The 144179-nt window shown below is 41.4% G+C and overlaps 1 protein-coding gene across 4 annotated transcripts; it reads left to right on the plus strand.

Moving 5' to 3' along the window:
- The first annotated feature begins 7349 nt into the window (after positions 1-7349).
- TBL1XR1 (TBL1X/Y related 1) lies at positions 7350-112379 on the plus strand. 4 transcript variants are annotated; one of them, XM_064720831.1, is made up of 17 exons: positions 7545-7684; positions 54279-54343; positions 78432-78499; positions 94633-94735; positions 96918-97063; positions 98530-98749; positions 100680-100812; positions 101824-101965; positions 102235-102298; positions 102400-102497; positions 104224-104284; positions 105454-105575; positions 106053-106127; positions 108494-108621; positions 108802-108967; positions 109856-109957; positions 111691-111844. In XM_064720831.1, exons 4-17 carry the CDS (start codon positions 94678-94680, stop codon positions 111715-111717), a joined length of 1542 nt encoding a protein of 513 aa, XP_064576901.1. In that variant the 5' UTR covers positions 7545-7684; positions 54279-54343; positions 78432-78499; positions 94633-94677; the 3' UTR covers positions 111718-111844. The 4 variants fall into 4 exon arrangements, with proteins under 4 accessions (XP_064576903.1, XP_064576901.1, XP_064576905.1 ...); XM_064720832.1 differs by lacking the exon at positions 7545-7684 and adding an exon at positions 8701-8719; XM_064720833.1 differs by lacking the exon at positions 78432-78499 and having other exon boundaries at positions 7350-7684; positions 111691-112379.
- The last annotated feature ends 31800 nt before the right edge of the window (positions 112380-144179 follow it).

Genomic DNA, 144179 nt, shown 5'->3' on the forward strand with positions numbered 1-144179 from the left:
TGTGTTTGCTTGTATCCCTTGAAAATTTCTATTTCCAACAATCCTACTGTTATCTCACTTTTGCTATTTTAAGTTCCATGGCACAAAAAGGCTGACTCACAGAAAGCCATGTTTTAGGAAATATTGGCTCAGCTGAGGAAATAATTCTCAGCTCATTCTCCCACTGTGAGATTTGGGTTTGGGTTTTTTTGTTGGTTTTGTTTTGTTTTTTGGTTGGTTTTGTTTGTTTGGTTGGTTTTTTTTGTTGTTGGGTGTTTATTTTTGGAGTTTTTTGGGGGAGTTTTTTGTCTTTTTTTGGTTTGTGTGTTTGTTTTTCTTTTTTTTTTTAACGTGTTTGAGTTTTGGTCTCACGGTATGGCACACATCAACCACTATGAAATATTGACAGCTATTCCTAAATGCACTGCTCTACCCAGTCTGATCTTTCTTTTTGCTCATACCCTGAAGTGTTTTATGTACCTGCTAGGAACGTTACACAGGATGCCTGCACAGCTCATAAAATTTGGTCTCTATTGGAAATGTTTTGTGGGAATGTGCTGCTTAATCTACTGCAGCCACTCACAGTTACTGTCATAGGGAGGGGGTGAAGATTACAGCTGGCTTGGGGAAGTTTGATACCTTATCAGAAGTCCTCAAGAATAAAACTGAAAAAAGTGGATGTTCAATAAAATGTAGATAATTGACTGAAGAAAGGGGAAATACGGCAAGCCCGGTGAAGTCATCCTTTTGGCTGGGCTTATGCTGCTGTCAGTTCCCTCTGAGTACCTGCAGTCACCCTCTGCTAGGGGATTGAGTGGAATAAATCCTGGGTGTGCTTTAATTAAGTGTTAAGCACGTCAGTGATGTGCAGTGAAAGACAAGGCTGGAGATCCAGGATGGAATCCTTGCCCAGCGGGGTGGGGAAACAAAAACAACCCAACAACTACAAAACCTCTATTGACTTCAAGGGCTTTAATCACTGGAGCAAGTTGTCTAATAACGTACTGCAGGGTGTGCTTTGGCACTGCCACCTTCATCATTCATTTTATGCTTAATATGCTAGAAAACAATGTTTAGCATCTGGTATAAGTGGATATAGCATATCTGTCTACAAGAAAGCAGCTGATGCAAATAATTTAAGAAATAAAACCAGTTCAAGTGTACCTATTGATATTTTTTCTACACATTTTTGATACTATCATTAGCAATATCTAATTAGAAAGTGGTTTTCAACAACTGCTGTCCTCAAGGCATAATGTATAGCCCTCATATAAATAATATTATCATCTTAAAAATACTTCATAAACACTAATTTACCCTCCCAATTTCTTGTGAGATAGATAATTATGTGTTAACAATAATATAATCACCATTAGTATCCATGTTAGTCTTCTCTTTTTATAGATAGAAGCTCATGCCCTGATAATAAACACCTTGCTGAGAAGCCTTTCAGGACTCTGATTAGGGGGAGAATCAGTCCTGGCTCTGTCCTCCCCTCACAGGAAAACCAGAACAATGTTGGTATAATGAAAGAAAAGCAGAGTTTAAGTATGGGCAAGAAAGAGAAATTTCCTTCAGGTTGGCTGGATTCTTGGACTCACAGGAAATATTAAAACAGTATGTGACAGAGATCAAGGTAAATAACAAGTATTATACCTTTTGTACTTGTGCCTTTATTTACTCTGCAGTAATTACACCAAGTAATGTAGATTACATTATGATTCACTATGACGCTTACAAGACTGAATTTTTTGCAACCACATCCTGAGCCTGTGAGATAATCTGTTTGATCTCCTACGAGGACCAGATATGTCTTGCTTGAAACTTCAGAGGTATGCCAGTGCAGCTGGGACACACCCTTTTTCGTAACTGTGGTAAAATAAAACAAGTTTGGATTTGCTCAGCCACTGTAGGACGTAACATCTGAGTTACAGGCCTGCTGTGAAGTGAGTTTTACCATAACCTCAGAGTTAACAGGGGCCTCTTCAGTGTTTCTGTCTGAGAAGTAAAATTTTCTTTCCATGCTAAAAAATGTGCGTATTTACATACGCAAAAAACCCCAAGCCCCAAACCAAAAAAAAAAAATCCGACACAAAAATAAATCCCAATCCTTAGCAAATTATTAAAGCCAAAACACAAATTTGTTGCCTGCCTGTAAGAACCCCAGTTCACACTGAAGCTACAGTGCAGCACCTGCAATAACTAAACCCTCTGAGGTCAGTGTGTGTCACTTCCCAGAGTGAGGTCTGTATCAGCACCTTTCCGCACTGTTCACTCATTTTTCTCCTCTTCATGTGTGAAACCTCCACCACTCCTCCTGGGGCTGGATTGTGGATAGTGAGGGATGACATTCAGCTTTTATTTTGTCCTCTCTCTTGTGCCAGGAACCACAGTAGGAGCTCAGGTGGGCAGGGACATTCTCTGCCCCAGACAACAGCCCCTCCATGGGCAGGAAGGCCCTGGGACTGCAGCAACAAACCCACTGGTTTCCTCTCCAAAAATAAAAAGGGACCATGTGGTCCAGTAGAAACCAAGGTGCAGGAATCTGGTGCAGGGTGCTTGAAGGAGCTGAGGCAGTGGGCATCTCTTATTTTCCTTTAAAAATCCGTTCCTCTGGCACTGATCTGGAAGCTCTCCTTGGTGTGACAAGTTCACGCACACACTTGTGTTTCTCTTACAGCCTTCAGGGAATGATGGGCCTCTGGGAGGGAGGTCGGCAGCAATAAAACAGTGAGGCCAGGCTGTTTGGTAGGCATCCCCACCCTGCAGCAGTCCTGACCTTTTTTGGGGGTCCTGTGGTAGATTTTGAAAACCGCAAGGTGAAATGGCTGCTGTGCAGAGGGGCTGGGGCCAGCAGAAGCTCTGAGCACCAGGGAGGTGCTGAGCAGTTCTCATGCCTGAACACTGAGTGAGAGCTGAACATGCTCTGAGCAGCATAACTTGCATCCTGAAACCTCTGAAAGAACCACTTCATGGCTTTGGATCACACAGTTCATGAGCTGGCTGTGAATGAGGGACTGTTCACCTGGTCATGCTGCTCCTCTGCTCCTGCTGTTTATTCTGGGAAGCAGAAGCCTCCCAAATCGATCTGGTAAGTGTATCAATGAGATGATTGTTTTTGGATTGACTCCTCCCTGGCTCATGGAGATCTACAGGGTTATCCGTGTGGGTATGCCTTAAAGCAACTGAAGAATCTAGTGGTAGTGCTATGTTGATCACCAGTGTTGGACATTTTTTACCATATATGATTAATAAATGATGAATTACCAATAAATTTATGCTAAGGTGAGGCAGAAGATGCTGCCTTCTCAGAAAGAAGCTCTTTTCCAGCATGTCCTCTCCTGCAAAGCCTCAAAAGGAATATAACCACTGCCTTCAAACCAGTGAACCTCCATCTCCTTTGTCAGTATGCACAATACAAATAATTTAGAGGTGGTTTTATTTTTTTTTTCTTAATGTTGATATCTCCCTCAAATTAAGGGGAAAAACAGGTCTCAGGAGTATGAAGGCCTCTAGGCCGGACTGTTCAGTGCTTCTGATCCAGAGGAAGTCTTGGTGGAATTGCTGGGGTGTGGGTGTACCTGCTCATTAGGATTAAAGTGCCCTTGTGGTTCACATTAATCCACTTTGGGATGCAAAGAGACAAAAGCATCTTTGTGGGGGATCCCTCCATGTGGGGAGCCTGGTCCCTCCACTGCCCTGCCAGGCCCGGAGCTCCCCCGTGGGAGCCTGACGGTTCTTCTGTTTAAATCAACAGGGTTTAAGTCCCGCTGGTTTAAATATCAGGTTTAACTGGGGCTTGCCTGCATATCAAAGGCACTATGGTAATTTTACGATGGAAAGCGCGGGGGGGAAAGTGTTTGCCTGGTGCTGTCCAGGCTCCTCCCTGCCCTCCGTGCTGAGTCACTGCCCTCCCTCACCCAGCAACGCCTGCACCCTCCTGGTGCTGTTTGTGCACGATGGGGTCACACACACCCGGCCTGGGGAGCCCCTGCATCAACAAGAGCTAAAAATGAACAAAGAGCCTTCCTGCTTCGCTGATATTTATTTACGTGCTGCCCTGCATGGTGAGCTCCACTCTGGCACCTGGGTTGTGTGTGGACTGGGCTTGAACTTTTCTGGAGCCAGCCATCTGCTTCCTGCTGATGTGCTGGTGCCTCGCTGCGCCTTCAGTCTCGCTCCAATCTGCACAAGATTTATGGATAGATATTATATAGATTTAACACAATAGCATGGGTTTTATTATTTGCTGGAAAATGTTAATAAACCCCAAGTATTACAGATGCATTTTAATCCCTGAAGTGATTTTTGAGTAGAATGCATGAATTATTAATTGTTGTTATTGTTATTATTGCAGTGCATACCTACCTCACAGGGCATTGTGAGGATTAATTAATTCTTGTAAAGATGTAAAAGGCCGTATAGGTGTCAAGGGTTATGACTAAAGTGCTTTGAAAATGGAAACCACTCTGCAAGTGCCAAGTATTATTATTTATGGAGTCCAGGCAGTGTGCTTGGTGCTGTGCAAACACTGGGCCAGTTATTGCAAATATTTGCTTATATGTGCTTGGTAGGCCGAGCACTCCCTGTTACAAGTCATTTCAACTATTTTAAGGATGTGTCCTAAAAATATGGCCGTGAGAAGACTTTCCAGTCATTGGGATTATGGAGCCACTGGCCATGAGCAGCTGTCACTGAAGAACTTCAGAAGCATGCTTTTATTCAAACACAGAGATGAACCAAGACCTCAGTTCTGCTGTAGTTATACATCTGAAAGTTAGGGTTTTGTCCAACCTTTCTTGCTACTTTGGGAAGGGAAGTGTAACAAGAGCTATTGTTTAGAAGTGGCTCTCCCAGAAGGCAAAGTCAACTCCCTGAGCTCAGCTCACTCATCGAACAATCTGCTGTAAACCACAACCTGCTCAACTGCCCCGTGTTACCCAACATCCGTTCTTGGAATCCTCTGAAAGCGAGAACCTCCTTCCCATGCACTCTGGAAATGTCCCCTGTAGCTCTGAATCCAGCTGCACATTTGGGCCAGAGAGCTGCAAAGGCTAAAGCCCATCACGGAGGGTGAGAGGCCTTTGTGCAGTCCTGCGGGGTGTTCGCCTTCGGGAAAAAAGGGAAACCAGAACAAAACAGATGGGGACGACTATTAAAGCACAAATCCACCAGAATTCACTTTGCAGATCCTGGAGAGCAGAGCTTCTCAGGAAATCGCCCAGTTGAGCACGTCATTGTGTTAAAAAAGAGAGCCTGGCACCCCAGAGCTGCGACTGAACATTTGGAGAACACCAGAGCACGGAAACCTTCAGCCAGATGACTCCAGCTCAGCGCGCTGTCGCTGCTCGGCACATGGATGGGAAGACAGTGTTTGTAGTTCCTGAGAGCCAAACAACGCACACTTCAGGGACTCTCCCTACCCCGTTTCTCACACAAGCTTTCTGAACGTCACACCTCTCATTCCCATTTCATGAACTTCTCACACGTCCTTCTTGAGGCCCCTGCTGTCCCTCAGTCCCCCAAAAGAGTTCCCTTTTCCTCTTCCTTAGGCTATATTCCCATTCCTCTTCCTCCACACACTGTTAGTGTTTATCTTCTTCCACCTGGGAAATAAATCAGAGTATCAAGAGGCCAAACTCCATTAGAAGCATGGACAGATCTAAGATTATAATGCGTGAATGTGTTAATGAGTGCCTTGCCACTTTTTCTTCCCCTCTTATATTTCTTGACTTTCAGCAAATTTTGGAGCTGGACTGGATATAGTGTTCAAAATTATTGCCTCTTTACATACCCAAAGCAGACAGCCTACACAGCATTAGTGAGAAAAGAAAGTTGTCCATTTGGGCCACCAAAATCATTACACAAATAAATGCTGGACACCAAGTGATTTACAATTACAAATACGCTTCCTGGCTTTCCTAGAGAGATTTAGGTTTCCTTACATAACTTTGGCCTGTATTTAAATATTCTTCTTCATAAAGGAAGGAAAAATGCATGGCTTTGACCCTGAAGAAAATGTGTATTATGAGAGGATCCTACACCCAGAGATCTACCCAAGGCTTTGTGGAGCTGATGAACCCCATCTGCTTGTGTGATGATGCTTAAGTAGGCAAAATCTGCCTATGGTATATCCCAGGTGTTAGACTGAAGGTAAAATCTAGAAATTCTGCCTTAAGACTAGCATAGCTCTCTGACAATACTCTATCCACAAAAAAAGAAAAAAAAAAAAAGGAAAAAAAGGCATTATATTCATGATCCTCTCTTTACCCACTGCCAGCTGCAGTGAAATTGAGGTGAAATCGACATCTGAAATTGAGTGTGGTGATGTGGATGCCCTGTTTGAGCAGCACCAAAGCTGGGCTGGGGTGTGTGGAGAGCCTTGGAATGAGCTGGGATAACCTCGGATGTTGCCATCGCATCCGTGCAGGGTTTGTGGTCATTGGGACTCTGCACGGGTGCCAATGTCCGGACATGAGAGTGCTGGACCATCGCCCAAGAGTGTGAAATGCTCTTGCAAAACCGTTTTAAGATGGAAAGGCTGCCTGGTGACGAATGTGGTTTTGATTAACAAAGCTCGCTTTCAAAAACAAACAATGCGGCCCTATAGATGACAAACAGCATTTCAATTGTAAAAATGAGCAGTGCCCAGGTATGACATTGCATTAGCGCTGTGGAGGATTATTTTCGTTAAAGGAAACGAGAGGGCAGAGGCGGCAGCGGGGTGCCCACACGGGGCTGGATCCCGGTGCCAGGTGCCATCGCCAACCGCGACGGGCTGCGAGGAGAGAGGCAAAACCACCATGTTACATCCTGCATTTACATAAGCTCTGTTGGCAGCGCAGTTTAATGTCTTTCCTAGAAAAGCTCCGCGGCCTGGGGCCTGTCGTGCCCGGGCGGCCTCCCCTTCGCTTCCCTCCCTTCGCCCGCGGCCGCCTCCCCTCCCCTCCCGCACTGCCGGGCGCGGCGGGGAAGGCGTCAGGGAGCGGGTCCCCCTCCCGACCCCCGCGCTGGGCTTGTGTGGCCGGGCCGGGCCGCTCCTCCTCGCCTGGCCTCGCCTCCCGGCTCCGCTGCTTCCCTTCCTCCTTCCTTCCCTCCCTTCCTTCCCTTCCCTCCGCCGGCGCCCATTTCGGCGCGGCCGGGCACCCGGAGTGTCTGCGGGCCGCCGGCTGCTCCGCGCCGCTTGGCTCCTTCCCCCAGTAACAGCTCCCACATTCCGCCCCGATCCCTCCTCAATCTCAATCACACACACACATATTACTTTTTTTTTTTCCCCCCTCCTTCCTCGGGACTTAATCTCCAGTCCCCCCCCCCCCCGCCCTCCCCACCCTCCCCTCCCCCGGCCCCTGGCTCGGATATAATTGAATATCACAGCGCTACGCGCTGGGTATTTTTTTTCCTTCCTCCTCCTGTGTGTGTGTGGTGGTTTTGTTGGTTTTTTTTTTCCTGGTGTTTTTTTTTTCTCCTCCTCCTCTCGGTGTGGACACCTTAAAAATACATATATATATATATATATATGTGTGTATATACATATATATATAATCGATAACTATACGCGTGTACACACACACACACAGACACACAGGCAGGGATGTGCGCGTATATACACGCGGCGGTATAAAACACACGGGAGGAGGAGAGACAATCCAGGGTGAATTCCTCGTGCCTCCATTCCCGGGGAAAGGGGGGAGCAGCCGCTCGCAAGGTAAGAACCGGGGGGCTCCGAGCCCCGGGGGCGGGCAGGGGCCGGGGATGGGGGTGGGGGGCGGCCGCCCTGTTTGTGTCGGTGCGGACGGGAGGGGGATGGGACCACAACGCCTCTGTGACCCCCCGTTTTTATTAATATGTGTGCATATATATATATATATATATACAGACACACACACACATATATATACACACACATATTTATCCCTTCCCCTCCCCCACCCCGCGCCGCTGGCTTCCCCTCCCCCACCCGCCTTCATATTTTTTAAAATTAAAAAAAAAATAAAAAAAGAAAAGGTTTAATGGAGCGGGGGGATGGGGGGGACACCGGCCTCGGCAGCGAATGGCACACTGGAGCCATGGCGAGAGGCCTATTTTTAGCCCGATTTGTGTGGAAGAGCGGCTTCCCCTCCCCCCCTTCCCGCATATTTACTTGGGGGGGGAGGGGAAGGGGGGGCAGGGCCGGGTCGGGGTGGGGGAGGGGAGGCCGTTCCCCTCCCCCACTGGCGGAGCCCTCCCCCATCCCGGCTCCCGTTCCTGGGGAGGGGATGCACCCCCGCCCCGGGCCGTTCCCCATGTGCCCCCCAGTGCCAAGTTATTGATCAGTTCGGCGGCGAAGTTCGGGTGGAACATGCAGTGCCCCGCGGTGCCAGCGAGCGGGCCCGGTTCGGGGCATTAAATAACCTTATATATCCCCATTTCCCAGCGTCTCTCCTTCCCAGGGCTTATCCCTGTCCGAAACCCTGGTGTAAATTGTGTGTTGCATCAATTAGAGGGGCTCGCGCGGTTGATGCAGTGTGGACTGTTTTCTTGCTGGAGGATTTAAGTCCTGAAATATGTGGCTTGTTATTGTTGTACCCTCGAAAGGGTTAAAATTTATCGTGTTGTTCCAGGTGAATTTAATCTTTCATCACCGAATTTCCTTTTAAGGCAGCTTGACAGAATAAAAGTCTCTCCCTCGCTTGTCTTTATCCCCAGAACAGCAAAACTTTGTCTGTGCTTTATGGCAGGGGCTGGTTGCTGCAGATGACACGTGAGTCTGGAGGAAAGTTTGGTTTGTAGGTCGCTGTGTAGGAAAGTGAAGTTTGCTGGTGAAGTTTTTACTACTCTCCAGTGTGCTCGACTTCCTCGTTTTCCTGTCTGTGTAAATCAAATTCCTAACTGATTTATGGGGGAGGGGATCACAAAACATATTCCTTCCTTATTGTTAAGGCATGGGAGGCATGATCAGGAGAAACAGGTCTTTGTTGCATAAAAAAAAAAGAGTTTTGCGGGCTTGTCTGACTCGCTTTGCTGTCCTTCCGTGCTAAAATAAATGTCTGAGCACGTTGTGTGCTTTAAAAAGGTTCTTTGCTGTTGATGGTCTCTGCCCTTTGGGTGTTGTGAGTTGTGCTCCTTGAGCAGCAAGGGCGCCATGTGCAAAGTTGGTGTTTGGGGTTTGGTTGTACCTGGGTTTTGGGGCAGTTTGGTGCCCTTTTCTTGCTCTGAGTAACCCAAAGGCTTGTCCACGTGAGGCTCACGTTGGGTTTGGGGCCTTCCTTTGGACATGTGTGTTAGTGGGCTTTTTGGAATATATTCCAAATGAGGACTGGACTGCAAGCTCCTGTGTGTGTCCTTAAATTTAAGTGAGTGGGTATGTGTTTATGGATGAGCTGTGAAGGGGTTTTTGCCCTTATTCATTGAAAAAAAGGGGCTGCTAATGGTGCGTAGGGCACAGGTGGTGCCCTGTAATTGATCGAAACAAACTTTCTGTAGTTTTCTCTCGTGGTTTTTTTCCCTTTGTTTTTGTTTAAGTTCTAATGGAATGGCAACATTTGTATTATTTACCTAAGGTCACCTAAGCCGGTACACTGTCGCTATCTTAAGTTTTCTTGGAGGAAGTTGGATTTTTCTCCATGAGAACCGTGTTTTCTGGTACTCTGTCTTGGGAGCGTGGTGGCCTGCCTCCCAAACTGTTATTGGGAACACCTGGAGAACACTTAGCACTCATTCCTTCAGGAAAGGAGAAGGAAATGTAATTTAAATCTATGAAAGGAGTTGGGGTTTGGCTTTTGTGCTTTATAATTTATTTTTAAGACTTTTCAAGTGTGTATAGTTTTTGTTTGTTTGAACGTGCACAGCCATAACGCGTGTTTGTAGCATAAAGAATACAATAATTACAGAAGATTCTGTTGCTTAAGCTTTTTCCCCCCCCCTTCAAACAGGTAGTTAAAATTTTTTTTTCTTGTGAGTTTCTTTTTTAATATGAATACTTCTTTCAGTTTTACTCTATATATGGTAATTATTGATGTTTGTGTAATGCTTTGAAGTTGCAAGGCAGGGTATAAGCACTAAGTACCCAACAGCAATACTTCATAGTTATTTTCCCATCATGAAAGAGTTTGATGCTAAAAAGTGCTACAGCCCTAAGCATAAAAGAGGCTCTGGATGGATTAGGGGAAATGGCCAAAATTGCTGATAATGTTGTTTTCAGATAATAGTTTTAAGTTAGGAAGAACAGATCTGAATAATGTAAAGCAAACTGAGTTATTTTACCTAACTTCATTTTGGTCAGGAATTCAATAGAACGTGGACTTCACATTTGAGTCAGAACGTGTTTGCTGTTAAAAGTTCTGTAGTGGCAGTAAAGACCCACATCCTACAAGGATGTAATCGTGCACAAGTCAGGAAGTCCTGTAAAACACACAGCTCTGTGAACATCACTGGGCTCGTTCAGCTGAATGAGCTCTGCAGCTGTCTGTGAAGTTGCTCCCAGAAGTTGGGTGTGTTTTGTATTAGTGGTGGGCAGTAGGATGTGAATCTTTCATTACCCCGGTGCTGTTTTGGTACAACAGCACTGTACAGTGTCTAGGGAAGGCTGAGGTAGTGGTGGGTGTGACACCTTTTCATCACTGATTCCTCTGCTCGTTGGGAGTCCCAAGTGACAGTCACCCCTGCAGTTTTTGCTTGCTTTGCCTGTCTCTTCTGCCCCCCTGGTCCCTCAGCTGCTGAGGATTGTGGTGCCTGTGTGAATTCTGACACCTTGCTGGCGAGGACACTGCTGGCAGGTGGAGCAGAGACACACACAAGTCTCCTGCCAGCCTTCCCCTGCCCAGCTGGGATAAGGTGGAGGTGGTAGAATGGTCTGGTCTGTGCTTTGGAGAGGAGAGCAAGGACAGGGTGTGCTGCAGGTCGGTGTTGTGTCAATACTGCAATATTGTGATTGTGAGATGTATCGTACCCAAGTGTGACTCACTGATAATCTAACTCACGTTGTTCATTTGGAGTGGTGTGATACTGGTCTGTGCTGACCATCCTCACTGGGTGTGTGTTTGCACATGCCTGCACCCCGAGTTCAGGGTGTAATAATGGCTGTATTTAGTGCCCTAAACATCAGCTCATGCAAGTAGCTGCAGGTTGGGAGAGAAGTGAAAGTGTGTGTGTGTGCACACTCTGTAATTATGCATGTTTGGCTCCTGCAAAAAGTAACTGCTCTGAGAATATACTCATTGCATGCTCATTTTTAAATACAAATTTAAGTGTTTGTGTTAGGTGAAGGAGTGTCAGGAGCTTCCCATTAGGATCTATGATTGACAGCTCATTTCTGGTTTTGAGTTGCATTGCTGCATTAATGTAGTAGCTTCAAATTAACAGGTGATGAAGAAACCATTTCTGTGTTTCTGCTGTTGATTTAGCTACCTGTCCCAAATCTGCCCAGTTTTTTAAGTGCTGAAGTATGAAGTTAGATGGTCTTAATTTCTGTAAAGTCACTTAAATGACAAGTGACTTTACTAGAAAAAGGTTCAAGTGATCCTGACCAGAGTAGATGGAGATGGCTTTATTCATTTTATAATTGGTTTCTTCTGAGATAAAGTGTGACAATGAAATGAGGAATAAGGAATATCTTTTGATATGAAATTGTAGGGGACTATATTGGCTTTCCTTTAATTTTGCAAAATTGAATTAGCTAACTGGAGGTAAGAAGCAGTGAAATGAGGCAGCATAGCTGTCACTCTGGGAGAGTTGATAGCTTGAGTGAAAAGGTTTGGAAGTCTGGTCTGGAAATTGCCAATTTTTATGAAAACTGGAGAACTTAGGGTTCCGCCTTGTGGTGTCTAGTCCAAGATGAGAAGGCCCTTTCCTTCCCACTTGTAATGAAAACAAGGCTGAGCTTGTTTATACAAAATGCCCTAGAGTCTAGGTGGCCTTGTTTGAGCTCAGGTTAAATGTGTCTCTGGTTCGGAAGGATCTGCAGAACTCAGCTTACACTCTGAAACCTTTGTCTTTAGTACCTTACCATTACATTTCTGTGACATCCTTTAGACTTTTTATATTGATAAGAAGCCTTAAAAATAATTCTGCCTTGATAAGAAATAAGTGGTCATTCCAGGCTGGAGGTTGTGTAATGGTAAGGGAGAATGCACGCACTGGTTGGGTGTGTAGGATTTTGCTGTCTTGGCTAGCCAAGGAGTGAAATTGCTGGGGTTGCAGCTCACACCTGCTCGCTTGCTTCTTGCATGGGCTGATTACTGGGAAGACTTTTGAGTGCATTTCCTTACCTGTAGAAATAGTAATCAGAAAGTCTGGTGAATTGGTGTAGCTTTCTGAAGAACTTACTGAAAAAAGCTCCAAAGTGACGAGGGAGAGCGTTGTGGAATTGTCTTGGCCAATATATATGCAGTGTCTTTTAAAAGTCTCAATTTAATTTGGATATAAGTGTGTGTGACCAAACTCAGTGCTAAGTGAGGATAGTGAGGTCCTTTGAAATATGTTAGCTGGAATGCCAGAAGCAACATCCCTAGGTATGCTATTGGCCTAACACACCATTTTTTGAGGATGAGTAATGCAGGCAGATTGGGTGTCAGCCTGGCTCTGTGGTTCAGTGCCTGCCCATGGCCCTTCCTGGTGCCCTCTGTATCCTGCTTGCCTCCAGGAGCTGGAGTTGTGGTGCCAATGGGGATCTGGTGCCTGAATTTGTGCTGTAGTTGTGCTTGGTGCAAGCTTGACTCCTTTTAAGAAGAGTATAAGCTGGCATCTGCATCTCCAAAGTAAGATATTAATAGTCTTATTTTCAAAGATGCTGAGTCCCCGCAGTTGCATGTGAAGTTGGCAGTCTCTGTGTGTGCTTAGCATTTCTAAAAATCAACTCTTGTGTGTGGTTTGCAGGCTCTTGCAAACTCCCGTGAGGGTGTAGTTTCTGTTCCTGGGAGCAGTATTAGTAAAAGGCTATGTTGTGTGCTCTGACTTGTGTTTATTGTTGTAATTCTGAAGTCTCCATGTTGCAGAGGAGCAATCTTGCTTACTAGTAATGTCTAGCAGTAAAAAATCAGAATCATCCAGAGAAAACAGTTGTGTGGGATTTTTTGTTTTATGATCTGAGGCTCTGTTCAATCTCTGCTCAGTGTCAGTGTGTTACAGACCCTCTCCACACCCGTGTGCCATATGCAGACACACGGGGTGTAATTTCCTATCGCTGGAGGTGCGTGGCTGGAAGTTTGAGCTGGTGGGGTGTGAGTAGCAGACCTTCCCTTCCCCTTCAGTGGGGCAATAGTTTTGCCCAGTGGGGCAATAGTTTTAGTTTTTGGCAGGGCAGGCGAGCAGCTGGCCCTTCAGTAATGCTGGTGCTCCTTTTAACCCGTTGTGGGTTTGGGGAATGATTCAGTCGCTTCTCTGGCTGCACACAGAGCTCCCTCTCGCCCCACTGACGTCAGGCTGATGGCAGATTTTTATGAATTGGGACCGTGAAAGTGGAAACTTTGCTCTGTGCACAGCTACGTGCCTGTTGGTGGCAACCAGAGAGCTGCAGAAAAGATCTCTGTGCTGCCTATTCCTGGAGCAATTTTTCCAAGGTTATGAGTTAAGGGTCAAATATTTACTCTTTGTGAAAATACAGTGCTAAATACCATGTCTGGTGCCAAAACCACAGAAACTGTCAAGGGCTAGAGTCCTAAATAGAACCCATCCTCAAAGTTACATCCATTTGACATTAACAATGTTAAAAGTTCAGGCTCTTCACATGGGTGACCTATTGCCAGCAAACTGAGTGGGGAATTATGGATGGCGAGCACATGTGAGGCAGATTTGAGTCCCCTGATGGTTCCCTAAAAGTACCAGGCAGAGAGGAGACAGTTTGATTTCCTGGAATAAGTTGCCCAAGCTGTCCAAGGAGTGGAATAACAAGTTTCATAGCTCTTTAGTGGTTTTTGGACAGACTGATTCATGCTCGAGTGTCAGCATGACTCCTGAAAATACTATTTTGCTTTGTAAAAATAGTATTAAAAAGATGTCGTTATTTTTCATTTATTATTGATATTGGTCTAACTTACAGTCCTCTTGGACAAATGAGCATTTTTGCCATTAATTTCAGCAGTTGGGAGAGGAGCTTACCTTAAAATACCAATTGATCTTAAGAGAGATGAGTGAGTCTGGCCCTCCCCCCCTGCTTCCTGGTCTCTCTAGCTCACAGTAAGCATGAGAACTTTTCCTCTTTTAGGTTATGTCTAAATTTGTGGGGAAAAAATAGTTTTGATATTGCATAGACCTATGGGGGAAATAACAGGAGATCTGGGTCAAAAAAGTAGGACGTGCAAGATTTAGAAGCTGTTGAAGTGTATTTATTTGTCCTATATTAGGTTAAAGGAAGTATTGGTGCTCTCAGTTTGGCAACGTGTCCTTCAGTGCTGTAAAGGGAAGACAACTGCTAAACAATGAATCACCACTAATTTTTGTATGGATGTTCACATTCTTCTCTAGTGCAGAAATTTCTGATTGTGTATCAACACAAGCACACTTTCCTAAATGCAGACTCTTGGAGATAAATTTTAATTGGGAAGTGCTTTGTAAAAATACGGATTTTTTGCTATGATGATGTTTGTGATTCTGTAATGTATCAGATTTTATACTTTTTAATGTACTGACAAAGCAAAGTTAGCACAAATGTGGATGGGGGAAAATGAGGGACGGTGTGGTCAAACCATCTATTAATGCTGACATCGAATAAATTGTGCTAGGAACATATCTTGTGTAGCAATGGACTAGCTGTTTCCCATTGCTCGTGCAACAAATCTGGGGTTTATAGAACTGGGGTCTGTACTTGCTGAACAATAGGAATGTTTTCTTGATGCTGACATGGTACCTGGTTTTCTACTTTATTTTGAAGGCACAACTAAATTTCACAATCTGGTATATTGTTTAGACTGTAAGTATCTACCATTGTGGGCATGAAAAAAGTCAGCAATATGAAACTTCAATATATTGAGTTGTGACAAAACTTGCACACAAATACAATGAAACAACCTACTAAGCAGTTTTGATGAGCTTGATCTGATAGCAGGAACGGATGTCTAAATGTAGCTGATTAATAGAAACCAACTTATTTTTCTTTTTTTTTTTTTTAACATCTTTTTGCCCTTATAGTAAATATTTGTCACAGTTGTTTGAGTTGTAAGAAAAATGCTTTGTATTTCTGTGAATGTCTTCCAGGGCAGATTGTGAATGGCCTTTGATTACATTAGAAATATCAATGTTATTTTGCTGTTGGCAAAATCCATGTTAGTTGGTTCTTCTGCTGTCTATGTGTGCAAGGTTGTTTTTTACTTATCCTAGTTCATCAAAGCCTTTTGTAAGATTCTTTTTTACAGTACATATAATACACATTAAATACATTAGCAATTAAGTTTTAAGAGTCTCTTCTATTAAAATAAAACAAAAAGCCCTCTTTACCACTGGGTCATCCCATTGAGGTGCCTGGGCACAATACAGCCCTCCTAGGTGTATTATTTTCTTTTGTCTTAAAAAATGAGCCCTCTCTTTGTATGGTTCTGTGGGCTGGTTGTGAAGGCACCAAATTCAATTTTCCCATCAGTGTGCCTGGAACACAGCTGAGGTCCCATGTTAGAGAGAGACTCACTGCTTGCATGTGCTGGGCACTTCTGGAGATCCTGTGCGTATCAGGAGAAATGGTGGGAAGAGTTTCTAGAAAAATTACATGAAAGATAAAGGGATGGAAACTTCCAGAGGTAGCCAGGGAAAACACTGTGGATGTGTTTTGACTCACTCTTTGACGCTAGGGGTGACTTCACACGCGAGGCTCGGGGGGTATGTGAAATGCAGTGTCAGACTCGGGCTAGGAGAACGTCCCTTACGTAGGCTGAGGTCTGGCTGTGGTGCCAGCAGCAAGGCTTGTGTGTGTTGGACACTGCTGCAGAGCTCCAGAAAGCTCCATTGATGGTGTTAGAATATGTGAAATTTCATTCTGTGCTTAATGTGCCTCCCACTTACCCAGCTGTGGCCCGGGCCTGCAACCCTGTAACTACGTGCTTGTGGAACAGAGTTTTGTCAAGGTGAAATGAAAGAAATGCTCAGGTTTTAAAAACACATTCAGAGATCAGGTTAGTCAGATTTCATTTGTGTTAATGTTCCTGTAAATGGTGAAAGTTTGGAGCTGCAATGTATTTCCGTGTGCCTGTTGCTGCCTAGTTGTATTTGTTAATCTGATGCTGCTGGGCCTACTGCTGTTCTGTGTAATTAAAATAACCCCCCGAGCCTCCCCCTGTGTGATAAAAAGACAAGTGGTGCAAGATTGTGCTGCTTTTTTCTTTCTGGATTAACCCTTTCCAAGTGTCAGGGTGGCTCTGCCTTCTCCTCTTGGCCCTGCTCCTTGTCCGTGCTCTAGCAGGAAAGTAGCAGCTGAGCTGGCAGTTTGCACCATTTTATTCTTACCCCTTCCTAAGGCTTTATTTGATTTTTCTAATCATTCCCCACCTGGTGTTTTGTTTTTTTAATTGTTTTTTCCTGGGCTTTCTCTGTCCTTTTTGTTATTTTGGACTTTTTATTTTGCGTTCTCCCCATCTGTTCTCTCGTCAGTCCTTTAAATCAAATTAGTGCCTTCTTGTTTCTGTTCTCTGGGTCTTCTCTGCTTTCTTCCTCTTTCTCAAAATGTTAAATTTATATGCAGGACTCCGTCCTAGGTAGCCCTCTTGAACTGGAGGGGTTGAATGGGTTTGGATGATGTAGCCTGAGTCAGTGGTGGAGCAAAACCTGCTGGGGAAGTTTCATTTTCTGTGTGTGCCCCTGGCAGCGAGCAGGAGGTGAGTGGGGGCCTGCCTGCGGGCACATGGGTGCTTGGGATGGGCACACAGGGCAGGAAATGCAGAGGACAAATTTTGGCAGTGCTCCTCTATGATAAAAATAATCTTGGCTCTAGGCATATAGCATTGATCCAACTCTTGATGAAGTCAGAGGGAGGCTTTGGAGGGAGTTGGTGTGAGCATTTAGTACAGACACGAAAAGCTGAGGAGGTTGGAGTGAAAACCTCGGCGCAAGGTGCGGTTGGCTTTGTGCTCTTCAAAATAAGGGGTTTTATGCAAGAACTTTTTATTGACATTGTGACTTAAAATTAGTGAAAACAAAGTCAGTCATGGTGAAATCAGTGGCAGCCTTATCTTATTGTTTTTATTGTGGGTAGTGTTGACAAGTCACATGCCCCATTGTTCTGGGTGAACAAACAGGGCTTTGAGGCTGCGGGCTGCGACGTGCGCACAGGCGCCTTTGTCCTGTGTGGCACTGCGACTTCGGAGCTTTGTCTCTAAAGGGTTCACATCCAGAAGCTGCATGATAAAACACTCTCTTGCTTGATGTCCAAACACCATTTCTGTTTCATGTCTTGTTGTCCAGAACATAAGAAAATAAACACAGGTGACTTAATGGATCATAAACTCTCTCCTACCTCATTTCCCAGCAAAACCTATGGATAGCAGGCTGGTGTTCTGTCTCCAGAGTGGATGTGCTTGGACTGAGAGAATGGAGAATGTGCTTTTGAGAGAGTCAGTAAAAGACATTTACTTGAAAGTTTTCCAGGTGTAAGTCCTTTACCATAGGGCTGGTGACACTGGAGACAATAATAGTTAACCTCATCTGTACTAAAGTCACAGTTTTGTGGATCACCTCTAAATTACTCATGCTGTTTATAAATCCCTGTAATCAGGATATGTGTAGTGTAACTAAGATGGATGCAGTAGAGGCTGGCTGCAGGAGCAGACTTGGCACGTGTAGGCTGTGGATGCAGTCATCCACCCGTATCTGGGGGAGAATTCCATTGAAATTGCTGTGAGTTTTGCTTAAGGAAGAGCAGAAAGATTAGTCTTCCCTGCCTACAGTGATTTTTATTATGTTCTTGTTTTTAGTACATCTTAACAATGGCTGTGTAGCTCATTGTCTGGTCCAGTATTTTTGATTTGTAGAATAAATGTGGTTGTGGTTTGGGGTTTTTTTTTGTTTGGTTTGTTTTGTTTTTTAAATCAGCATATAGTCTTGCTTTTTCCTCTTTGGAAGCTGGTGCTCACAGTGTGTTTTATACCTCTACAGGACTGTTCAGCAAAATGATCTTGAATTGTCAGAGCTCCACACTAGGTATTACCAAGTTGCTTTCATTTGTAATGTCATGGAAGGTGGTAGAAACTTTCAAGCTGGTAGAGATTCTCGTAGCAATCTTGACTGTGTGTCGACAGTGTCAGCTGTGTGTCCATCTGCTCTCTGGTATTAGAAAACTTCCCCAGTTTGGGTGGTTTGCAGGCAGTCTGTAAAATACTGCTTTCAGTTCAATGCAGGATGAATGGCAAACTTTTGGCATCCTGATGTGGGTGTAATACAGCAATGGAATATATTCTGTGCGTTACTGCTCAAGGTTTTCAGACTTTTTTTTTCTTGAGCGTGACTGTAGTTTGTTTGCACAGTCCCTTCGTAGGAACTGCCTGATAGAAAGAATTATGGAATTGCTTTCTGGGTATGAATTCTCTCCATATATTTCCACAGGCCTGTCTAGCTCTGTGGTGGATCCCCAGAGACCTCCACTCCCCACACCCACGATTTTGCCTTTCTGAGTTGACCTAATATACTAGCATATGACAAATAACTGTGTTTACTTTATTTTTTGTTTACATCACTGAAGATTTTCTGTCCACATAATGATTAGGACAGAAAGCTGGTGTCAGGATTATCTGTTATTTCTGCCACTGTGTGACCTTCGCAAATGGATTAACAAATTTACCCATGCACCAGTGATTTAATACTTAACAGGAGCTTTTTCAGACCAGTTCAGTGCCCCGAGATCTTCTGATGAAAGGCTGTGTAGGTAGCAGTGTAAAGTGGCTTTTGTTTAATTTTTCAGTCTCTGCTTACTTGGAGTTTTCAGTTTAAGCAAGTACTCCATTTTAATTTATAGGTTTTGTCTGTGTCTTTTAGTTTTCTGTGGGACAGAACGTGGTCCTTCACATTGGAAATATTTTCTACTAGTGCCAGGACATGTTGAAATCAGGCTACTTGGTTCATAAATTTAGGCATGTTTCTGTCCTTAGTAATGTGGAAATGCAACCTCATATGAAGTTTTAAGATGCCTGCACTTTTTCTGGACCCTGGCAGAGTTTTGGCAGTGAGGAAAGGCAGAACTTTCTTGGTGGAGCCACTTGAGGAATGGGTTTTGGAGAACAGCTACACAAGCAACCACTTATCCCAGCACTGGGGGTGGGAACGGAGGTGATGGGAGCCTTGAGCTGACCCTGTTCTTGATGGAGCAGAGGCACAAAAGAGTTTCTGTCCTCTAATGTGGTATATATCATCTGCCATGCTGAGACAGATTTATGTCCTAAAAACATCATCTCTGGAAGGATGTGTTAAACCCAACAGCTGTTTTGGTGGGGAGAGGGGATTAAAGTCCAGGTAGTTTTGTACACCAGTTTACAGCCTGGCTCCACAAACACTGGCATTGCTACTGTGGAGGCTGTGGCTGAGCCATTGGAGTGAACATGGTTGGTTTAGGTAAGGGTGGGCCATGAGCCCCTTATCTCAGCTGTGCTATCAGGCAGAGCCTCCTCAGAGTGCAGGGGGCCAGCTGATAGCTCAGCCAGCCTGTACATACAGGCTGTACTGACTGCTTGGGCTCACCCATACATAAAATACACATAAATCTTTGCCATGTGCATCTAATTTCATTTAGGTGCGTCTTCCTTTATAGCTTCCTAAATGATTCTTGTTTATAAGTTTAACTATAAACTAATTTACAAGCTTTTATGAAAATCTATTTTTTATGCCCTTTACTGGGAGCCAGTGGTTTTCCTGGTCTGAGGACATTGGTTTCTGGTCAGTGTTTTACTTGTGGGTATAGGTGTCTCCTAAAGCACATCTTGGTCCTGGCTGTCACAGCTGTGCTTGTGACACTGATGAACAGACATTCACTGTTAAATTATTTTTTTTCATGTGTTGTTTGGACATTTTTCATCTGCTGAAAAAATGAAATTTTAGGGAGTGATGTAATTCTGGGGAGTCTCTTCACTTTAGGAGTAGTACCTAAAGTTGTAGACATCTGGGTTTTGCTATTATAAACTGTACTTCTGTATGGTTACTTTTCACCATGCTCTACCTTGTGAAATTTCTCTGGTTAATTTGCAAAGAAAGTCCTGCTAGCAGTTAAATAAATACCTTGAACTTTGCAAAGATGTATTTACACACACTGGCAGCATGGGTTGAAGTTAAAAGTGGGAATTTACAGTACGCTCACATTATTTTTGGAATGACTCCAAGAAGAAAGTGTCTCATTCCTGTTTAGAGTAATATATATCTATATATCAGCTGATATAGCTGTTGGTGTAGTCAAGCCCTAATTGTTTAAAAAAATATTACTTAAGTGTGATTCTTTGGTATATTTAGAAGAGCTGAGTGAAGCCCTTTCTTGGTTGAACCATTTTCTTGTGATCTCAGGCAGTTTGCGTGTTCTTCCTAAGAAATATATTATCGCTCCATTGAAGTCAATTCAGGTTCTTTGGAAGTAATCCAACCTTCAGGAAAGAAAAATATTAGTGTGCATGTTGAGGGAAAGGGTTTCCCTTTATTTCGGAATTTGCTTGTCATGTGTAGCAAATAAGCCATTTTCAGACACATTAAGGCTCTGTGAAACTAATTTTCAGCGCTGACAGTTTTCTAGTCCTGGGTTAAGCAGAAAGATTTAAATTTAATGTTTCCAATTTTTTGTTTTGTTTTAAATAGGAAGGGATATGTATATTTGCTCAGTTGTAATTTGAGTGCCCTGAGTGTTTCAGGATAACAGAAAAATGAACCATTTGAAATGCTGAGGATGACAGGGGTTTTTTTGCCAGTCGTTTGTTTCAGTGTCTGAAATGTGTTGTTGCCAGTTTCAATGTTGGACTTTATGGAAGTAGCCTGTGCTTGGAAACCTTAAATACTTGCAATGTGTTGTTTATTTGGTTTATGAAGTTCTGTGCCATCAGAAGGCTGGTTTTTGTTTTAGCAATGGGTTTTGGCAGAGCACATTCTAGCATATGCAGTCAGTCATAAACAAACTAGAGACCACTAACGCTTTCATCCTGTGGCTGTATCAAAGCATGTAAGGTTGAATTAAAACTGTCTGTCTGGCTGTGCTTCTTGGACCTGTGCTGCACTGAGACTTTCAGGATGCTCAGGATGAAATTCTTTGGGATGCTCACGATAAAACTCTGTGCCTTCTGCCATTAAAGCAGTGACTCTCTTTTGGTTTTTGTGACTTTAATCTTTTAATCAAGGAGGGGTTTTCAGGTTTCCAGGCATGGTTGGTTTGTGGCTGAGGACCAGCGCTGCACACGCAGAGCTGAGTTGGGCGCCGGCTCTCCATGCAGAGCGTGTGGAGCTCCAGCAGTTTGTGCAGGATTTGATGCGCTTCCCGGGGGAGGGCAGGGATTTGGCAGGAGCCTGCCCTTCGGTAGCTGTGTGCTCTCGGAGGTTACGCAAGCTGGGTCATTGAACCGGATTGTGGAGCCTGCAGAGGGCTGCACCAGGGCGGAGGTGAGCTGCAGTGGAGAGCAGCCCCAGGATCGAGGGCTCTCCGCCCAAGGCTGTCACCCAAGGGCAGGACACAGCGAGGACACTCGGGATGGCCTCTGGACAACGTGGACAGGGGAAGAGCTTGGAGCCCTCTCCTCAACACAGGGGTTGAGCAGGCTGTGCTGGAGCACAGCCCTTCTCCAGGAAATTGCCATCCTCCCTGGGACCTGCCCTTCGTTCTCTCCTCAGGTTCAGCCTCCAAACCCATGGCATTCTTCCTACGCCTGTTCAAAGCTTCTTCAGTGTTGCTTCTGAACCAAATGCTGTCTTTGCCTCCTTGTCATTGCAATCATAGAGCTGCATTTTAGAAGTTATTACATTTTTTTAATATTTGCACATATTTCAGTCTATTTTCCTAAATATTTTATTTAGGCTTTTAACACCTCAATGACTCTAAGCCTCAGCTGGTTTTGTTTGGAGCTGTTTCTTCCTCAGGCAGAAATCAGACTTAAAATGTTTTTTCTAAAGTTTGTGAAGAAAAAGCTCTCTGGTAGCATTTCTGAGTTGTTGAGATTAGCTCTGAATTTCCAGATAATGTAATTTTCTTTTTTAAAAGAGGTCCCCTCCCCCCTCCCCGGCAAGCCCTAAAGTATTCTTTGTGTGAATGTACTATATGATCTCTAATTATATGATCACATACCATTCCACAAATAGTGCAATACAATAGCATAGAATTATTTCTAGGATCTGGTAGAGGTCTATTCACTAGACTACCTTAAACCCTGAGCTTGCAAGTTGTTTTGTGTAAATTGACTCCTTCGCCTCCCAGAAGCCCTGTTTACTGTAGCTCTGCCTTAAGCCCAGGTTCAAAGCTTGTTATGGAATCAGGGTTTGGGATGTCAGCCTTGAAAGTTGCCATTTAACTGCTCTCACAGCACATGCATATTAAGTAGGATAGCAGAATAACAGTGAAATTGCTCACCTAGGTCTGCAGATGAATTACCATAATTAACTGCTTCTTCCCATGAATTGCACCTAACGAAGGCTGTGCTGTTGGCTGAAAATAAATTGCATAATGCATTGCTGTTGACTAAATTATTTACATACCTCTGAGAGGAGATGGTATAAAAAGGCTGCAGAACAAGTGCCTGACCATTATGAAAAAGAAATTGGGGGAGGGAATCACAGCTAGAATGTGGTGTAGCCTGCCTTCTCCTGGGTCACCCAGGCGCTCTGTGTCCTGTTTGCAACACACTGTGTGCCTCCATGGTTACATATTTATCACATTGCATTGCATAATGTATGTGTGCAGAAAGCAGAGTTAGATCTGTGCACACAGCCTTGGGCCTGCTCTTAAAAAGAGTGTGGCTGTGTAGTTATAAATTGCTAAAAATGACTTCTTTTTTTCTTCCCCCTGTGTAACTGGTCCCAAAATATCTGAATTCAAAAGCAGAATGTGGCTTAAAAAAATCAATTATAAACCAAACTGGACAATTTTTTAAATGCTTGCTGTTCTGTGTTTACTTGTGAAGTGTCCTTTGTGTGCCTGTTGTGAGGTGGTTGAGGACTGAGCTATATCCATTATGTGTTTTTCCTAACTTCTTATTTAGCCAAGAACTGTTTTAAAAGAGCTGTATTTGGATTTGCCATCCTTTTGTTGTCTTGTGGAATGCTGTGCATCTCTATTTATTACAACTTACTAAAAAAGATGGCTCGATGGCATAGAAACTGCTTACAGTAATTTACCAGAGGAGTCAGGCAATAAATATGTGTGAGCTGCTCCATGCACACACAGTGGTAACACCAAAACAACTGCAGCAACTGAACATGGGCTCCATCAGAGGTGGTTCTGTGTTAGAATTTTCCAAAATAAGGCTTGTGTTTTGCATAGGCAAAAACCAATCTGGAATTGTAGATCTTGATTCCTAATTTTCTGGGGGTTTGCTTTGGGACTTTGTTTTGGGCCTAATCTTGACAAAATCCTTGACAAAACTTGGAAGTCCTTATTTTTTTTCCCCTGTGCATGGGATTGTCCATCCCTCTGCCTCCATCGCAGAGGTGGTGGCTCAGGATGGACAAAGGAAGCTGCGAGTGGGGTCAGGGCCCTCACAGAAACTCAGTTGTTTATGTGATCACTTCTGGTTATGGTCCCAGTGGAAATGTGGCTGCAGTGGGGAAAAGCTTTGTAAAAACAAGTCCGCCGAGGAAATTGGATCGCAAATAATTTTTTATAAGTAGGCCAAAACATTGCGTGATAAGGTTTGTATTGAGTAGGCTCCCTTTTCTTGCCAAATTAGCTGGAATAGGTCAGCTTTTGTGATAATAGCAATGAGAAAAACTAGTCAGTTGTTTTTTGTTGGCTTTTTTTTTTTTACCTATTAAAAATTTTTCTTGAAAAGCTTTATTTCCTGTTTGAGAACATGTGCTTGAAGTTTGGCAAAGATATGATCTTTGTGTCAGCAGGGGATATTTTTGGCTTGGTTTTGTTTTGGATTTGTTTTGTTGGTTTGGGGTTTTTTTATTGTTGGTAGGGCTATTGTGTAAAACATAAATCTGACATAGGCAGCCTTAGTTTTTGCATTTCTAATAGACTGTTCAGGCTGGTGAACCACTTACTGTGGAGAGGGTGTGTTGCAGTATTAAATAGCGATAAATGACAAAAAGCCATTAATTGGTATGCAGGCAAAAGTGTAAAAATAGCAGAACAGGCTTGGAAATAAAATACATCAATGCTACCTAATATTTGTGGCATACCTAACAAATTATGACAAAATGTTTTTAACAAACACTTTTTTCCAAAATTTCAGAATGCTTTCAAACACTGTACGCTGCACTGTACGCTTCCTAGTGATGAGTGATTACACTGCTGCAAATACATCCTGTCCAAAAAAATGCCACAGAGGAAAACTTGTTTTGTGTGTGTAGATTTTGACCTTTTTTTTAATATTGTTTCCTATTTATATTTTTAGAGAATGATCCAAATTTAATTTATGGGAAAAAAAAAAGGGAGATTTCCATAGGAGATTTCCATTTCTCAAAGGTTTTGAGATTTGCAGTGAACAGAAAGGGAGTCTGCTCATGGTTATTACAGTCCTTCAGACAAACAGTGAATCTTGAAATCATTGCTGAAGGATGGAGCCTTTTCTGCTGTTCTTCTCTTGCTGTTACTGAACTTCTGAGCTGTTGTTTAGGAGAGAGGGATGATAGAAAAGACAGCAAAGACCTTGGGAACACCCTGCCAGAATTTGAAATCTGAACTGGGGTGTTGTAAAGGCATATTTCCCTTTAGAGCACTGGAAGAGGAGACCAGGGCCATAAAAATGCAGAGGAAGGGGAGAAGTAGCATTAATTCTGTTTCTTGCTCTTCCCTTTGGAGCACAGATTCCATGAATGCCTGAGTTCAGTGCCCTGCTTTAATGTGGTGGGAATTTCACCAGCTTCCTTGTTCTGTCTGTTAACAATCAACTGATTGAGGGTCACGAGTGCTTTACAGGACACGGCCACCTGACGTGGGACAGGGACCCATCAGTGCTCTGGGGTTTACGTGTGCCTTATTGTGTGCAGGTACAACTTCAGTGAAAATATTGTACAGTAGGGAAGGGATAGAGAGAGAGGAAACTCTGCATGGAATTACCGATTTTAAATTATGTGGGCGGAGAAATGGTAATTTCAGAATGTGGCATAACTGTCTCCAAATTTGTTTGGTTTCTTACTGGGTTGGATGAAGATTTTTGTGTGTTATAGAAAAAATTTAAGCGAAGTGTCACAAAGGGAATAAATGAACAAATTTTATGCAAAGCCTTGGGGCAGTGAGAACCTGCTGTGAAGCATGAATATAGGGGGCAAGATTTTACATTCAGTGTATAATTATAGGTATGGAATAATTGTAAATTTTCAGGTGAGAAAAATACTGTGCTTTGCATCAGGCTTTCCAAGTCCCAGTTGAGCAAGGATGGTATTTGTCTTGGCTAACATCTGTTCCTTTCTGGAATAAGTGGCTTTAAAGGAAGGCATGAAACTTTAATATGATTTCTGGTTAGCTCAATCTATCTCATTCTCCATATTTTCAAAACATACTTTATTTTATTAGATTCAAGAATACAGGTTACCTACACAAGCTGTTGGCTCCTTACATAAATAATCATATGATAAATGCAATTAGATTGAAGTCCAGCAATATTGAAATCATTTCCATAGGAAGCTGGCTGCCTGCCCAGACATCTGACGTCATTTAGGAACCACGCTCTTGGTCTTGGACAAATGTCTTTGGCACAGCCCTGTGAAAGTCACTGTGGCTGGGATCTGGGTGGAAATAAGCTCTGAAAGGCTGAGTGTTTATGCCTGATGCCTTCCCAGGCATCTCCCTCCCCTCAGACACCTTCCTGCACTCCTCTGAGGAGCCCTGCTCTCCGCAGGCACAGGGAGGAGAATGCCAATCCTTAACCATTAAGAATTCTTTCATGTATAGGAACAAGTTTCCACTCAGCCTTCCAAGCTCTTGTTATGTGCTGGAATAATGTGGGAGAAGGACTTGGTTGTGGCCAACGTAATTCTTGGTAAACAGAGACGAGGAATGATGTCTCATTAAAAAATGTAGTGTGGCAATAGGAAAGTCATGTTTATTACCAGTTCTAGAGTTGTATAAATAGAGATGTGAGACATCTGCTGAGCATTGCTGTAGTAGAAACACTGAAATCACGTTTTTTCAAGTTAATAAATCTCAGAGCTAAGAAGAAGAGTAGTGGAGTGAGGGCTTGGAGCAAGGCAAATGAAATGAGCAGGGGCAGTGGAATGATGGGAGACTTTTTTGAATGTATTTTCCCAAGGAGGCAGTTGTATACCAATGTTCAGTGTTTTAGGATTTGTATCTCCTTGTGCTTGTTGAAAAGCAGGACAGACTAGGCACAGCTAGGAAAAGCCTTGCATCAGGCCATTAATTACACTTGTATTTAGGTGGTGAGTGTGTATTGGGCTGGTGGAAGGGAGAGCTGCATCTGCAGAGCAAGTGTCATCCCAGCAGTGGGGAGCTCCCTCCATTGATGGGACAATTTTAGGGGGATTCTTAAATTTTAGAAGGTTTTTGTCTCCTTCTCACCTGCAGGATTTGGCCTTGAAAGATCACTAATGCTTATGATAAAGTGGGACTTGAGGTTTTCTTGGTGGCTTTCTTTTGTTTGATGGGTTATTTCTTTATTTAAAAATGTGTCTCAATAAAATTCTAAAAAAATGAAAAAAAACCCCAACCCTCTTTCTGTGCACTGTAGTTCTAAGCTGCTAAGGAGCAGAATCATAGTTTAGATTTAAATCCAAAAGTAAATGAGTAGTTTATTTCCTGTTGAACATGAGCAAACAAAAGCCCAGTATATATTGAAGAATGTTTTGAATCTATTTCCACGGGACATATAGACAAGAATCTCTCATAATTGGTCACCTGTGGCCTAAACAAGACAATTGTGTCTGCTGTGTGACAATTGTGTGTTCTTGCAGGATCACTGGTTTTACCTGTTAGAGCAAGAATAAAATAGAAGGTGCAAGTGCCACAAAGTGTAGTTCCGCAAATATATGCCAGTATTTCTCTTTATTACAACAAAGTAAAGGAGAATAAAATAAGGAGAGTTTCTCCTTAAAATAAGGAGAAACTCAGAAATTGCATCAGGTATATTTCTGGCTAGTTTAACAGAATTCTTATGTTTCATTTTGTTGTTTGGTTTTGGGTTTTTTAATACTCTAAGGTAGACTGCTGGATGTTTTTTGCTGTATTTATGTACTGAAATTTGCGAGTTATTCAGTTGGCCACCACCTATCTCATGAATATGTATTCAGGGTTTTTTTTGTTTAACAAAAAACCCTGTAAAATAATGCTGTGCTGTTTTCCACTCAAACCCCTCCGTATTGCCTGAGTGAAATTGGTTTTGATGGTAGCAATGTTACCTGTCCCCTCTCTCCAGTGTTGGCTTTTTCTCAATAAAACCCCATTCTTCATCCAATTCCAGTGTAGCAACCAGTTCCCCAAACCCATTCAACTTTATCAAAGTCTGATGCCAAACCAGATTCTTTGTGGTGCAGAGCATCCACCAACTTCTACATTCTGACCCTAGTGTTAGTATGATGATTTTCTCTAAGGTTATTAGAAATTTTATAACAAAAATCAACTGTGAACAGCTCAGGAGGAGCAGGGCAAGATTTTTTTTTTTTTAAAGCCTGAATTATTCTAGCTTGAACTTATTATTTTTTTAATACATTTGTAAAAGATATGTTTTGAGGTGGAACAATTGTAAGATTCTGGATATTGTCCAAACACACCTGAAAACTTGGTGACTCTCTGACTGCAGGCTGGATATCTGCTCTCTCTGAAATGTTCTGTGGACATTTGTGTGTGTAAATGAAATGGTTGCATTCTGTTTAATTTGAATGGTGGAAATTACTGTAGTAATTCCAGTATTATTTAGTGAACCAGTATGATTGCTGGAATGGGGAGGCATGGGAAGATTGAGGGACTTCATTATTTATGGGGCAATTTTTATTTTGTTGTTCATTATATTGGCTTGAAATTAATTCACTGTGAGGTTCCTGTAAAATTGCTTTTTGTGAAATAGTATTTATTCTACCTTTTAATAAAACATCCTGACTTCTATGAAAGGCACGAAAATAATTGAAATAAATTATATGCAAATAATTATTTAAATAGTGCGGAAATATAATGTGTGGTGCAATTAAAATTCCTGGACTCCCATCAGTCTTCCTAAGTGAAGTCCTCATAATGGTGTTTTTCAGAGGCAGTTTTTCCACATGAAATTCAGCAGCAGCGTGGGTCAACCAGAGCAACCCTCTGTGTTAGAAACATGGCCGGGATTATCTTTCTAGGGATGCTACGGTGAGGATTTTAGGAACACCTAGACAGAGCTGTTCTCACTGCTGCCTGGATTTAAGGCCTCAGAGGGTTTAAATCTCTAACCCTGCTGGGGTCAGAAGAGCAAGCTCTTACTGGGATTTTGATGCACACAGGAGTAAGGAAAGCTCCTTAGGGTCCTGTTTGTAGGGAAGAAATTAAGCTTTAGCCAGATCTGTGCCTTTGTTGGGTGTCTCCTGGTGTAGTTTCCTCACATTGCTGTTTTCTGAAGCTCAAAATAATGCCTTGTTCTCAAGCGATATTAATCATCTTGCATGCATTGAAGTGTGGATCTGACTGTGACTCAGAACAATTTAAAATCAGGCTTCATGTCTTATGAAAATAAATGGCTCCCAGAGGAGAAAGGACTTCTGTTTTCATTTACTGCCCGTGATGGTGAGCTGTGGCTCCGTTTGAGACGTCCCATCTTGCGCTGACTTCCTCTGTGTCCCTGTTCATGCTGACTATGCCACTGGCTTTGATCCCAGCCTTTACTGGGAGAAAATCTTGTCATGGCTTGGGTGGCTTGTGGACAGATCTGATAAGAGAGAATTTCTGTGTTTCCTCAGCAGGTCAGGCAGGCATTGACAGAAATACATGGAGTGTGTTTTAAGCATGGGGAGGGAAATGCTGAAAGGAAAACAGCTCATGGGAAGAACTGAATTTGCTTTGGGAACAGCCCTGGAGCGAGGAGCTACTGAAATAAGGGGTGTGAAGATTGATCATTTGGGGGTTGTTGCCGGAGGGTACGTGAAACATTTTGCTATCATTAAAATAACTTAAATATGTGTGTTTTCTAACTGGTACCTTATCTTTACACCACAATTGAAGGAAGTTACTTTTTGTCCTTTTGGATTGCATTGGGTGTGTCTCTTTCAGGGGTTTTTAGCCAGTTTCAGAGGTTTTTTTTTTTTTACTTGGAATGAATGGTCAAGGTTGGTTACTTAAGTAACAGGTTTCAAAGTGGGAAGGGAAAGTGAAATTTTCAGCGCTGTGTTCGCTCACAGTGAACTCAGCTGAGCAGAACATTTAATGGTTTCATTGAAAACTGTTGAGAGCTACGGGAATTCTTGCCTAAATTAATTCACTGCATTAATTTCTAGAAGACACTGTGTAGTGTGGGTATACAAGCTACACTGTAGTTCCACCTTTGGGCACAGACTAGTGGATTTTTTTTAAAGCATGATCTTCCCCATCAGAGGCAGCATGTATGATTGGTTGCCCATTTGTCAGAATTTTAGATAATCTAAGACAGAGTTGCATTTGTAGGCAAGTCTATTTTTGGAGTGTGTTCTGGGAACACTAAGTTGGGGTGGCAATTTTTATTTATGTTTTTTGGATGCTTTCTCATTGTCCTCATCCTTGTCGAGCTGGACAAAACAGTTACATTTTAAGGCAAAAAATGTAATCTAGTTTGGGAGCTAATGCATTGCATTATTCAACAGCAGCCTCCACCCAGTTAAATGGAGTATTGACAGTTGCAGTACCACGCTTCAGTGTATTGAAGATTAAAATATGTGTGTGTATTTGTGGGAGAGCATTTCTGGTGCTTTTTATTTGATACATGTAGTCATCATAGCCCATTTGTCATTTATCTGTCTAGTTTCAGACACGTCACACCTGTGATCCTTCAGAGAAACTGTGGTCAGTTATACTTTACTGCAAAGGCAAGAGATTTTTGGTAGTCCTCCCTTAAAAAGTGGGAAACATGCATAGACATTGGTGCAGGTTTGGTGCCTGCAGTGTAATTTTGTGTTATCCTATATAGCTGCCATGGAAGTTTGGCTTCCTGTTCATTAGATTATTTCTTTATTTTATTATTTCACTTATGAAACTTGCTTTTTTATAATACTAGTGAAAGCAAAAATCTCAGGAGGCTGTGCTGAATGGCTGCAGTTATTTGAGAAAAATTCAGAATGAAATTTCTTTTCTCAGCAAGCAAGAACACAAGAATTAGTACTGATTAGGACCTCCTATGTCATCATCTTGTTAATTATAATTTTTAGTTATGGCTTAAGGGGAGGGGATGTGTTAGTTTACCCAATGAATTAAGGAAAGAGTAGCAAGTGGAGAGACTCTGAATCTTTGAGCTGTTCAGTCTAGCAAAGTCATATGTTTGTCTGGAGGGAACTGAATTAGTTCTCCTTGCTTGTGACATCTGTGATATCTTGTGCAGCAAAGTGTGGTTGGACTTGGGGCAGGTGTTGGATTTGTGGTTGGATGTGTTCTTGGTCTGTGATGACTTTCTGTTGCATTTCATTGAGCTGTGTGTTCCTGGAAATGATAAGCTCTGTGTGGCAGTGGGAGATTTGGGTATTTTTTCATTGTCTTGAGCAACATCTGTACTTAACCGTACAGTTTCAGAGGGCAGGTATCTGAGGTCTCTACATGACAGTTCATGCTTCCAGCAGCAATTGCTTTGTAGGTGGCCAAATGGAAAATGAGAATCCTATTTGCATTCTCTGTCTTGTTTTCAGTCTGATGGGGAGATGGAGATACTTTGGTTACCTAAAGGACACAAAAACCCAAGCGAGCCTGGCCTTAGGCCAGAGCTCCATCTCTGTGCTAATGGGTGAGTGTGCTTTTTGTAACTGTGCTTATTACCAGGAAATCAGCAAGGGCACAACTGATACCCTGCCTTTGGAGGAGCAGCAGTGTTTGATCAAACCGGGTGTGTGCCACATCACAGCTGCTCCTTTAGGGCTTTTTTGTGCAAATCCAATCTGGCAACATAATTTTGTACCAGCTCATCCTTTTGCCTTGCATGGTGGTTTGATGTGGTGTTTCATGTTCAGCCCTTGACCTGGTTTAGCCAAAGTCCTTGGTGTGTTTGCAGAGAGAATGGGTAAAGGTTCACATCTGTAACAGAAACCTGAAACCTTGCAATAGAAGCAACAGTATTTGCTATTGTAAGAATTTCAAATTATTGCAGTGCAGAGTGTGAGGGGAAGTGGTCTCTGGTAGACAGTACTGGAATAAATGTATTTCTCCAGTATCCTTCTCTAGCTGTTCAGCCTTCAGACACTAAAGGAAAAAGCATGTTGAAGTTAACCTGGCAGTTCCACTGTAGTGGACCAATCTGCTGCTGTGGATTTGATGTGTTGTTCACAAGTGTGCTGGGAGAGGTATTTTACAGTAAAAACTGGTGTATTTTACAGTCACAGCCATGTACAGTAGGTACATTTCCTTTGTGTTCTAGGCCTGCTGGTCATCCATGGTTCCAAGCTCCTGTGGATTTATCTGCTCCCCTCTAGAACCACAGCAGCTGAAACAACTTCCATGAAACTTGAGGATAAGTACGAGGGAGTTTGCTTAGTAAAGAAACAAACTCCATGATGATTTCTGGATGTGAACTTCTAACATAGGAGTGTGCAGTTAAGGTAATTTTAAGGAAATGGAAGTTATTCTGTGTGAGTGGCAGACTCTCACATCTCCATATAATTTCTTCATTGGTTCCCCTGTTGGCAGTTCACAATCTGTCCTTCAGGCTTGCACTTAATGGGCGAGTGTTTGCTGCATTTTCTGCTCCTAACTACCACAGGTGCTTATTTGCTCCTCTCTGGCCTGTGGCACTTACAGGTATGCCTCTGGAGTGAGGAAATGAGGAGTCATTAAACTAGAGGAAACTCAAAAATAGCTTGCTTCAGGCAGCTTATTGCAAGGTTGTTTAGTGTTATTTTTTTTTCTAAATAGCAGAACTAAGCCACAACAGTACAGATGTTTTATGTGCCTTTTCCTCACTGCTGTGACTTGTTTCTTTTTTGTTAATTCTTTTTTTTTTCCCCACCTCATGTCATATTATAAAATTTTTGGGCTGTTACCTTACCATGACTACAGCCTTAGTGGAGATGAAAATAGTAACCTGAGCAATCCCATATGCCAGGGATGGCAGCGACGCTTCCGCTGGAGCGATGGATGAAGCTCTCCCTCTTGGTTTAGCTGTGGGATAGCCAGGTGATACATTGACCTCTCCTCCATGTTCTGGCACTAAATCCAAGCTGGGCTTGCTCCCATGGGCTGGGGTGTTCAGTTGGTCTCTGCAGGATGTGATGGGAGCAGTGGTTATCCCATGGCAGCTGCAAGGGCTGGGAAGCAAAGTGTGGCCAGGTGAGGAGCAGGCAGAGCCAGCACCCTGTGCTTGGTGAGCAGCTCTTGGCAGCACATTCCCACCTGGTGCTGGGACCCTGGAGGTGAGGAGCAATCAGTTCTAAGGGGGACCCCCACTGCTTGGGGCTGCCAGGGAGAAGGTGTCACCCCTCAGGATAAAAATCAGGCATTTGGGGTGGCAGGAATTGAGAACAAAGGAGGTGGCAGCAATGGCTGGAAAGTGTCAAGGCAGTAGACAGAGGTGGCAGAGGGTGAGTAGCTGGCAGAGGAGAAGCTTGTTTCAAAGTGACTGGGACCATTTGGTTTATGTTAACACATTCTACTTCACAGTTTGGGAGGAGTGCAAATAAACTAGGTCAGCTCATGCAAGCCTTGTTAAGAGAAACATGAAAAAATGGCTAAGTGTAGTGAGAGAAACTATGGGAAACGTCAAAGATAAAATTGTTTGAATGATTTTATAATTTTTAAAATGATTATTTTTATTGGATGTGCAGTGTTAACTTAGTGAGGCAGCATGGATTTTATTTTCCCTGCTGCTGTAGTTAATGATTATCTTGCTTCTTTTGGAGACTGAAAAATAACAGTGGTCTAGTGTGGCTGGGACTCTGGAAATATCTGTGACTCAGTAGGCAGCAGTTCTGTAAACAGATGCGAGACATCTCAGAAAAGGATATAAAATTATTAAACCATAAAGCAGTGAAACCATAGAACCTTTCAGTGTGTTTACCAAAGTTCTTACAGATTCATGCTCAAAGGAAATAAAACCACTGGTAGAGAATCTCATTAATTTATGTCTCAGTCAGCTTCAAATCTGTACCAAAAATGCATTTCCTGACTTAAAAATATGAATTTATTAGGACACTACTGCTGTGCTGTGAGTATCATGTGGAAGTTGCTCATCTAGTAAATTAATGGAGGCATGTGCATTGAACCTCCTTACACAGCCATTCCCTTTTGCTACCAAAGCAGGAACTGATGACTTTTTCCTGCTGTTGCAGAATAAGGAATTGGACCAGAGGCAGATTAGGTTCTAACAGCAGTTGTGTTAGAGCTGCTGCCAGAGTGCACAGGAGCCAGGTCTGCAGCTTCCCTGCAGGTTTCTGGTTCGTCACAGCCACCTCGTCATCCCCAGTGAAGTTCAGCCCTGGAGAGAAAATCCAATCCATTTTTCACGGCGGCGAGGCGCGGGGATGGAATAACGCAGCGGTGGGGGAGGATTTGCCAGTGCTCAGTGTCCCTCGCTGTGTCCCCTCCTGCTGCCATCATCTGGGTCACACAGAGCACCTCTCTTTCCCTGGCAGCAGAAATTAGTAGTGCTGACACCTTTCTTTGTGCACTGGACTCAGCATCTAATGTTCTTGAGGCAGAACAATTCCAGAAGCCTGTCCTGCTGATGAGACAAAAAAACCCAAAGTGATTTCTTATCTAGAAACTTAGCGAGGTGTCTGCTTTTGCTTACAAGTTGGGTCGTCCCCACAGTCAGAACTGGCAGTGCAGGAGTTTCATTAGGCAGTCGAGTAGTCTCCAGTTTGAGTGGCAGGAACCCATTAACAGCTGAGGGAGGGATGGGAGAGATTTGTAAATTGGGGAGCACTGTGGTGAAGGTAATTAGGGAGTGATTGCTGTTGCTCTAATGCGAAGACTAAAAGCATCAAATGAAACTAAAAAGTGATATCCAAAATAAACACAGGTGGGTTTTTTTTCCTAGAATATTCCTGCAAGCTTTTTTGCCTGAGGGCATGGTAATGCCAAAAGTTGATGTGAATTCAGAAAGCCATTATATATTCATGGAAGAAAAATTGACCCGGAGCTATTGAACACTCAGTTTTTGAGCTGACATGGAAAGGGAGACTTTTGAAAAGGGATTGAAAGGAGACTTGTGAATTTAGGAACAGCTTTCATAATGAGCACTGTGTGAGAAAGCATGCTGATGCTCATCAGAAAATGCATCAAGTGCATCATTAGCCATTTGGAGGGAGCTGGAGTTGCTCTCTGGTACCAAATCAGTGATAAGCAAAGTGCAAAGGCCCTTCTTGGCTAATAAAAGAGGAGCCTGGTAAGTGTGTTCTGTTTGAGGCATTAGAAGGTGAAGCTGGTGCAGGACTACAAAGAGGCATGGCAAGACAAAAGCCAGTCACCTTTTCAGAAGGATTTTAAGTGGTTCTGAGTGGGGTGAGTCTGCCTTTATCAGGGGCAGCAGAAGCTCAAGTGTGAGATAACAAAAAACTTAGTTGGGTGGATGGATGGATGGATGGATGGAATAGGCCATGTTTTACTGATGCCAAGCAAAAAGAATTGCTGAGCTTAGATATCACCTAGTTAAATCCATGTAAAGACAGAGGCATGTACACCAGTAAAAAATGTGAGTTTTTAATTAGTGGCATTGTGCATCTTGTGTATGTACTTGAGCATTTTGAAGACGTAGAGTCAGATTCTCTAAGGCTTTGGAAACACTTTCAAAATAAGAATACCTTGGTTTATATTGCCATTTGCTGAAAGTATAAGGAGCCTTGGAATGTACACTGAGGCTTCAAGAAGTAAAACACTCTTGCTTTTCTTTGTGGTTATTTAAAGAGTAAATGCTCTGATTGTGCAGACTTAGTTAAGAGGATTCTTTGAAGAGCAGTGGAAATGAAATGGTGGTGTATGTCAGCCTTTCAGCAAATATGCCAGCTATATGCTTTAATTAATCTTTTTTTTCCTCCAAAGTGATCATTACATGAGATTGTGGTTACTATAATGCAAAGACTAAAAGCATCACCTGAAAATACAGGGTGATGTCCAAAATAAACACAACTATTTTCTCCATAGAATATTTCTGGAATCAGCCAAGTATTGCTCAGATACGTGTCATAAAGTCTTTTTTTATTGACCTTGGTTTGTGAATGTTTATGATATTTTTCTCATATTTTTGTGTTAGAAGATTGAATTTCATTGTAGGAAGAAGTTCTGTATTAAGCAGATACTTAGCTAAAGGGAAGAATTTTGCAAGTATTTCAAAATTCTAGGAGCACTGTAAGCATCACCCTGCCAAATTAAATTTTAACCTCAGGATGTGGTTTAAACCTTAATTTTTAAGAGAATTCCTTTTAACAACTCTCATTTTTATCTAGGTTTGATTAGAAGCCTTGTGCTTACACAATTAGAATATGTCACCATACAATTAAAATACGTCCCATGTGTGGTGAATGTTACATATTTGAATACTGGCAAGGTGGGATGGGATGAAGGTAGGGCTGCTGTTCAAGCTTGGGAAGACAGTAATTTTAAAGTTTGTTGCCTCTTTTTTCTCCCCTTAGATGTTCACATTTAAATTTCCAGCTTTCTGTGCAGCTGCTGTTCTTTTTCCTGGCAGAAGATAATTGGGGGTAGCATTGGTTACAGTGTGGGTGCACGTCTTTAGCTCCCCTGGTGTTTAGGGGAAATGAAGCTGGGCTCTTTATGTCCCCACCATGCTTTGCTTTTCATTTTTCAAAAATGTGCTTCTATATAAAATATTTAAGAGTGTTTGTGCCTATATACATATATATATATAAAATACAGTGTTTATATGAACATGCTTCTTGGATAAGGCTGCCTTGGTTTAGGTTAGAAATAGCAATTATGTGCTAACAAATTGCCTATTACATATGCCCAGTATACAATTTTTCCAGTAAATTTGTAACAGTTTGCTCAGTTCCAAGCCTGTGTGAGTGTGTGTTGCCTCTCCAACCTGTTCTGGTTTTTGCATGTGGAAATAAATTAATTTGGTTTTGCATGTTAAGTGCTGTATTAATGCAAACTCAAATAGTCACATATATTTATGGGACTTTGCAATTGCTTGACTTTTAAGATGCTCGATAACGAATTGGAATTAAATACAAACTCAAGGAGCTCCTTTGGCAAATAAGCATAGATGCTCATTGCTCTCATCGTGTGGCAGTTTTTCGTGCACACAGTATTTATTTTAGCAGCATGAACTGTAGAATGTGCCCCTTAAAGTGCCAATTGTGGCTTAATTATAGACACAGAAATCACAATTTTAAGTTGTTTTGCTGAAGGCTGTGCACTGGCTCTCCCTGAAGACAAAGTGCACATTTTGGGAACAAAAAATCCACAGCAGTACCTGCTGGACATGGATGTGCTGCCATTGTTTTTTCTACCAGGGTTTATTTTATAAAAGAACTGCTGAAACCATGTTATTAAGGTTTCAAAGTCAAATATCTCAACAGCAGTGAATAGACAGAATAAACCATTGTAGGACACAAGACGTCCAAGAGCACACAGCATCACTGGCTGCTGCTTGGCCATGACCCACAGGTTCTTCTCAGCCTGGATTTGATGGAAGGGCTCTGAAGGAAGGAAGGACCAATGCAGGGTGTGATGGAGCCACACCCTGCGTTGGTCCTTGCAGAATTCCAGAGGGTTCCTGGTCTCTCTGGATGCCAGTCCTGCTTTCAGGCAGGTTTCAGTAGCTGCTGGCTGCCCCCAGACTGGTGTTACCTGCAAGCTTGATGAGAGTGCATTCCTGGGCTTCCTCTGGGTCATTGGTGGAGTCACTGGATAGGTCAGGTCCCAGGAGGGATGGCTGCAGTATCCCAGGTATCTCCTGGTCACCACAGAATGGTTTGTGCTGGAAGGGACATTAAAGACCATCTCGTTCTGGCTTGGACTCTGCCTGGAACAATTCCAGGGATGGGGCACCCATATCTTCTCTGAGAAACCTGTTCAATGTCCCCTCACAGTAAACAATTTCTTCCTCAGATCCCATCTAAACTGCCCTCCATTTAAAGCCATTCCCTCTTTTCCTGTCACTACGTGCCCTTGTGCAAAATCCCTGTCTTTTTTTTGGAGGTCCCCTTTAGGTACTGGAAGGTGCTCTAAGGTCTCTCTGAAGCTTTTTCTTCTCCAGTTCTCTCAATATAGCTTCATAGCAGAGGTGTTCCAGTCTTCTAAACACCTTTGTGGCCTCCTCTCAGTTGCTGAAGGACACATTAATTGCTGTGTTTGGAGCCCAGCTGTGTTTCCATCCCTCTGGTGGTCATTCGTCCCTCTGGCCACATCCCAGACTGGATATGTCCATATTGTGGGGTATAAATTGTGGTAATACCCTCTGCTGCTCTCTGTTTTTATTTGAGGGTTGCAGAAAACCTGCCTTTCTGTAGCCATTGAGGACCCCTCCATGTCCCTGAGCTTTCTGACACGACAGTGGTGGCCTTGCTGTGACCTTGCTTCCCTGCACCCTTGGACAGAGCCCATCTGGTCCCATGGGTCAAGATCAAATAATCCCTGATAGGAACCCCAGCCTTATCTCCCATCTGCTGCCACTAAATCATCCACCTCCTTCAGCAGCAGCCCCACTTTTCCCCTGCTTAGCCTTTTACTATTATTTGCAGCATTAAACGTCAAACTATTTTTGAAGCATTTCCATGAAACGCTGATTTGAAAAGTTGTGGTTTATCAGTGAAATGTAATGCAGAGTGTGTTACACCCCAATTATATGTGCATTAAGCGTTCCCATAAGAAGTCTAAACTGAATTTTGCAAATTTTTATTTAATTATAGACTTACATTTCAGGATGTATTAGGCCACCCACTGAGTGTGAGGGCGTTCTAGATTGCTTCCAAAGAGCTACCGGTTGCTTTGGGAAAACTTAGTTCTTGTCAACCTGATGAAGTTTATAGGAAATCTTCCTGCAAAAATGACAGCAGCTCTCCTCTGACTTCTCTATCGTACCCAATAATTTAATTTTAAAACCATAAAATCCAGTATTTGAAATAACTTCTTGTTAGTGACAAGTATAAATATTTTTCACTTTTATTCAATATTTGAAACAAGTGCCGTGACTGTTTGTGTATGAATGTGTGCATTTGTACACTGCATAGAAAAATACTCAGCATTTATGTGTGCTTCATTCATTTTACTGTTATGAAAAAACCCCTTGTATGTCTAGCCAGAACAGAATTTTACTGTAAACCTAATGCAGTGTGCTCATTTGTATGGGTTGCTGCAACTGAAATTTTTCAAATGCATAATGTGGTGGTCATGATAATGTGTTTACAGAGTGTAAAATTTGAGCTTGAATTATGATTACTGAAATAATTGATCGTCAGCATTTGTGCTTTGCATAAGAAGAGTTCAGGAAAGCTGAATATTAAATAAACAGCATGTTGGATGAACAGCATTTCTCTTTCAACTCATCAAATGAACAAAAACTAAAAGAAGAGCATGTATTCTTATTGCCAATTACTGTCCAAGGAGGATAATGATACAATCTTTATGACCTGCTAGAACTGTATTCTTAAAATAAATTTCCCATTAAATTCCTCTCAGTGTTAAAATACAGTCTTTCTACCAGCAGATAAGTTGTGCCAAAAATAAAACCAGAAAGGTCTCTCATACATACATAGTTTCTGGTTATTAAATAATGTGCACTCTCCCTATCCCTTCCCAGCAGGATCTTCTGGTTTCTCCAAAGGCTTAAGGAGCTCCTGCAGGAACTCAAGGAGCTGGCAGATGCAGGGGGTGAATGAACAAAATTAAAGTTCTCTCCTTAGAACTTCTCACTTGTTTTGATCATCTTGCAAATGAGTAGAAACTTATAGAATTTCTGCTTGTTGTAAAACAATATTTACACTGTGTCTCTGATACCTACAGAACAATGCTCAGACATCAAAGGGGATCTTCCTTTTGTGGGAATTGTAAACTCTGTAAGAAAATTATTAGAGAAATCATTAGGATTTAGAGGTACATAATTAATATGTGGGAGTCAAATGCATTGTGCGTTTGGTGTGTTTATCAGCCCATATTCTGGGAGTGCAATCTCTGAGAGAGGCCCTGAAGTGCTCTGTAGTGTGTGTGGGCCAAGGGTGAGGGATGGAGGAACATCTCTGATCAGAGCAGGAAAGCACAGAGAGCTTTGTCTGGATGGGCAGTGTTTGCTGCTCTGAGGGAATAAATAACAGAAATAACAGCAATAACAGCAATGATGCTGCCTGAGGGCCGAGGCCATGGCCAGAGCAGGCAGGGAGAGCTTTGAGGAGATGATGCTTTAGTGTCTCTGAGGTGTTCACTCCCCCATGCCCGTGTTTCCCTGGAGCTCTGTGCTCTGGCAGTGTGGGAGCAATGCAGAGCCAACAGGTTGCAGGGGTTTGGATGCAGTGGAAAAAAGGGGAATGTGTCTGGCATGGCATAGGCAAGAGGAATACAGGAATATACACCCCCCACCTTTCTGGGTTTTGTTCCCCTTGGCAGTCTCTACCCTCCCTAGTACATCTCTGTTTGTATGCTAAAATGATCAAATCAGTAATGATCACTTTCTTGGGGTTTTTATGCTTTTTCTTGTTTCTTTTCTGCAAGGAGGCCTTCAGGGCTTCTGAAGATCTCATTTCTATTCTTGTGATAGCAGGTGCCTTTGATAATCTGTTTTTCTCTGGTCTTGATTATTCTTTTTCTGTGTTGTTTGTTTCTTCCTTTTGGCAATTACATCCTCAATTTTGGATTATTTTAGATTTCTATTGCTAAAATCAAAACATAGTCACTAACCATCTTTCTGCATTTGCTGATTTATTTTTTTGGGCAGTGAGGCCCCTGCTCCTTTGGCATCCTAGCTGTCTGCATATGGTAATTCATATTGTCTCTTAGCTGCGAGATATTTTTTTCTTCAGCAAATTATTCCTGTTTGTTTGCAGTTGATCATTTTTGTTTAATAGCATTTTCTATTCCATGGCACAGCAGTGTCCTGGGAGAAAAGGATTTTCTCCTGGTGTTCTAATGAGTTGTTTTCTTAGCTCTCCCAAATGGTGTCCCATTCTTAGAAACAGTCCAGCAAGTGTCCTTGTGGTGTGGACGTAGAGCAGGGCTTGGCAGACCCATCCTGCCTTGTTTGGGAATTTCTCAGGCACTGAGCTGGATCAAAGTGAATCAGGCAGGATGCTGATGGACCAGGGTGACAATTAAATGCCATTCCAGGCTTCCAGACCCTTCAGTGCCCTCTCTGCTCGGGGACTCCAGCCTGAGCCCAGCTGCTCCATGCAGGAGTGACTCTGCAGAACACCATCCCCGATGGCTCCGAACCAGCAGTGATCTGAAATCTGAGTTTTGGTGCCGTGATCAAAAGAATTTTTTGTAGTTTCCATGAGTAAAATCCCTCCAAAACTAGCAAAAGGGTTGTGTCTGCTGATCAAAGGGTCCTTTGGCATCCCCAGCCAGTGAGATTCAGTGCAAAGGGAATTTTCAGAAAGCTCATTAAAAATTAACAATATTGTGGGGGAGAAAGCCCAGAGATAAATCCTTAGAGATCATGTTACTTTAATAGAAGTTTTTACTTGAGATAAGAAATACCTGAATGCCCACTAGAAAACAAGTTCTGTAATAAATTCTTTGCACCACATTCCCTATTTGAGGATATGGGAAGTTTATAAATTTTGGATTTATAACCTGTTTTGTTTCTTGTATGGAGATCTCTTTGATTTATCTCAGTCTTTGCTACTGTACAATTTACCATATTAAAAAAAAAATCGAATTATGGATTTCTGCACCTTAGATTCCTATGGGTTGTATTGATCTTTCAGGGCCTTTCATGTTTTTGAAGTGTGTAAAGACAGTGAAATCTAAATTCAGAAAGTGTTTCTGAGGTTTATTCTTTTATAATGTATGTATTTTATGTTATTGATTCCTTATTTGCTACTGTACAAATGGGAACAACTTTATTATTCTTCTGACATGGCTTGTAGTTGAAATCAACCCTCTTGGTCCAGTCTTTGGTGTTTCTCACTGATGTTCCAGAAGGGATGCAGAGGAGGAACTGTAAAGAAACTTCTGGATGAGATGTACAAGTTAATTATCAATGAGCTGAGATTTTATGATGCCCACAGTGAACTTGTGGGGAATGCTTCCCTGCAGAAGCAAGAGCCAGTGTGGCACTGCTGAAATGAAGTGTAAAAAAAAGCTTCGTTTTCAATTCATACTAAATTCAAAATTAATTGCAGGCAAAATTAATATAGGTGACTTCCTGTGGCAACTGCCCTCTCATTCATTCTTTCTCAGTGTAATTACCTGAAGATTACTGTAGTCTGGATACAACTTTGTGGTTTATTTCAATATATTTGCTGGTTTTGAATTCAGTAGTAAAGCTAAGCTTAAAAAAACAAACAAGAACCATCCCACCCAGGACTGAATTATTGAATTTCCTTTATTTGTTTGTTTGGTGCTCACTTTTCTACCTCCAAAGGAGCACTGAGCACCTCAGGATGTGGGTTAGGTCCTGCTAGGATTTTTCTTGGATGTATTTTCAGTGACTTCCATCCAGAGACAAAGGGACTACCCAGTGCTGCCCTATTCAAAATCTTTTTCTTTTGAAAGTAGTGAACATCAAGGCTGATTATAGATGTTGTTTTAAGGAGCTCTTTTAGTCTTTAATTTACACCTTTGACTATTTAATACCAGAAGAAATGTCTGCTAAGCCCAGGGTGGATCGAAGGGGAAAACAATTTAATCAACAGGTAGAAGCCCTTGTTTGAAGTAATTGATTGTAATTTTGCTTTGGATTTAGAGAAATCAAACTTTGTCGAGAAAATAACCGTGCTGCTATCTATTAAAATGTTTGATTTGCTGCTAAGATTGAATTGTTGTAGTAGAAGTGGTACTTATTTTGCTAATCAGGCTGATTTACTGCTTTGCTCTGCTTTTGTTAAAGCACATAACCTTGATTTATACAAATTATTTGAGGTTTTATAACTTTTTAGGAAGTTGCATGTTGATGAATAGCACGTTTCTAATTTATTGTGTCAAACTGCATTTAGAGGAAGGCGTGTATCTAATACACAAAATCTTCACTTGCTTTACTGTTGCAGTGTACTGGATAAAAGAGGGAGACTTCTGCATTTCAAATTAGGGAGAAGTGCTTTTTTGAAGAAGGGAAATGAACTGATTTTCTTGTTCAGTATTTTGGAGTTAGTGGGGGTTTGTAGTCTCATAACTGGCACATAAATTTCTTATCCTTGTGTGTCTGGAGCACATGCAAAGCACTGAAGCCACTTGAATGCAAAATAGTTGTGGTATTAAAAATAATTTCTGTGCCACTGTAAAAACTGGGCACTTAACACTTTTAGTTCATGAACACTCTGCCTGTGATTTCCAGCAGCTCCACTGATTGCTTAGTTTTCTTCAAACTGTAAATATTGCTTGATTATTTCATTTATCTGATATTTTTTTCTAGTGGCTTCAATCAGGTTTTGGTACAGGTTGCCAAAATTTTAAATTGAATTTGAAATTAAAATCTGAACTCAGTTTTGACATGATATTTCTATAGTATCTATATCTGCAGTGGGTTCTGTCATCAAAACTCTGAAGAATTTCAGTTAAAGAATTGCAAAAGGATTTTTTACTCTTTTTTTTTTTAATAGAAATTCTTTGCAAATATAAAAAGAACTGCCTGTTTTTTAATGGAATAAACATAAAAGCTTCTGTAGTATTCTCTCTTCTGCTTCCCCGGTGCTGTGAGGCAGCAGCACTGGGCAGGAGACACAGCCCTCCAGTTCTCTTTAGGCACCACCATTTGGTTGTGTTTTGTTCTACTTGGTTAAAATAGTAAGCAGCAGGGTTTAAAATTTACTGTGTGGTATCTGTAGGGGTTTGTATTTTAATCTTCTTTAATTCTAAACATATTTAAATATCTTCTTTACCAGAATTTTTAAGTTCACCCTACCTCAGTTCTGGCTTTTTGGGTCTCTCTGGCCATGAGCAACTCAGCTCCTCATCATCTTGGGCAGTGCCCACAGTTTTTCTTTGCAAGAGATCTGGTTAATTGAAAAGAGAAAAATGAAATCCTCCGGAGGGTTTGGGTGGAGTGCCTGAGATAGGACTGCTGAAATGACCTCACCAGGTCAAGTCTGCTGGTGACTAAGGGTGGGCAGGAGTGTCTCTCTGGTTTGTTAGTCAAGAGAAACGCAGATATTGGCTTCAATGCTCTGGCAAGTACGCCTCTCTTCTTAAAGCGTGTCACATGAGGGATGTGACATGTTTGTACATGGAGAGTTACATGTGAAATCAGATTGGCCCTGCAGTACGGAGTCCTACCAGACAGGAGAGGCTGCTGCAGTGTTCCATTGCAGCACGTTGCTGGAATCCAGGGTTGTTTCCTTATCTTACCCTGTATGGCTCTGCAGCTTGTGCTGGGACAGAGGAATTCCATGCAGCGATGGGAGGCTTTGTAGATCACTTCCATCCATGTGTTACTGACACTTCACACTGGTGCTGCTTCTCTGGCATGGATTATTTGCACTTCCCTGTGGCTGTCTCCCTTCATCCGCACTCAGCTTTGCCCTGTGAGCCCATGGATGGTCTCTGGCAAACACTCTCTTCAAAATTTGGTAAGAATGTTTGGCAAGTGTTGTTTTGAGGACTGGCAATTGTTCAAGTCAGTTAAGAATTTTTCAGTAAAGTCGTTACACAATGCAGTTATAAAAATTAACTCTTCATGTGCAGGCTAAAGTAAATGAGCGTAGTTTGATTTTTACTGCTTTATGGGAAGATATTAGGAACAGAAAGATAAAAGTAGTAAAGTTTTCTGAATCTGAATTAATGGATTAGCTAAAAATGCCCCATGGAAATTATCTTAACTTGACGAAAGAACAAATAGTGCTCTTAAATGGAGCTTGTTTAGTCTGCAGATGCTGCTAGCAAAACTGCATCCTTTTTGTTTTTGTGGGAGAGGCAGTGCCAGTGTGTAGGTGGTGAACACACCCAGCTTGTGACAAGGAGGGTCAGTGAGACTTCTCTGAAAAGGTGTCAAAATCAGTCCAGTACTAGTATTCCTGGGAGAATATGGCAAGTGGATTTATTTCTGGGTAAAGTTAGTGTAAAAAAAGAAGGGGATATGTTAAATGGGTCAGAAGTGCTAGTGTTTGAGATGCTTTTATAATTCCAAGGTTTTGCTTGTTCCTTAGGCAGTGATAAGAAAGATAAGGCACAAGAAAAAGTCTGATAAATGATTGCAGCTGTACTGTGTCATACAATAAAAAATATATGTATTGAACCTTGTTTTTATCTGATACAGTAAACAGTCTCTTCTGAAGTGCAGCAGCTTGTAAACCTGGGTTTTTATTACTTGTTGGTGCATCATTATTGGGCTGCCAAGTCCTGTGCATTTATTACTCTGTGCTGCATAGGGTCTGTGTGTTTATTAGTGCTAAAAACCTCATATTGTTCCATTTCAACATTCTGCCACTGACTTGGAAAAGTATGGCATGAAAGTATCCTCAAAAAAATGGGGAAGAAAAGCCCTTGACTAGGTGTGACTGAAATAATATCTACAGTGTTCTGCTTGGAGATGAACCAGACCCCAATATTTGGTGTTTGACACTGAGGGGAAATACTTCTGTTAGGTGGAGTATTTTTGACAAGTGTGTTCAATACTCCTCCCCTGAGCATTTGTCACTTGCTTCCTTGGATAACCAGTGTATGTTAGCATGATCACAAAAGAAAGCAACAAAATTTACAGGCTTCTGTTTGTTCTCAGTCAGTAAAAAGAGCTAAATATCTGTAGGCTCAAATGGAAAATAGAGGCATAGCTGGGGTTTTTTTTTTGCCTTTTTTTTTTTTTTAGGTTCATAAACATTCATCACTTATTTTCCTTTTAAAAAATGGAAACTGGGCTGATCTGTGGATGCTTTAGTGAATCTGTATCAGGGCAGCAAAAACCACATCAAGAGCAAATCTTTTCAGTGATGGTACCTACCTGGCATATATTAATATTAAGATGTGGGTATATTTTCCATCTTTAATAAGGCAAAAGATTAAAGAAGTTTTTTTTCCCAAAGACCAAGAAGGTATTGAGTTTGTTACTTTCTCAGGTCAGTCTAGTAGATCACATTGATAAATGCGAGTTGACTTAAAAAATAGAAGAAAAGTCTCAAACCCACTGGTTTCATGAAGCCCTGACAGCAGTTACAGAGAATGAGAATTCTGTAGGTGACTGCAGAGGCAGAGTTCTGTAAATGAAATTCCCAACCGGTGAAATCCTATCCCCGGCCTATTCCAGTTTGAACGAGATTTGCAGGATGCACAGCTCAGCCAGTTTCAGATTCCTGGTGTGAAACAATCAAGATAAGAATCAAAAAGTAAAGAAAGGGAAAAGCCCTGTTAGATCAAACACTAAACACTAATCTTTCTCCTTAGGCAGAATTACTCCTTCCAGAGTCCTTACTGCTCTTGTTTAAAATAACAGAAGCCCCATGGCACCGAGAGAGTTTCTCTTAATTTGTCTTCAGCTGCAGGATTTTGTTATGGGGAAGTTTTTCCTGGTTATTTAAAGTGCATTTGCAGCTACCCAATCTTTACCAGACAAACCTCAGTCTTCCCTTGCCCTTAACATTTGCTGCTGTGAAATTGCTGTTGTTTCTCCTGTCGGTGATGTTTCTTAGCTGTACTTGAGACTGATCCCTTAACTAACATCAGCATTCTTTTTTCTGCTTTTTAAATTGTTTGTGAAGTGGTGTAATAGGTTATCTAATCCCACTTTCACTTGTTTGTAGGATAAACACCTGCTGTGTGTTGCTCTGTATGTGTAACACGTAAGTTCAAAGGGATATAAATTGAGCTGTACAGCTGCAGTGACCATAGGAAATCCAACAGAAAATACTTCCAGTGAAACAAAAATATTGACTTCACTCATTTTGGCAACAAAATAAGTTTGCTTAGGGTTTTTTTATACCCATTTTCAATAGGGAAAAACCTTTTCCTACAAGCAGGAAAACCAACATAATTGAAATGTTAACAAAACAGTATTTTTAGGAGATGTTTTTTTTTTTTTTTATTTCAGGATATACCACCTATGTCTGTCCTGGAGGTACATAGTTTATTAGTTCAAGTGTATATATACAGCTAAACCCTCTTTACTGCTTGGGAGAGGCTTAAATAAGGGCACTGTTAGGTTGTTACCAATTAATCATGGCCTAGTTGATGATCTTTGTAAAACCTCTCTGCTGTGGTTTTGTTTCCTGAAGTCCCAGACCTTTTGAATATGTTGTCTTTGATGAATCAAATACATGTTTTCCTTGGTCATGCTTAAGTTTTGTTGTTAAGAAAAAAAAAACAACAAAGGACAAATGGCATGATTATATTAGTTTAATATGCTGCTGCTGATTAATGACTTTAGTCCATTTATTTAATAGATGCTGTTCTCCTTGACCATAGTGCTAAAGTAAATATTTTGCTATGTTTCTCTGTACTGTAAGCTCCTTATTCTCTGGGAAAGGTTTTGGTGTCTCTTACTCCATGTACAAGTCTAATATTGATGAAGCTATTTTGCTTTTCAGTCGGTGTGATAGGCAAACAGCTCTGGTATCCAAATGGTTTGAAAAGACAGCAGAACAACAGATACCTGTTTTACACAGTTAGTCTCTGGTATCCAAATGGTTTGGAAAGACAGCAGAACAACAGATAGCTGTTTTACAGAGTTGGTGCCTGTGCTGTTTGTGGTACAGCTTGTACCTAGTACATAATTCCGGATTTGCTGGGAGCTTTTTGTGCTGGGCTCCTTTTCTCTGTCCAGGCATCCTTTGGAAGCATGTATTTTGGTGGTGGAGCTATAGGGCAGCGCTGCTCCTGCATTTCTTCCCTTTCAGGCCTGTGTTCCCTCTTCCTTTTTTGAGCCAGTTCTGTCCTCCTCTGACCCTGCAGTGCGATGCTTCAAGAGCTGAGTGGAAGAAAACTTAACTTAATTTTGTTTTTAGAGGAGAGGAAGTGTTGAGAACACACAGCTGGGAGAGGGTAGATGAGGGTAAACTGAGGTCTCCCCATGCAATAGCAGTCAGATCTTAGCTAGGATGGGACTTAAGCTTAAAACTAAACCAAAGCTTCACACCTCTGAGCTCTCCTTTGGGAATGAGAGTGCTGTCCCTCTGCCCTGTGTGACTTGAGCCCCTGCTGCAGGGAAGGTTTCCCTTCTCAGGGGCAGGAAAGCCTCCGTGCTAATGAGCAGCCCATGCTTTTCTCCTGTTCCCTGCTCTGCAATTTGTCACAGCTCAGTGGCTGCTGTGTAAGAATAAGTTGTCCTTTTAGCAGGGATGGCTGGATAAGCAGTGCATGAACAAGGGCAGCCCTCTCCAGGTAGGTTTTAACTCTTTGTGAATCAGAGCCCTCATGTGAGGTTGCAGAATTGCTCTGTTGGAGAAGTGATGGAGACATGGAAAGAGCAGAGGCCAAAGGTTGTAGGAAAGATGGTATTGTCTACTGGTGGCATGGTGTGAAGATTTGGGAAAAGGAAAAAGTCCTTGTGTTGCTTGGTCTTGGGCAACATGTCTGCTTCTTAGTCACAGGGCTTACCTGTACAGGAGGAACTTCACCTGTAGGTTATTTGTGTGAAAATATGACCCAGACACAGTAGTAGTTTGGAAAGGTGATACAACTGCCTCAGTACATTGTGCTTCAGATGTCACTTAGTTATGGAAGTTCCTGAATGAATGAGAGGGCACTGTAAGCAGAAGTGCAGTAGCTTTTGTTGACCAGTATTTTTGAAAAATAAAATAAAAAGAAAGAAATTATTCCTTGATGCGTTTAATTGATGATTTCAGGGTATTCAGTGTTACCTTTTTTTGGCAGTGTGAGAGGCTTATGTTTTTCTCTGGCTTTGCACAAAATAATAACAGTAATAATAATTCTAGGAAGAATCTGGAACCCATTATTATAAACACCTTATTTTAGTGGAGCTGTATCCCAGGAACACCTGGAGTGTATGAGCCCAAAGGCCACCACAAACTTTGCTTTTGGCCTCTGGTACGACTTAAAAGTTTTCAGAAAAATGTTTTCATACCTGTGGATTTTTAAGTGCTTTTGAGTTTTAAAAGTAACTTACAATTTTGAGGACTATTTTAAGGGAATTCTTGGATCCTAACTCTTGGATCCTAATTCTTGAATCCTAACTCTTCAGCCTCTATGCTATCACCATCACCCAATATCGCGAGCAAGGTAGATTTTTAAGACCATTTTGGAATACCTTTGTTTTTAACCCAGACCCTTTGCTGCAAGGGCAGGTACCCTGGGAATGATTGCTGCAGTGGGCAGACAGAAGGCAGCCAGGCTTCCTGCTGTGTCCCCAGACAGGGAGAGGCACTTGAGCAGCGCTGGGTGCGCGCGGCGTTCAGGGTCAGTGGCCGCAGCTCCAGCCTGTTGACGTCAGGCTGTCTGCAAACACCTCCTGCAGCACAAACCAAGCCCCTCTGCATTGTCTGAATGTCCTCAGCTTGGCTTGGCAGCAAATGGACATCTGAGCTGTGTCTTTGAAAGAATGTCCTGTTTGACTTCTGGGTGTCCAAAGAGCTAAAGGTGGTAGTGGTACCAACACTGAGGGAGACCCAGCCAGGGCTCCCATGGTGATTACACACGCACCGAGGTTGAAAATAATAACAATATTGTCAAGTCCTTCTGTTATTTTGGGAGATTTCCTTATGTAAACATTTTAAGCCTAGTTCCAAATGTGATCTCTGTGTAAAATGTGTGTCCCACCTCACTGAAACATGGCATATTTGAGACAGAATTTTAATTAATTCAGTAAATTAAGCTTGCCATAATCTAGATAAGCTCTTCTGCATGGCTACTGTGAATCCCAAAGCAGAAGAATATATTGTCCTGAAAACACAGTATTTGTCTAAAAACACAGATGAGGCAGGCACTGTTAGCAGAAGAAGGTGATTTTCCCAGGAAAGCAGTTTGAGCTTTGTTCCATATCCTGCATTGGAGACCAGTTTAAAAGTCCTTCTAACCTTGCATCTATCAGTTCCCTGCAAGCACATTTCCATGTTGGCAAAAGCAGCTGTGGCCTTCCTTCAGCTGTGAAGGCTCATCTGAGTTAACTGGGTCTGAGTTCTGAGTGGAGAATGGAAGGGTTCTCACCCACCAGTGCAGCTGAGTTCATTTAGTGAGCTGCAGAAGACTGAGTTAATATATGGGAAATATGTCTGTTCTTGCTCTGAGGAATGGGAAAAAAATATTCTGATTTTTTAAACATTTTTGTTTTGTTTTGTTTCGTGTTCTTGGGGTTTTTTGTGTCTTGGTTCGGTGTTTTAGGTATGTATTTTAAATCTGTAATAACAGTGGCCCCTAATTGTTACACATCAGCTTTTTATTCTTTTATTTTTTTTAGAGAAGGAAAAATGTTTTTCTCTTTCCTATTTGAAGTGTGTCTGCTGAGAGCACCCAGTTTGACAAGTTGTTTTAGCTGATTAATATTCCAGTGATGAATTTAAATTTAAAACTCAGTTCTAGATTAAAAACAGAAAAATATTTGTCAATATGCTGCTGTTTTGATCAATATGTCAGTAGTCATCATGTCCGCTATTTTTGGAAGAAAAACTTCATAAATTGGAAACTACCTTGAATTTTCACCGGTGGGCCCCCATCCTGCAGGTAGCAGGTGGGGTTTTGTGAGTGCTCTAAGGTCCTTTGGCATAAGAGTGCTTTGGGTAATAACTCTTCATACTCTTTCCCAGTCTAGACTGGGTTTAACTTCATTCTCTAGGACCTTCTAACTTCCAGGTTGTGTGAATTGGATTACTTGCTAATGAATTTCATTTAAATGCTTGCAAGTGAAATGGTGCTGCAGTGCTTCTTGCCTTCCTACCAGCCTGATTGGTATTGACAAGATTACTGGGGTGCATTATGGGTTTTTAATGGAGCTGGCCGAGTTGGTTTCCTCTCCAGCAATTCAGCTTCCTTCCCTTTCAGTGGGCTATGAGCTATTTTCTGTGATTGCCTCAGTTTTTGACTGTTACAGAAATTGGTGTTTAAATTTCTGCAGTATTCTTTTGCCCTGGTCTGACTTGTCCTGTGTTTCTCATTGCACAGTGAATCTGTGGGTTTGCAATGAGTGTTTTCTGTATCTGGATGAACATTTCTCCAGAATAGTGCTGTCTGCTTGCCCAGCTATTGTTATTTATCCCCTCAGATACCCTTTGTTTTAGCAGTTGATTCACATATGTCCATGGACATACACGTGTTTGTTCTATGTAAGAGTGTTCCTGAAGTGTGGAAAGTTGTGCAGCTTTAGTGTGATATGAATGTAGAAGTTAAGCATTTCTTCTTTGAAACATCTGGAAGATCAGCTTACATCAGGTTTTTCTATATTTCTGATGGAATAAAGGTAGAAGAACAAAGATCAGGAAATAAAAATTTCTCAATTGACAGAGAAGAGCTGTTTCAGGTAGAGTTTAGGAATTTGTGTGGATATGTCTCTGGGCAGGTCTCACATACTTTCAGTGCTTCCTGTAAAACATCCTCGCCCACGCCCTGCTCCCAGAGTGAAGTACAGGAGCAGTCTGTGCATGTTATTTTGTCACTAGGAACCCTATTGCTACCTACCACTTTCAAGTAATGACACTTCTTAACGACATCTTCTGTGTGGTGCTGATTTCTCCCCCCCACACACACACTTGTATGTATTTGTTTCTCCTGAATTTTCTGAGTTGGTATTTGTCTCAGTTTAGCCTCTCTGTCAGATCTGAAAAGCAGATGTTGTTGTAGACGTGCTGAATTGCTTAAAAAAAATTATTGCCATACATCACTGTGGAACTGTGATTAAAAGAAATAACTTTGGTTTTCTCTGTTTATGTTCCAAGCACAGCAGTGGTAGAATCACCATTAGCTTTGTATGTGCCTATTAACCAAATGAAAGGAAGGATTCAATGGAGTGATTAGTTTTCAATTTAGGCTTTTAAAGTTATTGTCTCATGGTTTTTGCAGCCTAGTTACTGAGGGGAATATCCAGGATTTAGTTATTTTTAATTCTGCTTTGATTGGGACACTTTTTCCAGATACTGAATTCAGATAAAAGCAGGATACTCAAGGATAATTTAGAAGAAAAGATACTGTGTCCTTAGAAGGCTTCTGTGATTCGGAAAGCACAACATCTCATGGCTAAATTTGTTGTTAGAACTCAAATAGCACCAAAATCTCAGAAAGTAGTTTAAACAGTGTGATCCTAAGAGGATTAGAAAGAAGCACAAGTTCACATGGGGAACAGGAGCAATTCAAAGCTCATGCAAAAAACACTGCTTTAACCATATCACATACCCAGTGTAATGTCTGGGAAGGAGAAAGTAGCACCAATAACTGCATTTGTGGAAGGAAATGGTTAAACATTTCTGCAAGTAGCATTTAGAGAAATCCTTGCTTTGAACTGATTGTGTTTGGAAGCAGGTAAGGACTGACATCAGAGCACATCTGGTCTGTGTGTTTATAACCAGATCTGTCGCTGTGCTGGTGCCAGGGTTGTTTTTATCTGTGGTTTCCTTTGCACCACACGATTATTGCTTGGCTGATAGCAGCAGCCCAATCTGTGCAGGCAGCCTGGAAGGGTATTTGCTGCTTTGATGAAGGTGGTTTGGTTTTAGCCCTGCAGGTGAGAACTGCCTGACTCATCAGGCTGGGTTTAAGGCCTGGGGTGTGGTTGGTCTCTGTACAGCACAGCAGGGTAGGATGCTCTGCACAGGGACATGATGTTGGGTGTTGTACCAAGTGCTTGGCCCCAAATCTCTAAGGGACACGGGCATCAGTAGTGTCATTTTGTGCAGAAAAAACTGGTGTGGGCAAGGCTGGTAAGCACTGGCTCTGAGCACACATTGTGTTCATCAAAATCATCTTTCTTTTCAAGTTGAGGGGAGCCGATTTCAATTGATGTTGAACATGTTAGTCACCAGGCAGTGGTGAGCCATTCCCAGCCCCTCCAAAATGAAGGATCCAAACTCACAAGCTGCTGTGCATTCCCCAGGTGTGCCCTATCAACTTAAAAATAATCCACCAGATGTCCTTTAAGTGTCATGTAGAATAGCTGTAACTGCATCTGGGCACCTGTTTAAATCACCCTACCGTGGTGGAATATAAAGGTGAGAGATAGTCTGAAATCAATAAATTATAACTGTCACCTGCATTGTTTCAAGGTACATGCCAAAATCCAATAAGATAAATTTGGAAGGAAAAAAAGCTGCTGATGAGGCATTTGTACTCAGCAATTGATTCTGAAGAAGGACATTGCAGACTTTTCTAAATGTTTACACATCGCTTCAAGCTCCCTTATTTAAAACTGGAGCCTACAGCCAATTAACATTGAAGGAGGAATGAAGTGAAGTCAGTGAACCCTTTCTTTTCTAATTCTCTGCTCTCTTGAGTCTTTGCTTCCAGCTTCTTTCCGTGTCACTGCCCTGTTTAGATGTAAAGCAAAGGACAAGAAGCCTCTTCCACGGATCAGGCAGAAAGGTTTCCCTCTCTGGCTTCGATGATAAGTACTGCACTCGAGATTGCACAAGGGCAAAGAGGTGTTGGAAGGAGACAGTTTGGGCAGTGTGTACTGAAGAAAGCCTTTTTTTCCTTGAAGAAAATGGTTTATGTCTGTGTAATCATGCCTTTATTTATGTTTGCAATGTTCCTTCCCAAATGGAATAACCCAAACCAAGCGTCACACTCAGAAGCAGGGCCCTCCCCTGCCTTTCTCTGCACACAGCTTTTATCATGATTTAGATTGTTCTCAAGAGAATCTTGGTTGGTTGCTGTTTTGTTCTGCTTTTAAGGAAAACTCTCATTATAAGCAAATAATGTTTTTATAGGGTCTATAGCGTAGGTGTTAAAGTTTTCTCAGCTGGTCAGCAGCTCTGGCTGTGGAAAAAAAAAAGCTTTCTGAGTAGCCTTGCATAGGATACTGTACCTCTTGAGGAGTGGAGTTTCACTCAGCCTATTTACATATTTTCTGCAGCACAAGTACAACTAAGCAAGGAAATAAGAGCATGTTTGCAAATTCTTTCAATTCCCAGCATTCCTGCATTCCTCAGCATCCTCTGCAGTGCCTCTTACTTGCACCACTGTGAAGGTGATACTGCCTGCCTTGTGGGATCTTCTAAGAATAAAATAAGCCCAATTGGTGCAGCCATTTTCTTTTCTTATCTTTTTTTTTTTTGGGCTGGGTCCAAAAATGGCTCTATAATGAATGATTTCCTGCTGGTTGAGCTTGAAAGTTGCACGTGAGAACCTTGTGTTAGTCATGAGTCCCACAAAGTGTAGTTACTCTTTACTCATAGTAAAAGTTTTTTGACCACAGGTTGCAGATGCTTGGTAAAGAATTTAATCTAAAAATAGTCTGGTAATACTTCATTAGTCACCCATGTCCATCTGTCACCCTTCCTGCTCTTTGAGTGGGTGATTAGATTATGTCCTAAAGAAAAGTCGTCTGGCAAGTATTTGTATGGAGGGCAACCACTCAGGGATATTAGTGTGGATAAAAATCATTTGTCACTGCGAATAAAAATTAATGTTGTGGGGGATGGAGTTACCTCATATTTGGACGTCAAAAGCTGTGTGCTCACATTTAGTTATTTTATTGTAGGGTGCGTAAAATTACTATTGACATCTAAAGAAAATTACTAAAATGTAGGAGAGTGTGGGTTTGTTTAGATTATGTTTTTGTTTGGGTTTTACAGGTGGACAAGAGTTCTCTTGAATTTTGCACTAGGAAGATTTATGTTATTTACATGTTGTCAAGCACTGCTAGCAATTGGTGTGAGCTGGTTGTTTTCTTTAATTACTGAGGTCACTGCAGGAGTTGGTAACTCTTTGGGCTCATGGGCACACCTGTGTATATAAATTGAGGTATTTCGTGCAAGATGTGTTAGGAAAACAGATTTTTCTTTTACTGCTTCACAGTGGATGTAACCATTTTGGAAGTCATACCATTGGAATGTTGATTTTTGTTTGGAACTTTTCAAAATATATAGGTGTCAGTACCTGTGGTTTCAAGATAATAAATACTAACATTTCCTATTTTGTCTCCTTATTTTTCTGTCAGCATCACCCTTCTGTGGCAAGAGGCACCCGAAAGGAAAACTTCTGCATATCAATGCACTGCCAATGGTAAGTACGTTTTTAATTGACTAGAGGTGGTGTGGTTTCTCTCTGCACACCTGCCATTAGCAGGCTTACACTGCAAACAGTGTATTTAGAATAACTATTTTTTACTATTCAAGTGGATTATTTTCATTTTTTAAGGAACATCTAGACCATTGTGCTGTTTGACAGAAATATTACAATTGCACCTGGTTTTGTCCTGTGGAAAGTAGGGCAGCATGTTAATTTTGAAGTGAGAAGTGTGACTCGACAGTAACACAGCTCATCCTGTTGGTAACTGGTGTTGCTTCCTCTTTTGACCAAGAGCCCGTTTGGGGTGAGCTGTAGCCAAGCTCAATGTTCTGTTGCCCCCACTTGGGTGCTCTCTGCAGTTTGTTTCAACACTAACAGAACTAAAAAACCCACACCAGCTCTGCATTGTCAGGTTTGTTTTACTTCAGCCCATTTGGCAGTATAGGACCAGTGAAGTTAAAATCTTAGCTTCTGTAGAAAAAGGCAATCTTATTCCATCTCTGAATGTTAGTGTTGCAGACTGCTGCAAATTCATATTTCCAGGCTATCCTTATGGTTTGCTGGTGCTTCCTCAAAGCTCTGCAGATGGAAAGCAGAGCTGAGGCCTGAAGGGAAGGACTGGAACTTGCTGCTTCAGCTTTGATCAAACAACCTCTTTTTTTAGCTGTTTTGGTATCTTATGTTGTCACAGTTGAGGTGTACAAGAGTGGTACCTTCAGCATTAGCCTTAAGAATTAAATGCATAAAGTGCCAATGTGAATTCTGTTTTTAACGCCTCTCTCTCTTGTTGTGCTCAGTACAGAAGTTAAAGGGGTAATGTTTTGAACCACTTGCTTTGAAAACTCAATTTTGGATCTGAGAGCTGAGCTGATTTCCATTGGTTTGCATGTGGAAGTGGATCTAAAGAATATGTAAATCAATTACAGCCTCACTTATTTATACCTTTGCAACTCCACTGTCTTTGCCCTGTGAGGAAAAATGATGCTTAAAGAGAGTTTGCTTGGATGTAACTCCTTCACTTTGAGGTAGTGAGCAATTCTGTTAATTCCCAAAGGCATCATGGAGTGAAATGTAATATATTTGTCACAAAGTAAAGCAGATATATCTCTGAAATCAGAAGATCTGCACCAAGGATGTATGTTGTTTAATAGTCTGTTTTTTAGGCTCAGAGTTTATATGAGTAGAGTTTATATTAATTTGAGATGAACTTCAGGTGGGAATGGATTTGTTGAGTGAGAAAGAATAGTGTTTACCTGGTCACTCAGACTGGTTTTTTAACTTCTTGGTCCTGAAATGTGCAGTGCTCTCAGCCTTTTCTAGTATTGTTAAATCTTCATTATTGTTGTTGTTGACCTTTTTTCCAGCAAAAAGCTGCTCTGTTTTCTTTTTATTTTGTAGTGGTTGAGTGTTATTTTAGTTATGATTTAAGATACTGATCTGTATTACTGCCTCTCTTAAAAACATGACTCATTTCATATTAACCTAGTCCTTATACTTCATAAAATTTTAAAATACTGTGAGACTGTACTTGAAATGTTACTGCATTTTGTCCTAATTTTCCCCCTACAAATTATATTAGAAATTCAGAATTGCACAGTCTCAAGGGCATGGTAGTTGTTACAGTGATCATAAAACATACTCAACTGTTACTTGCAATGAAGTACTCCCCACTCTTGTCTTTGAGGGCTGTTTTTGTGCTATAAGTTGTTATACTTTATTATTCAAGAGATTTCTAAGCCATTACTCACCTCTGATTAACTTTGAGATAGTTTGAATGTAGATTTAAGAGACAAGCTAGACACATTTTTACCATCCCCAAAGTAATTGTAACTAAACCTGTACAGTAAAAAAGACTTTTAAAGGTTTTTATTATGTTTTTCTCTTTGCTGTGTGTAAACAAAGTGTAGACCAGAGGTCACTGAAGAAAGCAGGTTTTGTACATCCCCCAGAAAGACTTTGCTTTAACCATGGTTGCCCACATTCATCACATATATTTGAATAAGAAATTAATTTCTGATTCCCTTGAGAAATGGTTGTAGCATTTTTGGTCATGTTTAAATCCTGATTGTCAGTTCCATTTCTTAATAGTAAAAACACCCAAAATAACAATTTACATATACTCCATCCTCTTCTGTTCTTTTCTTAGATTTTCAATTTTCAAGGTAATTAAAAGAAGCTTATTTTTTGCATCGTATTATGTTATGACATGCATACATATGTATATGTTAACTGATAAACCAAATAGGGTAAAATACTAGTTACTCTTTAAAAATTACTGTAGTTGTTGGCAATTATTTAGAAAATTAAATTATTGATAATGTGAGATAGCATGGCTGTATTCAGTGGGGGTAAGTTCTCCTTCCCATTTTTCCAGCCAAATTTAATGTTCCTCACAATGTCAAAAGAAAGATGCAAAGGCTTAATGAAAAAGGCCTGGTAATTGCAGGAAAGTAAGTGTCTAATGCTACTTTTCTAGGATTTTGAAGGTTCATTTAGAGGCTGATAACTGGGAACTTACTCTGTGGTCACAAGAATTAATGTGTCGGAAATAAAAATTTGAAGTCTTGGATCTTTGATCTAAGCAAATGATGACATCAGGATTTCAATAAGGGCTTTAGCAAATACATTTTCTTATTATGTGATGGAACTTGTAGCTTACCCAAGAAAGATTTTCCATTGTGTGGTGCTTTTTTGTGAGTTTTGGATGCAAACCAGTTTGCCTTTCTGCCTTTGCAAGTCATTGAAGCAGGTTTGTGTGTTCACATAAATGATGTGGGAATACAGGAATGTGCTTATCTGTGCATGTATTTATACACACATATAGGTGTATATCTAAATTTAGAAATACAGAATGGACTGTGCAAAACCCAGGAGCTTACAGAAAGCTGGGAGCTACCAGTTTGTGATTCTCCTATGGCAGCTTGTTGGGATGGGTTTAATTTGGCAGAGGTAACCAGAAAGGGCTGGGAAGGACTCGAGCTGGGCCATGTGCTGGCCTTCTCACAGACATCCTGGAAAACACTGTGTCCATGTTCTGAGCCTTTACATGGGTGGTTTGGCAAAGATCAACACCCTGATCAGTTAAAAAGGTCTCATGCAGGAGAGAATAGAGAATGTTATTGTTTATTACAAGCTGGCACAGGTAAAGTCTGAGGATAGGCAGTGAGCACAAAATTACCCAGTCCCCAGGCAAGCAGAGTCATCAACAGCTAAGGCATGTCCTCACAGTCTTGGGGGGAATACCAAGTAGGTGATTTACATCCATTCTTTTCAGTGCTGCCTACTTCTAGGTGAACACATTATACTGTGTATGAGGGTGTAACACACCTATTGTGTGTTATGTCAACTGTTCCTACTCATAAGAGATGGGATAGAACAGCTCTGCAGGCATTGGGTCTCTTGGACCAGCAAATCCACGGGTGCAACATTTCAGTGTAATTACCTACAGGGGATTTAGCTCAGAAACAGCAGGAGGGCTTGGAGGAGCTGGGGAGAATGAGTAAAGGCACTGGAAGGTGGCTGCAAAAATTTCCCCAAGACTGCAGCAAGTCGTTTTTAATTCAAATGTCTTTGTGGTGCCTTCAGGTAGTCCTGTGACCTTCACACTCCTTAGAAGACAGGTAAATGAATAAATGGATTTAACTATTAGCCCATGCTTCCCCAGCAGCTAAACCCATCCAAGTACTGATCTGCCAGGCCACTATGTTGAAATGCCTCCATGCAAAGGAACACAACCAAGGAAGGGAATATGAGCTGGAGAGCTGGGTTTGGTGTGGAAGCCTTGTCTCTGCTGGCACCTGCCAAGGGCAGCTGGAGATCTGTGCTTCTAGTTCCAAGGTTTTTCCACCGGAATTGCAAAACTGGCTTTGTTTCCAGAGGAGCTGAATGGCATCTCTCAGCTAGAGGTGTATAAAATGAGTATCTGCAGATGAGCAGCTCTTTGTAAGGTGGTGGAGCTGAAGGTTGGTTGTCATACTGAGAGCAGGGACCCCTGCTTGCCAGAGTTTATGAAACTTGACAGGACTAAAGATGTTGCCCTCAATAACCTAGAGTAATTGATTCAAAATCAATAACCCTGCAAGACTAAGGCCCTTATTCCATGAAATACAAATGCATGTGCCTGCATGTAACTTTTAGTGTAGGAGTAGTTCTTTTGCAATATAAATAAGGAGTTCTTGCATGCATAAAGCTAACCAAGCTTGAAAGCACGTTGAACAGTAGGGCCTAAAAGTGCTCGTGAAATTTATTGTTGAGGCTGTTGGTTGTACAGTTTATGGAGTGTAGCCTTAAAAGGAAAAAAAATATTTCTAGCAGGTTCTGAAATAGTTTCAAATAATCGACAGCATGAAATTTTGGACTGTTTTGCTCCTTCTGAAATCAGTGGTTGCTGTTGTCAATGAGGGAAGGTGAAGTGCAATGTATTTTGTGTGATAATTGGTTGTGGCTAAACAGTTATATTTCAAAATGTTCATACATTAGTTCTATTCAGTTCTATTTATTGGATCAGCATGAATTAGCTAATCTAGTGGTTTATGTGTGGAAGAGGAAATACTGCTGATAATGTGATACAAAAGAAAAGTTCCATCATGTGATAGGGTGCAGACTGTGGTAAGCATTAAAAATTGTACATACTCTATTCTGAATAATTTTCGGAAGGGTTTTTGAATTTTCTGTTTCTTTATAGAGAACAAGTTAAACACACTAGCAAGATCCCTTTCTGACTGAGAGGGAAAACACCCCTTTTCTCCTATTTCTGCCATTAAAGTTCACCACTGAATGAATCAACTGAAACGGAAATGAACGTCCTTTAAAAAAATTGTGTTGGCTCTGTTTTGAAGTAGCATTTGTCAGAGAACTTTCTCTGCTGTTTCTCTAAGCATTTTACAGTTCAAAAATAAGCTTTGACTAAGAATTCTCGGCAAAATCATAAATATGTAATTATCTAAGCAGCTGGGATATTTAGCCCCTGGCAGGTGCCCAGTGCAGTGCAAGAGCAAAGGGAACTGGGCCAGTATCTCAAGCTAGAAGAACATCTTCTAAAACAGGGTGAGGGCCCTTACTATTCCTTATCTACTGCCATTTCTAGGTTTTAAATCTTAAATATATCTGAAAAGAGGCTGTTTCTCCTGCAGTGGGTTGTCTTCTCTTATAGCTGGCTTAGTCTGGGTTTTTTTCATTGTTTTCCTCTGCTTTACCTCCCCTGCCTTAGGTTTTTTCTGTCTTCACTGCTTTATACTGGTGTTGGTTCAATAGATAATAGTAGTGCAGTTAGCATTAGATTATATCTTACTTGATCAGCATGCCATCTGCTTTAGAGGAGAGGGAGATTTTGTGTTTGTGCTCTGGGTTCACTGCCATATGCCCATGGTGAAGTTGTATAACCTGAAATTACCCTTTTCCTGCTTTATTATATGAAAGAATTAGAAATACAGTGTAAAGTCTTCTCAACATTGGCAAAGTTTGTTGCATAGTTAAAAAATTAAACTGGCTTTTGTGTGTACATGTAGTAGGATATTACAGAGAAAACCCAAGGACAGGCTCTTTTGTGTCCCAGCACGTGAATGCTGCCATCTGCAGAAGAGCAAGGCTGATTTCACAGGAGACCATGTCAATGTGTCACTTGTATCATCAGGCCTTGATCCTGGTTTCCTTCTTGTCAACAGAAAGTTGATGTTAGTTCAAGTTAACAAAAGTAAAAGCTGCCCTTAGTTTCAGCAGTGCTGATGCTGGGAGATAATGAATGTTACTGCAGAACAATAGGAAGTCTGCAGGCTGTGTGGAGTGACACTGCTGATGCTGACTTTTATTTACTCAGGAGAAACAGAGACCTGCTGGCCTTCAAAAACCAGGACCCTGTGTGGCCATCAGCATGGATGGCATGGCTGGAAGTCTGTATCTGCTTTCCAAGCCTTTAGTTCACCCAGTGATTAGAAGCAAAAATTGTAGTCATTCTGTTAGTGCACCCATATTTGTAAATAAAGGTCACATGTGACATTCTTATTGTAATTTAGTGAACAAATATAAGAAACTATTCAAGACAAGGGGTTTGAATCCCATACTGAGCATATGCACGTAGGATTGGCATCCATGAATTTAATGCTCCCACAAATGGAGGGTATTGATGTCAAATGTGAGCCATAATTGGAATCTTTGACCTCATTAATGATATTCATGAAATCTTCCCCTTTCACCTAATTTCTTTAGGCTGTAGATGGACCATATTTTATTGCAGTCTACATGTGTTTTAAAAATGTTTTATCCTGTGTTCAGGTGTTTAACAACTGTTTAAAAGAAAAGCTAAGTCCAGTGGTATAAGTTAAATTCAAGTCCATTATAACAATGTGAAAAGGAGAAGATTTGAATAAAGTAATAAACTGGGCATGTGGTGTTACTTGAGAATGGTTCTGTGCAGGGCAAGGAGTTGGACTCAATGACCCTTGTTGGTCTCTTCCAGCTCAGCTGACTCTGTGAAACTGGCAAAGGAGCTTTTATAAAATCAGCCATTTCACTCTCTTTAACTTGTTTTCTCTTCTAGCTTAGTTGACACTTTTTATGAGAACAGCCATGCACTTCTGGTAAAGGGCATACAGTAAGCCAAATTACATATACATGATGGGCTATGAAGAAGTGATTTTGAGCGTGTGCTTACTGAAGAGAATCCAGAATAAAGTCACTGGTGGTTAAAATGAACAGAGGGCAGATCAACCATCAGAGCAGAGTCTTTTTCCATGAATAAAAGAAACAATTTTAAAACTATCAGGTACATAACACACAAATTAAGGGGAAAATAGATGGTCAAAGGTTAAAGAGGGAATGAAAACACAAGTTTTATGGTCACAAGATCAAATGAGGCATTAGTTAATTTTCCTTTTTTTGGTGCAGTTCAGCAGAAGTTCAAGTAATTCAACCGAGTGATTGAACTGGAACAGGAAAGAGTGCCAGAAAAACTGGTTGCTAATAACATAAACAGAAAAAATAATCAAACAAAGTTACAACTTGATGTCAGCATTTCACATTAAAATGAATTTGAAAAGGCTGGAATTCCATCCTAATTCATGGAACCTTATTTACATAGTGAATTTGTAGCAAATATTCTTTTAACAGCTGATAAATTATTCTACTAATAAGCCATCAGAATAGATTTAACCAAGAAGTGGCTGAGGCTCAGATAGTGTTTTCTGGAGACTGACCATCTGGAAATTGGAAGTAACCTGAGTAGTAAGGGTATCTGAACTGTGAGGAGGTGACTTAATTACGTAAATAGCAAATGGAAACCACATTAGGGATGCTGGGGTTTTGCTCTAAATAGAAGATAAAATACAATTTAATATTTCCTACCATCGATACCCCAAGGTGATGTGCTGCTCTTTAAGCAGGATCATTGCTGCCTTTTCTTGTACACATTTCATACTACTTATGATAAGCAAGTAACTGCTATGTGTTTGAATTTGTGACTGGAAATGCAGCTTAGAATAGATTGTTGGCATACCTTTCCACTGGTCTAATTCCTGGCTTCTTTTATATTTAACTTTTTCTAAAAACAAAATCCTTTTTTGCTGAACAATTCAGTTTTGGTTATTATTAAGATTTTTCCTATGCTGCTGCAGTTTATGAGGTTCCTGTTTCAAAGTCCTCCCCAGTTGGTGAGCAGACTCTTGCACATCCAGTTCTTGACTCAGACTGGGAGCTGTGGTCAATTGGCTGTTGTGGAGCAAAGTTGCTTCCACTGCCCCATCCAGTTTTGTTTTAACATCCCTTCTGCTGAAGCTGACAGAAAGTTCTCAGCAGATTGGCCTCCTCATTGCTCACAGGAACAACTGTTGCCATTTTGTTTTGTTTTGGTTTTTTTTTTGGTTTGGTGGCTTGTGGTTTTTTTATTCACACGTGTCTCCATGGTGGTCCATATAGAATTTCCTTTTCAACATAATGCAAACTACATAAACTACTGATTTTTTTTATTTTTTCTTTCAAAATGCCCATGTCAAAGCAGTCGCAGGGTTTACCCTGTCGAGGTTGACTTGCATTTGGACTGTCTCTGTGAAAGCTTCCCATTTTCATCAGACTGCTTTTCAGTCTGTCCACAGCAGGATGTGGATTGTGGCATATTTGGAAGAGGAAGGAGTATTACGTGTGATCCTCTGAAATATCTTAGTCCTGATGTCTGAATGTCAGGGTTAGATGTGGGGCAGCAACTGTAGCCTGAGAGAAAACAGTGCAATGATCAGAAACATTATAGTTCAGCAAATTCAGAAGCACATAAGCAAGGCCTGAACTCATTTTTTGTCTGATTTGGAAGACAATTTAATCCGTTACGTAAATCTTTAAATTTATGCTTTGAAAAAGGAGTGTTATGTGCGCAAATTCTAAATCATTCTGTAAAGAACTCGTGGCATCTATACATAGCAAACCTCTGGGGAAAAAATAGTCATTTTTTAGGGTTCCTGAGGTTTTGTTGTTACCCCAAGATAGATGTGGGACGTTTTGCAAGTGCAGGAATGGAGAAACATCAGGAAAGGCAAATCTTGAGCAGAGTGTTACTAGAAGTGCCAAGTTACAGCTGTGATGGGTGACATCAACTTAAAAAGATGTCAGCTATGCAGGACTCATAAGTTAGGAACCTCTGTGCTTGCTTTTGAAGAAAAAAGCATTGCAGCTTAAGTGAAGTCAATTGTTCCACATATTTTTGTGACTCGTCACTCATCTGGTGAAAAACCCACAGTGGTTTGTAGGTTTGGAGTGCTCTGAGTAGGGAAAGGAGCTGGGGCATCCCAGGAGGAGATCTGGGTCACAGAGTAACACACTTCCTTCCTTACTCTCTTGCCCTGGCAGCATGGCATTTGTGTATTTGCAGGGCTATATCCACAGGAAAATTAGTTCATGCCAGAGAAATTATTTATTTAAAATAAATCTAGCTTTGCCTCATGCATCTCTCTAACTACACCCATGAAAATTGCCAAGAGGTCAGTTGAAAAATCACATGGAGGTCAGCTGAAAAAGGACCTGTTTGGGAAGTGGGTGAATCCACAGCCCTCCCTTGGACAGTTTATGGGAGCTGACTAGCAGTGAGGACAATTGGGAAGATGATGTGGCTCAATTCCACAAGCAGCTCACTGCACAGTGTCAGGGCTGAGAAATGCCAGTGCAGCCTTGCCATGTGCGTGGCTTTAGGGGGTTTGAAGAGCAGTTTTGTGGCTACCTCAGCTTTAAATTCAGTGCGATACACAGAGCCTCTGCCAGCACGTGCTGAAATCCTGTAAGAGTGCTATAATTAGGAAGCTTAGTTGAAGAATTGGGTGAAGGAAACACTTGCATTCCTTAAGTATAGAGGATTTGTCAAAAAGCAAAGTGTTCCCTAACTTGCTATGAATTCCTAGGAGGATTTCATGACAGACATCTTGGGTTAAATGAAAAGGAATATACTGAAAAGGGGGAGGGGGGGCAATTGTTTCTGTTGTAATGTGTGAATGCCATAAAATCCTCCAAAATGCAGCATTTTGAAGAGGGATTTTGCTGCTTTTTCATTCTCTCATTTTATCTTAGTACAGAAGGATTGTAGGATCTGTAAAGCATGGTCTTCACTGTAGGAAATGCATCTGTTTATCACTTTGAGTCAAATCTAAGCGAGCTGCATGGATTGTTTCAGTAACACCTAGGAAAAAAATAATAAGTTTTGGGAACCTTAAACCTACTCAATATTTGCTGAGTGAAGAAAGAATCATAGCCAGGCAGAAGTGGCTGTGTAAGGTTTTGCCTCACACTAGGATAATGGCTGCAAATTTCTAGTGCTTCAGAATGCTGTTTAATAAGGCATTCCCTAGCTCAGCCCAACAGCCAGAGCCAAGAACAGAAAAAAGTGCCTTTCCCTGTGATGCTTTTACCTTCCCTCACTCAGCCTGCTCCTGCAAATCACTTCCCTGCTGGCTCAGCTCTGGTGCAGCTCAGTGCCTGAGTTTCTGCTGGGCTCCCTGGGGCTGAGCAAGGACCTGCCTGGAGGAGGCTGGGCAGAAATATAGTTTGAAAATAAGAGAATCCCATTCCCTCACTGCTAGCTCTATATTGTTGGTTTTTTCCAGACACAATTTGACTTGTTACATAGCTCTTTATCGAGCTATTTTTATAAAATAAACCAAGGGCTACCATTTAATCCTCATTCGATGCTAAAAATATTTCATTCCACTGGCCAGAGAAGTTACTGAATTTAGATAAAGATGACAATACTCAACATTGTATTTATCTTAAGATGGTAGTAACTGGCGCTTCCAGGAATTTCTAGAAAAGCTGTGTTACCTCTCAGCACTTCCATTATCATTGAAAACTCTTCATTATATTTTTATTTTGTCTCCCACAGAAGAGGAACCTTTTTTTTTTTTTTTTTTCAATGGGTGTGCTAGGAGGACAGACCTGGAGGACCTTGGTCCATAAGAGAGAGTAGCAGATGGTCTAATCTATGTTAAAACAAAGCAACAAAAGTCCTGGACAGGAGCCTTTGTTGTTGACCTTTGGTGTTGTTTATTGACCTTGTCTGGTGAGATTACATCTCTTCAGCACAGGAACGAAGTCCTACCTGTTTATGCAACCTTGGCACCATGGGGGCCCCATCTTAAAAAGAGATCTTTTGGATGATGTGGTTATTCAAATAAATGGTGGCAGTAATAATGTTCATTATGTCTGGTTTGAATTGTTGTGAAGGTTCCTTGAGCAAAGAGAGATGTACCTGAAGCAGAACAGCAACATTCTAAATGAAATAGTAAAGTCCTTTGTACCATGTGTTGCTTTTTAATTGCCTGTGTGTTTTGTAGATGTTTTTGTACCACTCCATTTTATCCAAGTGTGTGTAAAACCACATCAGAGATTTTACAAGGGTTCTATCAGTGCATTTTGTGATTTATACTCAGTAGTAAAGATGATGACTGCCAGAGGTTTTTTGGTTTTATATAATCCTGGATTTGCAGCCTTGTAATTCACTCGCTGTCTGTTTTAGAGTGCAGAACAGTGATAAAAACTTTGCACATAGACTTGTTTGACTTTTCCTTCTCTTCAAGTCATGGAATCACAGCTGAGGGGGTGGCCACCCCTCCTCTGCACGGTACCTGCTTGTTTTCCTCCCAGGCACTGATTTCTGCTACCCTTTTGTTTTATTTTGGTTTTTTTCCTCATATTTCAGAATTACAAATGGAATTGAGGGATAGGGTAAATAGAGATGAATTTGGTTACATACAGCTGTGCTGTGAAAAATGCAGGTCGTTTGTGTCTAGAAAATGGGTCAGGATTTAATTGCATTGTCAAGGGTAGTTAATGCTTAAACAGTTTGCTTCTCAATATAAAAGGGAACAACAACAGATCTGCAATTAACTTTTCAAAGCATTTCTAAAGCTATAGTATATATATATAAACCTTAAAGTATGACAGGCCTAGAAAGCCCTACAAACCTTCAACTGCTTACAAGTGCTCTCAGTTTTCTTCATGACAAAATGAGCTATTTTTGTTTTTCAATTCTGTATCTTGTGGCATAGAGAGTGAGTCTCTTCTCATCCCAGTGTTGCTATGCTGAACACACAGACCAGTTCGCATGACCTGAGGCAGAAAATAACATTTTTTCAGTATATTCTGAGTAGCTTTTCTAGCAGATTAAGGAGCTGAAGTTCAAGTCCATGATCAGTGGACAGTGCTGGCTCATCCTTGTGCCTCTGCCTTCCATACCCTGTACCCCACGTGTTTTCCAGAGGTTGTGTTCAGGAATAACCCTGGCTGCTTTTGAGCTGTGGTGCACAGGGTCATTGGATTTTGCTCTTTTCTCAGCTGCAATTCAGGTGCAGAGCACGATGGCAAAGGATTTATTGTTCCTGTGGTTATATAACGGGATAGTCAGTGACAATAATTTCAATTAATTAGGTTAAATTCAGCGGAAAGGCAGCTTCTGTGGCATCTTGGAGAGAGAATCCTCTTACCAGGAGATCCACCTTGGGCTGACTGTGGAGTCTGTGGTTTGTCTGGTGGAAATTCATTCCCTCAGCAGTGTCATCCAACCTGTGGGCTACATAATAGCAGCCTGAAAATGTATTATTTACAAAAGGGTGTTCATCTATCAGCAAAAGGGGTAAAGTGTTCATTGTTTACTTGATTTTTTTCTTTTTTTCCCCCCCGTGATTTGAAGAAAATTTTGGTGTAGATTTTTTGAGTGATCAGTACGAGATAGGACTTAAATAGCAAACCACTTGTTTTAATCTCCATAACATGCCCAAATCTCTAAATTCTGTCTCTATTTCTATTTAAGATTAAATGGAATCATCGTAAAAAATGATGTCACATGTCCTTCCCTCTGTAAAGCTAGTTTTGCCTAGGGTAAGTGTAACAGAAAAAAAAAAAAGAAAATAATGTTTTCCCACTGCTGATAGTGTTTCCAAGTTTTAATATGAGTGTTGCAAGTAGAATGATTTGGAATAGGAGAAAAATCAGAAGATATGAACTTGACTTGGTGTGGTTTTATATAAAGCAAGGGTGGTGTGAGGGTGGTTCTGGTGTTACAGCTACAGAGACAAAACTGGTTATTGATTGTTGGGCTCCAGTTTTATTCATAACTGTAAGACACATGGATTCCTACAGCTGCTGCTGGAGTGAAATTTGCTGATAATAGAGACTTAGCTGGTCAAACCCACTCTAATTCTGAACATTTTTAAATGATCTCCTTAAGGTTTAAATATTTTTAGTATATATAAAGAAAAAGCCTATCAAGGGATGGATGAAACCACATTCATGTCTTCTTTCTTACCTTCTTTTTGAGTACCTTGCAGCTTTTTTGCTTACAATTGTGGCATTTATTAGAAAAAAATAAAGTGTACAATGGATATAAAAATAGCCCACATGATGAAAGTGGATCCCAGTTAGCTTTGTATTTATTTCTTGCGGATTTTGTTTCCTTTTCCTGACTTTTTTCTTCTAGTTTTTAATAGTTATAGTGGTAAAGTGAATTTTAGGATAAAAAAAAAATAATTTAGGAAATGGAAAACCACAGACAATCCTGTTCCCAGACAGCAAATGATGATCTTAATAACTCAGGATTCTCTTCACTCCCCTTGGAGTTAAAGGTGAATTGGCAACGTGCAATATTAGTTACAGCTCTAATTGATTTCTTTGTACAAGTACTTTGGTATGCATAAATACAGGAGAAATTAAACAGCTGGCAGAGGCCTCTTGGTTTTGTGTAAATCATAAGGCTAGGAGCATGAATTTTTAAATTTTTTTTCTTCAAGATTCAGAGTTAGCTGTAGAAGGAAGTTCTGTAAATGGCATTATTAGGAGTGTGCTCCTGCAAGCTGATGGGAAGTGATGTGATTTTATACCAAGAGAAAAGCTGAGCAGCAATGATATCTGTGTTTTTCTTCAAGTCTGTCTTTCCAGCATTTCTGAGTATTCCAAATTATTCTGCTGTACAACTGCAAAAATGGATTATTATCCACTGAGACATGAATACAGGTCCCCTCTTGTTGATGGGATGATGTTCCTCAGTCTTAAGTTTGTTTCAAGAGCAGTTTCTATGTAATTGTCTCCGTTTCTGCTTTCTCTCTGTGGCAGGCACACCTGAAACAATGAGTCCTGCTTCTCTCTCAGCAGAAGGCTTGAGGCAATTCAGTGTTTTTTGCAGGGTTTCTTCTGCCAGCTTTCCATCTCCACTGAGCATCCTCTGCAGGATGCTCCTTTTTCTGCTCTTCTGCAGATAGTGTCGGGCATCTGGAGAGATAAAGGGAGGAGAGCTGTTGTCAGGGAAAATCACAAAACCTAAACTAGAAGAAAACTAAGTGAAATAGTTTATTCTTTAAAAATGTAACTCTCGTCTTCCAAAGTCCCCAATTCAGTGAAGTTTTGCCAGAGGAGATTGGTGTTTTTCCACTTTGTTGGTGATTCTTCCATTTAAATCCAGTCTAAAGATGGAGTGGTTGTTGTTTTGCACCTCATGGTGCGCTGCTGGTGGGACCAGCACTCAAAGCTGGTCTTTCTCTGGGAAATAACAAAATCAGATCCAGGAATTTGTTACGGCCATCTCCTGGACACTCACTCCTCCTAGCATCACTGTGTCCAGTGTCCCACCCAGTTTCATTCCAGTGTATTACTTAACTCTACTTCTTTTTATTTTCTTTTGCGTACACTTCTGGATGGAAAAATGTTTGCACCAGCTTATGTGATGTAATAAAGGCTATTAAAATCCAGCATGGCTTTTGTACATATAGTTGCCTGTAATGAAAGTGAGGTATTAATTTGGGAAGGCACACAAAAGGGGTATTGTAATTGAGCAGTGGCTGACATGTCGCTCAAAACTCAAAGTAGGTTGTACTATAAATATAGTCTCTTGTTTTGCAATTGACATTTTGCTAGTGGGTGGCTAATTTGAAAGGAAATAGACCAGTGATCTAATATTAATAACTAATTAATAGTTATGTGGATATTTAAAGTCTATTTTTCTGCTTATTTATAGGCATCTATTATTCATCTATGCTGTGTATCCTTTGCGTTTATGTTTAATTCTGAAGCTTTTGCTTCGGTAACACTCAGCTTTTTCAGTCAAAAGCTTGATAGCAAAGTTTGTATGTTCTTCAAACCCACTTTTTGAGGATGGCAATTTCAAAGTAAGAACACTTTAACCACTGAGGGAAGTCTCCCTCTTGAAGCAAGGCCTAAGAGGAAAGCCAGTGATGCACTGTCTGCAACTCACCTGCATTTGTGAGTCCTAATCAGCATCACTCCTGTATGTATCCTCTGTTTAAAGCAGAAGACAGAGCAGTTTTTAGGCTTCCACTGAAAGTGTGTAACTCACAGACAAAATGAAGAGGAATAAAAGAAGAAGGAGCATCTCACAGGCAGCTTGATCCTTTGGGATCAGAATAAAACATGCATTCAAGTGCTCATTGCTTCTCACAGCATGTGTGTTACTATACCAAAGAGAGGTGATGTTTTTGTTTGCTCTGATGGGACAAACTTCAGCATAAGGTTTTGTCTCTTCTACCTATTCCCCCTGTCTCCTGCCTTCTCTCTCACACTCACATTCATCTGTAAATTAATAAGCATATGTGATACTTGTCCTTTTAATGAATTCTTAATTGAATTGATAATAAGACAGGAAGACTGTGTGAGAGATTCATTGTACTTTGTATATGCCTGATATTTTTAGATGTGTTTTGTCACATAGCCAAACATTTTTAAATGTATTCCACCAAACTCCATAGAGCAGTGCTGTGACATCTGGGCCTTGGCTGTTAGCTGTGGAATTTGTGTGTGTTGTCTTTGCATCTCATCCCTCTTGTGTGAATAACTTTGCTGTGAGTGCTCAACTGACAGGGAACTAACATTGTTTGCCACGATCTCTAGAATTTGCATTACTCATTTAGCTACTGTCCTAGGAGATTTAAGCTGTGTCCTATTTCCTGCTGTTGGATTAAAACCCTGCTGCAGTAACTGTGGGACTCACCTGTTGGTGGAAGCACCCATGCTCCTTCAACCACAGCTGCATCTGCTGCATTCAGGTCTCAGCATTTGTTGCAGGTGTGAGGAAAAGCCCATATTAGCAGCAGATGTGTGACAACAAGCAGATATACAGCATTCTGCCTTTTAACACCCTGCCCTGCAGAGTGTGGGTGGGAGTTGCAGCTGTTTGCTTGTTGCAGGGCATGGCATTGATGATAGAGGAAACATTGTGTGGGGGTTTTAGCTTCTGTGCCTTTCCAAAGGTGCTGAGCTCTTCTGCATTTGGTCTCCCCAAAGCTGTGTCTCTGTATTCCAGTATAGTTCACAGTGTCATTGCTGTGAATCAAACAGCTGTGGATAGATCCCTTGGAGCAAGCATCCTCCTTCCATTTTCTTACAGATATCCAGAGATTGCAATCTCAAAGTGCTTTTGTTTGTTTGCTTGGGGTTTTGTTTTGTTTGTTTGTTTTTCTTGGATGGTTTTTTGGGGGGATGGAGGCAGTTTCTTTTTCCTGGTTCTTATGTACTTTGCTGTGCAGAGGGCAGCTCTGGGCAGAGAACCAATGCTGCAAATCCTGAGTCACAGGTGCATGGATCTTAGCTGAGGAGGTTGGTGTTCCAGGCATCACTTGGGATCCAGGCCATTTGAAGAAGTGCTTGAGGTTGTTGTCCATTGATAAAATGCAGCTGGCAGTGTTTGTCCAGCTCCAAGGACAGAGCTGACACCAGTAATGCACTCGTGGTGCTCAGGGCTGTGTGTGGCGTCAAACCAGAGTTTAAACTCTGCAGGACACATCAGGTTTGAATTCTCTGATTTCAGAGTCAGTTTGAAGCATGTTGGAAGTGACTGTCAGAGGGTTGTTTTGAAGCTTTTGTCCCTGTATATTTTTCTGACTCTTTTTTTTGTATGACAGTTCATGTTTTTATTTTCAGTTCCCTGTGACTAAGGGAATCTTTTCTCTATGTGTATGCTTATTGCAGGCAGTATTTAATATAGTCCTGTTGATTCTCATGTAATAATGAGAACCCATCAAAAGATGCAGTCTTAATCTGACAAGGTTTATGGATGCTTTGTTGTTCTCTAGCAATAAAAAAAACCCCTCTTAAAACTTAAAAATTTTGCAAAAATTCTCTTGTATTTCATGTCTTGACATGGTGTTATGTTGTTGGTTGGATTTGATGATCTCAGAGGTCTTTTCCAACCGAAATGATTCTGTGGCCACTTCAGTGTTTTCTCCTCTTTAAAAAGCATATCTGCACCTGGGCAATCCTGCTTGCCCTTGTAATATTTACTTGCTAACCTTTTGTCTTAAAAATAGTAAACCATGTTTGTCAAATAACATAGCAGGTCACAGCACTTCAGGCATCTTAAAAATTACCTGTCAGTCCTGGTAGTGCACTGCAAGTGTCAGACACTGAGAATGGGAAGCAATGGCTCCTGTGCAAGGTTCTTGTGTCTTGAGCTGCTTCTGATCTACCAATAAATTCAAAGAACTTCACATCTGGTTGTGAGCCGGAGCAATAGACAATTCATATGTTGGAAATAAACAGGTGAAGTTCATGAGTGACTCTCATGTAAACATGATTTTTAAAGTATGGACTTTTTTAATGGCTGGGATCCTTGTTTAGTTTGGATGTATAGGCTTGGAATACGGTCTTCCATCTTGTCATGGTTTGAGCCTGGCACAGAGCCAGTGCCCCCATGAAAATGCCTCACCCTGGTGTCTGCTGTGAGATGTGACCAGGAATAAGCAAAACAGGCTCCAACTTAAACATAAAGAACACTTTATTACCTAAAACTACAGGAAAAATAGGGAAAGACTATAAGGAAAAGAAAAAAAATTGAAAACCTTACAAAAACCACTTTTCCTCCTCCCCACTCCCTGACTTTCCCAATCCAATACATTCTCTCAAAAACACCAACTGCCCAGCCCGGCACGACACTTTAGTATACTCAAACTGCAGTTCATGAAGAGGAAAGGAGTCCTTCTTGTTCCATAGGCTTCTCCTGGAAACACACTGAAACCTCGGATGCTTCCTTGTCACTTCGGCACCGCCCGGGGAAAAAAAAAGTCCTTTTGCCGCTTGTGACATGTTCCTTCCATGCCCAGTGCTCTCACCACCGAGACATGGCCAGAGCTGCTTTTAGGGTGGTCTTTCAAGGATGCCTTGTCTCACTCCAAAAAGGCACAGTCTCTGCTTTTGGGACATCTGTCCCCCCCATATTTTTCCAACCCCCTGGGGCCGGGGGGTCCTCACGAATGAACCCTCCTGGTTTTGAGGCACTGCCTCCCCCTAAATGCAGTCTGTGTCACAGGAACAACTGAGTCCATGGCTACAAGAAAAAGTCCAGCCAAAAGGCCACTCCAAATCATCTCTCCCCATCCAATCATCTCCACAATCTTCGGGCCAAAGTCCTTGTCTCATCTCATCTCTCATCTCCCTTCTTATTCAGCTTCGAGGAGGATTAGCATTTTTGCAAGGCCCCAATCATGCAAGAAAGGGTTAAAAGTTTTCAGTCTCTGTCTGTCCTGGGACGAGATGATACTCCCACACGTGCTGCTGCTGCGGCGGCCGGGCTCTCTCTCTCCCGGAGGGGGGGGGGGGGGGGGGGGGGGGGGGGGGCTGGCCGCCCGATGTCTCGATGTCTCTTGGGGCTCCGCCACCCTTCCATCCTTGAAAGCCCCTCAACCCCCACCTCTGTCCAGGCCCCTGGCCTACCGCATGGCCGCCCCTCCCCCGCCCAGCAGCAGCGGGCTGGGCGGGGGAAGAGATCTGACCTCTTCGCCCGACGATGTCCCAAAGAGGAAGTGCCAGGGCAGTGCCCTGCTTTTAACCCCTGTGTATTCTCGGAGGTGTGTCCAAACCCCACTGGCTACACCAGGTGTCAGTATGAAACCCAAAACCTTCATTGGTTTGACCACAGCTTCCCAGAATTCCCACTCCTTCCTGGTCAAACCATGACACATCTGAATGGATTTTTTACTGTTTTTGCTTTAATTTCTCTTATGTTCCATAAGTATCTCGCTAGTGCTGCTTTGGTGTTTATAGGTTTTGAGATGGTTTTTTCCTACATGAACACACAATTTTCTGAGGAGCACCACAAATAATTGTCCTTTCACAAACATTTTTTCTCCCCCTCTCATATTATTAAAGGCCCATTGAGTCTGAAAATTAAGTAATGTAGCTTCCTACAAACATGCATATTTTTCAGCGTAATTGGAAGATGTTTTGGATTACTGTCTTCAGGCCTGTGGAGCCAAGAACCCAATTATAGGCATGGTTAGAAGGCGATCGTGTGCGTTAGTCAGATTATAACAAGATTCCAATAATGTAAAATTGCTGCACGACAAATTAGTTTGTATAGTTTTGACAGTTGTTGCCTTTAATAAACGAAATTATAAAGCAATACACAGCTGCAGCGCTTGTGAAATTGAAGAAAAATTGACTCTTATTTTCCTGTCAGAATCTTTTCCACAGAGCAGGACCGTGGGCATGCGTGGGTCTGGTTTGAGTTGTTTAAACCAGAGTTTTGTGAGTCCATCTGTCCCAAGATGATTTTCTCTGAGGAGATGAGAGACACGTTACAAGAGCTGCATTTAAGACTTTGTCAGGCACCACCTTTTTACTGTTAGTGATGACAGATGCAGTCACAATCTTTTGTGATGACACTTCTAAAGCTAAGATTTGGAGGGGTTAATTGTAATTTATGTATAAATGGTGACTAGATTAATGCTGCTTGCCTTTTTTCACTAGAAACCTGAGCTCAAGTCTCCTGGCAGAGTGCAGGAGCCATCGATGTGGTAACTCCATGTACCAATTGAATTAGATCTCTGAAATCCAAGAACCTGTTGTTCCCTGGAGTACGGTGTTACTACAACACTATAAAACAAAGCAAAATCTTCTACATTTTAGCAATCAGGCTATTCAATCAGTAGCTTTTTTACACTTTTCTGTCCTGAGCTATATTCCAGCTGCAGGTTTGAGAACCACTGTGGTGGCTGCCAAGTGATGTTTGTATCTATGCTGACAAGTCTCTATTTTAATGATATGGACTTTAATTAGATATGACAGAATTATGATACAACCTGCTTTGGGTCCAGTTTAGGACCAAGCCCCAGTATTGTCACATGCATTTCCAAGCAAATTAAAGCCCAGTTTGAGGTGTGTGCTCCATCCCAGCTACTTGATACCTGTTCAAAAGGCAGGGAGACTGTGGCAGCACATGGTCACTGCCCTGCAGTTTGGAGCTTTCCTTTTCACTGTCCAGAAGCAGCAAGGGCAGACCTCATTTCTGAGTGTCCTTGGCTGCTGTCGCTTGCAGGGTTTCAGCTCCTGCACTTTTCTCCTGGGAGAACATGATGGCACTGACTTAATGGGGGTAAATGGGAAGATGAAGGCTGCTCGTTTTCTGTGCGTGGTGAGGGTGAATCTCTGGTCATGAATTCTGAGGCAGGCACAAAGTACAGAGCAGCCTTCTGCTCCCACAGTGCTGACACTGATATTGGTTGATGGCGTTAAATAAAGCTGCTGGAGATTGTGTAGAGTGGCAAGGGAGTAAAGGAAAAAGAACAGAAAAATGTATTTATTTACCGAATTTGAAAATGGTAAAATGGAGGATTTTCAGGAATGAGAATGATGACCAGCTTTACAGTGCTTTTGAGTGGCTTACATTTTGAAGGGTGGTGGTTGTTTTTTGGTTTGGTTTAGTTTTTTTTTTTTTGAAAAAGAGCTGCGAGCTCCAGACATCATTTTTAATGAGTATGCAAAATACTGGCTGTAGTATCTGCAACACCAGTCATGAAACACTACTCTTGGAGGCAGTCTTTAAAAATTAAATACTTCTGCCTTCCAGTTTTGAAAAAATTATTCCTGTGTTTGATTTTTTTCAATAAGCAAATCCTTATAAAACTTAAATGCTTTAAGCCAAATAGCATGCATTATGGTCAGGCCAAAGAACTGGAATATCTGTCAAATAAAAAGAATGAGCATTGCAGCATCTTGTTTCCAAAATAGTTGTACACACTTCTTGCTTCCTTCATGTGCCCTTGGCAGTCAGTCAGCTGTAAGACTTTTTGAACACCATGATGTGCTCTGAAAATATCCTCTGCACTTCGTAAATCGTTAAGAGGATGAATTATGGAAATGACAGTGGGTAAGGAAGAGCAGCAGAGATGCACATTCACTTGGGACATTGCCTTGAGGCTGGTGTCATTTGTTGGTTGGATGGTCTTTGAAATAGAGGCATTAGAGGGAATAAGTTGTAGCAAGCAGATGAAATATCTCATTTATAGTCATACTCATTGCACAGAAAGAAAACAACATCAAATATCATTAACAGGTGGTCTAGTGGGAAGGCAGCAGTAAACAATACTTCCTAAAAGTAGGTAATTCTTCTCTCCCTGATGGGCCACATTCAGTTTGTAAAATGCACATCAGTATTTTTTATGACCACATAGTTTACTTTTTTGTCTTGTTTTCCCTAACTACATATGGTTTAAAATCAAAACAAGCAAAACCCTTGTCAGTCATTAAAAAAAAAAAGTTACTTGTTTGTTTGTTGAAAAAAATCTTTTGATTATTTTTACTTTTTTTTTTTTTTAATTTAAAAATTGAGACTTAAGTCCCAGTATAACAGCAGTAGGGATTTTGTTTAAAAGAAATGCAAGAGAAGAAAAATCAAAAAATGTTTTGGAAAAAACAAGGAGCATGCTCTAGTGGCAAGTTAATCCAGCAGGGCTTTCTTGGGTGCCCATCCTCCACTTTCACTGATATTAATCAGCTTCTTCAAGAAAGTGACATTTTCACAGAATCTTATTAAATTAAATTTACCATCTCTGTTGCTCTCCAGTGCCAAGGCAAATGCAATGTGTTTACATGTGGCATCATCACATATATTGGTGATAGTGAGATGAAATTCCTGCTCTCTAATTAATTTTGCAGTGGGGAAGTTATGTCTATTTTTGCAGATGGTTTTTAAATGCACAGATATTTTAAGCTGCAGAGGGGAAGATTTCATGCTCACGATGCACAAATTCTTATGGAGTGTGAGCATTTTAGTAACAGACACAGTTGTTAAGTTTGCCTGTTAGCATCACGTAAAATGTTGGGTTCTCAAGCCCTGCACATTTTTGCAGTGTTTTCTGTTCTAGTCCTCTCCCCAAGGCTGGAAAATTTCTTTACTCCTTCCTCTCTCGTTCAACTTTTTCATTAATGAGACTGTAGGTTTACAGTTTGATTCTCTTCACGTTTCTGAAATACACATAGATAGGCATCTTGTAAGAAAGAAAAATAAAATAATAAGTAACTTTGAAGTAATTCACAGCTGAAGAGTATGTGTAGTAATGGAAATTATGCCCTGTGATTATAGGTGAGCACCCTGAGATGGGCTTCATTTCATCATATCATTTGGTAGAAATATAATTAAATGTGAAGTTTTTATCCTATATCCTTCACTGTATGTGAAGGGTTTTTTGCCATGAATACTATTCACATCACGAATATTATAAATATATATATGGAGTCTTTAAGTCATGTGTCTCTGCAGCACATGCTAAAATTTTTATTCTTATTTATTAATTTGAAAAACATAAATATAATTTATTGGATTCTCTGATGGTTGTGTTATGAGTTGCAAGTGCCTGCAGAAGTAGCTGACTGTCAGGATCCATCTGAAAAATTTCTTTTATTGCTTAGTCATTCCTAAAAGCCCTGTGAAGTTAGGCCATGCATTTCATTGTTGCTGTTCCTCAGCCCTCTCCATGCCATGGCTGCGGGAACTGAGCAGGTTTCTGCTGTTGTAGGGACGTTCATGCAATGGTGAAATTCTGTGTTCAGTGTTTTGTGTTTTCAGTGGGGAACTGTGGAGAGAAAAGGAATTCCTCTTAAAGCAGCTCCTGTTGAGGGTGTGGTGGTTCTCTGCTCTCCTGTAGGGCCTCCGGGTTCTTTCTCTTGTTTGGCTTCATTTTGGGGGTAATTCCAGTTATTTCCTTCAGCAGAGTTTGCTCCAAATGAATGAAAAATCCTTAATGTAAACATAAAGTGTACAAGGTTCAAAGCATAAAAGTTGAAACTTACTGCTCTGTCTTGTTTGTTCAACCAGCAGGATCAACATCCCCTTTTCATGACCTTTTGCACTTGGAGTTAAAATTTTATAAGCTTTTAAACTTTGCTTCTGATTGTTTTTTCCAAATCAAATTTTAGCAATGCAGTTGGCATATACAGTTAGGTTTCTAGAAATGATCAAAGCAGTACATAATAGCCTAGCAGGGAATTAAAATTACATTAATGGAGGGTCAGGACCTTTTCGCTTAGTTCTTGTGAAGTACTGTCAGTGTTAAAGGAGGACCAGGACACTTTTCCAGACCAGGGTGGTGGTATCATGCTTTTGGAGATTATTCTGCATTTGGCTGTTGGAGGGAAAGAGGAGAAGCTTGCTTGATTCTCTTGGGAACTGACACATGGAAAATGATTGCTGACCAAAATACTCTGTGGCTCCCCAGTCAAAAGAGGGAAAAAAAATTTTCAAGTCTTATTGAGCTTAGCAACAGACTAAATAGCAGAGGGTTTCTTAGAGGTCACTGCTTTTAGGATGATGGAAAGTCTGAAATGGTAAGGCCTGTTTAAGGCATGGGTTGCCTTCCTTGGTTTTAATCCTAGTATTAAGGAGGTGCTTTGGAAGTTTTAGTGTTACTTGTAATGAATTTTGTGAGCCTTTGTAGCTGGAGTTCAGTACTTAAAAACTTGTTTGTTCCTTTCCTGATCCCCTTCCAGAGGGCAGAGTTTGCTGTTTCACTATTGAGTGCATCCTGCTTCAAACAGCATTTTTTTGACATGTGGATTCTTTTCTTGTGGTGCCCAGACAGTGTTCCTGTGCTTCTGCCTTCAAATCTTCTCCTTAATCCTTTGGTTTACATAAGACCACTTTCTAATGATTTAATCTGTAATGAATATTTGTGATAGGAATCAGCATGTTACACAAATACAGGATCACTAATTATCCTGATCACAAGTGTGTAATGTTTTCATTTTGAAGTCACCTGTAGAAATTAACTTAATGAGGGTAGTTTAAGGATTGCTCATATAACTGGCTCTTTATAATTTGTTGGTATGAAATTCAGCTCCTGAATGGTCACTTCTGAAAACACTGGATGGTTTGGTCATGGCCTTGTGTTTCCTGGTTTTTATCTTCCCATTGAATCATTTTATTTGTATTGGTTAACACTGCAATATCTATTGCATCAATACTGAACCCTTTGTAAACTTTTTCTGGAGTCTCATGAAGTTCCCCTTTGTCAATGTGGACAGACAAAAAGAACAGAAATTCCTTTGAAGCTAATGTGCTGTTCTGTGGTGGGGATTTGCTTTCAACTAAAAGAGTGAGAAGAGGATGGAGTTGAAACTGTGACTGTAATTTGTTTTTTAAAATAAATTCAATGTAAATAATTAAGGTCTCTAATTTTTGTTTGTTTATTTTCTTAACTAAGCATATATTGTTATCAGTAGGAAACTGAATGTTGTTTTAATTCTTTCAGTAAAAAGACTGGTAGAAAAATAGCTTTTATCCTTTTTTCATCCTTTAAAATAAATATTGATAGAAACTATCATAATATGGTTTGTGTTACAGGTGGTGTAATACCAAGGGCTGTACTGCTGCCACATCACAATTTTGTGGGGTTTCAGAGAGTAGTTCTGGTAAGGACACTCAATGATTTATCTATTTATTTGTCATAAAAGTGGACTGTAGTTTGGTACAATTTAGTATTACGTGCATTTACAGTATTTGTTAGGTATCAGTTTCTGCAGTTCACTGAATCCTTACATTAAGTGTTCTTTTATTCAATGGTCTTTAACAGCTCCTTTTGGAGCTGTTAGTGTCTCATGTGTAAATCCATATTCATTTTGTTGAGAGTTATGATATAACACATCAATTCACAGTATGGAAATAATAATAAATAGATCTTTTGTCAAAACACATTGTAAAAACTGTATTGTCTTCTTGAAGTGTGGAGTCACTATTGCCTCTGTGTGTATCCATTCTTAAAAAAGGGTGTAAAATTACTGTATTTTGAATATAGTATGTTTTTTTTCAAGTGCTAAAGTCTTGTCTTCTTAGAGGAAAATCCAAGTGTGTGGTTTAGAGGGCAAATATCCAGACTGTGTGCTTTTATTAGTGTCTTCTTAAATGTGATGTAGTCATGATTTTGCAGTTATTTTCTTTGAATGTATGTAACTGCAATCCCTGTATCATTTCATTTGGTTTTGGAAACTTTCCTTAGATATATTTACTTATCTCTTCTCCATGGCTGGAGTTACAAGGGAGATGAGATTACCTATACTGATTCTTAGAAAGGGAAAATTCCTTGTGCACCAGGCCATCAGCAGCCATGCTCAAGTATTGTGCAAGAGCACAATTGAGCATTTGTTCTTTCAGCAGGAGATAACTGAGACCACATTTGTATCTGTAGAATTTTTAATATATACCATAATTTAACAAATGTCTTGTGGGTGTAGCAGATGTCTTTTCTTTCCCCTGCACCCCCTTCCTTTTTTATTTTATTTTTTAATTTTTTAATTTGCAGTCCCTTAAAATTTTTGGCAAACTCTCTATGTGTACTGTCCTAGGTCATTAGAGGGCACTCAAAGACAGAGATAATTTATTTTAACAAACCTTACCTTGCAAGTAGCCCCCCACAAGGCAGAGAGGGATATTGCTGATGTTCTTCGTGGCCTTGCAGGGTAGTGTGGTACTGGCTCTGCTCCAGCACATCACTTTAGCAGCTGAAGGCAGCTGGGCTGGAATATGTTTAAATATTCTTCTGGATTGATCTGTATCCATGTGCACTTTCTAAAAACAAGGTGGGGTCCACAAGAACTTCTCAATTGGGTTTTCTGGTCAAGCTAAGAAACAAATAAGGTGTTGGAGATATTGAGGAGAGAGAGGGGTGTCCTTGCTTGAGAAATCTCTGGATTGATAAATTAAAGCAGCAAAAGGTGTTGGAAGTTGTGAGTGAATAAAGACTGAAACCATTTTCCCTTCTGCCATGGCATTAGGTTGGTTTATCTAAAATAACTGGGCATGGCACTGCTCACACTGTGTGATTTCCAGTCCTGTAAATCCATAATGCCTCCAGCATGCACCACTCATGCATGTAGGCTTACTTCAGAATTTCTAAGTCTTGGAGTGGCAGAAAATGGCCTTTCAGATTTACAGGAGGGAAATGGCTTTGGGAAGGTTTGAGTAGCATCACTCAAGAATGTTAAATGGCAATTCTGCAAAGTAAAAACATCATAGCTTTATAAATATTGTAAGAAAAGAAAGATGATGGGAGCACTTTGAAGTCTGAGAAATACTGAAAATTTTTCAAAATGTTGTGAGCAATTTGTGCAGTACTTATTAAAGTATAATGTCATCTGGAGAAGTCATGGACTTCTTCATCTCTATCATCTCTTTATTTTCAAATAATGCTCTCATTACTGGAAATGGGTGAGCAGAATTTTACGTGCATAGGATCTGTTTGAGGCGAGGTAGAGGTAACCAAAGACGACGAGTTTCTTTTTGTCAAAAGCCATCCTATGTAATTTGTTTGACAGTGAGCTAGCAGAAGCAGCTCCTGTGATTGGTTAATTCTGCAGAAAGCAGAGCAGAGGTCACTTGTGGGACAAGCTGCAGCCCATTGCAGTGCAGCTGCCTGTGTAATAGTGGCCTGCAGTTACAAGGCAGGGTGTATTTCCATCTCTGCTAATGCTTTAGCTTGACTCAGCAAAAGTGGTTTTTCTACACAAAGCTGTGGTTGTCTTTCCAATTGCATCAGTGGAGGAGCATTTTAATTCAAAATAGCACCTTCTGCTGGAGGGGGGTCCTTATCAGACAGATGAGGTATTGTCAGGTTTTGAATAGTTTGCTTCAAAGGGGATTAATTAAAAAATTAGTGAGAACAGATGTCTGATGTTGGCCTGAACAGTCAGAAAGAAGAGGAAATGTCCTGGGTTTGAACTTTTTATCTTAATTGGATCCCTTGTGACTCTCAGCCCATTTGATAAGAGTTTATTCAGTAGACTCTCCTGCTTCTACTGTACCAAGCCAACAGCTTTAAATTTTAAGGTTTTTATGTATGGATTAGGCACTCAGGAAAGTTTTTGCATACAGCTTGGGAGGATGATTCCTTCACAAAACAAAAACTTTATATACCACAGGCTGCTTTAGTATAGCTTTTTTATATCCCATGTGCTATACAGAAAAGCAAAATAGTGTTCTTTTAAATGAATGTCATATATAATGACATTCAAAAATATATTTTAAAATATATTTTTGAATGTCATTATATATTCTTGTACAGGTGTGTTCAGGCTCCTTTTACCAGTTACACCTTCTGTAGAGTGCCAAATTAGCAAGAGGAACATTTGGTATGCTGCTTTAATCTTCTAAGATCAACAATGCAATTACTTCTAGAGATGCAGGTGACTTTGCAATGTGTAGGAGCTGTCTGGGGCTGTGTTATGGCAGGCACAATCATCCAATCTCTGGGAATTTTTCCTTTGCAGTAGTATAAATATGCCTTTAGACTTAAGCACTGATGAAGTATCAGAACTTGGCATTTATTCAAAGTTGTCCTTAGTGTGGGATAATTTGAGTTAGGCAAAATATTCCAATTTCTACAGGCAAGGAAAGAAGCTTGTTTTTATTTTTCAGAGCTTTCTGTGAAAGAAAAGGCTTGTCTTGATGATTCAGATATTGGAACAGTTCCCAGTAAAAAAAAAAAAAAGGTATATTGCAGGGTATGGAAAATCTGGTCAAGGAGGCTGATGGCACTGACAGTGTCTTGTGCCTGTTCCATGTATTACAGACATATCATTTCACCATACATGCTATTCTTAATATTCTGTCAAAAGACCCTTGATACAGCTTCATTTTGAGGAAAAAAAAAAAAGCAGATGCTGAAGGCAGAAGGGGGATCAGCTTAATGTCTAGGCAACTTTTGGAGGCACAAGTGAGTTTTTCATCAAATATATATATATGTGCTTGAAGGGAAAAATCAATACAACTTCTTATTGAACTTTGGGTATAGCTAATATAGATGGAGATGTCTCTGCCAAAATACACAGCACTAATACCTAGCCAGTGCAGGTTTGCTCATGAAAACCTCCACAGTCAGGTTTGAGGTATGGTACAGAGTAGGACGTGGGGATGCAGAGATGGAATGTGTGCATTGAGGGTGGTTCCTGTAGCAGAAACTGAAAACTGTATAAATTAAGGGAAGAGATACTTGCAGGCTTAGAAAACAACCTGTCCCTTGTTGCGGAATTCCTGGGGGTGAGGTGTGTTTGTCAGAGCTGCCTGTGTGCCCACCAGGGTCACTGCTCTGCCCCTCTCGTCCCTTGGTTGTCACCTCACCTGAAGGGACCATGATGACAGAATGGTGACCCAGGAATAATGCCCAGTCTTTCATTTGGTAAAATTAAAGCAGCATTCTGCCCTAATGACTGACCCCTGTGGCTCCTACCCCACCTCTGGCCACTTTCCCAGGCTGTCTCAGGAACACACTCCTGCCTCCCTCCTGCCTTGGCAGCTCTAAGATGTTACTGTTGCTTTATTCCTCTATTACTTCATGATAAATCACACCACCATTGCAGACTGACATACAGAGCAGTGAAAGAAGAAATGGGAATTTCTACATTGGTCTCACATTCCTGATATTTTCAGTTGCAGATGGAAAATAGGATGAGCAGAGTGACGATGCTGTGTCACTGCCTGGGACAGTGAATCAGGGCTGTCTGCAGCTGCAGTCACTCGTGTTCTCAGTGGCCATGCCCTGTGTCTGTAGCAGGGCTGAGATCATGGGTATTCCTTCCCTAATATTTGATTTAAGTTTAACAAATAAGAGCTCTGCCTCTTTGAATACCGAAAGCAATGTTTGTCAGACAGTGACTGTTCCTTAATTTCTTTCATAACTTTTGAGGGATAGGTCTTGGTAGGAAGTAGCCACAAAAGGCAAGGACAACACATCCTGTTCTTCATTAGAAATAATTCTGATATGGCATCTAAGTGATCTAGGTGCTACTGGAAAATGTAGCTGCCTAACTTTAAAGTTCACCTGAAATTAAATCTTTAAATTCACCAAAGTGAACACAGTTGGTTTCTGATCCACTTTACAGGCCCTTTTTCTGAAATAAATTTGTAAGTGTTAAATTTGTTTTAATTAGTACATCTTTTTTTAAAATGAGGAACATCTGATTTAATTTTTTTTTCCCTGCTAATTGGTCTTTAACTATTGAAAAAAACCTTAGGTGAAGATGGTTTTGTACAGGCCTTTTGGACCTGATGCTGTTTACACTGGTGACTGATTTCTGTCATTTGTCCTCAGACACTGCAGTTTGATTATTCCTGAACAAAAACGTGCTGTAGTTCTAAGATGGCTTCTTAAAGACCCAGAGCTGTAGTTTGCACTTTTTCATACTGGTGTTGCTTTTGGTTTTATTTCAGAATAAGATGGTGTATGAGGAAAGGAGGCTTTTTTTGCAGGTCAGCAGCCAGTAGGGCAGGGATGGTGCAGGAGAGTGGGAGTAGACATGGCTCTTGGAGATTCACATGTATTCTGGTTTTGCATTCATGTGACCAGTAGCAGAAACACATTATCTGGGACTTTTGGTTTGGCAAAAACTGGGGGGGGGTCCACTTTTTTCAAGATCCTGCCCTCATAATGGTTAATTACCTGCAGATTCCCACAGGCTCATTTGAGGCTGCTTTAGTGAACAGGGCTGGATGTGAAACTGCTTGGGCAAAGCAAAGAGTTGAGTTTTTAATCTGAGGGTAAACTTTCTTAAGCTTTCTTTAGAACTCCATTCATCCATAATGCTGCAGTCAGTTGTGAGTTACACGTCTTTAAATCTCTTGAGGTGAACACATCTTTAAATCTCTTGAGGGGTAGAAGAACTTGTCATTTTACATTTAATTTATTCCAGCCTTTAGGATCTGTTTCATGGCTGTGGAAAAGTTTGAATACTAAATATGATGAATGTTAGCCTATATTTTTGATACCAAATTCTGCTGGCCAACTGCATTAGATTTTTAGCATGTTTAATATCTGGGTAAATGGAGAAAAGCAGTGTATTTCTGCTATTAATGTTCACTAGTACCTGTTTGCCATTAATCCACAACTCATGAGTAATACTGACCTTATTCTAAGAAGTCAGAGGTATTCAAGGTTTTTTTCTTAAAAAAATCCACAACAAGCCCCAGCATTGTTAGTAAAGCTAATTGATTGTTTTCCCTGTCCAAAGGGTGCTGTATTCTTTTTCTTCATCCCAAATTTAAAAATAGATTAAGAAATCTGGCCTCTTCTTCAGGTTCTGATGTAGTTGCTCTTGAGCTGATTCTGTGATTAATGGCCACTAAAGCTGGAAATTATCTTTCCTTGTTAACAGTTCATATTTTCTTGACTTGAAATTTCAATAAATTGTAACTAAAGGATCTTCTCTATGTCCTGTGGGGTTGTTAGGCTGGATTTTTTTTCCTTTTTCACCCCATTAAGGTATTCCCTCACAGGGGTTTTGTGTTTCATCCTTAATTTTTCAGAAACCCAGGACTCAGAGCAGTTAGTGTTCAACAAGACATCTGCCTCAGGAAAAGAATTGGCAGCTTTTATGCATCACAAAGGAATTTCAGAAAAATTATTTATTCCCAAATTAGATTCTGCCAGAGTACATAATTCCAAAACTTCTTTTCTCATGGGAAAGGCATAAAAGCCTAGGCTTAACCATGGGGAAATAAGCTGGGTTTATTTGCGTTTAGAATGGATCAAAGCCTCCTCAAGACCTGTTCTGTGCACTGAGCACCTCCTCACTGCCTCTGTCTTTTTCATATATGTATATCCTCAACACTGCTGGAGCTGTACTGTCCCTGATAATCCCTGATGTTTTCAAAAATAATGCAGGGGTTGGAAAGATGCTCACACGCACGCACAGAGCATCTTTCCACTCCAGGAAATGCTTCTCCTGCTCCATTTACATGGTCAGTATTATTTATGGAGTAGTTCTGTCAACTTTTTACACTGAAAATAATACCTACACTTGCAAATAACTTTGTGGGTGCTTAAAAAGCTGAGATGAGAGTGTTCAGGCTCAGACCTGAGGGGCAGGGTGAATGAGGGAGTGGATCCTTTGTTGGGAAAGGTCGTGTTCAGAGTCTGTGCCCAGACTGATGCATGTTTCGCTTTCAGTTTTCATTTGGTTGCTCACCAGGGAAGAGGAACCAGTTCCCAAAGACCTGCAGAAATTCAATGTAGTTACCCAAGTAATGATATCAACCTTAATACAACCCAAAAATACAGTGTTTTGCAAAAAGGCCTATTCCAACACCATCAGGCAGAAGTGGCCACCAGTGAGTGTTTCCAAACATGGACTCCAGCGGGATTCACTGCTCTCAGAACTGCTGGGCAAGGGCTGCTTGGATTCCTGCAGGCTCAGCCCTGCAAGTCCCCAGTCACACCACAGAGCACAATTTGGAGTCTTTTTATTTTGCTGCTGGTTGTGCAAAAATTCTAGATATGCAGTCTGACATCGACTTGAGCGGGGAGGTGCCCAGCTAACACTTTGTGCTGAGCTGTAGGCAGCAGCCTGGCCAGAGAGGAGGTGCTGGGTGGCTCTGCAGACCCGCTCTGGTCCCAGCTTCTGCACCTGTTCAGGTGCTGGGAGCTCAGAGCAGTGCTTGCTTACTCTGTGCAGGTGTCACTCTGAATCACCTCCAATTCTTGTTGTTATGGCAACATTAAAAAACTTCCTTTTCAGGAGTGAGGGAACCCATGCTGGTAAATACCCTGAAGTGCGTCAGACAATGGCCTTTCTCCTGCAGGCTGTTCAGGACATGACTCAGGGCACCAGGCTAAACAAACAAGGACAAATAAAATGAACAGGGTTTACTAGGACTAGAAAACACTGTTGTTGATTATGAATTGAATTATTTTTCCAACCAGCAGCATTTATTTGTGCAAAACGTTAGCAACTTGTGTCGTAATGGAATAGTAATGAAAGAACATAGAAAAAGGAGGGACTGAAGGAGGCACAGATGAATGCTCTGGGGAGATGGGCTTAGGAGTGCAGAGTATGTGTAGGCAGTGCTTGGTGAGGAGGTGAAAACCAGGGCAAATGTGTGGCCACAGGCTTGAGATCGGATGTCAGATGAAGAGATGAAAGCTGGAAGATGGATCACCAGCTTGGGAGAGATAGCAGGGGCAGTGGGCAGAAGCTGCAGAAGGGTGACACTGTGTTCAAAGGGAAGAGGAGCCCATACAGCCATATGGAAAAACCCCAGTTGAGATAGGGCTGCTGTTGTAGGAGTGCAGAAATACCTTCCCACAGCTGCTTCTGGGAGCTGCATCTGCTGTTTTATTACCAGCAGGTAGCAATGTAAATATTTTAATCATAACAAATAGAATCCATGCCAGGCTATACAATCACTAATCACCATTCCACAGTAAGATTTACAGAACACACAAAACTCCCCCAAAAAACCACAGACAGCTGAGAACTGACTAATTACAAAGTCTGCCCAGACTGCAGGAGTTTTCCATGGAGAAATACGTGTCATTAGTTGGAGAATGAGTTGTTTTGTAAGCCATCAGCATCCAGCAGCAGCCTAGTGAAAAACTGTGTCACTGTTAGTGCACCAGTATCCATCAGCTCAAGCAATTGATGTAGATGTAATCACTGTCTCTAATAGAAATAAAGTCAGGGTAATGGAACATTGTCACAGGATCAATGTCTCCTGTTTTGAAAATAAACCCCCTCAGCTTTGCTTTTGCATTTATGTACCAGCAGGCGACCACATCATTCAATTCAATTGACACAGTCCCTTAGAGCCCTGAATGATCTATTGTGGGAACATCAGGAAGAACATATTGGAAAAAATGGAATGTTCCTGATCAGACTTACAGGCCATGTTATTTAGTGGGTTTTCTAGCAGTGAAAATGAGAATAAATCAAGTGAGAGCAGAAACTTAGCACGGTATGGAGATTTTTAACCTCGTTTAGCTGTTAATTTCTACAGGTTCTTGATCAAAAAGATTGAACCACAGGAGTTGTGCTTGTTTTCAGTGGTGGTGTTCACAAATAGAAAATCACTTTTGGACCTTGCCCCTCCCCTCCTTAGTCTCAGCAGAAGCCCTTGATGGGGCTCATTTTGACTGACTCAAGGGCTCTTCTCAATTTGTTATTTTCTCAGAATTTTTTACACAGTTTGAACCAAGCGAGGTTTAATGGGTGTGCTCCCACATTCATCCATAATTAATTTTTTGCAAAGGCTTTAATGCGGTGCAGGAGATCAGCAGCCCTATAGTTGCATGCTTAAAACCAGGTGCATGCCAAAAAGGCATACAGAGGATTTTAAACAGCGATGCAGAAAAGGCTTTTTCCAGTTTTCACCTTTCTTGGACTTGATTCCAGCAGCTGTTCTGTGTCTAGATCCAGGCAGCATTAGCAGGCAGCTATTTTAGCACTCAGTAAAGCCATTGAGCAATTTCACAAAGCCTTCTTGAGACAGGGTCTAAATTTTGATTGCAGAAGTCTGTCTTTATTGGAATTAGGTATTCCTGGAGGACTGTAACTGTTTCAAGGGACATCCTTCTAATGGGCTAAGAATGGAAGCTGCAGAGCTTGTTTGATGTTACCACTGTTCCTGAGATGCCCCTCTAATAAGGTGATTTTCCCTTTTTGAGGGACAGATGGACAGATGTCTGTCCCTGGAGGAATGCCAAGCATTTGTGTGGTGCTTCCCTCTCCATTACAGAGATATATTTAGCACACAGAGCCTGGAATTTGGACCTTGCAGGTCATCTTGAGGTAATCCATGCTGGCCAAACCTACACCAGTGCACCCTCAGGTGATTCTGCTAATTCTGCTCATCAATCAGGACCAATCACTTTCTAATCAGTTTTACAAATGCCACATTTCCAGTTTTGCTGCCATAATCGTCTGTCCAACTTGTGTGTGGGTAGGACAGTCTAACCCTGAAGGTCAACCCATCAAGCCACAGGTTCTTCCTTTCTAAAAATGCCTTTGGTCTGAATTAGACAATTGATCTAGGAGCATTTCATAATGTTTGGCTGTATTTCCTGGTCTGTTCTGATAGTTATTCAAGTATTGAAAGAGGGTGGTGGTTTAATCTTTAAACAACTATGTCAGGACAGTTTTCACTTAATCCCAGTTTGTCTCCATCAGAGAGCCTGAGCTCTCTAATTAAAAATCCTTCACTAAACAAGATGTTTGGGCTTGGGATCTTGTGGGGAGTCAGGGAGGGATGGCTTTCATGAAATAATCAAAAATTATTTCATAAGCAGGACTTACTGGTGGAGGTTTTACTGCATGTTCTGAGCAGCTGAGTTTGGCTTTTAAGTTATAAAGGAACATATTTGCATCTGCAGAAGGATGCATCAGGATTAACTCCATTTCAGCAAGGTTGTGATTGTCATGCAGGAGAGTTGTGCCTTTAAAGAGATGTCACAGAATCACAGAATGATTGGCATTGGAAGGAACCTCTGGAGATCCTTCAGTCCATCTGTGTCTACTTTCATTGTTACCCGGAGAGTTGAAAAGTCTTTAAAATACTAATAAACAATATGTCTTTATTATTCTGATACAGGAAATAAGGAGACTCTTACCCAAACATAATTTCTTCTGGTGTTGCATTGTAACAATGAGCATAAAAAAGGTTTGAAGAACGTAAAGTGTTGCATAGAGTGTCAACACCACTGTATCTTTGGTCAGCCTAGGGATTTACAAAATGTGGCTGCCAAGAATCACTGCAAGATGCCCTATAGCTGTCCAGGAAGGTGTATTTTCAACTGCAGAAAGCCCAGAAGTTTGCAGCTCTGCAGCCATAGCTGTGGAAACACAATACTGGATGTGCTGTTCCTTGTGTCTGTGCTGTCACATGCGGAATTCCAGCTCCTGGGTCACACAGCATGGGACTTTGGGGAGGAGATTTGGAGTTCAGTAATTAAATACTACTTTGCTCTAGGCAAAATCAACAAATGGGCTTCATCTGCAGCATATTTTGTAACTGTACTCAGGACTGGGCTGCATTTTTCAGATAAGTAGACAGTAACTTACTTTTAGCCAAGGTTCTGGGTGATTTTGTGTTTTGTTGTGGGTTTTGTTTGGTTTTTATTTTTTTTCCTTCTCTTCCCTTTCAGGGTTGTAATTCTTTTTCTTCAGAAGATTTCAGCCTGGCTTTGTCATCTTGTATTCTTCATACTCTCAAATTGGCATGGAAAGGCAGAGACTGTTGCCATAAATTAGGTCACTAAAGCTGAAGTACAGAATACAAATATTTATCGCCTGAGCTAAGGAAGGCAATTCAGATGAGGAAAGGAAAAGTTTTTTTTTTTTTTAGTGTTCAGAAATTAAGCTGTATTCCTGAGGTTAAAAGCAAAGCAATAGAGTTAAACAATGAACATGAGAAGCATCTCTTGGTTTAAATTACTAAAGGGAAAACTAGCAAAGCCTGATATGAGAAATCAGTAAGAAGGTTGATAAGATAAAATTACAGATAATTTTTGTGCAAGTGCACATCTGACATGTTATTAAATCTTAAACAAAAGGGCATTTAGCTACTAGCAATTTAAAGGCACGGGTAAAAATGCAGAAAATGAGAACACTATTTTGAGATATTACAGAAAACACTTGGGCATTTAACTTGAAAAAATGTTTTTCTTTTCATTCAGAATGTTGGAATTCCTAACTGCAGATCATCAGATAGTAGGAAAACTTTACTAAGAGTTCAATTGCACTGTGCCCAATACAATATTGGCTGGCATCACTCAAGTGAAGATGTGAAAGAGCAAATATAGGAGTGTTTAGAGCAAGTAGTTGGTACACTTGGAAGAAAAGTCAACCTTTGTTTTCTTTTTACAGCGTGACAAAATATTCATTTTGATTGAAATTGGTATCTAATAAATTCTTACACAGAAGGATGTACAACATGAGTTGTAGACTGCATGCTTGATATAAAGGAGCCACTAATTAATTTTATGAGTTTTCCTTTATAAAGCATTTCTAAAGGGCTGTGCAGAACTCTTCTTTGGATGTAAACTTAGGAATTTCCTCAGCCATTGGGAATGGACCCACCATGTTTTTTGGAGAAAGCTTTAGTAGAACAGCAGCCACAAGGAACAGTGTTTTGTGGTTTAAATCTCCAGTCCTGTAACCTGTGGTGGCTTTGGTATCTGAAGAAATCCTGCTGAAACCTCACAGGTCCAGGAATTTAGTCTGAGTGGCTGGATTGAAACAGCACCCTTTGCTCTTTTTATTTTAATCATCATGGCCATTAAAACCAAGAAGTATTCTTAAGCAACAATGGATAAAATGTCTTTGTGCACATATGCTAGCAAAATACTTGTCTGGATTTCTTGCAAAAGAGGAAAAAATAAAAGCTCTAATGGAAGTATTTCTGTTGTAGGGGTTTTAGTGTTTCTGTAGCCAGACTTCTGTTTTCCATGGATAAATGTAGCAGTCTGTTTATGTCTGAACATTAGGCGTTCTTCAGAGCTACCCAGAGCATTAGCTGCTCCCTTTAACATATCATATCTGGTATCAAAATAATGATTGGTATGGTTTTGGGGAATTATTATTCACAGCAGCCTGCCAGGTTTTCCTGTTATCCTACCTACTGGGAATGTGTTGGAGCCCAACTACAACTGCAGAAATATCACTTTCTTAGGCTGTTATTTGATGATACAATAGCTCTAATTGTAGTGTAACTCCAGTATACATTATCAAATGGTGATTAAGAGATACCCAGTAATAATCTGATGTATAAACTTTCTCTGCCAGTTCAGGTTTGTCTAGAAAAAAACCCCTAAACAACCTAAAAATCCTATTAGGCCAGGAGCCATATCGAGTGGCATCTGTTCTGCAGCATTTGGCATGAACCTGGACAAGGAGTACAAAGCTAGCACAAACATGTGGAGTGGAATAATGATTTGTCAGAAGCACAGCCAGGTTTGCACTGTTGGGCACTGATTAGACCTGGTGTTGATGAGAGTGGAATTCAGTCTCCTTTTTAATGGATTTTAGTTTTAGTTTTTGCCCCAGGTATGAAGTGTGTGAGTGATCCTCAAGGGACAGAGGTGCTGGGGTGAGACCAGCCCAGTCTGCCCTGGGACAGGCACAGAAACACAGACACACTTCTGCCAGCTGGGAGCAAAGCAGAGCTGGGGCTGTCTCTGGGATAGAAACCTCATTTCCTCTGAAAAAAGTAGCTTCCAAATTATTTTTTATGTGATTACTGGCATGGAATGAGCAGGTCAGTTTGTCTGAAGCACAGGTGTGTGTCCTGTCTGGTCCTGACCTGTTACTGAGTAAATCTCAAGGCTAGCATCTCTATAGACAGTTGGCTTTTATGGCTGATGGGTGTTATGCCTGATAAATTTTGGGACTTTAGGGACTTTCTGTAGCAGTCTTAAAAATTACCTGGGATATCTGGATATTGTGTTGATTCTAACTGAGCAGTGGTGTTACAAACTGCAAGCCCATCCTCTGGGAAGGGAAATAAAACCTGGGAAGATGCCTGCTGAAATGGACTTTCTTTTGAGCAGGGAATATTGATCCTGGTGTGGTCCCTTGAGCAATTTGAGCATCATTCATAAGCTCTCATGCCCATCCTTTTTTTACCTGTCATGGGGGTATTTTATTTATTTATTTAATTCTGGTTTTAGCGGTGAGAAATCCGCTTCACATGTGCTGTGCCTGCTCCAGGGTGCAAAACAAAAGTAGAGGCAAGTGGGAGAGATTTCCTTTAAAAGCATAATTGGCTCTAAAACAGCAGTGTGGGTGCATCATACTTTACCGTGTAATTCCACTGAATGTTTTGAGGAAGACCTGAAATGTTTCTAAGGGCAAGGGGAAAAAAAAAGGGCCTTAAGGATCTCATCACATTTTTAGAATGGGTTTGGGACATAATGCTGCAAATATCTTAAGATATTTTAATGGTCCCTATGCAAATTAGGCTACAAATCTAAGACTGCTAGGAGTTAGATGTTAACTTCTTACTTTTGTCTCATTTTTATGTGTCTTTTCAGTGATTTAATTTCTGCATATAAAATGAAGAGCAATATTAATATCTATTAAAGTGTCCAAAATGAGTAGTGGATTGCTTGTGGAAATAGTGAATCTGGGGGGAATTAGTCAGCATCGATGAATTAATTTTTTTAGGATGAGGGGTACATGCATGGGTCCATTGTCACAAACAATGTGGGAGTTGGCAGCCTGGTGTTAAAGGGAAATTATTGTATCCTCTTCTGCTGTATTTTCTCTTTAACCTGACATTTTGCTTTGGGTTGGAAGGAAGGTGGTTTGCTGCTCATTCTTCTGACATTTCTTGTGTCACTTGGCTGTGGGACGCTGTCCCCAGGCTCTGCCTGAGCCACAGGGCCTGGGGTGGGTGAAACACAGAAAAGCCCTTCCAGAAAATGTAAATGGGCATTGAAAACATGCACAAAGCAGTATTTTGGCAAAACACCCGTACCTTTTACCTTTCCAGTTTCAAGCCCCTCCTCAGGCAAACATCAGGGTGTTTATGGGGCTATTTCTGTGTTTTTCTGGTGGCCAGGGTGCCACAGCTGGTGCTGCAGTGCCACCTCCCGATGGCCAGGCAGGACCAGAGCTGTTTGTGCAAAACACTCAGAACCAGCCTTGGAAAAATGAGCCTCCTTTGATTCGGGTGGGGTGCACAACACTTCTGACAGACAAGCAAAACGTTGGGTTTTGGTTTTTTACTTCAGCTACCCAGCTATGTAACAGGTGAATTGATGTGGCACCTGCACAGTTCTGCTTTGAGGGGGGAGCCCTCTTTATATAAATAATTCAGGACCTCTCTGTGTGACAAATAGCACTTTCATCAGATTTCTGTGGTTTGATCTATCGTTTTTTGGTGATGCAGCAAGATTTTGAAACTCAGTGACAGACCCGTGAAAGAAACACTGCCATTTGTGTGTGTGTGTACATAATGTAAAAAAACCTTCTTTATGAGGCTCTTTAAAGTTAATTACCTTCTCCTCTGAAGGAAAATATTGTTTCTCTTCCTACAGCATTTTTCTGTAAAAAACAGTCTTAAAGAAAGATAATCTGCTTCATGTATAGCAACAAAACTTAGCTAAATAAAATCAATGTTTGGTCCTGCACATGGTGGAATTGGTTGCTAGTGCATGAAATGGCTAAAAATGCCATTCATTTTACATTCTGCTCAGTAAACAAGTATTCAAAGTATTTAGTGGAGTTTGGCAGGGATGTCTTGTACCCCAGGTGTGGCTGGGGCCGTGGAGAGGTGTGCTAGGGTTGGTATCAATGCACATTCCTGTACCAGTCATGTTGCACTTACTAGAAGTCATTGTCTTGGGGCGGCTTTTTCCTTTAGAAATGAAAAGGATTTAAGTAGAGCTGCAATTTTATTTTTTTCCTTAAGAAACTAAAGCCATCTCCCCCACAACATGGTTGTGAGCTGGGTGACCACATGCCTGGGGCGGGTTTGGGGATGTCCATGTGTGGTGTGAGACAAATAAATTCATTTTCATACCCAAGTTCATCCTTTAGTCTCTGCTCTTGATGTGTTTAATTGTGTCTTGTATTCAGTGCTTCAGCAGTGGCGCAGCAGTGGCAAGTGGACTGTTCATGCAGCCATGTGGCTGGAGCCCTGCTGTAGGAAAAGTCATTCTCTAGTACTTTTTTACATCAGATCCCAGGTAAAACTTAGTCAAATAACAGTAGGGAGGTCACTTTGCCTTCTCAGACTCCAGTGTAGGAGAAGCAATGGTGGCGGTCAGTTGGCTAAAAACCTGGGAAGGGTTGCTGATGGAAAGTGCTGGACAGATAATTGGAACAGGAGGTGGACATTATTTCATAACATGTTCTGAAAACTGATGTTTTCGCTTGTTTACTTGGAAAGGTCAGATTTTTCAGACATTCAGACATCATGAGAATGTTCTCAAAAATGGTACTTTGAGTTAGAAAAAATACTGTCTTCTGTCTCTTCATGTCTTAAAGACTGCTGTTGCCTCATATTTTCCAAGTTTATAATCAAAAGTGTATATAATCTTATACATGACTTGTCTTTCTAAATATTTGCCATTACTAAAATCAAGAAAAAAATTGTGTGTGTGTGTGTAAATATATATATCCCATCTATATTTTTGAAGCACTGATTGAAACCCTAGGGATATGTTACTAAAATGAACTGTTTGAAGTTTGTTTCTAATGTCAAGAATTACTTTTGAAAGCCAAAAGGTATGGCTGAGATGTTTTCTAATCTTTAGTGGGATTAGCTGGGCTTGTTTGAACAGACACTGTGATGTAGCTCATACTGTTGTGCACCTTTTCACTAGAGCAGGAGTACCTGAAAATTGGAGTAGATAAGAATGTAAAAGTGAGAACCTGCCTGGATGCCAATGTGAAACCAAGTTTTTGGTCTTCATTAACTAGGCAGAGAGAGATCCATGTTGTAAGAAATGTATTCCATAAAGTAATGAAACTTGATTATTTTTTAAAACCTGTGATAGGAAGCCTTTTTTAGTACTGGTATTACACAGAAGAGTTCCTTAGTCCATACCAACTTGCATCATATGAGAATCCAGCTTGTTAATATTTAATTTACTGACCTTTATTTTGTGGTGAGACAAATGACTTTTTAATGACTCCAGTAGACTTATTTGCATTATAAAATAAAGCCATTGTCTATGCTGCCAGGGAGCTACTTACTTTATAAATATAGCATTTGTTGGGAAATACCTATTAGGTACTGAAAGTATTTAATTGACCTACTTTTTTTTTATTATTTGCAGGGTTGTGTCCTTTGTTGTGACCTCATGGTTTAACTGGGAATAAAGATGAGTATAAGCAGTGATGAGGTTAACTTCCTGGTATATAGATACTTGCAAGAGTCAGGTGAGTTTTTACAATTCTGATTATTAAACAATGCATAATTTATTTGATCTTCATCTGCAACTGGCTTTAGCAAACACAGGCTCATTTAATTATTTTGCCAGTAGGCATGGATTCTGTCTGAACTGTTTCTTGGTGTTTCTTCTCAACAAGAGAGTGAATTCCTGCCAAGTTACCTTCTGTAACTTAATCAGATTTAGTCATTTGGAGTCTTCAGATGGCAGTCGAGCAGCCAAGGACTCACTCGATTGCTAAAATGCATTTTCCTGGAGATCTCTTCTCCACAGGGTGATGATGGCACTTTGCACCATTTTCTTCAGGGCTGCTTGAAGAAAAAAATAGAAAGATCAGCAAGATGCTGTTTTTTCCTGTTGTTTTGGAGTGCTGGTGCTCCTGCCAGCCTGTCTTGTGTAGCCAAATTCCTTGCCTGAACGTGACCGTGGGAGGGCAGATGTGGCTGAGTTTCAAAGGAAGAAGTGACAACTGTGACTGTGACTTGTATCACTTGACTCTAAATAGAGATGAACAGATTTTTTACAGGAATAACCCTTGGGGTTCCCAAAAGCCTCCATCCCCTTCAGGACCTTTTTTTGGAGGATCTTATCCTTCTGAGTAGCCGGAATCTCCTGCTTCTTAGGAGAAAGAGCAAAAGACACTTGAATATTGTCAGACGTGAAAAGAAACCCTTTTCCTGTCATATCCCTGCACACTGGCTGTGTCTGCACAACACAAGAATGCAGCAGTGCTCCCTTATTTTTAAAGCTTCCCCAGCCCAGTCAGATCAGCAGTTTGAGTTTGTGTTGCATGTTTGGGTTTCTAGATGCAGCCATATGGCTTCAGGGAGTTTTGTGGTGGTGGTTACTCGTGAAGCTCTGTAAGAGACAACATCATCTTTTACTCACAACTGTGATATTGATTGCTTAACACAGCCTACATTTAGAATGGGAAGATCTGACTGGAAGTCAGGGCATGCCCCAGTAAATGAAAAAGTGATGATTGTCAGCTGGCAGGAGGGAGTATGATCTCAGCAGTACATAAAAGAAGTCTGCATATTAAAGCAAAAAATACACTTTTATCTTAAGACTGGAGTTTAGGAGATCAGCTTTAATGTATACACTATAGATATAGATAAGAAAATATACACATATATTTCATATTTTACCTTGTTGCTTCAACTTTTGATTCATAGTTTTTGTTTAGTGATTGCTGATAGGTGGCTTCAGGCTTGTTGGAAAAGCATTTGACTGATGCAACATATGTCCACTGCTCATGGACTTCCCAAATTGAGGGGAGGAGCACCAGAAGCAATGGTGGATGGCAGCGTTTACAGTTTCTGCTTGTCAAAAGAAAGCAAAACCTCATTTTTCTGCCTGAATTTTCTGAAAACTACTACACACTCTTGTTCCAGTTGCAGATTGCTTTTGTCATAGAAGCCAAACTTACAAAATTGCTTCATCTTCATTTGAAAGTTTGAAGGCAGCTTCTTGCTTACCTGACAGGGAAAAAGGGAAAAAAAAATAAAGTGGTTTAAGAAAAAAATGCCATGACAATAGTTAACTTGCTGAAGCAACTATTTTTCTCTAGCTTAAATTCACTTTTTCAAGGTGATCAAATAAATAGCAAGCAGCTACCATTGCTGCACCATGTTTGCCACTTCTTTTATCAGTGAGTGCACAGTGCTGATGTAGCTCTAAATGGCAGAGTGTATACAATTATGGCAGCACTGCACCATGAGCTGAATTCCGTTCACATACAGATCCATTTAACTTTGATGGGTATCAAATCAGTGAGTGAAAATAGCCAGTGAGTCTTGTGTCTTGGATATATATTTTTTATTAAATACTGCATATGATACAGTATTTAAATGTAGTTTGTGCATAAATAAACACATTTAAATGCTATAGTGAATAGTATATTTTACATTGATTCATACACAAATGTTTTTTGCCATTGATACTGTGATTAATAATTGTTATATTTATATATGAACTTTGCTTTTCTCCTTTTGTACACTTAAACTATAAGGGAATTAGGTGTTTTGACAAGTTTTTGGTAGTTTAGAAGCATTCGATAGCATTTTACTTTGCATAATTTGCACAGATGTTAAACAGAAGGTCCTACTGTGGTAGAGCAAGTAGCATTGTCTGTCTGTAAATCATTTCTGATGTCTTTGCCTTGTCTTTAGGGTTTTCCCATTCAGCATTTACCTTTGGTATAGAGAGCCATATCAGCCAGTCTAATATAAATGGTGCTCTGGTGCCACCAGCTGCTTTGATTTCCATCATCCAGAAAGGTCTGCAGTATGTAGAGGCAGAAGTCAGTATTAATGAGGTAAGGAGGCTTTGCCTGCAGGAGCATTGTGTCCTTGCTTTGCAGTAAGTTTGAATGTCAGTATTTTTGCTTAACTTTCTTGTACCCTATCTACTTACTTTTACTTCAGATTCCTTACTGCTGGTGTTCCCCATGACTCTGTTGGTGGAACCAGAGTGGAGTGACATAACCCAGGGTGGGGTTCTGCCCAGGGCAGCCACACAACACCAGCCATGGTGTTCTGGCTTGTTGCTTAAAGGTCCATTGTCTGCAGAGCTTTTACCCTCCTCTAAGGTTCTAGTGCATCCAGTGCAGTAGGATAATAATGGAGGCCAGCAATCTCTTCATTTTTTGGTTTCTTAGACAGGCACTAGGGAGGTGGGAGAGCACTGTGCAGCTCTTGTTTGGGCTCTTGTGTCATCACAGTGAAGTAATGTGAGCCCAAAGGCAGGATTTCCAAGGAGGGGGTTTGAATTTGTGGCAGGAAGGCTGAAGGTGTATGCCAGTTTGCCTTTTGCCTCTGCTGGCTAATTCATCTTGAGCAGGATCTGTTAAATTTGATGTTTAAATGGTTATTCCAGCAGTACAGAAAGCTATGTATCTTCCTGCCTGATGCTGCAGACACTCTCCCTCAATTTCCATTCTCATTTGTGCCTGGAAGGTGAGAAGCCTTTCTGTGTGTCAGTCAGATTACTGAAGGAACCTTTTTTTTCCCCCCCATTAATTCTGCTCACTTTCCAGTCTCCCTTATGTCTGCTGTTTGTGTGGTTTTCACAGTCCTAGTGAAACAAATCCTTTCCCTTAGGAAGCCTCAGAAAAATAAAGCAAGTGATAGGAAGAGAAGAAGACGACCCTATATTTATTGCAAGGAATCCTTCTAGTCCCTAAAAATAGATCCTTACAAAGCCCTAGCATATGTATAAGAGTATTTTTAACTGGGTCTTGTCCATTTCAGGATAAAATTCTTCCTTGTTGTTTGAAAGCATGCCAGCACAGTTTAAAAAAAGGAAGAAAACTAGTCAACTCCCCAGATAATATGTTTATGGAAAGTATTAGTCTAATAAGACTATAACTTCACAAGTCAGTGACCCGAGTTGCAATGTTTGCAGCTCTCTCTTCAAACAAACCATTAGATTTTGCTGCAGCCACTCATGTTTGAAATCATATTCATAGATAGCTTACAGAATTTTTTGCTTTAGCAGACAATTCAGCAAACTCAAAGCAAGTAACTTCTGATTCCACAGGCTCTCCCAGAGGCCTGCAGTGGCTTTTTTTGCATATTTATGGTGGCCACTTAACTTTAGCCTAAAATTCCAGTCCTGACCACAACAATGATGAGATATCACTTCCAGCAGCATATGTAAACCACTTTATTATATTAAATCAAAACGTTTTCTTTAGTTTTGCTTGGAATCTTTGCCCGTAATGTTAATTCCTACTTGGTGTTATCTTTTTTTTTTCCCTTTTCTCCCTGTGCTGTAATTTAGGATGGTACCTTGTTTGATGGTAGGCCGATAGAGTCTCTCTCACTGATAGATGCAGTGATGCCTGATGTGGTACAGACAAGACAACAGGCCTACAGAGACAAACTTGCACAACAGCAGGCAGCAGCTGCTGCAGCTGCAGCTGCCACCAACCAACAGGGATCAGCGAAAAATGGAGAAAATACTGCAAATGGAGAGGAGAATGGAGCACACACTATAGCAAGTAAGTTGAGACAGAAATTGCTTTAAGCTGGGTTTGCATTTCCTAGTTTATCATTGTCTGAGCTTTCAGACAATGAGGTAAAAATGTGGAGTTTGGAGTAACCCTTCAGCTTGCAGAGAGTTCCTTCATCATGGATCATACTTGAGCAGATCATGTCTCACCTTTGTTTGTCCCCATTTTTGATATCTGGGGTTGCAGGAGTCAGAGTTCTGAATTCATTGATGCGCAGTCCAGTCTTCCCTTGCATAAAAAGAAAAGCAAAATTAAGTCCTGTACAAGGAATGAGGAAAGGAGTCTGCCACTCCATGGCTGGTTAAAACTGAGTATTGCTTGTGAAGCTCTGCAAACTCCTTCCAAAAAATTCTGTAAAACCCACGGATCCAAGAGCTGTACCTGGCTCTTCTAGCGATACCGAGGTCAGGGTTGCTGGGACAAGCCCTGTGTCCATTGTCTTTTTTATCTATATCAGTTTTCACTATTTGCTATTCAAAATTGCTCAATGCAACTGCTCTCAGGTTTCTTTATTCATGAATTCCATTTTAGTTGTGATTGGTGAAATAAATGAGTTCTGTTTGTCATCACTGGTCAAAGAAACTATCTTAAAATGAGGCTTAATATGGAAAAGTTTGGGTCAGGCATTAAACTGTGATTTTGAAAATACTCTTCTGGAACTCTGAATTGAATGTTTAACCGTGGGAGTTACAATTCTTTCTGTAAAAACACCTGAAAAAAATACCATTTTTGGAGAGAATATTAATATTGAGCTGTGTACAAATTTTACAGCCTGATTTTACTAGATTTTTTTTTGTTAGCATGTATGATAAAAAGCTAGAAATACATTCTTTGGCTGAAACAAATGAGGTCTCTACTTTGATGCTTTAATTTAAAAATCTCAAAGGAGTATTGATAACTGTGAGCTGGCTAGAGGAAGGGTAGACCTCAGATCTCAGTCCTGTTAAATGTGATCTACCAGCAACCCCTGCTGGCTGTACAGCACTTCAGACTGGCATCGATCCTCTGACTGAAGCAATGCTTTATGTGGTGCCCTTTCTGAAAAAAATACTCATGTTTTAAAAGCCCTTTCTATTTTCTCACATGCACAAGCAGTGACAGAAACCCTTAATGCTAAATTAAGCAATAGCTGTGAAATGATTTCTTTAACCGCAGTGAATAAATATGGAGCAGGTGAACTGTGCAGCATTCCTTACATTCTGCATTTGCACTCATCGTGAATTTATTTTTAATAATAGAAAATGATTGATGGTAGATGCCAAGAAAACTGTTTTGTCAGTTGAATTACCCCCAGTATGTTCTACAGAACAATATGGTTTCAATCTCACTTCCATGCAGAAAGTTACACTGCCACAATTCCATGGTAATTGCTGATGAAGTTTGAGATCTTGGTTATGTTAACTCTATCAACAAATGTGATTATATTCATTAAAGGAATTTTGTAAATGGAGTGTTGGAGATGTAGATTTAAAACCTGTTTGACTGCAATTGGTGAAAAGAGATTTTTGAAAATGAATGTGTTATAAATGTATTCCTACAGCACAAGCTAGACTAGTAACATATTGTACTATGCAGTATTGGGCCTGAACAACAGAGTACTTGTAACAGCATTTATTTTTTAGCATAGCAAAAAATTCACTTTTGGCCCTGATTTGAAGCTCCAAATTTAAATCCATTTGGATGTGAAGGTTTACAGGGGCGATGAGCTTTCTCACATTTTCGAAATTCCCCATCTGTTTATAGTGCTTCATTAATTGGAGCTAAAAAAATAAAAGAGCATGACAGCTCTGTCAAATTTTTGAATCACATAAATTGTGAATTCTTGCACACACGGCAGAAGAATTTGAACCATACAGGAGTCACAACGTCCCAAAATACTAAAATCCACCTCTCTGTACTGTTGTTTCCCATAATGCAGATAATCACACGGATATGATGGAAGTAGATGGAGATGTGGAAATCCCTCCCAACAAGGCAGTGGTGCTGCGTGGCCACGAGTCCGAAGTGTTCATCTGTGCCTGGAATCCCGTCAGTGACCTTCTGGCCTCAGGGTATGTGCACTGGCCGTGAGTGTGTGTGTGGAGTGTCTGTGCTGGGGCATACTGGAGATGATTATTATTATTATCAATATTTATTATTAATTATTTATTATTTTATTTATTATTTATTATTATTGATGATTATGCACGGGAAGGGCAGAAGGCTCAGGGAACACCTGCCCCAAACATCAAATGCTACGATGTTTGTTCTTTAGAGAATAGTGCTTTAAAACTGAATTTATTATTCTTAATTAATATATAATAAAATCAATGTACCATAACATACAGCTACCATATATAAATAATATATAAAAATATATATAAGTATAAATATAAGTATTTATATTTAGATAAATATGTAAGTATGATTATATATAATATATATTATATATTAGATATGAGTATAATTATAATTTATATATGTATATAATATAGTATACATCACATAGCATATTGTGTAGCACATATATATCACTATATTCTATATTATCCGTTCTATATTATATACTATGTATGTATATACATCCTTATATGCATATGTAATATATATAAAATATATAAGTATATAAATGTAACATATAAAAATGTACGTGTAATATATATAAAATGTAAATATATGTGTATATGTAATATATATAAAAAACTATATATATGTAGTGCTTTATAAGACTATAGCTATATATATTATGTATATTATATATTATATATTATGCATTATATATTATATATTATATATTAAATATTATATATACTATCTGTTATTTTACATACCGTTTATTAAATGGTAGGTAAAATAATAGATAATACATATTATATTGTCACATATATTATAATGTTGCATATTATAGCATATATTATAATGTCGCCTATTATGAGCGTATTGTATATCACTGGTGTATGGTATATTGCACATTATACAACATTACAGCCTGTCATTATGATGGCACATGTGGCTGTCCCCATGAAATGAAGGGGATGGCCGTGTGTGAGCAGCAGGGTCTCTGTGCCCCGGGTGTTGTGCAGGTCTGGCGATTCGACGGCGCGGATCTGGAACCTGAGCGAGAACAGCACGAGCGGCTCCACGCAGCTGGTGCTGCGGCACTGCATCCGCGAGGGCGGGCAGGATGTGCCCAGCAACAAGGACGTCACCTCGCTGGACTGGAACGTGAGTGCCCCCAGCAAAACCCTGCTCGCAGCCCCTCATGGCCACGTGTGTGTTATGTTCTGTGCCACCACCTGAAATGTTTGTTCTGATCAGCGTTGTAGCTTCTATTATACTTCAGGAACTCCTTTCTAATAACTTTCAACCAGTAAAATACCATAAATCCTATGCATAGATCCTGTCCTATCTATTCTACCTCAAATTTCCTCTGTGCTCTTTAGCTTTGACCTAAGCAGTAAAAATAAATAAACAAATAACCTTTTTGCTGGCAGAGTGAAGGTACACTTCTAGCAACTGGGTCTTACGATGGCTTTGCAAGGATATGGACTAAAGATGGTAAGCAAAATACTTTTTAATTTACGATATATTTTCCTATATTGTGGCTCACGGCATAGTTTTTTATTTTTTAATGTATTCATATCAATATAAATTTTCAGGTAATCTTGCCAGCACCTTAGGGCAACATAAAGGTCCTATATTTGCGTTAAAATGGAACAAGAAAGGAAACTTCATTTTAAGTGCAGGAGTGGACAAGGTGAGATAATCTTTGGTAAAATTAAAATTCTTTCCTTCACCGTTATAATCTAACTGTAAGCAAAATAGCAAATCTATGCAAAGTAAGTAAATGGAACTAAAGGCTTGGGATGTAAATATGTGCTTACAAAGAACTTGTTATGCTATAGCTATGTTTCCTTGGGTTTTATAGCAGTTTATTGAGATATTTTAATTTCCTAGATTTCAGTGTCTGTGGATCTCTTCCAATTTAGGTTAGTCTGAGTTGGAAAGTAAGTGTATTGAAACCATAAACATTAAACCTTTGTAAAACCAAACCATCTAAATTCAGTGAAGCACTTCAAGCAAAACCTTAGCAAAAGAAATTGTACTAGAGGGGTAGGTCGAGGCTGAGTTGGATATCAGTCAAACCTGAGAATGATTATAAAGAGTAGAGCTGGAACATAAGGGAAGTTGATATATGTGACTGGGGGGCTGCCAATTGTGTAATGCCACAGAGCTCTTTGTTTGACTGTGTTTTATTTCACATCTCTAAACAAATTCAGGTTTACAAGGTCTTCCAGTTCAGAGCTGCTGTTAGTGTGAGAGGTTTTATGTATGAATGGTAGGAAGGGCACAGAGTGATGGGAAATGTACTTAAAGTGAATTCAGAGAATCAAATAGACTATAGCTAGAATAAGGAGAGTTGATTTTTTTCCTCTGTAACTGATTCAAGGTGCAGAAGTCAGCGCAGGTTCTCTCTTAGAGTGGCAAACTGCAACCTCAGTACAACCACTTAAAACTGGCAGTGTCACTGTAAAGTAGGACATTTTCTCCTTTATTTGTTTTTTTTTTTTCCTGCATGCATTTACTTGGTTTGCTTTATTAGCCAGCTTTATAAATGCTTGTGCTGGCACAAAGGGAGGAAAATTTAATGTCTCAAAGCATGGAAAGGATGTGTTTACTCTTTTGGCATCTGTGATGGTTATGCCAATTTTTAAATATTTGTGGAAGTACAGCTTTTATTTGCAGGGAAATAATTAAGGAAGAAATAGAAACCTCCTTCAGTCAATAAAACTTCTTAGACAAACTGAGGTTATGCTTTGAAAAATATTCTGCTTTAGCAGAGGGAGTGACCCAACCTTAGGCTCCTTTTCCATAATTATATTTTGTGGTCAGTTCATGCTTCCATTGAATTTGATGTTATAATTTTCATTGTTCATTGAGGTAGGGCAGGGATATTGGCGTATAATATACTGATGGTAAGATACTGATTTTGTCTTGTAAGGTTTCTTTAACTAGAAGGTTATGAAAGTATTGGCAGAGAACAACATAGAATGAAATTACACCCTTAAATGTTTCAGTATGTGACTAACTGTTAATAACATCTCCTTAGGAACGAGTGAGTAGCTGATACTACAATTTGAATATACAAGTATTTGAAATTAAAATAGGTGTGTGGAATGGATTGGGAGAATATAAATAGGACTAAGGGGATAAAACCGTTTAAAAGCCCACAAATTCCTGCTTTCCTCTAGACCCCAAAATGTTGTGGCTAAACATCTTTCTAATGCAATCTTAAATTTTCTACTGTTTTCTGTACATCTACTACTATTTCTTTTAGTACTGGATCAAACTCTAGAAATGTATAATCAAGAGCAGGTTTGGGTGATGGTGAGCAGGGTAGGTATTCTCATACTTGTGAGTGGTGGTAGTTGTGGGGAAATTTGTACAAGTTTGTTTATTGTTTATTTATCTGTTTAACACAGACCACAATTATTTGGGATGCCCACACTGGCGAAGCCAAGCAGCAGTTTCCTTTTCATTCTGGTAAGTCTTGATTTTATCATTCAGATTTGTCATCTGAAAAGACAAAAATGTTGTTTTTAAAAATAAATTTTAAAATCTGATGTTTGTGGTGATTATTTGCATAATTTAAGAATCTTACAGGTAGTCTTTGGTTACTTACCGTCCCATATTGGAATATTGAGAATGTAAACAAAGATGGATTTGTTCTGATTTTATAACTCACAGTTTTATTGCAGTTCCAATGAAGTCATAGGAGACAAATAATCCAAGTATTCCTGACTTTGTGGTGTGCTGGCAGACAAATCATGTGGGCAGGCCACAGGGATTAGTGTTTCTCACCTAAGGACTGCATTTGTCATCCTCCTGCTGCAGAGATCCCACCCCATATCCAATTGTATCCCATTGTTCCCCTGTCCTGGGGTTGTTTGGCCACAAACCAGCTGAAAGCTGTTCCCTGGCCAGCCTGGGTGGGAGTGCAGGAGGTCAGACAAATTGCTCTGTGGGCTGCATGCTGAGCAATCCTGCCAGAATCAGCTGGGAAAGAGTGGAGAGGATGGCAGACGTGCCATTGAAGTTCCTTTAAGAAACATGTCTCGTTCCCACTCTTGTTCTGCTCGTGCCACATTTCCAGAGCCATGACAGCAGTCAGAAACATCAACTCAGCATTTGCTCCAAGCAGCTCTCCCTGTGCTGTCTGCCATAAATAGCTGGCTTGATCAAATGGAACATGTTGCCCATGATTAAGCTTCCAAGTTACCACACCTTACAATGCTGGAATTAAGAAAGGAAATAAATCCTCACCCCTCCATGAGCAGGAGCTGCTGGTGGAGATGAGCTCATGCATGATGATGTGTGAAGCTGTGGGAACCTGTTCCTTGTGCTGATTCCTGAGATTTGTTTATAGATGACTTAACTACAGCTTGATGTCCTGCTGCACTGTCTTCTGTATAACCCTTTGATTTCACATATGTTCCATATTATGATGACTTATATTAAATTTGTTCCATTTTATGTAAGACTTGTTTTAGCTGCATTTCTTACTGTTCATAGTGTAGATCTTCAGAACTGCTGTAAAATTAATGATTGCTTCCTGTTGGCTTTTATACCAAGGTGTGGTGCATGTTAAATTTGTACATCAAATTCCTGCAGAGTGTGTACCATAGCTTTAAATATCTTTCTTTTTCTTTTAGCACCAGCATTAGATGTTGATTGGCAGAGTAACAACACATTTGCCTCTTGCAGTACAGACATGTGTATTCACGTTTGTAAACTAGGACAAGATAGGCCCATCAAAACCTTCCAGGGTCACACAGTAAGTACTGCAAAAAGGGGGTTGCTCTGTGATGTTTTTATTTATGAGAGATGGGGGGCTCAGTAAACTTACCAGTACCCAGCACTTGTGTAATTGGTTACAGGCAGTAGAGGCACACATAGGTAGTTGTGGTTAAGGTCTTATGATAATCACAATCTCTGTGATTATCAGAACAATTCTCTCCTCCATGTCCAGCTTGTTTTACCAGTGTCATGGTACAAGAGTGAGCTTTAGGAGAAGCAGCATGGTAACTCCAAAACTTTATCAGGTGGTGTACAAGAATGCATGGGAAATGTGATAAATGGATAGCAAAAAGCTGTTAGTTGTTATTGTAGGCAAAGATATGAATAAAAATTAAGTGTTAAAATCCTGACAATTATGCAAATACTCATAACTGCTGTCCAGCTTTATCTTTTGTAAGCTATCATTTTGTAATGGAAGGGAGGACTCCAACTAACTCTCATTGTTCACTTTTAGAATGAAGTAAATGCAATCAAATGGGATCCAACTGGTAATCTGCTGGCATCCTGCTCTGATGACATGACTCTAAAGGTAATGGGAGCTGTGGGCTGGCCCTTGTCTTTGTAGGCTCTGGAATGCACTCCATTAACCTGGACATCCCAGCAATATCAGTGTACTTGCTGTGTTGTCCTATATTCGTTCTTTTTTAATGTAACAAGGTTAGGCAATCCTAGAAATCCTTGTTAATCAGGGCCAAGCTTTGGTCTAGAGGACTTGTTACAGGCTGCCAGCCTGAGACTTGGAGCATGATTTATTAGGTGCTTTTAGCTGTGAACAGAATCAGGTCATTAATCATTAAGCTGTCACGCTTGATGGTTGCTTTTGGTTAAAAGAATAAAGTTGGAATGCATGTCAGGTAGCACATTCAGGAATGGGTGACTTGCTCCTTTCCTGGTTTTCTTCTGCTTTCCCCTTCTTTCTAGTTAAAATCTTTGGCATGTTGTTTCTTCAGAGGCCTTGTGCATTCCTGCATTTTTTTCCAGTTCATCAGGAGTCATTCTGCAGTTTTCAATCACACCTACACTTGTCCTCCAAGAGATTCACAGCTGTGTGCTTTCTTGTAGAACAGGGGCAAACTTGTGAGTGCAGAGGATACTGCAGCTTACACATGTGGCTTCAGGGCACTCCAGACATCCTTACAAACCTGCCACCAGCAAAGATGAGATTGTTCATGCCTGACAGGCCTGTGCTGCTTCCATGGCACAGATGCTTTCCATTCACTGGGACCTTCAGCACTGTGCTTGGTAGAGTTTCAGGATCCATTTTTTACATTGACAGCACTGTCCTGCTGGTAACCCTCGGGACAGTTAATTCCATCCAGCTCACTGTTATTTAATCAGGGAATGGCTGAATGAGTGGCCACATATCCCTCCTGCTGGCACACAGTCAGGCTCTGGCAAGGGAAATCACCTTATCTAAATACAAACACTTAAGCATTAAGCCTCCAGTCTAAAGCTGGGTGTCTAGACATCTCCAGTCAGCACTGTCTAGCACTGCTGAAGAGCAAGTTATCCTTTCCTAAGTTAAGTGTCTTAAGTCAAGTGTGCTGAGGAAACCCCTGAGAGCATCAGTTGTTCTCCATTGGCAGTGCATGGAGTCAGAATAGCCAGCTTAAGCCAGGTATTTAATACTTAAACAGCTGAAACTCCAGGGTGATGAATTCCAGTCTGGAGCCTGAGCTGCTGTTGCTGCTGCCTCTCCAGGAGCAGAGGTGACAACTGGGAATGTGTCAGCATTTGTGGGATTCAGCAAATTAACTTCTTGGTGGCTGTTTCAAATGGAGCCCAGGCTGGAAAGAATGTTACTGTTTTATTCAGGATTAGCTCAAAAGCCAAGTGCTGGAGGCTAAGTCTGCACATCACTAATCACTTGTGGATCGCTTGCTTTTCAATGGCAGAAGGAATAAATACCAGGTTTGGAAGCACATGGAAGGTGCCTAGGGATTTATTTACTTGGTCAGTTTCTATCTACAGCTTAACACTAGGGCAGCTGATACAGACTCTTTCATCCATGCTAATTTTGGGAAGAGAAGCTAGGTTTTGATCCCATCAATTAAACTGGAAATACAATTTCAATTCTGTCTGCACATTGAAAATCAATTTCCTCTTCAGCAAAGCAGCAGTTCTGAAAAGCACCATTTGTTTACACATGCACCTCAATTGCAGCTGAAACATGCTCCTGGTAGCTTTTTCCAACAAAAAATGAACTAAAAGCATTACTGAGACATTAAAAATAACATTCAAGTGGTTATCCACCATATAAAATTTCTGCCATATAAAAGCCTTCCCAAATCCCTTCTGTAGAAGCCATGGAAACTCTTAATAGAATAAAGTTATTTTGTTTGTTGAGTATGATCATGCAGGAGTTGGAGTCCTCTAATGACCTCTGTGAAGTACTGAACACTGAAATCTGGCAATGCAAATACTAATATGTCAGGAAAATGCCATAGTGGTATTTGTGTCTCTGGATTTGTATGAAAACAGAAAATTTCTCTACTATCCCTTTATTTCACTCAGTCTGTGTAGCAAGAAGTTCATTTAAAAATAGGATCATGGTATTTTATCAACTCAGGCATGAACATTTACATGCTGCTCTTCTCATTTCAGCATCTGTTCTCATCCCTGCACTTTTCAAGGGGTTTGCAGTTCACTCAGGCAGTTTGGTTTCTACAGGCAGCACCTTTATTATTCATTAGCCTCACTGGGGACTTAGAACACAAAGAATGTAAGGTCCTGGAATAAAACTTGGCATAATTACTCTAGAAACCTAGCAGTCATAGCAAATGTTTTGAGTGGCCTAAAGATAACAGCCTGCAAATGATACAGAAGAAACATGTAAAACTATTTTAGTATGATGTTGTGCTAAATTATTTGTGTTTTCCTCTTTTTTTATCATAGATCTGGAGTATGAAACAAGACAGTTGTGTCCATGATTTACAAGCACACAACAAAGAAATTTATACTATCAAATGGAGTCCTACAGGACCAGGAACAAATAATCCAAATGCCAATCTTATGTTAGCAAGGTACTATTTATTCCTGGTTTTAAATGCTTGTTAAACATTATTTTTTACCTCACTTTCTATATCTGTAAGTTCACAGAATGTTTTGAAGTACATAAGATACTTTATCATATTCTATTTGTATTATCAACAAAAATATATTGAATTGAGATGTAATTAATCTGTCTTTTTTTTCCTTGATAGTGCATCCTTTGATTCTACTGTTAGGTTATGGGATGTAGACAGAGGAATTTGTATTCATACTCTGACAAAACATCAAGAACCTGTGTACAGTGTAGCTTTCAGTCCTGATGGCAGGTACCTGGCCAGTGGCTCCTTTGATAAATGTGTACACATCTGGAATACACAGGTATTGCTCTTGTCTGTGTTGAGAAGTTTGTGTTTTGGTCTTTTCCATCCTTCCAAACTTTGCTTATCCATCATACTTCAGCCACAAAGAGCTTTATCATTGCTAACACATTGGTTTTCTCTTTGTTCTGGGATTATTTCTTTTAATGGTAGTACATTTAATTTCTCTCTTTGAATGGTTGCCTGTGGTGAGGTAGTACTTGTCTTTACATTGTCTTAGCAAAAAAAACCAAAAAGACATAAAAACAAGCCAGAAAGATCCAAACCAAAAATTCTGACACCAGCAAAACCCCACATTGAACAAAGTTTCTCCAAGAATATATTTAATCCAAAAATAGTCTTTGTTAACTGTGAACTTTAAATTCCTGATAAAACTGGGGCTTTTGTGAAAAATGATGAATGGGTCTAGACATACTAATCTGATTGGCTGTTTCATTGAATTTCACTGACAAACAAGAGAATGCAAAGTGAGGGAAGATAACGGTGTCAAAGTATTTCTATGAAACTTTCTCAAAAAGGGCACTATTACTTGTTTTGTATTTCTGGCAGAAAAAAAAGGCATGTTATGTCCAAAGTCTAAGGACCTTGTTGTCAGGCATGATGCAATCTCTGGCTGCTGAACATTGAGTATAAATTTCTGAAAGGCTCATTTTATCATTTTAGTAATTGGAAGTAGTCGTGACCATCCCCAGTTTTGCCCATCAAACACAGGAGCTCAAGATGCAATGGTTGTGCCACATTCTTTAACAAGGCGCTGAGATTGTCCACAAATCTCTTCTGGACCACTTTCCTCTGAGAATTTTAGCTTTTCAAAGCAGTGGGGAAATGTTACATGTACAAATTGTGCTTGGTTTTGTTGTATTAATTACTTGCCTTGTCCCTTTTTTAGACAGGTGCCCTAGTTCACAGTTATCGGGGAACAGGAGGGATTTTTGAGGTTTGCTGGAATGCAGCAGGAGACAAAGTTGGAGCAAGTGCTTCAGATGGTTCAGTAAGTGTTGCTTGACTTGGCTGGTGTTCCAGTAACAAACATCTTCTGGAAATCTTTTAGCCAACACTGGAGACAAAATTTCCTTCTCTAGCTGAAGGTTGAATACAGCCAGCTCAGCTGTAGGTTTTCAACTGTAACCCTGCTGTGGTATTTTAAGGAGAATATCTTTATTCCAGTCCAAAGACCTCAGAAGGTGGAGGTGGAGATATTTCCAGTTTATATTTTCTGTTCCTTCTGGGGCTTACTGTGTCAGTGTGTTCAGTGTGGCTGGTTTGGAAACAAATTTGTTTTTCTTTCTCTGCCCTTTTCAAGGGAAGATGCTCAGTGTAGGTGATATTATTATAATGCATGACAGGAATAAAATACCTTCTGCATTACATTCAACAGCAAAACAAAGTGCAGATTTCCAAATGCTTGTAATTAAAAAGTTCCTAAAAATGTCAGCAGCTATATATAAATATCAGTCTGCTTACTTTGCTTAGGAAAAGCAGGGAATAAAATCATGTTTAACTAATCATGGATGCTCCCACTGTCATTTCACTGCAGGGTGTTGGAGCATCTCCTCCTGGCTGCTCTGACACTGCCCTGCAGAGAGCTGCAGTGGGATGGGAATGTGCATGGTCTCCATAAGGAGCACAGCCCTGGGGCTTTTGCTTGACTCTGTCTCACCATGGTTGGCAAAGAAAGAGGAGAGCCTAAGGAAAAGCAAAATTAAAGTAAAGTAAGGCTGATAAGGGAATTGTGTTTTGAAGTGCTGTAGCTTCCTTTAACAAGTGTCAGCAAAAAGCCATCCTGGCAGCTCAGTAGTGCAGAGTCTCAGGTGGCATCTTAGCACAGGTGCCAAAGCAATTCCCTCCTGAGTGCTCCTTGCTGGTAAGTAATGCTGTTCTGTTAGAGTTCAAATAAAAAAATAAGAAGTTCTGGATTTTAAGAAGCCTGAATTCTAGAGAATTAATTTTGATTGTTCTTTATATAATTTTAATCTTGTAAGTATACACAATATCATAAAAAGATAAAAGCTCAAGGCATATCCCGAGCAGAAATTGATTATCACTCCCCCAGATGACCCTTTTTTGTACATGCTGTGTAACCTTTCCAGTCCTGTGTAACCTTTCCAGTCCTCCAATTAATTTGGCCCAAGAGGCTGATTGTACTTGGAATAGATTTATTTTCATTTAGTTTCTGATATTTTAAAAATGTTGGGCTTAATTTGTTCTATATTGTTCCCTAGCAAAAGCCCTTCTCCTCCACTCTGTTTTAAATGTGCTTGCACCTGGTGTTATCTTGTGTGTGGTTATTTTTTACTAATAGATTTCTATATCTGACAGACCCAGCAGCACTGGGTCTGTCAAATATGGAAGTCTAAGCACTACTGAGTGGAGATTTTGGCAAGACTAAAACTGGAATTTGTACACTAACTGTTTTTCTGATCTGTTTTAGTACTTGTAAAAATATAAAATGAAATTAGAGTCAGTTCTCAGCCTCACAGTATTAAATAACAGGCAAACAGCTTACATAAAATGTTGTTGCTGCTCTGATTGTAATTCTGAAGGCAGCAGTGCCTTAGTTCATTAATGGCTCACCTGTTCGCTTTGATATTATTTAATCATTGTTAATGGATACAAGGTGAAGCTGCCAGAGCCACGTGTCAGGTTTTGCTGTGACGCTTCCCCCAGAGCTGTGGGAGCCCGTGGTGCTGTGCAGCTGCTGCATGTGTGTCTCTCTCTTTGCAGGTTTGTGTACTAGACCTCCGGAAATAGCGCTCTTAGTTGGAAGCCATGGACCGACTATGAATGTGTACATAGCCAAAATGACTGTCCCTGACCCATGTACTGCTATAGTCCCAATCGAACCATGGCCAGTCCACTACAGCCAAATGTAAAAGAAATATATACATATACTGTATATAAAAAAAAAAAAAAGAGAAAAAAAAAAAAAGAGGAGAAAGAAAAAAAAAAATTTACACCCTGAAGAGGATGACAGAGTTTTGTCACAGCTTGTGAATCCTGTTCACCAAGTGCTGGAATCTGCTGTGCCCCAAAATAACATTTAAAGGTTTTTGGATATGAAAAACAGAAGAGAGCGAGAGAGAGAGAAATATACCATATACAAGAGCAGACCCATATACATACCAAAATCAGAAGATACTAATGGCAGCCTTCATTACCCCTTCCCCCATGAGATCCATTCTCACGTGGATTTGTGGGGTGTTTTTGTTTTCCTTCTCAGTAGTTGAGCAGTTTGTGTATACAGAGAAAATGGACTTACAGAAATCTGCAGCAGTAGTTTTTTTTCCTTTGCTTTTAAACATTGAGTTTTCTGTTTTGTTTTGGTTAAGTTTACGGATGCATGAAGTAAGGGAGTGATTTAGTTTCTTGTTTATATTTTTTCACCTTGGAAAAAAAAAAAAAAGGCGTTTCTTTGAAACATGTTTTGATGCATTCTTTGAAGAGGTAGTTTGAACCTGATAATGTTTGGTACATTTTGTGGCTCCCAGAGCACAATTTTGTGAACAGAGGGAGGGTGGAAAAGGGATTAGGGAGAGAGAAGAAAAAAAAAATCCTTCTTTGCAGCGTGATATTCCACGTCCTTCTCATCTACAAAGCAGGATGGAAATGGGTATAATGCTATGTTTGATTTTCTGGTGACATGGCTGAAATGCAGTAATTTCTTATCTGGGACATAATTCTGCCAAAAGTAAGAACAGAAGGGCACAAAAACACAGGAAAAAGAAAACAAACAGGGATGCAAAGAAAAAAAAGGAGAAAAAAAAATAAAGAGGAAAAACGCATCTTCTGTTGTTTTAAGACCATAGCTAAAATATGGTTAAATTGTGCACTATTGTGAAAAGGAGCAAAGTATAGCTGGGGGATTTTGTTTAAGAGGTTAAGATCTTTCTGGACAAGGGTTCATGCCACAGCTTCTTTGAGAGTTGCCCATCATTATTTGTAGGAGCTTAGATGTATAATTGTAACCAAACTCCAGTATTAAAAGTATTTCATGTAATTTTTCTTTATTAAAATAAAATCTTTGGCATATATTTGATAACACTGCCATTAAGAGGCAAAATGTTTACTACCTTAGATTTAAAAAAAAAAAGATCTTAAACAGAGGACTTGCTTCAAGTTTATTTTAATAGCAGTGATTCAGCTTATTTAAAAGATGAATACTTGCACTAATTCCCCTGCTGCTCCAGTCCTGCAGTTTATTGTATCTTGTGACTACATTTTTTTCCAAATATAGGGTAGATGTAAGCTGCTATTTTTTTAATAATCACTACTATATAGTGTCTTTTACTCTGTTTACAATATCAAGTATTTTTCTTACAATGACAGATGTATATGGCAAACCTTTTTCTGCTCATGTGATTAAAAGTATACTAATAGTGATTTTATTTGTAAATGATAGCATGAGGTTGTGTTTATGCGTATGTGTAGTCGAAAAGGTTGCATCATGTCTTGCATAAGATTCCAAGAGTGTAAATTTATAAAAAGAGAGGTTGTCAAATTTATGTCACAGACATTTTACTTAAGGAATGGTTTATATTACAGAGCTTTGCAAAGTTATCGGTTTTATAACACTATTTCAATCACAATTAATTTTGTGACTTATGATTGTTAGTCTCTAACCTATTTTTTTATTCATTTGGGGTTCTTTTTCCCCTGTCCAAGTTAAGTATAAATTCATTTAATTGAGATAATGCAGCTTTGACATTTAACCATTGTTCTTTAGGCATCGATTTCTGCTATTTCCATGAAATAAACATGACTTGAAGCAAGTCTGAGTTTGGCTAAGGTAGGGTAGCAATTTGCCAGTGGTTAAGACAAGTCAACAATAATACATGGTTTATATACAGCCCAGGATTGTACTGCTATCATACACAGCATTTAAAACCAACACCAAGTCATATCCATAAAGACAGTTATCTGTGGTGGTTCTGTGCCAGCTATTTTTAGGGTTTTGGAACATATTGCAAATGTTTAGAGCAATTACCCTGTGAGTTACAATATGTAGGAAACCTAATATATTGAGTGTCTGGCACTTGAAATATTGCTTTTATTGCTGGAGGTCCATGACTGTGGCTGACCTCTGTCATTTAATGAAAAAAAATAAAAATAAAAAAAAATTCTGTGCAATAATTTTAAACTGTGCTCCCAGGAATAGACACAAATGTTTTGAGTATGTTTAAGCTGCATTTTTCGTTTAGCAATGCATTTGTCAATTGCACTGAATTTAAATCTGAAAGTCAGAAGTGATTCTTGATAGTACTTTTGTATTTTAATATGGACAGTTTATTCATTTTCATAAAAGTATTGGATGATTCTTTCAGCCAATCTAAACCGAATTGTGGTGGAATTCTGTGACATAGCTGCAAAATCACACAGCCATGTTTTAGGGTGTTGCCATTTTCCTCTTTCTCAATCATCAGCTGTTTTTTGGTTGCAATTCTAGTTGCTTCAGCATAGCATCCCACACTCAGAAATAGAGAACACCAGAGCTCCAGAGTGTCCAGGCAGGGCTGTCAGCAACGTTGGCTCCATGGGCTGGAGTGTGGGGCCAGGCCAGCGTCCCCGAGCCGAGGTGTCCCACTGCCACGGGGCCAGGGAGTGTCCCCAGGCCCGGCAGTGTCACAGGCAGTGTCCCCGAGCCCAGCTCTGGCCGTAGCTGTCCAGCTGTCCTGCCTCGCATGCCACAGTGCTGCTCCTGCTCCCGCTCGCCCGGAGCCGCCGCGCGCCGCCTTCTGCCACCCCGCCAACCAAAAACCAGACAAAAACACCGCAGAACCCTGACGTTAATTGCTGGTTTTTACAGCAGAAAGGCCTCGTGTTCCAGGGTGGGGTAGACTGTCCAGATTGCTCCTTTCAAAGGGGAAGCCAAATGGCAGCAAGGCCGTGACTTTGTGTAGCGTGCACGTGCATGCTCAGTCTTACGGATGGAGTCGTTCCCATTTTTATCAGTTCAACAAGATAACAGGCAAATATCCAAACAGAGGATAAAAGGAAGGGGAAAAGCTGGGCTCAGAATTAATGATGGGGTAAGAAATGAACTGCTCTTGAGTTCGCTGTCTTTCTGTGCATCCATCTCAGAATCCCGTTTGTCATTTTTGCATGACCAGATCCAGGTTTCTGTAGAGTTCGTCTTTTTCTATTTTTACTTCACCTTTTTCTGCATTTTTAAATTGATGTAAAGATTCCCAACCAGTGGACTTTTTAGTGTAGTTAAGAGAATATCTAGGTCTTCATAAAAGCTTTTTTAGACTCTTTGTAATGTTGATAAACTGAGTTTATTCTGGGACTACCATTGTGCAGGGTTATTTAGCATGTCTACTAGATGATTGGAAATCTTATATGAAACACTAAAAGTGCCTCTTTTTCTGGGTTGGGTGGAGGGGAGGTAGTAGTTACCAGAGTCAGAACGACATGGCATTTCGAAGCATGTTTCTTGATTTTGTGACACTTTAATGCATCTTGAGAGAAAGGCCAAAGATTTCTACCAATTTTAATTGATTTTCATTTTAGAAAGCACTCCTTTTTCCTTACACTGCTTACCTCATGCTGGGGCGTCTGAGGGGGAATGTCCTTTGTGTTTAGGGAGAGCAGTGGGCGGCACAGGGAGTGCCGGTGTGCCAGCAGAGCCACCTCAGCAGCTGACACCTTTAATTTATTAAAGGAGCTTCATTGCAAACTGGGGGGTTCAGCCTGTAAATACAAGGCTGTTCAGAGCAGAGGGGAGCCTTGGGATCTGATTTTTCCAGTCTTTACTCCACCAGGAATCCCACTCTCTCTCAGTTCACCCTCGCCAGGCGAGCGCTGGCTGTGCCGAGCCCCAGTGTGGATACAATCAGCCTCATCCCCTCCAGCCGAGGGTCCCCAGTGCCCGCGGGGCTTTGCCAGAGCAGGGCCTGCTGGATTTAGCCCAGTTCCTTTTTTTGGCTGATGAGCAGGATCGCTCCTCCCTTCCCAAAGCCCTGTAGAGCCATTCCCCGGTGGGATCATCCCACCCTCTCCAGACGCCTGAAGAAAGCAGAAGCAACATTGTGGCATGTTAGCAGCAAATGCGGCTTCGGGAGACAGCAGTCAATCTCCATCGAGATCCCTGACATTTTCCGTAGGGAGGGAGACATGGAGCAGTCTCACTTCTCCCTCCAGAGAAAGCTCTGAAATACCACGAGCTGTGAAAGTGTGACTGTCTTCACTGTCAGTCTGGTGGGAGGCAGACCAACCAGGAGAATCTGCCATTTCGAGTGGATTGCAGATTTAGTGTTAATAGTGCTTCAGATCAGTAGTTTTGAGTACATAATTCGCTTTCTCTGCCTTTGAGTTTGAAGCTTGACAATAACTTGAGGCATGTTTTTGTTTTGTTTTTGTTTTTTTTTATTTTTAAATAATCATTCATTTTTACTTCATAATGTTTTTTGACATTTGTGGGTAAATACAAGAAAACAGTCTGCATGTTGTTGCTAGTCCAGTGTACTTTGCAATCTTGTCCTCAACAGACTGCAGTGTGCAGAACAGTAATTCTAGAATACAGAAGTAATTTTCTCTCTCTCCTGACATTGACATTGTAGTTGTAATGGTTTCATTTGGAGTTACAAATCCTTTGGGTCTAATTCTGTGAGCCTACCTATAGCACTGGATTAAAATGTCTGCATCATTTCTTCAGTTATCCAGTTAAACTACAACTGTTGTAAAAGTGTAAACCAGCCCATGACAGTTTTTTGTACTTGTTTAAAGGACTTTTATTGTTCAGTTTTCATGATTATTGTCTAAAGAAGACTGATATAGATGTTCTATACTGTCCTGGACCATGTTAATTACACTTTATGATGTATTTTGGTTCTACATCACAATGATTTGTCCCCAAGGCCCTTATATCCCTTCTAGGCACATTTTCTGTTGCAGTTTCCCTTTGCATTGTATTGCTTTGACAACTGTAATTTGAATCAGATCTGAAAGAGGTCCAGAATAAAATATATTTTGATATTACCTTGGCTGAATGTTATATACCAGTAATTTTAGGTGCTTGGGATGGAAGATTTGCAGATCATTAGGCTGGGGAAGTGACAGACTGAAACACTATTTTTACTATTTGGTTTGGCACATTTTCACATAAGACAAGGTGCAAACAGCAGCAGGAGCTAATGCAGTGTGTGGCTGCAGGATCTCCACCCTGTCCTGCTGTTCCATTTAGGGGAACTGAATTATTTTGTGCTTTACATGCTCCATCTTCCTCTCACCCCCACACCTGAGGAACAGAAGCCGATTCCAGGGGTGCTTGCAGCTGTGTGGAAGATTCTGGAGGCGTGGGAGCAGCTCCTCCCTGGTGATGGAATCTCACATTGGGGGGATCTTGTGGTGCAGAGTGACTCAGTTTGGCTGTGCAGAGCAACCTTGTTTGTGTTACTGTATTGCAGATAAATGTGTGAAACCATTCAGATTCACGTGTGAAATAGCACACATCCATCATGTATATAATGATTTCATTCCTTTGGAATTGTGAGTCCTGTCATTATCTAAGTGAGGGAACTTGGGGCAGTTTCTTTTCAATGTGTCAATGTTTCTTTTCAACGTGTCACCAATTTATGGTGAAATTGCTCCTTTTTCTTGTAGATTGCTGATTTGCTCTATATACAAAAGTAGTAGCTTTCTCAGTAATGCTATCTAATATTTTGAAACTTGCTGTTGAAAAGTGCCTGTAATGAACTGAAAGCAGAGGAGTGACTCTGTTTTACAAGTGTAAAACCAGTCTTGCCTTCCCTTCACCTGGAGTCTGAGCACATTGCAGGATTTCTGCATCACCTGGATTTTGAGGCAGCAATGTTGGAGCAGTTTCATGGTTCTGAGACAGAGTGTGAGCTGATATTTCATTAGTGCAAATGCAGGAACCACAGAGCAGTGTTTGTTATGTGTTGTTCTCACATGGTAGTGGTGGCCAGATCCATCCTGTGAGGAGGAGGCAGCATTCCAGGTAGGTGCCTTATTTCCCTGCTTCCCTTCCCTTCCCAAATCTTCCCTTTGGTCTTTAGTTACAGCCTGATTCTTACAGCTCTGTAGGAGCTTGTGGTCTCAGGTATTCATAAAATCCATGTTCCCTGCCTCACAGGGAAATGATTTAATGGAAGTCAGAGCAATATCTTTGGTTTGCTGATGTCAGCACGGGGCAGCTGTAATGGAATAATAATTTGGGAGGGATTTATTGATGATTCTGTAGAGAATGATGATGCCCCAGTTTGTATTTGTCCTTAAGGAAAGCTGACCCAGGAGTTCTGCAGTGCAGGGGCTTTCTGGTTATCTGACTAACTGAAAATTGGTGCCATAAAGGCATGGTTCAAGGATTAATAAAGACAGGTTTTTCTTAAGAGATGTCATATGTAAAGGTTCTGCTTCCAGATTAATTCTTCAGTTACTAAGTCAAGATTTTGGCTTAAAAAAATGTCAAGACATCTTGATAGAGGTTGAGTACTTTCAGCAGACTATTTTCTTTTTTGCTACAGAGGTTTTCTGACTTGTTCTAGATGCTGAGTGCCCTGATTTTAACCTTGAGAACGCTGTATTTTGAGCTTTCTGAGTTGCATGTTCTTGAACATTTTCAAGACTTCACTGGACTGGTGACAGCTCAGACTGAGTGTCCTGCCTTCCCAATTAGAGAATCAAAGGGCCCAGCTCACAGTGATGCCGTTGGGAAATTCCCAATTATTTCAGTGCAAGCAGACCTAGGGGCAGCACTGCTGAAAAGAGATGTTGGTGGATGAAGGACTTTTTATTCTGACATATCAAAAATCCATCCATTAAAGATCAAGTTTCCTGTGCTGAAGTACTCATGCCACAAGCCTAAGGCACCTTTTGCTCCTTGTGTTGTCTCAGCCTTGGTGGAAACCGTGACATCTGCAGGCCCCATTTAGTTTAATTTGTGCCTTTTTCCTTGTTTCAAATGTTTTCTGCTGACAAGAATATCTGAAGGTTTGGGGCCTGCCTTAATAAATGCCAGGCAGAGGGGCACAGGTTGGGGTTGTGTCATGTGGAATGGCTGGGGGCTCCCCAAAGCTGCCCTGGGTCCCCACAGCCTCTTTCTTGCTCTGGGAATTGTGCTGAGCATCATTTGCTGTTCCTGCAGCCACTTGGAGCACAGTGTCTGCTGGCTGTTGTACTTGGGCTGCACTGGAGCTCTCTGTTTTATAAATATGGAAAAATCCTTTTTTAATGACACAATAATCATGTATTCATATTACTTGGGAGCCACAGTAATTTTAACTTATATCCCTTAATTTCTCAAAAGTGATTAGTTTTTAAAGTAGCAAATTCCCACCACAGGACAATAGTGAAGAATTGCACTTAGTTTACTTCTTAAATAGTTACTTGAAAGTTTTGCAGTTCTTTCCCTTTCTGTGGCTGCAGCCCATCTGTCTTCAGCTTGCTTGAACGCTGCAGAAAAGCCAGGTGCTGATTAGGTGGATGGGAACAAACTGCTTTCTAGCAGTGAGTAATTTGAAGCCAGGAGCCAATTCCCAAGACACAGAAGTAGGAGTTTGTGTAGTTGCAATTCTGTCGTTTACCATCTCATGCTCAGATTGGTAAAACTTGCTGTGTGTGCTGAATTAAATATTCTATTATTTTATCCTATTTATTTCTATCCAGTTCCTGCAGCTAATTCTGTGGGAAAATCATTCAATATAGTTTTCATAGGGAACAAATTATAACTTTGCCCTGTGTGTTGTTCAAGCAGGAAATTCTCCAATAATTCTTGGAAATGTCAGCTGTATAGAGATGTAGTTTGGTGCTGCTGTCTGGACAATGATTGATCTCCAATTTGGGGCTTTAGGTATATGATTTCTAACCTTGGGCATTCAAGAGCAAAATACTTGTTGACCCATTTATTTATTTATCTCCTGGCTTATTGCTGTTTGCTTGGCTGGGTGGATAAATCGACTCAGTGTTTCCATCAAAGGCTTTTCTAGTTGCAGGTAAATTGTGCCTCTGAATTGGACAATAAGAAACAATAAGGATGAGAACTCTGTGCCCATAGTACTCTGTTAGTTTGAAATCAGCACATTTATGACTTTCTTTGCATTTGCAGCTGGATCACTTTTTACATGGATATAGGAATTCCAAGAGTTCTGTCCAGCTCTTCAGCCATTTTATTCCACTTTCTCTGTGAGGACTTGTAAATGAGCAGAATAAAGGGGAATACTTTTGCTTTTGGAGTTTCTGTTTGAAAATAACAGGAGTTACCAAGGGATGAGGAAGGTGGGGAGAAATGTCTGAGGCTGTAGGTGAGGAAGGGCAGGGGGAGTTGCACATTCCTGGTCCTGCCAGGCTGCTCTCCAAGGCTTTATTGAAATACTGCAATAACCTTAATGGTAAAACACTTTCCTCTCTAACCTGAATCTTCTGTGCAATTAAAAATGTAGCATTTTGTCCACCCTGAATGTGAGGGGGCAAGAAAGCTATTTATTGTCCACAGCAGCCTTCTGTGTCTTTGAAATCTGTTGTGTCTTTTCTTCTTTAGGCTGAACCATGCTCAGAGTGTCTTAATCAATTTATCAACACCAGCTGCTCTCCTTGACAGACAATCTAATGAATACTGAAATAAGAATCTTGTTTATAAGAAATACGATCTCTGAAACAAGGAAAGGAGAAACAGAAAACAAAATAAGATTTCTGGTTTTGCAATTCTGCTATAATAACTGTTGAGAAGTAGCTCAGTATTTTATAGCAATTTATAATTTTTGCTTGGCTAATGTCCCAGCAATGAGCCCTCTGGTTTTTGGAAGTTGTACATAAACACCTTTTTTCCCTTCTGCAACCTTTGTGTTCCCCTTTCGTGGTTTTTGGCTAGTGACAGGTTTTTGTCCAAGGCTGCCTAGCAGGTCTGTGGCAAAGCTAGGAATTAAATTCAAAATTTCCCCCAGAATAGGACAGAGGACCAGGCTGAGGTTGTATCTGCCCATGGCTTCTACCTGAGACCAGCACTGTGACAGAAATGTTCCAGAAACCGTGAGAGTGGAGAAGGGCCCCTGGGAAGCAGGGCCTGAAACAAAACAGAAAAGTGAATTCAGGAAATGCTCCAGTGATACATTAAGACGTTGGTAATAGTTACAAAGAAGAGAGAAAAAATGTTAACTGCTCTATATTAAACATGCTTTCAGCAGTAAATGCTTTTTAATATGATAAAAATGTATTTCAGAAATGTATTTCTGTCTCATGGAGAACCACATATTCCTGGTTTCTGACCACTGTCTTAAGAAGGACTTCTCTTAAATAGGCCAAAGTCATAAGGATTCAACAACAACCAAATCTATTGTGAATAAACAGCTTTAAACACACACTGTGTCTTAGAACTGAAAAACCCCAGGTACCTGCAGACTAAGTAGAGGCCATTGCTCAGCTGAGACTGCTGCTGCCATGGGGAGTGTGGAGAAAATGCACCTCCTTTTACAGCCCTGTTTGAGAGAGGGGTTTAAAGGATGCAGCAGTCCCAGTGGTGATAGAGAGGGTAGGTGTGTGCTGTATTTCCAGCTGCTTCCATATCCCCAGGATGCCAGAAGAGGAGATTTTATTAGCACAGGATCACATATCATGGTGCATGTTCATTAACATTAAGAAATTCCCACTGCTGCAGGGCAGGAAGGATGTGCTATTTCCCCATTTCTGCCTCTCCTCTCTTCTCCAACACTTGCAGTTCCAGCTGGGATGGCTGCAGCAGTGCTTGGTTCATGGTAAGCTGTGAGATTTTGGCTTTGTTTCCTTCTCCCAGGGTTAGGGCAGGAGTGTAAGTGCTCTGTGCAGGTTCCTGAGCAATCCCAGTCTGTTGTGAGCAGGAGCACCCAGGAGCTGCTGCCCCAGCAGGACCCACCATGTACTGAGGGCTGTTTCCCGAAACACAAAATCCAGCTTGATCTGGACTAACAGGCTGGATTTGAAGTGTCAGGGTGTGGGTGAGTGACTCATTAAAGTATCCTGGCAGCTCTTCTGACCTGCAGTGATGCTGCTTGGGCAGAGCTGTCCCATGTGGGTGTGTGGGCAATGTGCTGCTGCCACTGCTCCTGTGATCTGACCTGAGCTGCAAATGGGCAACACAGAACTGCCTTGCAATGGGAGCAAGTGTAGTCAGGCAGATTCAGAGCTCAAGTGGTGTGATTGTGATTATTTCCCATTTCCTGCAAGCCAATTTGCTGCACTTCCAGCCTGCCTTCCCCTCCATACAAAGCAGCAGCCAGAGAAGTCATTAAAACAAAGCTCAGATCCCAAGACTGCCTCTAATTCAGATCCTAAAGTGATGGAAAAATGTGTAGTTTCAAGAGAAAGCATGTGCAAGTACCAAGCCTCCCCCAACTGCAGAGATGTGTGTCTGTTCAAACCAGCCCCTCTGTGCTTCAGAGGAAACAATTTACTACTTAAGTAAATAAACACAGCTGTTAAGAAGTTAGGATTAGACTGTCAGATTCCTCATCCCTGGGTAAATGATGGTGTGCAGGCCCTCTCTGTCTGCAGAAGGGAAGATGGAGCACGCCTCAAGGGTGGAAAAAAGGAGATTAAAAGGCAGATAAGAGCTGGTGCATTGGGACCATGATCCTTCCAGCTGAAGGGTGGATGAGTGCTCTTCCACAGGGAATTACAGCAGGTGCAGGTGTCCGTGTGGGATGCAGGGGAAGGTGAGGATTTCAGGGAGAGTACCAGGCTGTCAGCTCTGCAGAACAACAGGGGAGCTTCCACAGGCACAGCTGGATGTTGGAGCTGGCTGCTGTGCACTTCCAGCCCTTCCTGTTGTTTCCTTGCATCATTTATCCTGCAGGAGTGTGGCTCTTCCCTGAGGCACAGTCTGTGGCCATCAGTGCAGGATTTAATGGCATTAACAGCAGAGCAGCCTCTGACAGCAGCAGGGAGGGGGATATGAGAAATGCTCTGTCTTGCCTTTCTCGCCCATAAATGTCATACCCCAGGAAGGTGGAAGGCTTTTTCCCTCCTGGAATTATAGATACTTCTAGGGTGGCTGACTTTAAATCCAGCAGCCAAATCTCTGGGAAACTCAGCACAAAAACCCCAACTCCCATCTCTGTGACTTTGGCTTTAAACATTGATTACATTTGGGGTAACCTCAGACAGAGGTTGCAGTTCTGCATGAAAATCCACTGCTTTTCTGTCATTTTTGGTGCTGTCCTGTTAAACTGTGCTGCACCATTTCCTGGTGCCAATGCCATGGTTGAAGTGCATGTTTTAGGTTTTGTTTCATTTATTTTTTATCAGCCCAAGAGACTTTGCAGGTGTCAGGAGCTGCCTGGGAGCCTGGTTGTGACAGTGTTTACAGAGCTCTCAAGTTGAGGGAAGACACAAGGATCTGACTCCATGTTTCGGAAGGCTGATTTATTATTTTATGATATATATTACATTAAAACTATACTAAAAGAATAGAAGAAAGGATTTCATCAGAAGGCTGGCTAAGAATAGAATAGCAAAGAATGATAACAAAGGTTTGTGGCTCGGCTCTCTCTCTGAGCCAGCTGACTGTGATTGGCCATTAATTAGAAACATCCAACATGGGCCAATCACAGATCCACCTGTTGCATTCCACAGCAGCAGATAATCAATGTTTACATTTTGTTCCTGAGGCCTCTCAGCTTCTCAGGAGGAAAAATCCTAAGGAAAGGATTTTCCATAAAAGATGTCTGCGACAGCTGGTTCCTTCCCCCTCACTCCCTGCTCTGTTGATTTTCCTGTTAGCTGCCTCTCCCTGCACCCTTCACCAGCCCTATTCCTCCCTGGCCTGTTTCTGTTCCCGCATCTTCTGCTGGTTTCACTCAGATGCTGAGTCAGGGATTCACTTTCCCAGGTGCCTCAGGAGGTGACATTTCAGTGCAGGTCATCACTAACACCCATCCCAGGGCTTCCTGGCAGCTGAATGGATCAGGGATTCTGGTTTTGGAAGCAGCAGTGGCTCAGCCCAGCCAACAGGTCTTGCTTCACAGTCATTCCTTTTTTTTTTCCCCCTTGAAGGAAGATGTGGTGAGAGTGTTGAGGTTTTGATGTTACCTATTAAATCATGCCTAGTTGCTCATTTTTTAATAATATATACCCATATAGAAGTGCACAGGATGAGCATCCATGGTTAATTTAAAAACCACAGTGCTCAGGTGATTTATCTAAGTGATGCACATTGGATGTTTTTGAGATGCAAGCTGTCTGAGAAAATGAGGTTTTTCTGTTTCACTAGAAAATGCAGTAGTTACTTATTTGGCTTAATTATTCCATATGTTAATGCCTTGCTGCTCCTGCAGCTGCTGGCAGAGAAAGGCTCCTTTCAGGCAGTGCTGTGCATACTAATGAATGCCAAGGTTTGTTTTCCTGGCTTTTACACTTGTGATGCCCCTCCATCCAGCTGGGGTGGCCCTGGATAGCTACAGTAGAAAACCCTATACTCAGTAGAAACAAAATCTATTGATGACAAACAAGTTTCCTGTTATGATAAGGACTGATGTGAATTCAGTGTGTGTGCTGGGAAGACAAACATGGGACTTGTTGGAGAAATCAGATGTGCCTTTGAAAAGCATGGGAGAAATGCTTGAGGGAGTTGATTGCATTTTTTGGTTGTTGTCATTCAAAAATGTCTCCAGGAGGTTCGTCTCTTTTTTTCTTCTGCCACAAGGAGCCTTACAGCTCCAGGAGTCCTGGACATGGGACATATCCCTGCAGGACTCATGAATCCACAGCTCTTTTAACCCTGTCTCTGTTACAGACACGAGCCTTGACTGCAACACTTGGCTCTGCTCTGTTTCTGTTGCATTTACAGCCCCATCCCTGTGCCTAATATCTGCCTGAGAGGCTATTTCTGCTTTATGTCCGTTTGTGGTGTTATTTACAGTGGAGCTGCCTGTGCATTCACTGCCCAAAACACCAGCAGAGTTTAACAGGTGTCTCTTTGCCAGCTGGTGCAGAATCTGTGGCTCTGCTCATCCAGCAGGAGCCCAGGGCTGTGCCTGCCCTGGCACACAGACCTGCTCCTCTCCTCTGGCTGGACTGCTTGGGCCTCATTTCGGGGTTGTTGGCCTTTAAAAGCAAAGTACAACAGAAATAAATTTGAAAAAAGGAAAGGGGGGAGGGAAGAGAGAGAGGAAACAAGCCAGGCTCTCCTCCTGCTTCTTCCCAAGCCATATCCAGCCCTCACACATCCTGCACAGCTCTTCAGGGCTGTGTAATTGTCTGGCAGGGCTGTGTACTGAGCTCTCCCTTCTCTATGCTGAGAGAAAGCTGCTGAGCCCATGTTCCTTTTGAAAATAACAGTAATAAAGAGACTTTAAAGGAAAAGACGCTGTCCCCTGCAGAGTGTGCTTGTTTGGGCAGTTTGATGTCCTATTTTTATTATAAATATAATTGAATTTCCAATAGTTACACACAAACAACTGTCGCTGGGGAATAAAAAGAAGAGACGTATGCTAATCGAAAGCTCCCATAATTACACAATCTTCAAATTAATTAACGAGCCAAAGGCAGCCAAACATTAGCATTTAGAAAGTGCTTTGCTGCATTAGCCACTAATGAGTTCATTTAAATCCATCATGCAACCCATTTTGGAAAGCATGAGCCATATTTAATCATATTCAATCAGATTTAATAATGGAATTCCTAACACGAGGCATTGTTGATTGTGAAATTACCATAGAATTTTATTTGTTAAATACTGGGGATAAAACACAGGTATTTATTGTTGGACAAATTGTACCTTGAGAGAATTGTGAGAAAAAAATATGCATATGTTCAGGTAGGTATATTCTTAATGTGAGAAGAGGCAAAGGATTTTGTTTGGTTGTTTTGTTTTTTGGGGGTTTGTTGGGGGGGTGCGGGGTGGTTGGTGGTGGGATATTTTAAAATTATTATTATTATTTGGTCTTATTATAATTAAATAAAGGAAATTAAGTCACTTTTGAGAAATTAATCAGTAGTTTCCCAAAAATACTTGGGAATTCCATGATAAAATATTTTTGCTTGAACTACTTGCTGGTTTCAGCCTAGGCAATTATGGCGCAGCTCTGCTCCCCATTCTGTTCCTTTAGAGCTGAGATAACACAAAAGGAGCCACAAGAGCTTCTCTGCATTTAAATCAGAGCAACTGAGGTGAAACCTCCATTCCTGCCTTTTCACAGACAGTCTAATTTCTGGTCCCATTGAAGACACCAGGGCTTTGTCACTGGGCTTAATAGAGCAGATAAATCACCATCAGCTCAGAGAGGAGACTTCTTCCACCAAAGTCAGGGCACTCACGAAACTCAAGACACTCCTTTGAATAAAATATATTTCTCTGCAAAGCCTTTTGTTGAAGGTTTCAGCCAGATAGAGCTGTTTCCATGGGAAATTTCAACCCAACAGATCCTTGAATTCTAGGCTACACAAGTAAAACCAAAGGTTGGGTTGCCCATGTGGCAGATCAGAGAGGCACCACTAGAGAGCTGTCCTAGGATAGAGGCTGTTCTAGCATGGGATTCTGCCTTTTTTTTTTTCATTAGAAGCCTTGACAGGGCTCAGTTTTGTTCCCAAATCTTGAATTTTCCTGAGTGTTTGGTCCCCAGGGCAGGGGAAGGCCCTGGAGATGAGCAGTGGCCCCAGGTCTGCAGTGATCCAGCACCATCCTGGCGTGGCACCACTGCTGATGAAGGTCTCACAAGAGGAACAAGCAAGGCTAAAAGACCCTGCACTCTCCAGGAAATTGTTCATATCCTTGTCCTTGGGGGCAGGTTCATTAGAAACAGAGGAAGAACCAGAGGCTGAGATCAGAACAATCCCTGGCTGGAGTTTCCTGGCTCTCTCCAAATGTGGGAGAGGAACCTGGATGGTCACTCTAAGCTTCCCCTGGGATCTGTGCAGCACCTGGAGCTGTGTCCCTCTGTCCCCTCTGCTGCCTGCTGTTCTCAGGGGATCCTGCTGCCCTGCCTGCTCACCAGCTGCTGGGAGTGAGGATCTAGCAGTGTGGAGGTCAGATGTTCTTCTTTATCATTGAACAAACAAATCTCTAATATTGTCTTAGAAACTGAGAAGCTTTGGGTCTTGGAGCAGTAGTGGTTTCACTTTCTTTCTGAAAAGTTGGATAGTCCAGAAAAAAATTAATCCTTTCCCCAAATGAAAAGGACTTATTTGAAAACACCTTTAGTAACATGTCAATTTCTCCTTGATTTCCTCATAAGCTTCTCTGTTCTACCCCTTAACCAGTGTTGCTGCTTCAAATTCAGCTTTTCAGCTTTGTGACCTGGGTCAGAAAGAAAGGGATTAACTCATTAACCACCCATAAACACCAATAAAGCTGCTCTGAGGATCTCTAAGAACCTTAGCAGCAGTAACATGCCCTGGAGTGAGCGTGCAGGTGAAGGGATTAAATACCAAAGGAAGTCACCCTTTTATCAAATATGTTCACAATAATTCCTTACGAAAATCACTATGCCTTCAGTGGATAAAGGAATAGCACTTTGTGTCTGCCCCACAGCTCAGCAGAAACCCAGGAATCCCAATCTCTTGGTGTAATTACAAAACTTTCCTTAGTGAAATGTTAGTTGTAGGAGTTGCTTCTTTGCATCCCAATGCATAAATATCCACCATTAATAGCAGCATAATGGAATAAATTTGCCCGGTCTCATGAAAATACACTGACTGAAACATTTGATTAGGACAAGTTTAAGACTTCAGAGGATGCCTTCAGCTGCTTGTAAAGGTAAAAGCAATCATAAAAACTAAGTGACTCAGTTAGAAGCTGTATTCTTAAGCTTTTAAATGCACATTCCCTCTAATTACGAAGTAGTTCTCGATGCAATGCACTTTACAAGTAACAGGACAAAGTTTCAGAGCATTGTGTTTTTGCAAGTTGAAAGCCATTAACATTTTAGAACTTAGTAACAAAGGGAAAATTGCACTGGGAGAAGGAGTGATTTTCTGTGAGTGTACTTAAACCTGTGCCAGCCAACCCGTGGGTGTTCATTTTTCATTTAAGAACTGTTTATTTTCCCTTAAATCAATCAAAAATGCATTCAGGTTGATCTAAATGCAGTCCCTTGAATCCGAAGTGCCTCAATCCTGTGGCTGTTGTGCTGCCTTAACTTCAGGGTTTCTGGGGCTGAGGCAAACGAGGCTGATGCAGCCAAATGCAGATAAAGCCTTTCTCAAAAACACCACACTGCCTCTGTCTACCCCAAAATCAGTGCCTTTTTTGGCTGATCCTGTAACAGGTTGCTTAAAACATCCCTGACAGGAATTCCAAGGAGGATTATTTTAGGGGATGTGCGAGACAACCTCACAAGATGCTTTTACAGCAGGCAGTGCGTGTCACACTGTGCTCAGGAAATATCCTCCTCACTTGAGTAAAATACCAGATTAGGTAGGCCACTAAACACTCATTCCTTTTTCAAGGTTTGTCTCTCACATGTTCCTCTGAAGGGATAATGGGGAAATCGTTCATCCTCCCAGGCCTGGTAAGTTGAAGTGGGAAGAGCTTAATTTCTAAATCAAGACACAGGAAATTTTCACTTCTAACATTCCCAGATCTCCACATTTCTGCTCTCCTTGGTTGAGTGGTGTCCTTCAGTCAAGTGTCCAGTTTGGTGCTGAGGGTGGTTCCTTAGGGCAGGATCCATTGTGCATCACAGTATTCTCATGTAAGATGCTCTCACACTCAGGCTCACAGACTGAGCCCAGGGTGATCTGTGCCCATGCATCCAGGGGTGTGAAGCCAGCCTGGACAGGTGTGGCCAGATCAGGCAGGAAAGGCACAAACCCAGCACAGACTGAGCCCAGGGTGGTCTGTGCCCATGCATTCACAGGGTGTGAAGCCAACCTGGGCAAGTGTGGCCAGATCAGGCAGGAAAGGCACAAACCCAGCACAGACTGAGCCCAGGGTGGTCTGTGCCCATGCATTCACAGGGTGTGAAGCCAGCCTGGCAAGTGTGTCCAGATCTGGCAGGAAAGGCACAAACCAGCAGACTGAGCCAGGATCTGCCCATGCTCACAGGGGTGAAGCCAGCCTGGCAGGGTGGTCAGTCTGGCAGAAAGGCACAAACCCAGCAGAGCCCTGCTGGGAGAGCTGGGGACAGGGCAGCACTTGGGGCTATCACCTTGCAGTAGGTGAGGGCTGACTCCTGAACCCTCACATGTGTGAAATAGGGGAGCTGGAGCCTCTTGCTCTGAAGTGAAAACCTGTGTGCCTTCAAATTCCAGGATTCCAGAGGTGTTTGAAATCCAGATCAGGAGTTTAGTAGCTTAAGCCCTGTCCCTAATTGACAAAAGTGAGAGTGCCTATATTCTTTACTAGTGTTGGTGTCATAAATATCTCCACTAAGTAGCAATTAAGCTGCTGGGATTTGGGCTGTATGCCATTATAAGAGGTAATTATAAAAGAATTGGATTAATTGGTTCCTGAATTATTTATGTAGACATAAATATTGCACATGAGATTGGTGTTAAAGAGGATACTGGCATGAAGAGAGGAAGGGGTTGATGTATTGATTTATGCTGTTTCTTTAGCTCTTCATCCCAAAAATATTAGAAAGGTAGAAGTTTGTTTAAGACTATTCCCACATTAATGTGCATACATCACCTTATCAGCTTTTACAGAAATACACTCCCCAGATAAAGCCATTCTGTGTGCTTTTGTAATCTCTCCAAGTCCCCACAAATAATAAGTGTTGAGAGTTCTCTCTTGTCAATACAATGAAGTCAATCTTCTGCCTGTTGCAGTATAATTTAGAGCTGGGGGAAATGACTGATTTCACAGATATTAACTTTATCGAATATACAAACAACAGATGTATTATAGGGGAAAGAAGGAATTTTGTGTGAGCAGCACAAAGAACTCCAGCAATCAGCAAATTCAATCTGCTTTTGACACTGCAGCATTCTCACAGCCTAGCTGTGCTTGTCAGCTGTAAAAATAATATAATACAAAGAGGTGGCAAAGTGAAAACAAGACAGGCTATTTAGTATGCAAACAACCAAGAAACTTAGAGAGGAGGCATTTATAAAAACAGAGATTATGGTTTGAATTAAAACTGTCATCTCTAAACTGATCTTTTTTTGTGTCTTTCAGGGCACTGCTTGATGGGGTCAGGAAGAAATAGCCTGAAATTAAAACAAAGTGTTGAAGTTGGGAAAAGCCACTATTAAAGGGCAGAGTGGGAAAAATGTATCTGGACCTTTGTGGTTCTCCCCTAGGGAGGCCAGGCTGGCTGATAGGAGAGGTTACCTGCCGTAAATGTATTAAGTGAATGTTTTATCTCTCTTTTGCCATCCCTTTTGAAGATGGAGAAACCATTTAATGTCCCAGCAGTGGGTCAGACAGGGGAGGTGCTGCATGCATGCATGGCTGCCAGGGGGGATGGAAAACAAAATGTCAGAGAGAGGATCCTTCCCTTGTCAAAATGGTCTGCAGGGGCACTCATGTGATGTGTGCAGGGAGCCAGGCTACCTGCTGACTGGGTTTGTGACAATTAAAATTTTTCCTCCTTTTTTTGAGTCTGCATTGCATTGCAGCTGGTCGGCCTCACCACCTGTGGGAGCTGTAACCAGGATTTGAAGCTTTGTGCATTTCTTAAAAATAGGGCACAAACTGAGGTAGGTGGGGAGAGGTTTTTATGTTCTTAGGAGGAAAAGACACAGGGAGAATATTTTGGGCCCTGTCTTGCAGCATCAAAAAGCAGATCTCAGCCCTTTCATAGCAGCTGAAATACTTGAAAATTACATGAAAGGTGAAGCCTGGATCAGCACAGTCTGAAGCTTCTTAGGTAGCAGTAACCATAGAGAGAATTGGAAATGCTGACAGACAGACTCTAACAGGATGAGTTTTTCAGCTTGGTTTAAACAAGATGTCAATACAAGAAATCACCCACTCCTAATTACAAATTTGCACAGACTGAGTGGTTTGGTACAGCTTCAGAAGTCGAGGTTGAAGTGCCCACTCTCAAGCCATGCCTGCCCTTGGTGATTCCACAGAGGTGACAACGATTCTTTTCCAGGTTCTTCCTTCTGATGGCCACAATTTCCCTTTGAGCTCTCACCTGGGTGCTGGTTTCTTCAGCTTTACCTGCTCAGGCCCAGGGAAAGTCACAGGACCTGCAGAAAATAAAGCAAAGGCAGCCCAGGGGTTTAGCATGGGCATTGTACACACACCATAACTGTGCTCAGCTCCTTGCCCCAGGCCTCCAGGAGAATGGAGTGTGGGCCAGGCAACAACAAAAAATGGGTATTGCTGGGGCTGAAGTCAGTCTGGCTCTTGTGGGAAGAGCTGGTCTAAAACAGTCTGGAAGAGTCACCTTGCATTGTTAGTGTTGAAATCTCAGGTTTCTGATAATTTGACAATTTTTAAAGGAGGATGTCAAAACAAATAATTTTTACTTGCTTGTGTAAATTAATTTCATTTTGCCTTATTGAAATGCTTGATCTGTTTACTATTTTGCATAAGACAATATTTTAGGATGTTTTGACATTATCAGAATGAAATGGCTCAATATCAAGGAAACAGAACATTTCTGTGGCTTTGTCTCACAGGAAAGCTTGTTTTTCTCCTAATAGTGAATAAGAATATATTTTGAGATGTCAATATTTTCCCTGAAACTCATGAATTCAACTTTCTGGAAAGCTTTTATTTTACATCACTCAGCCTTGGTGAAATTTAAACTTTTAGGTTGTCTCTCCTGGTGGAAAACAGATGGAAAATAAAGACAGGTTGAGGGCCTGGGAATTGCTGGGTGTGATAGTGGTGTGGAGTTTGCTGATGGGACACGTGGAGTCCTTTTGTCACCTTCTCATCCACCCGTGAAAAGGAACATCACTGGTTATTCAGATCATCCTCAGGAGGCACTGAGAGAGGGATGGTGCTCCCCAAAAAGCAGTTCTGAGGTAAGACACAGTTCAAGAGTACAACTTGACCTTAGTGTTGAGCCCTGTTGTCTTTGCACCCCTTTAGTCCCTGGTGATGCTGAACACCCCAGACTCCCCTGCTTGGGATCCTCCTTGGGCTGTGAGCTTGGAGCATCCATGGCCCCTCCTGCTGTGGTCTGGGATCACCCTCTTCCCTCCCAGCTGGCTACAGCAGAAAAGCTTAAGCAGACAGATAAAACCAAATGGTGTCTGCAGAGAAATGTAAATGTTTGCACAAGGCATCTGCAGAAGCAGGCTGATGGCTTCCCAACAGCTCCAGCTCGTGCCAACACAGGGAGCAGGCAGCCTCTGGGCAAATCCTGTATCATCCCTGTGCTCTCCCAGGCTGGCAGCAGGGCACTGTGGTGATGTGTCTGTTCCCTCAGATGGGAGAGAGCTGGCAGGGAAAGGTTTGTGGCCAGCTTAACTCACATACCAGAGCTTCACACGAGCCCCTGCAGCAGTCACCTGTCATCCCACTGATGGAAACTGAACTAGAGGTCCAGTCACGCATAATCACAAATACTGCACTGCTGTGGAGCAACTCGTGTTTGTCCAGGCTGTGGGGTGGGGAGGGCCTCAGATCAGCCACGGGAGCCTTGGGGTATGGCTGAGAATGAAATGTGAGCTTCCAGTTTCCATTTCAGCTCTTCTCACCTTGAAAAACAACAGTGCTGCATTGTCAAGTCCTTCAGTTGAGGATCTGACCCTTATCCTGTGGAATTGGACAATTCCAATTACTCACCATCATTGGTGAGTAGGTTGTACCAGTACCTTTCACACTATCTTTACTGAAGTGATTTAAGCACTGATGCAGCCAGGTGTGTCTCAGATAGTGTGCTGTGATTGTTCGAGCAATGTAGAATGGTTTGTTGTTTTGGTTTTGGTCAGGTTTTATTTATTAAGTGGAAAAGTGGAGGGGATGGCAACAGTCAGCAGCTCCAGTGGGGAGGTGATATCAGTGATTGCTGCTTGCACGTGTCTGCAGTGTTGAGGGTATTGCTGTGTTTAATTGCTGGAAGAGCAAAATGCCAGAACACAAATGCCAGCAATGCTCATTTCTGCCTGCTCTCATTCTGGCACTCTGTGTGTGAGGCTGAGTCCATTGGGAGCTAGCAATGGGCATCACTTTCTGTTACTCAGCTGGCTTTCCAGGGCTCACACAGCGACTCTCCAGAGGAGCTGCTGATGCCCAGCACTGAATTCACGCCCGTGCCAGAGCCCACAGGCTCAGGTGTGATGCTGGTCCCAGCCCGGTGCCGCAGCCCAGCATCAGCCGAGCAGCTCAGCCACCGGGAAAAGTCTCTTATAAATGCAGTGCAGGTGGCACTGGCTCTCCCTGGTGTCTGTCTCAGGAGCCAAACCCTGCTTGGTAACGGTGACCATCCTTGTGTGTGACAGCACATTGGGTGTCACCGCGCTGTCCCCATCCTGCACAGGTGTGAAAGGCAAGAAGGGGCATCAGAGTTCGATAACTTAGCCGGTAGTATTGTAAATAATATAGTTAAAGGTGGCTCCGGAAAGCTGCCAACTGCCCAGCGGCCGTGCGCGGGCTGCGGCCATACACACACCACTACGGGGGCCTTTCTTTCCAGACGGGGGAAGGCCCAGGCGTGTCCCGGCTCTTCCCGGGGGCGGGAATGCCGAATCCGGGGAATGCCGTGTGCCGGGAATGCTGAATCCCAGGGATTTCGAATCCCGGGAATGCCGAATCCCGGGAATGCCGAACTCCAGAATGCCGAACACCGGGAATGCCCGCATTGCAATGGCCACTCGGCGCCGCCAGGTGGCGCCCGCGCGCCGCTCCCGGCCCTGGGACCGCGCCGGGTGCCTCAGGGACGGACGGATGGATGGATGGATGGATGGATTGATGGATGGACAGACGGATTGATGGGTGGACGGACTGATGGATTGATGCCCCTTGTCACCACTGAGGCTGTTTGAAGGTGCAGGCAGCCGCTGCAGAGCACCCGACTCACCCTCATTTCTCACTTGTGAGGCCCTTGCCGTTGCGCACCTCAGAGCAAAAGTCGCCTCGGCCTTCCCTCAGCGCTGCTGCTGCTTGGCGGGCAACAGTGCAAAAAAGAGCCTGGGAACATTTTTATTGGATGGCTTATTTGCAAATAGTTACTCACAAATACTTATTTGCGAAGGGAGGCAGGCATTGGGGTTTTCTTTCCAAATATTCAGTGAATATCTGCTCGAGAGCCTCAAAGGGAGGACATGGAAGCAATTGCTTGTATAAGCTGGATCTAATTCAGGGAGAGGGGTACAGGTTCCCCAACAGCAGCTTTGCCTCTGAAGGGTTATCCTGACCTAAGCAGCAATGCATCCTGCTGAGTGTTCCCTCTGCATGTGCTGGAAACCAGGAGCTGGGCTGGTGGTATATATTTCATCTTCAGGACTCACTTTTGGCTCTGGGCTTTTCATGTCTTCTCCCCTGCACCAGGGAGATCCTGGGGGAGCCAGCAGGGATGGTAGAGTTGAGTAAAACTCACATTTTTTGGTGATGGGTGCAGCCAGGAGGTGCTGATGGCCAAAAACCAGCATAGCCTTAGCCAGCAAAGATGACACAAATCTGGGAAGAAAAAGTGGAAAGGGGAAGCTTTTCCCTTTAGGAGAAGAGATGGCTCTGTCAAGTGTCCAAGTGCAGCAGGGGGAAAGGAGAACAAAACCACAGAACACACAACAGCTCAGTGCAAGAGCCAAGTGTAAATCTCAGGAGCTCAAACTCAATCCCAGCCTGACTTTTAGGAAACCTTTCCAAGTGCTGCTTCACAATGAAAGACTTTCTTGCAGTAGTTTTAGCTTGACTGGAAGAAGCAGATTTTACCCAGAAATTTTCTGGAAGAGGAGGGAAAAAAATCCCTACTCTGTATGTGAGATATGTTTAAGCCCATCTCTAACACTCCACAGGAGGCAGGGTTAAACAGGGAAAATGGGATGTTGTGCATTAAAATTGCAGCTGAAATCTCCTATCACTCATTGTAACCACATTTTTTATACTGCCATGAAGGACTAGGGAGAAAGTGCACAGAAAATTGTAGAGCAGCCATCTAAACATTTAATGGTGCACCTGTGGCAAAAATTGACTGTAAACTCCTACTCTCACCCCTTTCTAGTGGCTCTGATTGATCACTGCCAGCACCAAACTCAGTGTCCCAGTGCCTGACCTGCCATCCAGTGGGAGCATGAGGCTGCATGCCCAGCCAACAGCATGCCTTCATTTCTGTCTCAGCATGCTGCTCTGTGCAGATGAACACTGTCTAGTACTTCAAAAAGAAAAAAAAAAAAAAAAAAAAAAAAAAGCTAGATCATGTAAAAGTGGAAACCCAGCTCTGTTTTCCAAAGAGCCTGGAGAAAAGGCATGCCTGGCTGCCTCTAAATTAGATCACAAATTTTTCTGGCTGTTGGCAGCATCTCGGTGTTCACCCTGAAGGCAGAGATCTGAACAAATGATGTTTTGCTATCACAGGCCCCTGTACCTGTGCTGTGCTCCCACTGCAGCACAGGGAATGTCCCTGTGTGAGATGTGGGGGCTTTGGGAGCCCGCAGGAATTGCTGCTCCTGGGAAGGCACAGGGACAATGGTGAGGAAACCACTGCTCCCTGTGGGTGGTTGACAGCCTGTGGCACTGAACACTTGTCACCAGTTTGGTGAAATAAAACACTCTGGGGGCAGAGAAGGCAGGGCATGGGGTGTGTGTGCCGCAGACTGGAATCACTCAAGGAGTGTTTTGCCAGATCTTTTATTCAATGAAATCCTTCATAAACACGGTGAGTGCTGATGCTGACATATGTTATATACCTACAGGTGTGCTCCTGCATCTCTCCCCATGTCAAGAGCATTTTCAGCTGCCTGGGCTGTGCTCTGGCAGTGTTGGGTGATTTTCCTCACAGGGTCTGTCCTTGCCATGTTCATGCAGCTCTCACCAAGGCTTTTGCATTGAAAGCAGGATCAGAGCCTCAGGAAGCACAAGGTGACACTGGTGACACAAGAGAAAAAAATGCTGATGTGTTTGTGGTCCTGGCTCTGAACCCTTCATTTGTTCCTCTAATTGATTGTTTGCTGCCCATGTTTTCTGTAGCAAGGATGCTTCCTGAACAGGAGGCAGTGACACTCGTGCCCTTGGCCAGTCTCTGCTCAATAAACTGCTTGAGCTCTGCAGCAAGTGTCAGAGTGGGACCAGGAGCCCCACAGACCCAGGTGGGGACATTGCCTCCAGCTCCTGATGCTGCTGAGCTCTGTAGAATTCAGGTAGGTTTGGTTTTATTGGCTTCTGATGCTGCTGATGGAGAATGCTACAAATTAAGGAGTTGGATGAACCTAAACTGGGCAAAAATGCATTTTTTGTTCTGAATTGAAGCCCTCACTGGAGAGTAGCAAATGTAATTAAATGTATCACACACTTGGAAAATAATTCCTCCTGCTCCAACACCCCCTCCTGCAAGGCAGAATCCTCAAAATGCCTTTCCTGGAGAGTTCTGCCCCAGCCTGTTGCTTATCTCATGTGGCAGATGACACCTTGTCCTCACCAGCACAAACGTGTTGGAGAAGCGACCTCAGAGGAGACCCCTGGGGAGGGACAAGGCAGTGCAGGGTTTTCAGGAGAACCTGGAGATAGCTGTGAAGCTCTGTTCCCTCTCAAACATGAGTTTGGCCACACAAATAGAATGAAAACCTTAGTCTAGACTTAAGCTCTTGCCTGTTCAGCTGACCTGATTAAATAGTAATTTTTTTCCCCTATTGAACACGTACCCCAAAATTTCCTCCCTCTGCCTTTTCATCCCTCCCCCAGGCAGCTGGGACAGGCCTGTGTCCCCAGGGTTCTCAGCAGATCCCTGGAGCAGCTCTGCTCTCACAGATCCCTGTAGGAAAGTCCTGCTGTGCCTCCAAGTCCTGTCCTGGATCTGCTGGGAGCCATCTCTGTCCCAGAGCGATTTCCAGCTGTAGGAAAATGGTTGTGCCTGTGACATTTTACACAGACTGGTAGACAAATGGGTCAATGTTATCTTTAAAACAGGGAGGGTGTGGAGTAACTTTGCCCCTCTGCCCTGCCTCTGGGCAGGTGTGTGCAGGGGAAAGGGATGCTTTGGGTTTTTAGAGGAAGAGAAATAATTTTTTGCAGTGTTTGAGAGAGGCAAGGTAATACCTACTCAAATATCCCTGAGTAATCCCAAATAGTGCTGCTCTCTGAGTTTTTCCATTTGTTTTACATGGATGGGCAAGGGATTTTCACAACTAAACTTCAAAGGTTAAATGCAGTGAAGTCAGCAGGAAAATATGTGTATTTAACCTTTGGCTGTGGCTAGGTAAACCACTTAATTTCACAAAGTTTGCACTGGAAAAGCCTGTATTTTATGATTGTCAGAAGGACATAAATTGAGTGTGGGCAGGAAGAGGAAAACAGGTCGGGAAAATTCTCTTCAGAGTTTGCTCTTGAGTGCTCTGCCCTGGTGTGAATATTTTCATGGTGATGATCCCACAGATAACCTGACCTTCTCCAGGACTGTGCTGTGGGGCAGCATCCTCCAAAAGCTGGGCAGAACATTGCACTAACACTGAAATGCATTTTGCACTGCTGCTGCTGCTGTGCCCCCATGGGACACAAACACTCCAACCATGGTACCTCTGATCACCTCAGAGCAATGAGGCACAAACAGGGTTGTTTTTGGCTGTGCCACAACAATAACAAACTGTGCAGGTGGCATCCAAGTGGCTCTGCTGCAGTCGTGTCACCTGGTCTGCCAGCTAAAAATACCCCCATAATCAAAACTAGCCCGGTTGCTATAGTCACAATATTTTAGGCAAATCTCAGCTTTCATTAAAAAGGAAAGGGAAGGAAAGGTTAGGCTCTCATCTTCCTGAGCCAGAGAAAAGTTTAAAACATTAAGCAAACATGACCCTGCATTTCAAAGATCAGGAGTTAGGTCTTACCCAGAAAAGCACCATTCATCCGCAAATTGCTATTAAATGCTCTCATTATTTATCAAGTGAGGTTTTAAAAATTATTTTAAAGGCTGCGCCATGATGGTGGGCAACTGCTGCCAAGATTTTAATCACTGAAAATTGGCAGAGCTTTGTAAACTGTTACACAATCAATGAAGGTGCTTCACAGCAGTTGGGAAGATCAAGATAGATATTGGATTAAACTTGCTAATTAGTGCTAAATACAAAATGCATGTGCACTGACTGCCTTGCTGGGTTTCCATATCAGGATCAAGATAAACTGAACTGTTATTCCTGCCTTTTTTTTTTTTTGCGACTCGCTGCCTGTGTGCTACTGGATTTTCCAAAATATCCACTGAGTTTGCATTGATTATACAGTTCCTTATGGTGATTATTTGTTACAAAATTTATTATATTTTCTTGCACTCGCTGATTGAACTCATAGGAAAAAAAGGGTCCTTTTGTGCCTCTACCAAGTTTAATTTTGGGAAAAGTCTCTTCTGGGGATGTGAGCAAGAACGTGATGATGTTGTTATGTCTGGGACCATACTTAAGTGTCAGATTTTACAATGTTTAATGCCTACATGGAGATTACCTATCATGTAACACATTTTATTACATTTATTGAGTACCAAATGGGTGAAACATGATGTAAGCCTTGTGCTGCACAGTCTGCTGCCCCATGGCAGGGAGCAGGAGGGACAGACAAAGCTCTTGCAGGTGGGATGTTTGGGCAGGATTCCTTGCAGCAGCAGAGCCCTGCAGCAGGCAGGTGGCTGGAGGATGACCAGACCTGACTCCCATTCATTCCTGGTGTGGCTACTTCACTGAACTTGGGGTTTTTGGGATGTGACTGCATTTGGGGAAATGGGAGATGAAATTGTCATAAGCAGCAGAGGTATCTTCAGTTGGGAGTGTTGTGGTCCACAGAGGGATTTGGATGTCTACAAGGAGAGCTGATTCACCACATAGCCACTATTGAATAGCCTAAATCAGGTGCTTGAGACAAGGCAGGGCAGACCAACACTGAAGTGTCAAATCTGCCTTTGAAGCATTGAACTGTTTTGCCTACAGCATAATTTCCCTGTGCAGTGGAGGAATGCAGATGTGCCTGCCTGACTGGAGAGCAGGGCAGCTAAACCCATTCATGTTTGGGAGTCTCCTCACTGTGCATTTGGGTACTTAATGTCTTTTTCAGACTCTCTGCACCTGAATTCCCTCATCCATAATTCAGCCATGTTTTGAGGTGTTCTGTGATCCTGCACAACTTCTGCACATCACAGCCAGGGAAGGGACTGCAAGCAGGGGCTGTTCCTCCACAGTGCTTAGAAAAATGAACCTGCACCCCAACCATGAGGCAAATTGGTTGGAGCAATAATTCTGCTGGTGTTAATGACTGGCCTACCCGCTGATAGAGTTTTACACTGTTGTAACAGCAAGGCTTGTTTTTTGCTCCTCCCTTGGTTGTGACCATTCTGCTCTGTTGCTGCAGGGAAGGGAAACCCTTCGGGAAGGTTGCCTCATCCAAGGACAGCAATGATAGCCATAATATTTTCCATGTCTTTTGTTGGCATGAGGGAAGGGGGAGGATGTGATATTTTTAAAACAATACCTTCTTAAATAGGGAAGTATGACTCAAAAAGTGAATTAAATTTATCATGAGCAAGTTGGCGTTTATTATTAAAGTTGATTGGGTTTATTCTTTCAGCTTTTTAGAGCATGTGTGTCAGTGATAAGGAGTGTGCAGAAATGCTTACTTGATTAGAACCAGCAACAAAGATTAGAACCAGCAACAAAATCCAGAGGGGGGTTTCTTTTGCTTGGTTCTTTTTAAAAAACAAGTAATTTCTTTGGTATCCTCTCACAGCCAGTATTAGTTACATCATTTAAGGCAGTCTCCTATCACCTGTGTTGTTTCCAATGATGTGATGATTTTTTCCTGGCTTATTTACTCCTTTATCTTCATGGGGAAGTGGATTCTTGCCCTCTGAATGGAAAGAAGCTCTGAAATGGCTGGCTCTGCTGAGATCTCTTTGCTGGAGATCTGTAGTAATTAGAAGATGACCAGTCTAGTTAGGTGATATTATGTAAATGTTTAACTGTGATTTCTACTTGAAATTTATCGGATAGATTTGCAGGAGAATTGACTGCTGAGTGACTAAAACTATTCTACTCCTGAGGTAATGCCAGTCTGTAAAGGCTGAGTTTCTGGTTATGCAAAGACAGCTGACCCCAAAAAAGTGCCTGTGAGGCAAAATCCTGAGAAGGCCTCACTCACATTCATTCTGTGCAATATTACCATAATCTCCCAGTTTGTTTGTGAAAGAATAGCACCAGGGCTGGATCAGGAGGGGCAGTGCAGGAGCTGAATGGTGCCTCAGGGAGGCTGGGGTGCTGAGTGTCTGCTGGAGGCAAGTGCAGACCCCAGCCAGGATGCAGCAGGGATGAGCTGGGTTTGGTGCAGCTGCAGGAGCTGGGAGGGAGGCGTGACTCAGACGTGCCATTGTTTTTGGTGTGCCTGCTGCTGACTGCAGCAGTGCCCTGCCAAGCTGTGCTGGTTTGGAAGTTGATCCTGTCAGTGGGATGCTCCAGCCTTCTACAGGCAAGTGAAGATAGATTGCCCATGGGGTTCCTGCATGTGGTTCTTATTTAAAGGACAAATTTCCACCATTTTTATGTGGGAGCAGCAGGAACCACAGAGATCTCTCCTGGACTTGAGCTAACCCCTCTGAACTAGCTGTAATACTTATATAATTTAATGTACAAAGCTTCAGGTTGTCGTCATTATGTCCCCTCATGTAAAGTACTTTAGGAACAATTTGGCCAAGGCAGCAGGGATATTTCTGTGTAAATATGTCATGAGATCCAGCCTTTTAATGTTAATAAAAAGGCAGGATGTCAATTTAAGCTCTCGTCTACGCAATGCATCTGAGGTCTGCTGATTTATGGAGTACTGTAAATTGCAATCATATAAGCCTGTAACACTCTGGCAGCTATTTAAATAGCAAAACTTTCTTCCAAAAACATGATATATGGAAGGTATAAAAGTTTTAAAGCAAGAGCCTGCTTTAATAGGGAAAGAGTATTAGCTTTCATTTACTGACAAGAAAGAGCTGATTTTCCTTACAAGAAATGCTCCTTCCATAACCACCCCATGCTTCGTATTAATCAAGTCATTGTTTTTCTGCTGCCAAGATCCTGAGCAAGATTTGCTTGTGGGGGAGTTGGGAAAGGTTAATATTCTCTGAATACTTGGTGACAGAGCTGAGCAGTCAGGGCATGGATTGAATTCCTGGTCCCCAGTAAAATCAAAGGCCAAACACTCATTTGCTGGTGAAACCAAACGAGGTTTCGTGACCAGGAGGGAAATGGAAGAATGACAAAATAAATCAAGCTGAAGTGTCAGTCTGCAGCGGGAAGGTCCAAGGGCCAAATGTCACTCTCAGCACTCTGCCATTCACCGTGGATGTTCTCACAAATCCTGCCTTCCACCAGACATTTCCCCTGGCTCCCATGGGAGGGGATGCCAGCAGGCAGGAGTGCAAGTGCCTGCCAGTTTTAGGTGCATTAGATTGGCACTTCTGAGATGATAAAAGACACAGGAGTCTCATGAGAAGGGAATAGGGGATTTGAGCAGTCTGGCAAACTCGCTCGTGGTGGCACAGAAACCTTTGTTTGTAAGTGAGCTGAAGTCTTCAGCATCTAAAACAGTTCTTACCTTGCAGGCCACAAGGAAGTGGCTGCTTATAGATATCCATGTTCCAGGAGTAGGGGGGACCAGCAGAGCACAGGGCAGCAAGGTGCACTGGTGTGATTTTACTGTCAGAAACTAGGTGCATATCAGAATAAGAAAGATACTGATTTGCTATGTAACAAATATCATATATCATACAAATATTTACACAGAGATAACTGCAAACTGGTTCTTGCTCTTTAACATGTCACAGTAATTGACCTTATTAAAGAGGCTGTTAGAAATAAGACTATTCTGTCAAGCTGGGATCTCTACTGATTCTCTAGATCAGCTTATAATTTTGAGTACCTTAGGAAGATAAATATCCTTTATAAAAGAGTATTACTATTGTTATTTTACAGATGTACTCTTCCTCACAAGTGACTGGCCCAAAACTGCACGGACTTCTGTGACAAAGAGAGAACTGGAAGCATGAAATAGAGAGGAGAATGGGGAGCACTCTGTTCTAAATGAGGGCAGTTTGGTAATGAGGGTAACTAATTCTTGGTTGTGGTACCCCAGGGGGAGTGCTGGTGTTTGGCTTTTATAAACTTCTTGGTGGGAAGGAGCTCCTCTTCTCCTAAGGAGGGTCATGGGGCTTCTTGCTTTCAATATTGACAACAGGCTGGAGGGGAGAGATGAAAATCCTGCTTTTAGATATAAGTCTAGCACTGGACATTTAACTGAACTGTGTTGTTTGGGAACAAATGAAGATGCTGGAATCTCTAAAATTGTTGCTCACTAATAATGCTGAGAGCATTGCTCATCTTAGCAAGAAAGCTACGATTTTTGCACAGATAAGACCAATGTTTCATTTCCTTCAAGGCAAAGTCCCTGTTGCACAGCATTGTCCTTCAGGTGTAGCAGGATAACTGCTGTGCTGATATTCAGACTTGGAAAGGCCACTGAGAGGCCTCTGGGAAAGGTGCAGTGGAGGAGAAGGAGGTGTCTGAAGCAGGGAGGCTCCACACATGCACAAGCCCAGCATTTTGCATAGAAAGGTGCCATTAAATTCACTGAGCTTCCCTTGTCCTGCTTTCTAGTGCTGCAGAAGGGAGGGGCTGTTCTAGCTTACAGGGTTGCTTTATTCAGCTCTGGCTTAGCCTGGTTTTTTGTAAGAAGCCAAACTGGAGGGAAGAGCTGTCTGTTTAATCCTTCCTGGGACCAATGAAGATGCTTGTTTAACCTGCTGGTTCTTAGGTACAGGTACTGCTGCTCCACTTGTGCCTCCCTTACTTCTGATTTCAGTACAGAGTTTAGGGTTATGAAAAGGAGATTTAAAAATATTTGATTCCACATATGGTGCTCTCTTCAGAGGCTGATCATATGCCCATCTCCAGGCCAGATTCTTAGAGAATATTAATACCAGACCTAAATTTAGGGGTATGTGAATTTGACTCATATGCTTGAATTTCTGTACCAAAACAGGAATTTTGTCATAGTGCTAATAGTCAGTTTTATTGAATGGAAAGATTTGAAGACTGAATTTTAAATGGATTTTTCCCCACTGGTATGGTGCAGAGTCTAGCAAGAATTGCTGTGGGAAGTGTAGCCAATTTTCATCTCAGCCGTGTCAGGGCAGGCACTTTCCTGTGCTTTGGAAGGGGTTTGGTGAGGAGCCCATCTCCTGTGTGAGCATCACTTATCTCACAAGTGGCCCGGATTCTGCGGATGCTATGCCTTTTCTCTTCTGCCCAGAGAAGATATTGGTGGGTTTATCCTACTCCAAAAATCTGGTTTTACAGACTCCTTTACTATAACAGGTGAGAAGCTGCCAAAAGCATGTCAGGCATTGATTTGATGCTTTTTTTTGGTAACACCTTTGATTTTTTTTAAATTTCTTCCTAGCTGTGTCTTATTTGCATAGATATGAACCCTTCCAACAGAACTGGGACAGTGGTATTAGAGCTGATAATATCCCCTCTATGATAATGTCTGACCACATCTCTCAGAGACTGCTGAAGGAATATTTTCAGTGGCTATTTTCTTTCAGGTTTATATTGGAGTCTGCACTCATAACATCCTCTTGAATCTAGAGCACTGCCACACAGCCAGTCCTGAAGGACTAGATGGATAACTTTAATAAAATAATGACATTTCCCTTAAACCTGTTAGGAAGAAGGATATTGTTTTGGGGTAATGATTTTTTTTTTTTTAAAGGTTTAGGACAACTTTCAGTGTTGCTTACAGTCCTGTGTTTCTTCCCACGGGATTTCTCTTTTGAACACTTTCAAGTATGTGTGAAGGCCTTCCCACAAACATGAATAAGCTAAATGTGGATTCATTTCCAGTTCACCACCTTCTGAAGTGTGACATTTTCTGTTTTTTGAGGTGGTCTTCCAGCTGCCACAGAAAGCATCACAATTGAGTATTAACTTTATTGTCTTGAGAAATCATTTCTCTTGAACACTTCCAATATCTTAAAAGCTCTTTCTCACAGCTAAATTCCCAAGCTGGTGAGTCATATGGAAAAAAAAAAAGAAATAAGACATTTCTTCATCTGGAGCTACATGCAATCATTGTTTTCAAATACCTTTTATTTTCTGATGTGGTGTTCATGTAAAAGAATGTATAGATTAGATCATAAAGGAAAATAGGAGCGCTTGTGCACTCCAGAGAGAATGGTTTGATGCCAAATCAGTGCTGGCTTAATGGT

Source organism: Zonotrichia leucophrys, chromosome 9 (assembly GCF_028769735.1).
Source record: "Zonotrichia leucophrys gambelii isolate GWCS_2022_RI chromosome 9, RI_Zleu_2.0, whole genome shotgun sequence".
NCBI lineage: Eukaryota > Metazoa > Chordata > Aves > Passeriformes > Passerellidae > Zonotrichia > Zonotrichia leucophrys.

Bases quoted from the DNA above. Each gene is read 5' to 3' on its own strand.
- TBL1XR1 (XM_064720833.1), top strand. From the start codon at position 94,678: ATGAGTATAAGCAGTGATGAGGTTAACTTCCTGGTATATAGATACTTG. The intron at 100,813-101,823 runs GTATGTGCACTG...GGTGTTGTGCAG, and splicing joins AGTGACCTTCTGGCCTCAGG to GTCTGGCGATTCGACGGCGC. The intron at 106,128-108,493 runs GTAATGGGAGCT...TTTTTATCATAG, and splicing joins CTGATGACATGACTCTAAAG to ATCTGGAGTATGAAACAAGA.